Source organism: Procambarus clarkii, chromosome 39, assembly GCF_040958095.1.
Source record: "Procambarus clarkii isolate CNS0578487 chromosome 39, FALCON_Pclarkii_2.0, whole genome shotgun sequence".
Taxonomy (NCBI): Eukaryota; Metazoa; Arthropoda; class Malacostraca; order Decapoda; family Cambaridae; genus Procambarus; species Procambarus clarkii.
The window spans coordinates 22,076,398-22,220,576 of NC_091188.1; the positions used below are offsets into that span (position 1 = coordinate 22,076,398).

The window sequence follows — 144,179 nt, forward strand, 5'->3', positions numbered from 1 at the left end:
TGTTGGCGAGTGTGCATGTTGGCGAGTGTGCATGTTGGCGAGTGTGCATGTTGGCGAGTGTGCATGTTGGCGAGTGTGCATGTTGGCGAGTGTGCATGTTGGCGAGTGTGCATGTTGGCGAGTGTGCATGTTGGCGAGTGTGCATGTTGGCGAGTTTGCATGTAGGGGAGTTTGCATGTAGAGGAGTGTGCATGTAGGGGCAGTGTGCATGTAGGGGCAGTGTGCATGTTGGCGAGTGTGCATGTAGGGGAGTGTGCATGTTGGCGAGTGTGCATGTAGGGGCAGTGTGCATGTAGGGGCAGTGTGCATGTAGGGGAGTGTGCATATATTGGCAGTGTGCATGTTGGCGAGTGTGCATGTTGGCGAGTGTGCATGTAGGGGCAGTGTGCATGTAGGGGCAGTGTGCATGTAGGGGCAGTGTGCATGTAGGGGCAGTGTGCATGTAGGGGCAGTGTGCATGTAGTGGCAGTGTGCATGTAGGGGCAGTGTGCATGTAGGGGCAGTGTGCATGTTGGCGAGTGTGCATCTTGGCAAGTGTGCATCTTGGCGAGTGTGCATGTAGGGGCAGTGTGCATGTTGGCGAGTGTGCATCTTGGCGAGTGTGCATGTAGGGGCAGTGTGCATGTTGGCGAGTGTGCATGTAGGGGCAGTGTGCATGTTGGCGAGTGTGCACGTAGGGGCAGTGTGCATGTTGGCGAGTGTGCATGTAGGGGCAGTGTGCATGTTGGCGAGTGTGCATGTTGGGGAGTGTGCATGTAGGGGCAGTGTGCATGTTGGCGAGTGTGCATGTTGGGGAGTGTGCATGTAGGGGCAGTGTGCATGTAGCGGAGTGTGCATGTAGCGGAGTGTGCATGTTGGGGAGTGTGCATGTTGGGGAGTGTGCATGTACGGGCAGCGTGCATGTAGGGGCAGTGTGCATGTAGGGGCAGTGTGCATGTAGCGGAGTGTGAATGTTGGGGAGTGTGCATGTAGGGCAGTGTGCATGTACGGGCAGAGTGCATGTACGGGCAGTGTGCAAGTAGGGCAGTGTGCATGTAGGGCAGTGTGCATGTACGGGCAGTGTGCATGTAGGGGCAGTGTGCATGTAGGGGCAGTGTGCATGTAGGGGCAGTGTGCATGTAGGGGAGTGTGCATGTAGGGGCAGTGTGCATGTAGGGGCAGTGTGAATGTAGGGGCAGTGTGCATGTAGGAGCAGTGTGCATGTAGGGACAGTGTGAATGTAGGGACAGTGTGAATGTAGGGGCAGTGTGCATGTAGGGGCAGTGTGCATGTAGGGTAGTGTGCATGTAGGGTAGTGTGCATGTAGGGGAGTGTGCATGTTGGGGCAGTGTGCATGTAGGGGCAGTGTGCATGTTGGCGAGTGTGCATGTAGGGCAGTGTGCATGTTGGCGAGTGTGCATGTTGGCGAGTGTGCATGTTGGCGAGTGTGCATGTTGGCGAGTGTGCATGTAGGGGCAGTGTGCATGTTGGCGAGTGTGCATGTAGGGGAGTGTGCATGTTGGCGAGTGTGCATGTAGGGGCAGTGTGCATGTAGGGGAGTGTGCATGTATTGGCAGTGTGCATGTTGGCGAGTGTGCATGTTGGCGAGTGTGCATGTAGGGGCAGTGTGCATGTAGGGGCAGTGTGCATGTAGGGGCAGTGTGGATGTAGGGGCATTGTGCATGTTGGCGAGTGTGCATCTTGGCGAGTGTGCATGTAAGGGAAGTGTGCATGTTGGCGAGTGTGCATGTAGGGGCAGTGTGCATGTTGGCGAGTGTGCATGTAGGGGCAGTGTGCATGTTGGCGAGTGTGCATGTAGGGGCAGTGTGCATGTTGGCGAGTGTGCATGTTGGGGAGTGTGCATGTAGGGGCAGTGTGCATGTTGGCGAGTGTGCATGTTGGGGAGTGTGCATGTAGGGGCAGTGTGCATGTAGCGGAGTGTGCATGTAGCGGAGTGTGCATGTAGCGGAGTGTGCATGTTGGGGAGTGTGCATGTACGGGCAGCGTGCATGTAGGGGCAGTGTGCATGTAGGGCAGTGTGCATGTAGGGCAGTGTGCATGTAGGGCAGTGTGCATGTACGGGCAGTGTGCATGTAGGGCAGTGTGCATGTAGGGCAGTGTGCACGTAGGGCAGTGTGCACGTAGGGCAGTGTGCACGTAGGGCAGTGTGCATGTACGGGCAGTGTGCATGTAGGGGCAGTGTGCATGTAGGGGCAGTGTGCATGTAGGGGCAGTGTGCATGTAGGGGAGTGTGCATGTAGGGGCAGTGTGCATGTAGGGGCAGTGTGAATGTAGGGGCAGTGTGCATGTAGGAGCAGTGTGCATGTAGGGACAGTGTGAATGTAGGGACAGTGTGAATGTAGGGACAGTGTGAATGTAGGGACAGTGTGAATGTAGGGCAGTGTGAATGTAGGGCAGTGTGCATGTAGGGCAGTGTGAATGTAGGACAGTGTTAATGTAGGGGCAGTGTGCATGTAGGGGCAGTGTGCATGTAGGGGCAGTGTGCATGTAGGGGCAGTGTGCATGTAGGGGCAGTGTGCATGTAGGGGCAGTGTGCATGTAGGGGCAGTGTGCATGTAGGGGCAGTGTGCATGTAGGGGCAGTGTGCATGTAGGGGCAGTGTGCATGTAAGGGGAGTGTGCATGTAGGGGAGTGTGCATGTATTGGCAGTGTGCATTTAGGGCAGTGTGCATGTAGGGGCAGTGTGCATGTAGGGCCAGTGTGAATGTAGGGCAGTGTGAATGTAGGGGCAGTGTGCATGTAGGGACCGTGTGCATGTAGGGGCAGTGTGCATGTAGGGGCAGTGTGCATGTAGGGGCAGTGTGCATGTAAGGACGGTGTGAATGTAGGGGCAGTGTGCATGTAAGGGGAGTGTGCATGTAGGGGAGTGTGCATGTATTGGCAGTGTGCATTTAGGGCAGTGTGCATGTAGGGGCAGTGTGCATGTAGGGCCAGTGTGAATGTAGGGCAGTGTGAATGTAGGGGCAGTGTGCATGTAGGGACCGTGTGCATGTAGGGGCAGTGTGCATGTAGGGGCAGTGTGCATGTAGGGGCAGTGTGCATGTAAGGACGGTGTGCATGTAGGGGCAGTGTGCATGTAGGGCAGTGTGCCTGTAGGGGCAGTGTGCATGTAGGGGAGTGTGCATGTAGGGGAGTGTGCATGTAGGGGCAGTGTGCATGTAGGAGCAGTGTGCATGTTGTAGAGTGTGTATATAGGGGCTGTGTGCATGTAGAAGCAGTGTGCATGTAGGGGAGTGTGGATGTAGGGGCAGTGCGCATGTAGGGGAGTGTGCATGTAGGGGCAGTGTCCATGTAGGAGCAGTGTGCATGTAGGCGCAGTGTGCATGTTGCCGAGTGTGTATATAGGGGCAGTGTGCATGTAGGACAGTGTGCATGTAGGGGCAGTGTGCATAATGTGGAGTGTGCATGTAGGGGCAGTGTGCATAATGTGGAGTGTACATGTAGGGGCAGTGTGCATGTAGGGGCAGTGTGCATGTAGGGACAGTGTGCATGTATAGACAGTGTGCATGTAGGGACAGTGTGCATGTAGGGACAGTGTGCAAGTAGGGGCAGTGTGCAAGTAGGGCAGTGTGCATGTACGCGCAATGTGCATGTAGGGGCAGTGTGCATGTAGGGGCAGTGTGCATGTAGGGTCAGTGTGCATGTAGGGGAGTGTGCATGTAGGGGAGTGTGCATGTAGGGGCAGTGTGCATGTAGGGGCAGTGTGCATGTAGGGGCAGTGTGCATGTAGGGGCAGTGAGCATGTAGGGACAGTGTGAATGTAGGGGCAGTGTGCATGTAGGGGCAGTGTGCATGTAGGGTAGTGTGCATGTAGGGGAGTGTGCATGTAGGGGAGTGTGCATGTAGGGGAGTGTGCATGTAGGGGCAGTGTGCATGTAGGGGCAGTGTGCATGTAGGGGCAGTGTGCATGTAGGGGCAGTGTGCATGTAGAGGCAGTGTGCATGTAGGGGCAGTGTGCATGTAGGGGCAGTGTGCATGTAGGGGCAGCGTGCATGTTGGAGAGTGTGCATGTTGGCGAGTGTGCATGTTGGTGAGTGTGCATGTTGGCGAGTGTGCATGTTGGGGAGTGTGCATGTAGGGCAGTGTGCATGTAGGGCAGTGTGCATGTTGGCGAGTGTGCATGTTGGCGAGTGTGCATGTTGGCGAGTGTGCATGTTGGCGAGTGTGCATGTTGGCGAGCGTGCATGTTGGCGAGTGTGCATGTAGGGGAGTTTGCATGTAGAGGAGTGTGCATGTAGGGGCAGTGTGCATGTAGGGGCAGTGTGCATGTAGGGGCAGTGTGCATGTAGGGGCAGTGTGCATGTTGGCGAGTGTGCATGTAGGGGCAGTGTGCATGTTGGCGAGTGTGCATGTAGGGGAGTGTGCATGTTGGCGAGTGTGCATGTAGGGGCAGTGTGCATGTAGGGGCAGTGTGCATGTAGGGGAGTGTGCATGTATTGGCAGTGTGCATGTTGGCGAGTGTGCATGTTGGCGAGTGTGCATGTAGGGGCAGTGTGCATGTAGGGGCAGTGTGCATGTAGGGGCAGTGTGCATGTAGGGGCAGTGTGCATGTAGGGGCAGTGTGCATGTAGGGGCAGTGTGCATGTAGGGGCAGTGTGCATGTTGGCGAGTGTGCATCTTGGCGAGTGTGCATCTTGGCGAGTGTGCATCTTTGCGAGTGTGCATGTAGGGGCAGTGTGCATGTTGGCGAGTGTGCATCTTGGCGAGTGTGCATGTAGGGGCAGTGTGCATGTTGGCGAGTGTGCATGTAGGGGCAGTTTGCATGTTGGCGAGTGTGCATGTTGGCGAGTGTGCATGTAGGGGCAGTGTGCATGTTGGCGAGTGTGCATGTAGGGGCAGTGTGCATGTTGGCGAGTGTGCATGTAGGGGCAGTGTGCATGTTGGCGAGTGTGCATGTTGGGGAGTGTGCATGTAGGGGCAGTGTGCATGTAGCGGAGTGTGCATGTAGCGGAGTGTGCATGTTGGGGAGTGTGCATGTACGGGCAGCGTGCATGTAGGGGCAGCGTGCATGTAGGGGCAGTGTGCATGTAGGGGCAGTGTGCATGTAGCGGAGTGTGAATGTTGGGGAGTGTGCATGTAGGGCAGTGTGCATGTACGGGCAGTATGCATGTACAGGCAGTGTGCATGTAGGGCAGTGTGCATGTAGGGCAGTGTGCATGTACGGGCAGTGTGCATGTAGGGGCAGTGTGCATGTAGGGGCAGTGTGCATGTAGGGGCAGTGTGCATGTAGGGGCAGTGTGCATGTAGGGGCAGTGTGAATGTAGGGGCAGTGTGCTTGTAGGAGCAGTGTGCATGTAGGGACAGTGTGAATGTAGGGACAGTGTGAATGTAGGGGCAGTGTGCATGTAGGGGCAGTGTGCATGTAGGGGCAGTGTGCATGTAGGGTAGTGTGCATGTAGGGGAGTGTGCATGTAGGGGAGTGTGCATGTAGGGGAGTGTGCATGTAGGGGCAGTGTGCATGTAGGGGCAGTGTGCATGTAGGGGCAGTGTGCATGTTGGCGAGTGTGCATGTTGGCGAGTGTGCATGTTGGCGAGTGTGCATGTTGGCGAGTGTGCATGTAGGGCAGTGTGCATGTAGGGCAGTGTGCATGTTGGCGAGTGTGCATGTTGGCGAGTGTGCATGTTGGCGAGTGTGCATGTTGGCGAGTGTGCATGTTGGCGAGTGTGCATGTAGAGGAGTTTGCATGTAGAGGAGTGTGCATGTAGGGGCAGTGTGCATGTTGGCGAGTGTGCATGTTGGCGAGTGTGCATGTAGGGGCAGTGTGCATGTTGGCGAGTGTGCATGTAGGGGCAGTGTGCATGTTGGCGAGTGTGTATGTAGGGGAGTGTGCATGTTGGCGAGTGTGCATGTAGTGGCAGTGTGCATGTAGGGGAGTGTGCATGTATTGGCAGTGTGCATGTTGGCGAGTGTGCATGTTGGCGAGTGTGCATGTAGGGGCAGTGTGCATGTAGGGGCAGTGTGCATGTAGGGGCAGTGTGCATGTAGGGGCAGTGTGCATGTAGGGGCAGTGTGCATGTTGGCGAGTGTGCATGTAGGGGCAGTGTGCATGTTGGCGAGTGTGCATGTAGGGGCAGTGTGCATGTTGGCGAGTGTGCATGTAGGGGCAGTGTGCATGTTGGCGAGTGTGCATGTAGGGGCAGTGTGCATGTTGGCGAGTGTGCATGTAGGGGCAATGTGCATGTTGGCGAGTGTGCATGTTGGGGAGTGTGCATGTAGGGGCAGTGTGCATGTTGGCGAGTGTGCATGTTGGGGAGTGTGCATGTAGGGGCAGTGTGCATGTAGCGGAGTGTGCATGTAGGGCAGTGTGCATGTAGGGCAGTGTGCATGTTGGCGAGTGTGCATGTTGGCGAGTGTGCATGTTGGCGAGTGTGCATGTTGGCGAGTGTGCATGTTGGCGAGCGTGCATGTTGGCGAGTGTGCATGTTGGCGAGTGTGCATGTTGGCGAGTTTGCATGTAGGGGAGTTTGCATGTAGAGGAGTGTGCATGTAGGGGCAGTGTGCATGTAGGGGCAGTGTGCATGTAGGGGCAGTGTGCATGTAGGGGCAGTGTGCATGTTGGCGAGTGTGCATGTAGGGGCAGTGTGCATGTTGGCGAGTGTGCATGTAGGGGAGTGTGCATGTTGGCGAGTGTGCATGTAGGGGCAGTGTGCATGTAGGGGCAGTGTGCATGTAGGGGAGTGTGCATGTATTGGCAGTGTGCATGTTGGCAAGTGTGCATGTTGGCGAGTGTGCATGTAGGGGCAGTGTGCATGTAGGGGCAGTGTGCATGTAGGGGCAGTGTGCATGTAGGGGCAGTGTGCATGTAGGGGCAGTGTGCATGTAGGGGCAGTGTGCATGTAGGGGCAGTGTGCATGTAGGGGCAGTGTGCATGTTGGCGAGTGTGCATCTTGGCGAGTGTGCATCTTGGCGAGTGTGCATCTTGGCGAGTGTGCATGTAGGGGCAGTGTGCATGTTGGCGAGTGTGCATCTTGGCGAGTGTGCATGTAGGGGCAGTGTGCATGTTGGCGAGTGTGCATGTAGGGGCAGTTTGCATGTTGGCGAGTGTGCATGTTGGCGAGTGTGCATGTAGGGGCAGTGTGCATGTTGGCGAGTGTGCATGTAGGGGCAGTGTGCATGTTGGCGAGTGTGCATGTTGGGGAGTGTGCATGTAGGGGCAGTGTGCATGTAGCGGAGTGTGCATGTAGCGGAGTGTGCATGTTGGGGAGTGTGCATGTACGGGCAGCGTGCATGTAGGGGCAGCGTGCATGTAGGGGCAGTGTGCATGTAGGGGCAGTGTGCATGTAGCGGAGTGTGAATGTTGGGGAGTGTGCATGTAGGGCAGTGTGCATGTACGGGCAGTGTGCATGTACAGGCAGTGTGCATGTAGGGCAGTGTGCATGTAGGGCAGTGTGCATGTACGGGCAGTGTGCATGTAGGGGCAGTGTGCATGTAGGGGCAGTGTGCATGTAGGGGCAGTGTGCATGTAGGGGCAGTGTGCATGTAGGGGCAGTGTGCATGTAGGGGAGTGTGCATGTAGGGGCAGTGTGCATGTAGGGGCAGTGTGAATGTAGGGGCAGTGTGCTTGTAGGAGCAGTGTGCATGTAGGGACAGTGTGAATGTAGGGACAGTGTGAATGTAGGGGCAGTGTGCATGTAGGGGCAGTGTGCATGTAGGGGCAGTGTGCATGTAGGGGCAGTGTGCATGTAGGGTAGTGTGCATGTAGGGGAGTGTGCATGTAGGGGAGTGTGCATGTAGGGGAGTGTGCATGTAGGGGCAGTGTGCATGTAGGGGCAGTGTGCATGTAGGGGCAGTGTGCATGTTGGCGAGTGTGCATGTTGGCGAGTGTGCATGTTGGCGAGTGTGCATGTTGGCGAGTGTGCATGTAGGGCAGTGTGCATGTAGGGCAGTGTGCATGTTGGCGAGTGTGCATGTTGGCGAGTGTGCATGTTGGCGAGTGTGCATGTTGGCGAGTGTGCATGTTGGCGAGTGTGCATGTAGAGGAGTTTGCATGTAGAGGAGTGTGCATGTAGGGGCAGTGTGCATGTTGGCGAGTGTGCATGTTGGCGAGTGTGCATGTAGGGGCAGTGTGCATGTTGGCGAGTGTGCATGTAGGGGCAGTGTGCATGTTGGCGAGTGTGCATGTAGGGGAGTGTGCATGTTGGCGAGTGTGCATGTAGTGGCAGTGTGCATGTAGGGGAGTGTGCATGTATTGGCAGTGTGCATGTTGGCGAGTGTGCATGTTGGCGAGTGTGCATGTAGGGGCAGTGTGCATGTAGGGGCAGTGTGCATGTAGGGGCAGTGTGCATGTAGGGGCAGTGTGCATGTAGGGGCAGTGTGCATGTTGGCGAGTGTGCATGTAGGGGCAGTGTGCATGTTGGCGAGTGTGCATGTAGGGGCAGTGTGCATGTTGGCGAGTGTGCATGTAGGGGCAGTGTGCATGTTGGCGAGTGTGCATGTAGGGGCAGTGTGCATGTTGGCGAGTGTGCATGTAGGGGCAGTGTGCATGTTGGCGAGTGAGCATGTAGGGGCAGTGTGCATGTTGGCGAGTGTGCATGTTGGGGAGTGTGCATGTAGGGGCAGTGTGCATGTTGGCGAGTGTGCATGTTGGGGAGTGTGCATGTAGGGGCAGTGTGCATGTAGCGGAGTGTGCATGTAGCGGAGTGTGCATGTTGGGGAGTGTGCATGTACGGGCAGCGTGCATGTAGGGGCAGTGTGCATGTAGGGGCAGTGTGCATGTTGCGGAGTGTGCATGTAGGGCAGTGTGCATGTACGGGCAGTGTGCATGTAGCGGAGTGTGCATGTTGGGGAGTGTGCATGTACGGGCAGCGTGCATGTAGGGGCAGTGTGCATGTAGGGGCAGTGTGCATGTTGCGGAGTGTGCATGTAGGGCAGTGTGCATGTACGGGCAGTGTGCATGTAGGGCAGTGTGCATGTAGGGCAGTGTGCATGTACGGGCAGTGTGCATGTAGGGGCAGTGTGCATGTAGGGGAGCAACCCGTTCTCACACAAGACAGTACATATATGACTAGTGCTTAAAGTCAATATGTGGAATGTGATTTAGTACATATGTGATATATTCCCAGTTAACTTTTTTACCAAGGCTCAAACTCTTCCTCACGTACCAATTTACGTCTCACAGTACTCGTCCATCAACGTAGATAGCTGAATAGTCGTGATTGGTTCAATTATAACGAAAATTGTAGTTTTCAGGTCCCACATGGGTTGTGAAATTCACCTACTATTGTCCATGCTCTTATAATATTACAGATCAGCTACATCCTATTGAAGGCTCGTAGTTTTGTTTTGAGAAATATTAGTTGTTCTTAGTAAATTATAATAAGCACAATAAATTATTACATAGAATAAGTGCTTCACCAATCAATATTATATACCATAGTTTGTGCTTTAGAAATCTTTAAAGAATGTTTTGTAGGAACGCTAACAGAAAACGATGTTATGTTGGAATGTATATAGGGTAAACTACTGCAAACAGGATGGTATGGTGTGGATTATTGGAAACTATAGGATTAGTATAGGGTCCACTACCACCTGTTAGGTGGGTAAGGGGTCCAATAACACCCGCAGGATGAGTATGGGGGTCACATCCACCCACAGGAATGGTATGGGGATCACTTCCACCCACAGGAAGGGTATGGGATCCAATACCATCCACTGGATGTGTATTGCGTCCACTACCACCGACAGGATGGGTATGGGCTCACAACCACCCACAGGATAGGTATGGGGTCCAATACCACCCACAGGATGAGTATGGGGTCCACTATAACCCACAGGATGGGTATGGGGCTCCAACTACCCACAGAATAAGTATGGGGTACAATAACACCCCCTGGATATGTATGGCATCCATTGCCCCCACAGGATGACTATAGGGTACAGTATCGCCCACAGGATTAGTATATAGGGTTCACTGCCGCCCACAGAGTCGGTATGGGGTCCACCGCCACCCACAGGGTCGGTATGGGGTCCACTACCGCCCACAGGGTCGCTATGAAGTCAACTACCGTCCACAGGGTCGGTAGGGGTCCACTACCGCCCACAGGGTCGGCAGGGGGTCCACTGCCACCCACTGGGTCGGTAGGGGGTCCACTGCCGCCCACAGGATCGATAGGGGGTCCACTGCCGCCCACAGGGTCGATATGGGGGGGGGTCCACTACCGCCCACAGGATCGATAGGGGGTCCACTGCCGCCCACAGGGTCGGTAGGGGGTCCACTGCCGCCCACACGTTCGGTAGGGGTCCACTGCCGCCCACAGGGTCGGTAGGGGGTCCACTGCCGCCCACAGGATCGATAGGGGGTCCACTGCCGCCCACAGGGTCGATAGGGGGTCCCTTACCGCCCACAGGGTCTCTATGAAGTCAACTACCGCCCATAGTGTTTGTATAGTGTCCACTATCGCCCATAGTGTTATTATGGGGTCCACTACCCCTCATAGGGTCGGTATGGGGGTCCATTACTACCCACAGGGTGTGTCTGGGGTCTATTTTGGCAATACTGCTTTTCCAATCTCATTTGTTGTTCAATGTAAAATATTTGTTGCTCGACTTGCAACAATTTATATATATATATATATATATATATATATATATATATATATATATATATATATATAGTATAGTGCCTTTGCAATAATGTACCAATGTGTGTATTTTCATAACTCGTTTTAAATTGTTGAAAAATAAATAACTACATTGTGAATGCAAGTCAATGTTTACATGCTAAATCAGAGTTGCCAGATTCCGCTTAAAATAGCAAATTGTGCTTATTTTCAAAGCTTGAGAATTTAGCTTTAAAGTAGTTAAAAAACTACGAATTTCGCAATTTGCTATGTACTTTAGTGTACTATTTTAAAATAAGATTGGTTTTTAAGCTGCAAGTCATATGAATCTCAAAAAAAGTATATTATTAACAATCTTATCTCCATAGTTCACTAGTTTCTGTAAATCAGATCTGGTAACTGTAGGCCAAGTACTGGAAGACTCAAGACACAATGTGTTGAAGCTATTCTCTTTGAAGAAGTCATCTCGACAGGATCTTCCAGCTCCAGCTATAAAACTTCACCAAACATGGATCTACCTAGTACATCAAATGGTAAGGAATTACTAAACTGTACAAAGTTTTATGCTAGAACATTTGTTACAGAATTGTCCCTGTCAGGGACAATTCAGTCCCTATTCTATGTGTACTCCATCACATAGTGACGGAGTATGTGGGAATAATTTTGTTGACACTGTCCATTTTGTCAATTCTACAACAGCAGATAATATGAATTCCCAGAGATATTTGTAACTTGAGATACTTGGTTTGGTTTGGTTAAGTTAGGTTAGGTTAGCCTAACCCAGTAAATCCTCCCCGGCTAGAATATAAACCCCGGACAAAGTGCTCGTGAAATGCCAGGCATTTGCAAATATGAGGATGTGGTTGATTAGATTATATTCTTTTCTATATCATAGATGTTCAATATATGAAAAATATTTTAGACTTAAAAATGGACCCCTGAGGTACTCAACTTAACACATTTCTTCATATTCATTCCCATTTAGTATGACCTTTTGCTCTCTTTGTTTTAACTATTGTTTTGTGCACTTTACAATTTTTTTCATGAACCTGTAATTTCCTTGCTAGTCTTCCATGTGGTACCTTATTAAAGTCTTTAGCATAATCCATGTATACTACATCCACCGGAAACCCTTTATCTGAGTACCATGTTACCATGTCCCAAAAGTGAGGAGGTTTATAAGGTAGCATCTGTTTTTAAGAAGACCATGGTGTGTCGATTGAATAAGATTGTTCACTGAAAGATGGTAAATGATTCCCTCCCTTAGGATTTTCGCCATGAGCTTGCAGATGTGTTATACCTAGCTGATTGGACATTAGTTTTGTGCTTAACTCTTTCTGCTTTTTTTTTAAATACTGTAAGGGTGAAATTTTCATATTTCAAATCTCGGGGTACTATCCCTTGGTTCAGATATTTTGTGGAAAGTATTTTCAGCAGTATTCATAGTTCTTCTGTCAGTTTATTTTCCTTTATAATTAAGGTTTGTTTTCTTTTGTACCATAGAAAGTACCACAGAAAGGTGTTATAATGTTGTGTTAGCTTTTCTGTACAATTTTTCTTTTTTGTTTGTATAAAAGGCTATGCAATGAATTCAAATATTTACGCTACCAATCAATTTTTCAGATAGATCATCGGATTTTGACAGTATGCTGTACATACCAGATGTTCCAAAAATAACTACAGACAACAATAATGGTACTGTGTTTACTATTTTTATACTTTATATATAGGAAGACAAGTTCAATCAATGAGCATTTTAATATATCATCAAAATTTTCATACATTTCTTTCACTTTGTTACACTTGTAAAAACTTATTCTTAGCTATATTTATATAAATGTTAATACCACTGTTAAATGAACATATTGATTTGTGTCCTTATTAGTTATAGCTTATTTATGTTGACCCAGCACCTTACTAAAGGGATTACCTTAACTTGTGTCACTATCTCTCTAGGGGGCTCCAGGTAGGCAGTATAGGTAATGCCACTAACATGCATATCATTATGGGAAAGTCCATAATTTAACACATAATTATAAGTAGGAAATTTGTAGCAAATTTTAAGATTATTAATAGGTACATTGTAGCATAATTTTGCATAAGCATAATTTTCTTGTTTTGTTCTTGTACTTTTCCTTCGAACAGTATTATTTTCTCTTCAGAATTTCACCGGAGAATAGCAGTGATGACTAGAGAACATCTTGAACGTGAGTACCAGAAAGCACGTGCTGCAATGATACAAAGAAATGAGTACTTGAAGAGACTCTTAAACGTGGAGGAACCAAACTCAATAAAGGTGACAAACAAGAAACAGAAAAAAGATAACATACAGGATGTATCACACATTAATTCAAAACAAAGACCAGCTGCACCCCAATCTGATGGTAATCTTCTATTATTTTCTTAACAATATTTCTACAGCTGTTATTTGTGTACTTTCCAATAATATTTGTTGCCTATTTTTAAGTGTATGCTAGACAATTATGGAGATTAAATTACTATAACACTGAACAACTTGGTAGCATAAAGTTAGTTATAGTAATATCTTGAGATTTGTCTGAAAATATTAATACTTGTATACAATTTGCAATTATGTACCATGCTTAAATCTTCAAATGTGCCACCCAGACATTCTGCCTGCTATACTTTCACCACCACACATTCAAAATGCGGGCTATTCTACTAGTGGCAGAACGTACACTCAAAGTTATTTGGCAGCTGGTGAAGAAACTTTGGAATCATTTGATGTTGGTATGTCCCAACATCATTTGTTGGTATTTAAATGAGGGTTTATTTAATGGACACACGTCATAAATATTATGTACCAAAATTGTGCTTAATGCCTATGAAATTTTGTTTAACATATTATACTAATCATTCCTTTCACTTACAAATTTTTCTTACTAATTTGTAATCCCATATTTCAAAGTACTTGCTGCAGAACTTGAACAAATTAAAGATTCTCAGCCAAGTGTTTCTGACTGGCAAAAAAGAAGAAAAAATGCAGAGATTAATTGGGGAGAAAGCAGGGCAATGCTGTTCGATTGGACATTGTCTGAGTTGGGTGTTCCAGATAAAGGTAAATTAAATATTGCTGTGTTCATTAAGGTTATACTGTATAATAAGCATCATATGCATATTAATGACACTCTATTAATACATTTAGACTTCAGATTGTTTAAAATGTTAGGTATACAGTATTTAAAATTAGTATAAATAATTACCCCTTTTTTCATCAGGTAAAGTTTGTGTACAATGTACAAATTGTGAGGCAAGCATCAAATGTGAAGACTGTTTTGCATTTTTGTGTCACATTTGTGACCAAATGCAACATTTTCTCATGCCTTTCCACCACAGATTATATTGGAAAAATGGCTTTTATGAGCCATTAGACCCGACACAAACTGTGTGCCCTGAAGGAAATATCTTTCACTGGAGTAAGTATACGATACCTGTATAAAATCCGTACTTTGTTCCGAGATTACTTCTACTTCCCAATCCCAGTCTAGAGCTACGATTATCTTGGTATAACAAAATAAAATGAATAAATGTTTCATTTCAGTCATTACAACATTTGGAGAAGTCTTAAAGTTTAAACCTGACACTTGGTTTTATAGATTGATTTAATCGTCTGATTGTTTCTTTTCTGTGAATTTCTCAGTCATTATCTGGAGAATAATGTCAATATTTTGTACAATCAAGAAACAATGAAATATTCAGTCTGAAATTCTTTTCCATAAAACTCATTTTGTCAAACTGTCTTCCTTTTCTTTGTTACCAGAACCTGTTGTACCAGCCCAACCACCAAATTCTTGCCCCAACTGCACAGATTGCAAGTTTAAAATTTCAAGCTCCAGCAATCTCTGCATCTTCATCACTATAATGGGTAAATAAACTTTAAAATTTACCCTTTTATTTCCATTACCGGATATTCCTGAATCACAATACATTTTGAAATTTTTGTTGCTATAAATGTTAATTTTTACATCACTATTTTAGCAAGTCGCCACACCACTCAATGCACTGTATTTTAAACTACAGGAAGGTATGACCTCTATACTCCAATCTATACATGCCACTGTGGATATGAGCATCAACAACTAGGCAAGACCATGCACAAGTCTGGTTTCTATTCATCATTAGGAAAGAGCAGCACATTCTACAGCACCAGTCTGCTTGAATCATGGCACCATATAAAAAGAAATTGTCCTGGAACATCATTTCGGGCATTAGTCACTGCACTGGAATCCTTTGGTGCTTCTCGTGGGCGTGTATGTTTTGATACCGTTATTCTTAATATTTTCAGTTTTATATTTCAATACAAAAATTATCAAAATTTTGTAGTAATGTATATTCATTTATTAATAATTAGTTTTTAATTTTGTTCAAACACAAAATGGAATGTTTTTTTTGTTTATTTATCTTATGTCATAATATGCATTTTAAATGTCACCATCTAAAAAATTCTATTCCTAGATTGGACCCATTAATTATATAACTTCGAAGAGAGTGTTCTTCGAATGGCGATTCCAGCAATATGAGCTGAGAAAAATTAGAGGAGAAGCTGACAATGAGTGTCCTGCTTGTGATAAAACCCCTTTAGCAGTACATATTGATGGCAACAAGAAGCTGTATCGTTACAACAAAGTTGGGAGGTAATAAAATGTGCTTTACAGATACTTAATGTATAGTATTCTTTTGTTCTCTACACACACTATATTATAATGAATTATATTGTCTTCAAATTAATGTTCTTATAAATAAAGTATGCACATATAAATATACATTGTCATATGACATATTTTTTAACTGAGTATGTCTTTATAGTTTGCCTTTCAATTGCATCCATATCATCATTTTATTTATCTAACACCATGTAAATTTTTGTTTTATGTAAAATTTAGCAGTGCATCAGAATTCTTCATATAAAACATTTTTTGATACCCCATTACCCATTGTTTAATATTAGCCACAAGCAAAGCCATTTTTAGGAGTCCTACATGCAAAAGGACATGCTTGGTATTGTCAGGTAAATAAAAATATAACATTACATTTATGTATACTAATTAAATTTAATGTAATGTATACATTACATTAAATATAATAAGTACAGTTTGTGTAAAAAAATTTAAGATTTCTGATTGTTTAAGATTAATGATATACGTATCATTTAATATAGTAGGAGGCTTTTAATTTTTGTACAATAATTTGAATTTTTTTTACTGTATACTTTTATGTTAAAGGTATTATATGGAGGGCGGTGGCAAGAAGGAAGTGGCATGACTTTAGGGGAAGAGGCAGAGCAAGTGTTTGCATACCTCTCACGATACAACTCTACAACTAAAAACATGCTGAAAGCTGGTATTTGTTTATATGGTTCATCTGATCAAGTTTTTTATTATTTTACCTGCCCTGTAATCAGTATAATGCGATTTGTATTCAGTATTCAATAAGTATCAACTCCCTCAAATAATCAATAAAAGAATGAAAACATATTGGTCAAACTTGAGTTGGTCTTGGTGAGTAAAGGTATGTTATGAAACTGTTATTAATCTATGCTCTTCAAGATGTTCATTGCTATAAATATTTTTCTCAGAAAGAACAGAAGAACTCACAGAGGGTGCAGTCTTTTGGAACCATCGAAAAATTGATGGACTGGCTCGTGCATTAGTTACTCGACTCAGAAAGGTACTAAAAATAATATATATTTATTTTATTTATTTGTATTTATTTTGAAACTTATTATAATGCATTTATATGTGAAAGGTATTATAATGCATTTATAGGTTAGTTATGTGTTCAGATCATGTACTACATATATTTTCCATTATAAATTAGCGACCATTTCCTTGAATTAACTGCTTGAACTTTTTCAATATATCAATAAGGTTAATTTGTATAAAGTATATAGTATTTAATTAACCTAAATGTATGATTCCGAGATATATCAAATGTGTTCACAGAGAAATCACAGTATCGTGATATATCACGGGAACTGTGATGAGGGTTTGAACCCCATGCACTGAGTGCTCTCAGATGCATGCTCTAGTTCACTACGCCACGACATGGTCAGATGAATTGCAACTTGGAGTACTACTGCACCCACAAGGATCCCAAGGCTTCCACTGAAGCCAAACCAGGTTTCACACAATTCCCCCATGAACTCGGTCTCTGTCATTCAGTAGTTCTGCCTTTGATGCCCCCATTTCAATGTCTTTCTCCATGTATTGATATATCACAATAATATGAATTCTATGTGTATTGAAAGGGCCATCAGAGGTAAAACTACTGGAGGACACAGACCAAGTACATGGGAAACTGCATGCACAACCGCCCATGGAATGGGTATGGGGGTGCATAATTAACAAAAATTGAATTGTGGGTTCATTAGTACCCTAGGATGCAATTCTTTTGACCATGTTGTGGCGCATTCAACTACAGCAAGCATCTGGGAATGCCAAGCCCATAGGTTCGAACCACTCATCATGGTTAATGTGATTTGTTCATTAAATTTATTATATTTTCAAATAGGCCAGAGAGACGGAAATAACAGTTTCAAATGAGATCGACAAACTTGATGTTCAAAAGTCATTGATTCAAGAATGGCGATCTGACCTACAAATGATTTGTAAGGAGTTAGAGTTAAACACTGGAACAACCTCGAAGAACATAAAATATTCTATCGAGGCAGTTGCAGACTCTATCAGGCATCGCAAAAATCTGATTGCCACTGATGCAGGTAGGCTTACTATTTCTTTGTTAACTCTGAAGCAATTTCTATTTAGCTCTTGTCTATAATTTCTATGTAGGTAAATGATGAGGAAATTTTTTTAACAACTTTAAAACTTTCAGCCAAAAAACTTTATTTGCAGCATCCAGTAAAATGCGCTCTTCCCTCCGGCACAGAAATGAGTGTGATAGGAAAAAGCTTCAAGGCTTCATAAAAATCTACAATAGTGAAAACTCTGAAATTCTCAGTGAAAAGGATGCAATAGAAGGTATCCTGCCATGGCACAATTTATTGCCTCATCATAGCCAAAATGGTATGTAACTACATCTCATTTTATCAGGGGTTACAATTCGGCCTTATCAAGATAACTAACATTTAGCATGCATAATGGATAAGCTTTACTTATTTTTGAAGTAAAATATCATCACTACTGTTTGTAAAATAGGTGCAGTATCATAATCCGTAGGTTTTTATCAGGTTGATACTGCACAATAAACTATGTATAGTATGTATAATGCAAGTACCTAAACTGTAATTACATTAAATTGAGTTGTAGTTTACTTGCAGTAAATATGAATTTCCTCTTTTATTAGTGTCCCTTGCTCAAAAAAAGAAGGCAGTAGAAGATGTGGAGCTTCAGAAGAGATCCAGAGAAGAGCAACAACACACTGTTCAAGAAATGCTGCATTATCTCGCATATTACAAGAATAAGAGAGAGATTTTAACCGAACATACTGAAGAGTTGTTATGTGGAATTTTTCCTTCATATCTAAGCAAGGTAAGCTAACAGCCTAAATGTGTGTTGCAATTCAGTTCTTCATAAACATTTATCCAGCAGAATTTTATACTTGTCTTGCTATTTACAACTTTGACAGGTAGACAATTCCATGGTTTTCATATACTGTACTGGTGTGTTTTACATATATTTGAACTTTTACCGAAAACTTTATTTATTTATTCTAATTTCTTTAGTATTTTCAGGGAAATTTGTAAATGTCTTAAACCCCATTAAATAGTCTATATATTACAGGATCCTAACAAGTACACTATTGAAGAGAAGCACCTATCAACCAAAAATAAGAGTGGAATCTTGGCTCTTTTGAAGCAAGGGCAAAAGAAGTGTTCTGACAAGCTGAGTGATGCAAAGCGTTTATTTGGATACCAGGAAGAGGATGTTGATGTTTCCGAGCCCTACCTGGAGCTTTGTGACAGTGAAGATGATGATGATGAAGATGAAGATTTACTACTAAACTCATGATACAAAAGTTAAGTATAATAAATTTTACCTGATTTCTCTTGCTAATTTCTCTTACTTAATTTCTCTAATTTCTAATTATCCTAGCCCTAAGATTACTACTGGCCTCCATTGCCTTGCCTGCACTTTGTTTCCCCCTTAACCATATCACTCATTCTTACAGGTGTGAGACAGAGAGGTACAAGATCATCCAAGAGGAACAACACCTGAAGCACCCAACATTTGGGTGTTTTAATTAATAAAAACGCCCTTCATGGCTTCACTCATCCTGGCTGGTTTAATTAAAAAAACCTAACCTAAACCTAATATATATACCTCTAGAGTCAAGGGAGTTAAGTTTTAGGCTGCACAATGAAACTGCTATTGACAATTTTATAACTGCTGCTGATAATGTCTGTCCTGTGACTTTTTTGTAAGCATAACCAAAAGGCTTAACAATCCCTTGCTTACAAAGGGAATACTTAAACCCATTAATAAAAAACATGACCTTGAGAAGAAGTATAGGTTAGGAATTGTCTCCAAAGAATTCTCATGCTCTTCAACAGGTCACTTGAACTCCAAACCTTTCCAGTTATCCTAAAAAAAGCGAGTTACCCCTGTACACAAATGTGGTGATCTCACAGATGTTAACAATTACAGACCTATATCAATCCTGCCTAACTTGTCAACATTTTTTGAAAAACTAATCTACAAGCAGTTTTACTCTTATCTAGCCAAACACCATATACTTAGTACTAGGCTGTACAAGAATATAACAACTCTTGTATATATCTCAAAAAAAAAAAAAAAAAAAAAAAAAGCACAAGACGAAGCTTGAAAAAGTTTAGTGGTATGCAAATAGGCTAGTCCCAGGACTAAGAGGCATGAGTTACGAGGACAGGCTGCGAGAAATGCAATTGATAGGGTACATAAAGATAAACTGTTTAACACGGGTGGTAGGCGAACAAGGGGACACAGGTGGAAACTTAGTACCCAAATGAACCACTAGGATGTTAGAAAGAACTTTTTCAGTGTCAGAGTAGTTAATAGATGGAATGCATTAGGCAGTGATGTGGTGGAGGCTGACTCCATACACAGTTTCAAATGCAGATATGATAGAGCCCAGTAGGCTCAGGAATCTGTACATCAGTTGATTGCCAGTTGAGAGGTGGGACCAAAGAGCCAGAGCTCAACCCCCCGCAACCACAACTAGGTGAGTATACACACACACACACACACACACGTATACACACACACACACAGACACAAACATACACACACTAATGCCTCTATTCACCTTGCAGTAAATAGGAACCTGAAAGTCAGGAAGCTGCTAAAGGCTGCATCTTGGGGATGTGTGAGTGTGTTAGATAAAAATATATGTTGTTTAGATATGATGGAGGAAAAGAGGCCGAGAGTCGGTACATTAGACAACCGACGCTTAGAAAGGCGGGGTCCAAGAGCTAACAGCTAAATCTTGGAAATAATAAATTAAAATATTTAATACACCCACATACATGTTTCACATTATTTTGGCTGAGGGCACACTGAGGGCTGATGGCCCCGTCGACGGGGCAGGAAGTCGGTGGTTGATCAAAGGCCTCCCACATCCTCCACATACCTGAGGATTATTCCGGCTTAATTTTAAACGGAAGTAATGTCTTGGCATTTACGGCTTCAGCGGGTGGGTGGGTCCGTGGGTTTATTACACTGTGAGTGAAAACAATCGCCTATTCTCTATTTTATATTGCGGCTTGTAGAGCTAGAAGCTGTTGCCTCTTGTGTGCGTTGCACAAGGGGATTAATATCTGGATTAATAGCTTTCAATATTTCCAGTATTTTTTAAGGTAACGCTTAAATACCGAAGATACTGCTATTGGACACCGCTTAATTGACAATGTCTCAACAACGCAGGCTAAAGATGTGCGTGGCTCCTGCTATTGCAATGATGCTCATTTGTTTTTCAATGATGGGCCTTAGTTGCCCCCTCTCTAACTTACCGTTCTAAATACCCCTTCTCCATCTTCCGCAAACATTTCCCCTCATACATCTCCCCCCTTTCCTCCTGTCCCCCTTGTCCATCTTTGTCCCCCTGTCCATCTTTGTCCCCTGTCCCTCACTTTGTCCCCTTGCCCACATTTTCTGTCCTCTGTCCCAGATCCCTTTCCCCCTCTCTGTCCCCCTGTCCCCCCTTTCCATCTCTCTGTCCCCCTGTCCCTCTCTATCCCATTGTCCCTGTCTCTGTCCCCCCTGTCTCTCTCTGTCCCCCTGTTCTTCTCTGTCCTCCTGTTCCTCTCTCTGTCCCCCTGTCACTCTCTGTCCCCCTGTTCCTCTATGTCCCCCTGCCCATCTCTCTGTCCCCTGTACCTCTCTGTCCCCCTGCCCACTCTTTCTGTCCGCTGTCCATCATCTGTCCCCCTCCCTTTCCTCCAGTCCCCCTATCCATCTCTGTCCCCTTGTCCCTGTCTCTCCTCTGTCCCCTCTCTCTTGGTCTCCTGCCCCCCTCTCCTCCCTCTGTCCCCCGGTCCCCCTCTCTGACCCTGTCCCTCTGTCTCTGTCTCTGTCCATGTCCCCCTCTCTGTCCCTGTCTCCCTCCCTGTCCCACTGCTCCCCCTCTGTTCCCCCGTCCCTCCTCTGGCCCTGTCCGTCTGTCCCTGTCCCTCTGTCTCTGCCTCTCCTCGTTTCTGACATTCTCTGTGTCAGCCTATCTCTCTGTCTCTTTCCTCGCTCTATCTCTGTCATTCTCTCACTGACTTTGCATATCCTTATCTATACGTCTCTGTGTCTAACATTCTCTCCCTGACTCTGTCTATATCTATTTCTCTGTCTCGATCTTCATCTCTTTCTCTCTCTCTCTCTCTCTCTCTCTCTCTCTCTCTCTCTCTCTCTCTCTTTCTCTCTCTCTCTCTCTCTCTCTCTCTCTCTCTCTCTCTCTCTCTCTCTCTCTCCTTACATACATACATACATACATACATACATACATACATACATACATACATACGTACATACATACATACATACATACATTTATTTAACACATGTGGTACACGCACAAGGGGACACAGGTGGTGGAGGCTGATTCCATACACAGTTTCAAGTGTATGGAAAGTGTATGTATTCAAGTGTATGTATTCAAGTGGCGGGACCAAAGAGCCAAAGTTCAACCCTTGCAACCACAACTAGGTTAGTACATACATACATACATAAGATATAAAACAGTGGAGGATTCCCAGGTAGAACAATCAACCACAATGCCCATTACCCCTTTACCCTGATGTCCTTAACTACACAACTATACAAGAGTCATTAACACGTGTAATGGCTGATCCCCCATCTTTCATTTTATCAGCTTAGTTCCTTTATTATGCCCCAATTACTCATCCCTTGAGCGGTAGTTAAACTGAACCCAAATTTAAAAAAAGTTCCTTGCTAAGCAAGCTACAGTCTTGATAAGTCAGATATATTGTTTGTTAACACATTTCTCAACAATGAACAGTCAGTTTTATCAAGCTAACATATCCTAACACAACGAGTGAGAGTATTAACTGGTATAATTATTTTATTAGACCAGTATATATTATTAGATTATACTGGTATAATTATATATATATATATATATATATATATATATATATATATATATATATATATATATATATATATATATATATATATATGTATGTATGTATGAGTGTGTGTGTACATGTGTATACAACATTAATAATTTTGTAACTAGCGTCAAACATTGTTATTTGCTTAGCTAAACGAACTAGAGGGTTCCGGTCCTGAACCGATTATGTGCCTCTGTAATCCTTTACACCACGGCCCACGGGATGGGTATGGGGTGCATAATAAAGAAAGCAATAGAAGAAATTGAAATTGCATAATACGGTTATTGACATTCAATAATAGTAAGATAAAGCAATGAGGACCAAATGGGAGACCAGTGATCAGTGTCTTGTATTCCCTGCAATACCTCAAATCCTACGTACCTCACTGACAGGCTCCAGTATGTTTCTGTGAATAATTCAATTTCTCCCACCCTACCCATCAACATTGGTGTTCCTCAGGGCAGCATACTTGGCATACTTGGGTATCCTTTGGAGGTGCTTATCCAGTTCTCACTTGAACACTATGAGGGGATTGCCAGTTATGCCATGCAGTTATGCAATGTATGAATCTATCTATAAGTCCACCAATCTTTGTAAAAATTTCTTGTATGGATGTACCTTACCTAAATAAACATTTATTTATTTATTATTTATATTTAGGATTCATCAACTGCCAAAGATATTCACATGTCAGTATAATTCTGGCGAGAGAGAGGTTTGGGAAAAGCCGTTATACCAACTAGTCAGCAATAAGGGTGATATTTGTGGGGCACAGGCACACTCGGCCTGGCCCATTAACCCCCAACTGACACTATAACTACTAGCTACTAGGTACATGAACATAATTACATAATTTACGTACATAATTTAAGGTACATAATTACTAGGTACATGAGGACTGGCCATTGTACTATATAGACCTGAAAAAGTGTAACTTAGCGACAACAAGAAAATATTGAATCACAAGACCAACGACGACCATTCCCTTACCCTGCCATAAACACTGAAATTTGACACCCTACCTCTGGAGCCACCCTGACCACAGGTCCACCAACTACATTTCCCTCCCTCCAACTCTGCCTCCACTTACATTGTACACCACGCAAGTGTGGACTAGTGTGTAAATCTTACTGATACCACACTTAACCTTTATTCTTTCTCAATGTGTTGTATAAAAGGATCTGATTATACCGTTTCATTTCTAACTCCTTTTCTTGGAAGAATGCCACATATGATCGTACACACACACTAGGTCTGTATAGGGTATAGGCAAGGTCTGACAAGGTATACTAGGTGAGTACTAGTTGAGTACTTACACACAAGATATTCTAGGTGAGACTAGGTGAGTATACACACACACGCAACATATACTAAGTTAGTACACCCAGAAACAAGATATACTAGGTGAATACACACATACAAGGTATACTAGGTGAGTACTAGTTGAGAACTTACACACAAGATATTCTAGGTGAGACTAGGTGAGTATACACACACACACGCAACATATACTAAGTTAGTACACCCAGAAACAAGATATACTAGGTGAATACACACATACAAGGTATACTAGGTGAGTACTAGTTGAGAACTTACACACAAGATATTCTAGGTGAGACTAGGTGAGTATACACACACACACGCAACATATACTAGGTTAGTACACCCAGAAACAAGATATACTAGGTGAATACACACATACAAGGTATACTAGGTGAGTACTAGTTGAGAACTTACACACAAGATATTCTAGGTGAGACTAGGTGAGTATACACACACACACGCAACATATACTAGGTTAGTACACCCAGAAACAAGATATACTAGGTGAATACACACATACAAGGTATACTAGGTGAGTACTAGTTGAGAACTTACACACAAGATATTCTAGGTGAGACTAGGTGAGTATACACACACACACGCAACATATACTAGGTTAGTACACCCAGAAACAAGATATACTAGGTGAATACACACATACAAGGTATACTAGGTGAGTACTAGTTGAGAACTTACACACAAGATATTCTAGGTGAGACTAGGTGAGTATACACACACACACGCAACATATACTAGGTTAGTACACCCAGAAACAAGATATACTAGGTGAATACACACATACAAGGTATACTAGGTGAGTACTAGTTGAGAACTTACACACAAGATATTCTAGGTGAGACTAGGTGAGTATACACACACACACGCAACATATACTAGGTTAGTACACCCAGAAACAAGATATACTAGGTGAATACACACATACAAGGTATACTAGGTGAGTACTAGTTGAGAACTTACACACAAGATATTCTAGGTGAGACTAGGTGAGTATACACACACACACGCAACATATACTAGGTTAGTACACCCAGAAACAAGATATACTAGGTGAATACACACATACAAGGTATACTAGGTGAGTACTAGTTGAGAACTTACACACAAGATATTCTAGGTGAGACTAGGTGAGTATACACACACACACGCAACATATACTAGGTTAGTACACCCAGAAACAAGATATACTAGGTGAATACACACATACAAGGTATACTAGGTGAGTACTAGTTGAGAACTTACACACAAGATATTCTAGGTGAGACTAGGTGAGTATACACACACACACGCAACATATACTAGGTTAGTACACCCAGAAACAAGATATACTAGGTGAATACACACATACAAGGTATACTAGGTGAGTACTAGTTGAGAACTTACACACAAGATATTCTAGGTGAGACTAGGTGAGTATACACACACACACGCAACATATACTAGGTTAGTACACCCAGAAACAAGATATACTAGGTGAATACACACATACAAGGTATACTAGGTGAGTACTAGTTGAGAACTTACACACAAGATATTCTAGGTGAGACTAGGTGAGTATACACACACACACGCAACATATACTAGGTTAGTACACCCAGAAACAAGATATACTAGGTGAATACACACATACAAGGTATACTAGGTGAGTACTAGTTGAGAACTTACACACAAGATATTCTAGGTGAGACTAGGTGAGTATACACACACACACGCAACATATACTAGGTTAGTACACCCAGAAACAAGATATACTAGGTGAATACACACATACAAGGTATACTAGGTGAGTACTAGTTGAGAACTTACACACAAGATATTCTAGGTGAGACTAGGTGAGTATACACACACACACGCAACATATACTAGGTTAGTACACCCAGAAACAAGATATACTAGGTGAATACACACATACAAGGTATACTAGGTGAGTACTAGTTGAGAACTTACACACAAGATATTCTAGGTGAGACTAGGTGAGTATACACACACACACGCAACATATACTAGGTTAGTACACCCAGAAACAAGATATACTAGGTGAATACACACATACAAGGTATACTAGGTGAGTACTAGTTGAGAACTTACACACAAGATATTCTAGGTGAGACTAGGTGAGTATACACACACACACGCAACATATACTAGGTTAGTACACCCAGAAACAAGATATACTAGGTGAATACACACATACAAGGTATACTAGGTGAGTACTAGTTGAGAACTTACACACAAGATATTCTAGGTGAGACTAGGTGAGTATACACACACACACGCAACATATACTAGGTTAGTACACCCAGAAACAAGATATACTAGGTGAATACACACATACAAGGTATACTAGGTGAGTACTAGTTGAGAACTTACACACAAGATATTCTAGGTGAGACTAGGTGAGTATACACACACACACGCAACATATACTAGGTTAGTACACCCAGAAACAAGATATACTAGGTGAATACACACATACAAGGTATACTAGGTGAGTACTAGTTGAGAACTTACACACAAGATATTCTAGGTGAGACTAGGTGAGTATACACACACACACGCAACATATACTAGGTTAGTACACCCAGAAACAAGATATACTAGGTGAATACACACATACAAGGTATACTAGGTGAGTACTAGTTGAGAACTTACACACAAGATATTCTAGGTGAGACTAGGTGAGTATACACACACACACGCAACATATACTAGGTTAGTACACCCAGAAACAAGATATACTAGGTGAATACACACATACAAGGTATACTAGGTGAGTACTAGTTGAGAACTTACACACAAGATATTCTAGGTGAGACTAGGTGAGTATACACACACACACGCAACATATACTAGGTTAGTACACCCAGAAACAAGATATACTAGGTGAATACACACATACAAGGTATACTAGGTGAGTACTAGTTGAGAACTTACACACAAGATATTCTAGGTGAGACTAGGTGAGTATACACACACACACGCAACATATACTAGGTTAGTACACCCAGAAACAAGATATACTAGGTGAATACACACATACAAGGTATACTAGGTGAGTACTAGTTGAGAACTTACACACAAGATATTCTAGGTGAGACTAGGTGAGTATACACACACACACGCAACATATACTAGGTTAGTACACCCAGAAACAAGATATACTAGGTGAATACCCTAACACCAACCTCCTACAGTACACAACACCAACCTCCCACAGTACACCTCCCACAGGTAACCCCAGCACCAACCTCCCACAGTACACAACACCAACCTCCCACAGTACACATCCCACAGGTAACCCCAGCACCAACCTCCCACAGTACACAACACCAACCTCCCACAGTACACAACACCAACCTCCCACAGGTAACCCCAACACCAACCTCCCACAGTACACCTCCCACAGGTAACCCCAGCACCAACCTCCCACAGTAACCCCAACACCAACCTCCCACAGTACACAACACCAACCTCCCACAGTACACATCCCACAGGTAACCCCAGCACCAACCTCCCACAGTACACCTCCCACAGGTAACCCCAACACCAACCTCCCACAGTACACAACACCAACCTCCCACAGTACACCTCCTACAGGTAACCCCAACACCAACCTCACACAGTACACCTCCCACAGTAACCCCAGCACCAACCTCCCACAGTAACCCCAACACCAACCTCCCACAGTACACAACACCAACCTCCCACAGTACACATCCCACAGGTAACCCCAGCACCAACCTCCCACAGTACACCTCCCACAGGTAACCCCAACACCAACCTCCCACAGTACACCTCCCACAGGTAACCCCAGCACCAACCTCCCACAGTACACAACACCAACCTCCCACAGTACACATCCCACAGGTAACCCCAGCACCAACCTCCCACAGTACACAACACCAACCTCCCACAGTACACCTCCCACAGGTAACCCCAGCACCAACCTCCCACAGTACACCTCCTACAGGTAACCCCAACACCAACCTCACACAGTACACCTCCCACAGTAACCCCAGCACCAACCTCCCACAGGTACAAAATGAAGCCATGAGAATTATCTTAGGATGCCCAAGAAATGCTATGATTGAGAAAATCAGGATGGAGTTGAATCTGCAGAGTATTGGGGATAGAATTGCAGAGATAAATGTAGCTTCTGCCATTAGATTAATGAGAGGTGGGGGAGCTAATGAATTGGTCCTCTCAGTTCAAAAGGTGGGAAGTACTGAACAATGTATGATGAAGAAAAGAGCATATATGAATACCTTATGTTCTAATGTTATTAAGTATGATGTTATTTCAGAGTGTATTGCTGTGCCCAAGAGAAAATTTACACCACCATGGGAGGATTGTAATGTAGATGTAGTAATTACTCCCTTGCAAAAGAAAAAAAGTATGTATGAAATAGGAGAGCTGAGGGCAACATATGATTGTATAATTAGAAAATTGCCTACAGAAAACACTCTACTACATGTATATTGTGATGGGTCAGTAGCTAGGGATGGGAAGGCAGGATGTATATTGTGATGGGTCAGTAGCTAGGGATGGGAAGGCAGGATGTATATGTTCTTAACATTCTGAAACCTATATTGTTTGCTGATGATACTACACTCATCTACTCCAACCCCAACCCACATACACTAAATACTGTAATGTTGTTAATAATGAACTAAAAAAAGTCCACTTATGGATGTCAACCAACAAACTAACACTTAACATAGAAAAGACCTACTACATCTTATTTGGAAGCAAATCTACAAATGCAATTCAGCTTCAGATGACAATGTAAACATTAGCAATAACAATGATGGAAAGTTTCTTGGTCTATTCTTAGACAAGAGACTCAACTTCAGTACCCACATACAATACATAACTAAGAAAGTCTCTAAAACAGTTGGTATACTCTCCAAAATCAGATATTATGTACCTAACCCTGCTCTCATCTCTATATTATACACTAATCTATCCCTATCTCAACTATGGTATCTGTGCATGGGGTTCAACCACTGCAAACCACTGCAAACCACCTCAAGTCCATCATCACCCAGCAAAAATCTGCTATCAGAATAATATCAAATTCTGCTTTCAGACAACACACAGCCCCCTTGTTTAACTCCCTAAACATGCTAAACATAATCTCACTCCATAAATTCTCTTGTGTCAACTACATTTACAAAACCCTGTTCTTAAATGCAAATCCTGCTCTGAAACTCTTCCTGGACAGATGTAATAGGACCCATTATCACCACACCAGAAATAAATATCTCTTTGATATCCCCAGAGTTAAACTTGTATAAATAAATAAATAAATAAATAAATATGTTTATTCAGGTAAGGTACATACATACAAGTAATGTTACATTAATGGATCGATATATAGATAGAGCTAGTACATACAATGCCTAAAGCCACTATTACGCAACGCGTTTCGGGCAGGAAAAACATTAATATCTAGAACTTAATACTAATTGAGCATAAAGAATAAAATGTGTTGAGAACAAATACAAATAAAGATAAAAAAAAGAGGGAACATGACTGAAAAAGCAGCACAAATACAATAGGTTGACAAACAGTGTTGATTAAAAAAAAAAAAAAAATAACAGACATGGGTTGACAATAGAGGGGTAAGGTAGGTTAGTGAATTTATTAGGTAGTGTTTAGTTTTTATCTTAAACTGGTTGAGAGAGGTACAGTCTTTAACATGGTTGGGAAGATCATTCCACATTCTGGGTCCCTTGATTTGTAGAGCATTTCTAGTTTGATTAAGTCGTATTCTTGGAATATCAAAACTGTATTTTTTTCTGGTGTGGTGCTCATGGGTTCTGTTACAACCTTCAATGAAGCTTTTGAGCTTATATGTATGTATTTGTAATGTATGTATGTAAACAATGTATTTATTATCATTTATCAATTCTGATAGAAATTACCTACTTAAAATTATCTGTTAGATTAAGGACCTGCCTGAAACGCTGCGCATACTAGTGGCTTTACAAGATTGTAAATACTGTACTATTCAATGTATTCTCACAACCCCAATGTACCTACTTGTATATATATAAATAAAATAAAATAAAATATTGTGATGGGTCAGTAGCTAGGGATGGGAAGGCAGGATGCAGTATGCCAAACTGAATTCGTGCGCCCCTTGAGGGACTTGAAGTAGAGGGATAGGGATCACAGGATAAGTATGGGTTGCACAAACTACTGGTAACAGGATGAGTATGGGTTGCACAATTAATTACTACAAAGTGGTTGAGTATGGGGTGCATGTAAATGAAGACTCCCAAGAAGCAAATTAGAGATCAGCCCAAGCTTCATCTTGAGGCAAAGCTCAATGCCTTAAGCCATATTGATGCTCTGTCCACAGAGCATTCTCTCTCTCAAATCATAATAGTATACTAATGGTTCCCTACACCACCCCTCAGGTGCAGCTGCAGCAGGCTTGGGTGACATGATGACTATGGGGTGCACAATAAACTAACACTCACAGAATGAGTATGGGCTGCACAATAAGCTACCTCTCACAAGATTAGTAATAAAGAAACATTAATTTTTTGGGTAGGGTGACTGAAACTCATCCTGGGGTAAAAATGTTTATTTAAATTTATTATAGTTAAATGAATTTAGTAAATTATTCCATATATTGTATTATAAGTGAATTGACACTAAACTATAAATGATACTAATAAGGTTTTAAAAATGAAAAACAGTAAAAATCCTTCATGTAAGATATGGAAGTTGAAAAGTAAATTAACTGTAAACTAAATTATAAACTGTAGACATAATATAAAGTATTATAAGTAAAATACCTATAAACTACCAAATAATGTGTAAGGAACCATTTCTATTGTTTGTCCTTTTTTACCTGTTTCCTCAGGTATTTTAAAATTCCCATTCCGTTGTTACTACACTGTTTTCCTGGTGTAGTTCCCTGTGGTTCAAATTTTACTACTTGTACTTCTTGCTGTTTCTGAAGGATTGCTAATGGTAGCCCTTGTTGCACCGGCGGAACTTTTTGTAAATGTTCCACCTGCGGAACTTTTTGTAATTGTTGAATTTCTTGCACCTGCGGTACTTTTTGGACTTTATGCACCTGCTGCACTTGTAGCTCGTCAGGATTTTTTTCCAGGGCATTATCGCTATCACCTTCTGATCCTAATGTAAGTTTATCTGCATCAAGCTTCCTTGTGCGTGCTGGAATAAAAAATAAAAATAAAAAATAAAAAATTTTGAAATGGAAGATCCTGTGTAACAAATTTAATCAGTTACTATGATCGAGCCGCAGAAATTTTACAGGAAAGATATGGTTGGGTTGACTGCATCTATCTGGACCTAAAAGAGGCATTCAATAGAATTCCACATAAGAGTTTGTTCTGGAAACTGGAACATATTGGAGGGGTGACAGGTAAGCTTCTAACATGGATTAAAAAATTTCAAACTGATAGAAAAATGAGGGCAGTAATCAGAGGCAATGTATTGGACTGGAGAAATGTCACGAGTGGAGTACCACAGGGTTTAGTTCTGGCATTCATGGATAAATAATAAATAAATTGTTCATGATTTTTTTAGACAAAAGCTAGAATATGCAGCAGTTGTATGGTGCCCATATCTTAAGAAGTACATGTACAAACTTGAAATGATACAAAGACGTCATGGGTGTCATAGGGGCACCAGCACACTGGTTTGCTAAAGGGCCCTTAATGCTGTCGAGACCTTATGGGCCCTTGGACCCATTACGTTAAGACATAGTGCTGTATTGGGCCACACACTTTTTGCCATATACATCAACGACAGAGATGATTGAATTGAAATTATATATATATATATATATATATATATATATATATATATATATATATATATGTATATATATATATATATATATATATATATATATATATATATATATATATATATATATACATATATATATATATATATATATATATGTCGTATCTAATAGCCAGAACGCATTTTTTTGAAAAATTTTTCTTGATAGTTTCCTAACTAGTGTATTAAACTCGCACTGTATCTTATGAAATCCAATGCCAGAATATATGTGCCTAAACCATACAACTTTTCCATTGTAATCATTGCTATCACCTTATATCATGATTGTTATATTGAATGCATATCTTACTATATTATACCTTGAAATATTCCTCAAATTATGCTACAATTTATATGTTGATAACCCTCAAATTTTACTTTAATGTACATAGTAATCTTTGTGATACTTTCTTACAATGTACCAGCCAATTTTTTCCATTTAAGCTTTAAATTGCCTATTTAAAATTATCTGTTAGATTAAGGACCTGCCCAAAACACTATGTGTGCTAGTGGCTTTACAAGAATGTAAAAACATCAATTCTATGTACTCTCATAATCCCAGTGTGCTATCTTGTATATAAATAAATAAACAAATAGTATGTAAGTACTGTACAGCATTATTCATGTTGATTCTATACCTTATCAAGCAAGTTCAGCATAAGAAGAATACAAATGAATACAACAGATGTAGACAAACTTCAATACCTGATTTTCAATCCTTCGTAGAACCCGGCTTGCTGTATTTCGTTCTAAAGCCTTCTTGCCTTTAAGTAGAAAACGGGCTTCCTCTTCTTTCTTCATTAATTCTCTACTGTTTCGGAAGTCACACTGGCAGAACTTGCAAACATTGCTTCGGACATGCACACATTGTTTGCAGTTTGTGCATCTCCTCAAGAATTTTCCCTGAAGACCTGAAGGAAATAGTTTCTAATAAAATACTTATATTCAAATGACCTATGCTGCAAAAATTATAAGTTAAATTGTTGTTAAAATGTACTACAGTAATTAAATATATTATTTAAATTATGAAATAATCTACATTAACACTAGTGAGAGCAATGTTAAAAATTTTAGGACTGCATCTGGAAATAACTTTAATTTTGGATGTGATTAACCATGCTGTAACTCGTATAACAAAACTGAGAGGAGTTGAATCCAACAGCCTGATTGACCAGGCTGTTAATTTCAAGCGAATACTATATTATTGGAAGAAAAAAAATTATATATATATATATATATATATATATATATATATATATATATATATATATATATATATATATATATATGTCGTACCTAATAGCCAGAACGCACTTCTCAGCCTACTATGCAAGGCCCGATTTGCCTAATACGCCAAGTTTTCATGAACTAATTGTTTTTCGACGACCTAACCTACCTAACCTAACCTAACCTAACTTTTTCGGCTACCTAACCTAACCTAACCTATAAAGATAGGCTAGGTTAGGTTAGGTAGGGTTGGTTAGGTTCTGTCATATATCTACGTTAATTTTAACTCCAATAAAAAAAAAATGACCTCATACATAATGAAGTGGGTAGCTTTATCATTTCATAAGAAAAAAATTAGAGAAAATATATTAATTCAGGAAAACTTGGCTCATTAGGCAAATCGGGCCTTGCATAGTAGGCTGAGAAGTGCGTTCTGGCTACTAGGTACGACATATATATATATATATATATATATATATATATATATATATATATATATATATATAATCAATATTGTAACTTTTTTTGTGTAATGACGTTTTCAAATAAAGTTAGATAAATATACACACATACCAAAAGAATAAGGGTGGTAGGAGAAGAAAATATGAAAGTGTTCAGTGAGGATCCACAAGGTCTTCTCTGAGTACTCTTTATTTTCTTCTCCGAGGCTATGGGTCCCTACACTTGCACCAGAGGTGGTACCCCTCATATATATATATATATATATATATATATATATATATATATATATATATATATATATATATATATATATATATATATATATATATGTCGTACCTAGTAGCCCGAACGCACTTCTCAGCCTACTATGCAAGGCCCGATTTGCCTAATAAGCCAAGTTTTTATGAATTAATTGTTTTTCGACTACCTAACCTACCTAAGCTAACCTAACCTAACTTTTTCGGCTACCTAACCTAACCTAACCTATAAATATAGGTTAGGTTAGGTTAGGTAGGGTTGGTTAGGTTCGGCCATATATCTACGTTAATTTTAACTCCAATAAAAAAAATTGACCTCATACATAATGAAATGGGTAGCTTTATCATTTCATCAGAAAACAAATTAGAGAAAATATACTGTCAGGAAAACTTGGCTTATTATGCAAATCGGGCCTTGCATAGTAAGCCGAGTACGACGTTCTGGCTACTAGGTACAACATATATATATATACATACATACATACATACATACATACATACATACATACATACATACATACATACATACGTACATACATACACACATACATATATATATATATATATATGACAGTGTCAGATTCAGTTTACTACAGTTTAGTAATTTCTTACCATTTGATGTACTAGGTAGATCCATGTTTGGTGAAGTTTTATAGCTGGAGCTGGAAGATCCTGTCGAGATGACTTCTTCAAAGAGAATAGTTTCAACACACATTGTGTCTTGAGTCTACCAGTACTTGGCCTACAGTTACCAGATCTGATTTACAGAAACTAGTGAACTATGGAGATAAGATTGTTAATAATATACTTTTTTTGAGATTCATATGACTTGCAGCTTAAAAACCAACCTTATTTTAAAATAGTACACTAAAGTACATAGCAAATTGCGAAATTCGTAGTTTTTTAACTACTTTAAAGCTAAATTCTCAAGCTTTGAAAATAAGCACAATTTGCTATTTTAAGCGGAATCTGGCAACTCTGATTTAGCATGTAAACATTGACTTGCATTCACAATGTAGTTATTTATTTTTCAACAATTTAAAACGAGTTATGAAAATACACACATTGGTACATTATTGCAAAGGCACTATACTATATATATATATATATATATAAATTGTTGCAAGTCGAGCAACAAATATTTTACATTGAACAACAAATGAGATTGGAAAAGCAGTATTGCCAAAATAGACCCCAGACACACCCTGTGGGTAGTAATGGACCCCCATACCGACCCTATGAGGGGTAGTGGACCCCATAATAACACTATGGGCGATAGTGGACACTATACAAACACTATGGGCGGTAGTTGACTTCATAGAGACCCTGTGGGCGGTAAGGGACCCCCTATCGACCCTGTGGGCGGCAGTGGACCCCCTATCGATCCTGTGGGCGGCAGTGGACCCCCTACCGACCCTGTGGGCGGCAGTGGACCCCTACCGAACGTGTGGGCGGCAGTGGACCCCCTACCGACCCTGTGGGCGGCAGTGGACCCCCTATCGATCCTGTGGGCGGTAGTGGACCCCCCCCATATCGACCCTGTGGGCGGCAGTGGACCCCCTATCGATCCTGTGGGCGGCAGTGGACCCCCTACCGACCCAGTGGGTGGCAGTGGACCCCCTGCCGACCCTGTGGGCGGTAGTGGACCCCTACCGACCCTGTGGACGGTAGTTGACTTCATAGCGACCCAGTGGGCGGTAGTGGACCCCATACCGACCCTGTGGGTGGCGGTGGACTCCATACCGACTCTGTGGGCGGCAGTGAACCCTATATACTAATCCTGTGGGCGATACTGTACCCTATAGTCATCCTGTGGGGGCAATGGATGCCATACATATCCAGTGGGTGTTATTGTACCCCATACTTATTCTGTGGGTGGTTGGAGCCCCATACCCATCCTGTGGGTTATAGTGGACCCCATACTCATCCTGTGGGTGGTATTGGACCCCATACCTATCCTGTGGGTGGTTGTGAGCCCATACCCATCCTGTCGGTGGTAGTGGACGCAATACACATCCAGTGGATGGTATTGGATCCCATACCCTTCCTGTGGGTGGAAGTGATCCCCATACCATTCCTGTGGGTGGATGTGACCCCCATACTCATCCTGCGGGTGTTATTGGACCCCTTACCCACCTAACAGGTGGTAGTGGACCCTATACTAATCCTATAGTTTCCAATAATCCACACCATACCATCCTGTTTGCAGTAGTTTACCCTATATACATTCCAACATAACATCGTTTTCTGTTAGCGTTCCTACAAAACATTCTTTAAAGATTTCTAAAGCACAAACTATAGTATATAATATTGATTGGTGAAGCACTTATTCTATGTAATAATTTATTGTGCTTATTATAATTTACTAAGAACAACTAATATTTCTCAAAACAAAACTACGAGCCTTCAATAGGATGTAGCTGATCTGTAATATTATAAGAGCATGGACAATAGTAGGTGAATTTCACAACCCATGTGGGACCTGAAAACTACAATTTTCGTTATAATTGAACCAATCACGACTATTCAGCTATCTACGTTGATGGACGAGTACTGTGAGACTTAAATTGGTACGTGAGGAAGAGTTTGAGCCTTGGTAAAAAAGTTAACTGGGAATATATCACATATGTACTAAATCACATTCCACATATTGACTTTAAGCACTAGTCATATATGTACTGTCTTGTGTGAGAACGGGTTGAGGGGAGTGTGCATGTAGGGGCAGTGTGCATGTAGGGGCAGTGTGAATGTAGGGGCAGTGTGAATGTAGGGGCAGTGTGCATGTAGGGACAGTGTGAATGTAGGGACAGTGTGAATGTAGGGGCAGTATGAATGTAGGGGCAGTGTGAATGTAGGGGCAGTGTGAATGTAGGGGCAGTGTGCATGTAGGGTAGTGTGCATGTAGGGGCAGTGTGCATGTAGGGGCAGTGTGCATGTAGGGGCAGTGTGCATGTAGGGGCAGTGTGCATGTAGGGGCAGTGTGCATGTAGAGGCAGTGTGCATGTAGGGGCAGTGTGCATGTAGGGGCAGTGTGCATGTAGGGGCAGTGTGCATGTAGGGGCAGTGTGCATGTAGGGGCAGTGTGCATGTAGGGGCAGTGTGCATGTAGGGGCAGTGTGCATGTAGGGGCAGTGTGCATGTAGGGCAGTGTGAATGTAGGGCAGTGTGAATGTAGGGCAGTGTGAATGTAGGGCAGTGTGAATGTAGGGCAGTGTGAATGTAGGACAGTGTTAATGTAGGGGCAGTGTGCATGTAGGGACAGTGTGCATGTAGGGGCAGTGTGTATGTAGGGGCAGTGTGCATGTAGGGGCAGTGTGCATGTAGGGGCAGTGTGCATGTAGGGGCAGTGTGCATGTAGGGGCAGTGTGCATGTAGGGGCAGTGTGCATGTAGGGGCAGTGTGCATGTAAGGGGAGTGTGCATGTAGGGGAGTGTGCATGTATTGGCAGTGTGCATTTAGGGCAGTGTGCATGTAGGGGCAGTGTGCATGTAGGGCCAGTGTGAATGTAGGGCAGTGTGAATGTAGGGGCAGTGTGCATGTAGGGACCGTGTGCATGTAGGGGCAGTGTGCATGTAGGGGCAGTGTGCATGTAAGGACGGTGTGCATGTAGGGGCAGTGTGCATGTAGGGCAGTGTGCATGTAGGGCAGTGTGCCTGTAGGGGCAGTGTGCATGTAGGGGAGTGTGCATGTAGGGGAGTGTGCATGTAGGGGCAGTGTGCATGTAGGAGCAGTGTGCATGTTGTAGAGTGTGTATATAGGGGCTGTGTGCATGTAGAAGCAGTGTGCATGTAGGGGAGTGTGGATGTAGGGGCAGTGCGCATGTAGGGGAGTGTGCATGTAGGGGCAGTGTCCATGTAGGAGCAGTGTGCATGTAGGCGCAGTGTGCATGTTGCCGAGTGTGTATATAGGGGCAGTGTGCATGTAGGACAGTGTGCATGTAGGGGCAGTGTGCATAATGTGGAGTGTGCATGTAGGGGCAGTGTGCATAATGTGGAGTGTACATGTAGGGGCAGTGTGCATGTAGGGGCAGTGTGCATGTAGGGACAGTGTGCATGTATAGACAGTGTGCATGTAGGGACAGTGTGCATGTAGGGACAGTGTGCAAGTAGGGGCAGTGTGCAAGTAGGGCAGTGTGCATGTAGGCGCAGTGTGCATGTAGGGGCAGTGTGCATGTAGGGGCAGTGTGCATGTAGGGGCAGTGTGCATGTAGGGGCAGTGTGCATGTAGGGTAGTGTGCATGTAGGGGAGTGTGCATGTAGGGGCAGTGTGCATGTAGGGGCAGTGTGCATGTAGGGGCAGTGTGCATGTAGGGGCAGTGTGCATGTAGGGACAGTGTGCATGTAGGGGCAGTGTGCATGTAGGGGCAGTGTGCATGTAAGGTAGTGTGCATGTAGGGGAGTGTGCATGTAGGGGAGTGTGCATGTAGGGGCAGTGTGCATGTAGGGGCAGTGTGCATGTAGGGGCAGTGTGCATGTAGAGGCAGTGTGCATGTAGGGGCAGTGTGCATGTAGGGGCAGTGTGCATGTAGGGGCAGTGTGCATGTTGGAGAGTGTGCATGTTGGCGAGTGTGCATGTTGGTGAGTGTGCATGTTGGCGAGTGTGCATGTTGGCGAGTGTGCATGTAGGGCAGTGTGCATGTAGGGTAGTGTGCATGTTGGCGAGTGTGCATGTTGGCGAGTGTGCATGTTGGCGAGTGTGCATGTTGGCGAGTGTGCATGTTGGCGAGTGTGCATGTTGGCGAGCGTGCATGTTGGCGAGTGTGCATGTTGGCGAGTGTGCATGTTGGCGAGTTTGCATGTAGGGGAGTTTGCATGTAGAGGAGTGTGCATGTAGGGGCAGTGTGCATGTAGGGGCAGTGTGCATGTAGGGGCAGTGTGCATGTAGGGGCAGTGTGCATGTTGGCGAGTGTGCATGTAGGGGCAGTGTGCATGTTGGCGAGTGTGCATGTAGGGGAGTGTGCATGTTGGCGAGTGTGCATGTAGGGGCAGTGTGCATGTAGGGGCAGTGTGTATGTAGGGGAGTGTGTATGTATTGGCAGTGTGCATGTTGGCGAGTGTGCATGTTGGCGAGTGTGCATGTAGGGGCAGTGTGCATGTAGGGGCAGTGTGCATGTAGGGGCAGTGTGCATGTAGGGGCAGTGTGCATGTAGGGGCAGTGTGCATGTAGGGGCAGTGTGCATGTAGGGGCAGTGTGCATGTAGGGGCAGTGTGCATGTAGGGGCAGTGTGCATGTAGGGGCAGTGTGCATGTAGGGGCAGTGTGCATGTAGGGGCAGTGTGCATGTTGGCGAGTGTGCATCTTGGCGAGTGTGCATCTTGGCGAGTGTGCATCTTGGCGAGTGTGCATCTTGGCGAGTGTGCATGTAGGGGCAGTGTGCATGTTGGCGAGTGTGCATCTTGGCGAGTGTGCATGTAGGGGCAGTGTGCATGTTGGCGAGTGTGCATGTAGGGGCAGTTTGCATGTTGGCGAGTGTGCATGTTGGCGAGTGTGCATGTAGGGGCAGTGTGCATGTTGGCGAGTGTGCATGTAGGGGCAGTGTGCATGTTGGCGAGTGTGCATGTTGGGGAGTGTGCATGTAGGGGCAGTGTGCATGTTGGCGAGTGTGCATGTTGGGGAGTGTGCATGTAGGGGCAGTGTGCATGTAGCGGAGTGTGCATGTAGCGGAGTGTGCATGTTGGGGAGTGTGCATGTTGGGGAGTGTGCATGTACGGGCAGCGTGCATGTAGGGGCAGTGTGCATGTAGGGGCAGTGTGTATGTAGCGGAGTGTGAATGTTGGGGAGTGTGCATGTAGGGCAGTGTGCATGTACGGGCAGTGTGCATGTACGGGCAGTGTGCATGTAGGGCAGTGTGCATGTACGGGCAGTGTGCATGTAGGGGCAGTGTGCATGTAGGGGCAGTGTGCATGTAGGGGCAGTGTGCATGTAGGGGCAGTGTGCATGTAGGGGCAGTGTGCATGTAGGGGAGTGTGCATGTAGGGGCAGTGTGCATGTAGGGGCAGTGTGAATGTAGGGGCAGTGTGCTTGTAGGAGCAGTGTGCATGTAGGGACAGTGTGAATGTAGGGACAGTGTGAATGTAGGGGCAGTGTGCATGTAGGGGCAGTGTGCATGTAGGGGCAGTGTGCATGTAGGGTAGTGTGCATGTTGGGGAGTGTGCATGTAGGGGAGTGTGCATGTAGGGGCAGTGTGCATGTAGGGGCAGTGTGCATGTTGGCGAGTGTGCATGTTGGCGAGTGTGCATGTTGGCGAGTGTGCATGTTGGCGAGTGTGCATGTTGGCGAGTGTGCATGTAGGGCAGTGTGCATGTTGGCGAGTGTGCATGTTGGCGAGTGTGCATGTTGGCGAGTGTGCATGTTGGCGAGTGTGCATGTTGGCGAGTGTGCATGTAGAGGAGTTTGCATGTAGAGGAGTGTGCATGTAGGGGCAGTGTGCATGTTGGCGAGTGTGCATGTAGGGGCAGTGTGAATGTTGGCGAGTGTGCATGTAGGGGCAGTGTGCATGTTGGCGAGTGTGCATGTAGGGGAGTGTGCATGTTGGCGAGTGTGCATGTAGTGGCAGTGTGCATGTAGGGGAGTGTGCATGTATTGGCAGTGTGCATGTTGGCGAGTGTGCATGTTGGCGAGTGTGCATGTAGGGGCAGTGTGCATGTAGGGACAGTGTGCATGTAGGGGCAGTGTGCATGTAGGGGCAGTGTGCATGTTGGCGAGTGTGCATGTAGGGGCAGTGTGCATGTTGGCGAGTGTGCATGTAGGGGCAGTGTGCATGTTGGCGAGTGTGCATGTAGGGGCAGTGTGCATGTTGGCGAGTGTGCATGTAGGGGCAGTGTGCATGTTGGCGAGTGTGCATGTAGGGGCAGTGTGCATGTTGGCGAGTGTGCATGTTGGGGAGTGTGCATGTAGGGGCAGTGTGCATGTTGGCGAGTGTGCATGTTGGGGAGTGTGCATGTAGGGGCAGTGTGCATGTAGCGGAGTGTGCATGTAGCGGAGTGTGCATGTTGGGGAGTGTGCATGTACGGGCAGCGTGCATGTAGGGGCAGTGTGCATGTAGGGGCAGTGTGCATGTTGCGGAGTGTGCATGTAGGGCAGTGTGCATGTACGGGCAGTGTGCATGTAGGGCAGTGTGCATGTAGGGCAGTGTGCATGTAGGGCAGTGTGCATGTACGGGCAGTGTGCATGTAGGGGCAGTGTGCATGTAGGGGAGTGTGCATGTAGGGGCAGTGTGCATGTAGGGGCAGTGTGAATGTAGGGGCAGTGTGAATGTAGGGGCAGAGTGCATGTTGGCGAGTGTGCATGTTGGGGAGTGTGCATGTAGGGGCAGTGTGCATGTTGGCGAGTGTGCATGTTGGGGAGTGTGCATGTAGGGGCAGTGTGCATGTAGCGGAGTGTGCATGTAGCGGAGTGTGCATGTTGGGGAGTGTGCATGTACGGGCAGCGTGCATGTAGGGGCAGTGTGCATGTAGGGGCAGTGTGCATGTTGCGGAGTGTGCATGTAGGGCAGTGTGCATGTACGGGCAGTGTGCATGTAGCGGAGTGTGCATGTTGGGGAGTGTGCATGTACGGGCAGCGTACATGTAGGGGCAGTGTGCATGTAGGGGCAGTGTGCATGTTGCGGAGTGTGCATGTAGGGCAGTGTGCATGTACGGGCAGTGTGCATGTAGGGCAGTGTGCATGTAGGGCAGTGTGCATGTAGGGCAGTGTGCATGTACGGGCAGTGTGCATGTAGGGGCAGTGTGCATGTAGGGGAGTGTGCAAGTAGGGGCAGTGTGCATGTAGGTGCAGTGTGAATGTAGGGGCAGTGTGAATGTAGGGGCAGTGTGAATGTAGGGGCAGTGTGCATGTAGGGACAGTGTGAATGTAGGGACAGTGTGAATGTAGGGGCAGTGTGAATGTAGGGGCAGTGTGAATGTAGGGGCAGTGTGAATGTAGGGGCAGTGTGCATGTAGGGTAGTGTGCATGTAGGGGCAGTGTGCATGTAGGGGCAGTGTACATGTAGGGGCAGTGTGCATGTAGGGGCAGTGTGCATGTAGGGGCAGTGTGCATGTAGGGGCAGTGTGCATGTAGGGGCAGTGTGCATGTAGGGGCAGTGTGCATGTAGGGGCAGTGTGCATGTAGGGGCAGTGTGCATGTAGGGGCAGTGTGCATGTAGGGGCAGTGTGAATGTAGGGCAGTGTGAATGTAGGGCAGTGTGAATGTAGGGCAGTGTGAATGTAGGGCAGTGTTAATGTAGGACAGTGTTAATGTAGTGGCAGTGTGCATGTAGGGGCAGTGTGCATGTAGGGACAGTGTGCATGTAGGGGCAGTGTGTATGTAGGGGCAGTGTGCATGTAGGGGCAGTGTGCATGTAGGGGCAGTGTGCATGTAGGGGCAGTGTGCATGTAAGGGGAGTGTGCATGTAGGGGAGTGTGCATGTATTGGCAGTGTGCATTTAGGGCAGTGTGCATGTAGGGGCAGTGTGCATGTAGGGCCAATGTGAATGTAGGGCAGTGTGAATGTAGGGGCAGTGTGCATGTAGGGACCGTGTGCATGTAGGGACAGTGTGCATGTAGGGGCAGTGTGCATGTAAGGACGGTGTGCATGTAGGGGCAGTGTGCATGTAGGGCAGTGTGCATGTAGGGCAGTGTGCCTGTAGGGGCAGTGTGCATGTAGGGGAGTGTGCATGTAGGGGAGTGTGCATGTAGGGGCAGTGTGCATGTAGGAGCAGTGTGCATGTTGTAGAGTGTGTATATAGGGGCTGTGTGCATGTAGAAGCAGTGTGCATGTAGGGGAGTGTGGATGTAGGGGCAGTGCGCATGTAGGGGAGTGTGCATGTAGGGGCAGTGTCCATGTAGGAGCAGTGTGCATGTAGGCGCAGTGTGCATGTTGCCGAGTGTGTATATAGGGGCAGTGTGCATGTAGGACAGTGTGCATGTAGGGGCAGTGTGCATAATGTGGAGTGTGCATGTAGGGGCAGTGTGCATAATGTGGAGTGTACATGTAGGGACAGTGTGCATGTAGGGGCAGTGTGCATGTAGGGGCAGTGTGCATGTAGGGACAGTGTGCATGTATAGACAGTGTGCATGTAGGGACAGTGTGCATGTAGGGACAGTGTGCAAGTAGGGGCAGTGTGCAAGTAGGGCAGTGTGCATGTAGGCGCAGTGTGCATGTAGGGGCAGTGTGCATGTAGGGGCAGTGTGCATGTAGGGGCAGTGTGCATGTAGGGGCAGTGTGCATGTAGGCGCAGTGTGCATGTAGGCGCAGTGTGCATGTAGGGGCAGTGTGCATGTAGGGGCAGTGTGCATGTAGGGGCAGTGTGCATGTAGGGACAGTGTGCATGTAGGCGCAGTGTGCATGTAGGGGAGTGTGCATGTAGGGGAGTGTGCATGTAGGGGCAGTGTGCATGTAGGAGCAGTGTGCATATTGTCGAGTGTGCATGTAGGAGCAGTGTGCATGTAGGGGAGTGTGGATGTAGGGGCAGTGTGCATGTTGGCGATTGTGCATGTAGGGGCAGTGTGCATGTTGGCGAGTGTGCATGTAGGGGCAGTGTGCATGTTGGCGAGTGTGCATGTTGGGGAGTGTGCATGTAGGGGCAGTGTGCATGTAGCGGAGTGTGCATGTAGCGGAGTGTGCATGTTGGGGAGTGTGCATGTAGGGCAGTGTGCATGTACGGGCAGCGTGCATGTAGGGGCAGCGTGCATGTAGGGGCAGTGTGCATGTAGCGGAGTGTGCATGTAGGGCAGTGTGCATGTACGGGCAGTGTGCATGTACGGGCAGTGTGCATGTAGGGCAGTGTGCATGTAGGGCAGTGTGCATGTACGGGCAGTGTGCATGTACGGGCAGTGTGCATGTACGGGCAGTGTGCATGTAGGGGCAGTGTGCATGTAGGGGCAGTGTGCATGTAGGGGAGTGTGCATGTAGGGGCAGTGTGCATGTAGGGGCAGTGTGAATGTAGGGGCAGTGTGCATGTAGGAGCAGTGTGCATGTAGGGGCAGTGTGCATGTAGGGGCAGTGTGCATGTAGGGGCAGTGTGCATGTAGGGTAGTGTGCATGTAGGGGAGTGTGCATGTAGGGGCAGTGTGCATGTAGGGGCAGTGTGCATGTAGGGGCAGTGTGCATGTAGGGGCAGTGTGCATGTTGGAGAGAGTGCATGTTGGCGAGTGTGCATGTTGGCGAGTGTGCATGTTGGCGAGTGTGCATGTTGGCGAGTGTGCATGTTGGCGAGTGTGCATGTTGGCGAGTGTGAATGTTGGGGAGTGTGCATGTAGGGCAGTGTGCATGTAGGGCAGTGTGCATGTTGGCGAGTGTGCATGTTGGCGAGTGTGCATGTAGGGCAGTGTGCATGTTGGCGAGTGTGCATGTTGGCGAGTGTGCATGTTGGCGAGTGTGCATGTTGGCGAGTGTGCATGTTGGCGAGTGTGCATGTTGGCGAGTGTGCATGTTGGCGAGCGTGCATGTTGGCGAGTGTGCATGTTGGCGAGTGTGCATGTTGGCGAGTGTGCATGTTGGCGAGTGTGCATGTTGGCGAGTTTGCATGTAGGGGAGTTTGCATGTAGAGGAGTGTGCATGTAGGGGCAGTGTGCATGTAGGGGCAGTGTGCATGTAGGGGCAGTGTGCATGTAGGGGAGTGTGCATGTAGGGGAGTGTGCATGTTGGCGAGTGTGCATGTAGGGGCAGTGTGCATGTAGGGGAGTGTGCATGTATTGGCAGTGTGCATGTTGGCGAGTGTGCATGTTGGCGAGTGTGCATGTAGGGGCAGTGTGCATGTAGGGGCAGTGTGCATGTAGGGGCAGTGTGCATGTAGGGGCAGTGTGCATGTAGGGGCAGTGTGCATGTAGGGGCAGTGTGCATGTAGGGGCAGTGTGCATGTAGGGGCAGTGTGCATGTAGGGGCAGTGTGCATGTTGGAGAGTGTGCATCTTGGCGAGTGTGCATCTTGGCGAGTGTGCATGTAGGGGCACTGTGCATGTTGGCGAGTGTGCATGTTGGCGAGTGTGCATGTAGGGGCAGTGTGCATGTTGGCGAGTGTGCATGTAGGGGCAGTGTGCATGTTGGCGAGTGTGCATGTAGGGGCAGTGTGCATGTTGGCGAGTGTGCATGTAGGGGCAGTGTGCATGTTGGCGAGTGTGCATGTTGGGGAGTGTGCATGTAGGGGCAGTGTGCATGTAGCGGAGTGTGCATGTAGCGGAGTGTGCATGTTGGGGAGTGTGCATGTACGGGCAGCGTGCATGTAGGGGCAGTGTGCATGTAGGGGCAGTGTGCATGTTGCGGAGTGTGCATGTAGGGCAGTGTGCATGTACGGGCAGTGTGCATGTAGCGGAGTGTGCATGTTGGGGAGTGTGCATGTACGGGCAGCGTGCATGTAGGGGCAGTGTGCATGTAGGGGCAGTGTGCATGTTGCGGAGTGTGCATGTAGGGCAGTGTGCATGTACGGGCAGTGTGCATGTAGGGCAGTGTGCATGTAGGGCAGTGTGCATGTAGGGCAGTGTGCATGTACGGGCAGTGTGCATGTAGGGGCAGTGTGCATGTAGGGGAGTGTGCATGTAGGGGCAGTGTGCATGTAGGGGCAGTGTGAATGTAGGGGCAGTGTGAATGTAGGGGCAGTGGGCATGTAGGGACAGTGTGAATGTAGGGGCAGTGTGAATGTAGGGGCAGTGTGAATGTAGGGGCAGTGTGAATGTAGGGGCAGTGTGAATGTAGGGGCAGTGTGCATGTAGGGCAGTGTGAATGTAGGGCAGTGTGAATGTAGGGCAGTGTGCATGTAGGGACAGTGTGCATGTAGGGGCAGTGTGTATGTAGGGGCAGTGTGCATGTAGGGGCAGTGTGCATGTAGGGGCAGTGTGCATGTAGGGGCAGTGTGCATGTAGGGGCAGTGTGCATGTAGGGGCAGTGTGCATGTAGGGGCGGTGTGCATGTAGGGGCAGTGTGCATGTAAGGGGAGTGTGCATGTAGGGGAGTGTGCATGTATTGGCAGTGTGCATTTAGGGCAGTGTGCATGTAGGGGCAGTGTGCATGTAGGGCCAGTGTGAATGTAGGGCAGTGTGAATGTAGGGGCAGTGTGCATGTAGGGACCGTGTGCATGTAGGGGCAGTGTGCATGTAGGGGCAGTGTGCATGTAAGGACGGTGTGCATGTAGGGGCAGTGTGCATGTAGGGCAGTGTGCATGTAGGGCAGTGTGCATGTAGGGCAGTGTGCCTGTAGGGGCAGTGTGCATGTAGGGGAGTGTGCATGTAGGGGAGTGTGCATGTAGGGGCAGTGTGCATGTAGGAGCAGTGTGCATGTTGTAGAGTGTGTATATAGGGGCTGTGTGCATGTAGAAGCAGTGTGCATGTAGGGGAGTGTGGATGTAGGGGCAGTGCGCATGTAGGGGAGTGTGCATGTAGGGGCAGTGTCCATGTAGGAGCAGTGTGCATGTAGGCGCAGTGTGCATGTTGCCGAGTGTGTATATAGGGGCAGTGTGCATGTAGGACAGTGTGCATGTAGGGGCAGTGTGCATAATGTGGAGTGTGCATGTAGGGGCAGTGTGCATAATGTGGAGTGTACATGTAGGGGCAGTGTGCATGTAGGGGCAGTGTGCATGTAGGGGCAGTGTGCATGTAGGGGCAGTGTGCATGTAGGGACAGTGTGCATGTATAGACAGTGTGCATGTAGGGACAGTGTGCATGTAGGGACAGTGTGCATGTAGGGACAGTGTGCAAGTAGGGCAGTGTGCATGTAGGCGCAGTGTGCATGTAGGGGCAGTGTGCATGTAGGGGCAGTGTGCATGTAGGGGCAGTGTGCATGTAGGGACAGTGTGCATGTAGGCGCAGTGTGCATGTAGGGGCAGTGTGCATGTAGGGGCAGTGTGCATGTAGGGGCAGTGAGCATGTAGGGACAGTGTGCATGTAGGCGCAGTGTGCATGTAGGGGAGTGTGCATGTAGGGGCAGTGTGCATGTAGGAGCAGTGTGCATATTGTCGAGTGTGCATGTAGGAGCAGTGTGCATGTAGGGGAGTGTGGATGTAGGGGCAGTGTGCATGTTGGCGATTGTGCATGTAGGGGCAGTGTGCATGTTGGCGAGTGTGCATGTAGGAGCAGTGTGCATGTTGGCGAGTGTGCATGTTGGGGAGTGTGCATGTAGGGGCAGTGTGCATGTTGGCGAGTGTGCATGTTGGGGAGTGTGCATGTAGGGGCAGTGTGCATGTAGCGGAGTGTGCATGTAGCGGAGTGTGCATGTTGGGGAGTGTGCATGTAGGGCAGTGTGCATGCACGGGCAGCGTGCATGTAGGGGCAGCGTGCATGTAGGGGCAGTGTGCATGTAGGGGCAGTGTGCATGTACGGGCAGTGTGCATGTACGGGCAGTGTGCATGTACGGGCAGTGTGCATGTACGGGCAGTGTGCATGTAGGGCAGTGTGCATGTAGGGCAGTGTGCATGTAGGGCAGTGTGCATGTACGGGCAGTGTGCATGTACGGGCAGTGTGCATGTAGGGGCAGTGTGCATGTAGGGGCAGTGGCCATGTAGGGGCAGTGTGCATGTAGGGGAGTGTGCATGTAGGGGCAGTGTGAATGTAGGGGCAGTGTGCATGTAGGAGCAGTGTGCATGTAGGGGCAGTGTGCATGTAGGGGCAGTGTGCATGTAGGGGCAGTGTGCATGTAGGGGCAGTGTGCATGTAGGGGCAGTGTGCATGTAGGGTAGTGTGCATGTAGGGGAGTGTGCATGTAGGGGCAGTGTGCATGTAGGGGCAGTGTGCATGTAGGGGCAGTGTGCATGTAGGGGCAGTGTGCATGTTGGAGAGTGTGCATGTTGGCGAGTGTGCATGTTGGCGAGTGTGCATGTTGGCGAGTGTGCATGTTGGCGAGTGTGAATGTTGGGGAGTGTGCATGTAGGGCAGTGTGCATGTACGGCAGTGTGCATGTACGGCAGTGTGCATGTTGGCGAGTGTGCATGTAGGGCAGTGTGCATGTTGGCGAGTGTGCATGTTGGCGAGTGTGCATGTTGGCGAGCGTGCATGTTGGCGAGTGTGCATGTTGGCGAGTGTGCATGTTGGCGAGTGTGCATGTTGGCGAGTGTGCATGTTGGCGAGTGTGCATGTTGGCGAGTGTGCATGTTGGCGAGTTTGCATGTAGGGGAGTTTGCATGTAGAGGAGTGTGCATGTAGGGGCAGTGTGCATGTAGGGGCAGTGTGCATGTAGGGGCAGTGTGCATGTAGGGGAGTGTGCATGTAGGGGAGTGTGCATGTTGGCGAGTGTGCATGTAGGGGCAGTGTGCATGTAGGGGCAGTGTGCATGTAGGGGAGTGTGCATGTATTGGCAGTGTGCATGTTGGCGAGTGTGCATGTTGGGGAGTGTGCATGTAGGGGCAGTGTGCATGTAGGGGCAGTGTGCATGTAGGGGCAGTGTGCATGTAGGGGCAGTGTGCATGTAGGGGCAGTGTGCATGTAGGGGCAGTGTGCATGTAGGGGCAGTGTGCATGTAGGGGCAGTATGCATGTAGGGGCAGTGTGCATGTAGGGGCAGTGTGCATGTAGGGGCAGTGTGCATGTAGGGGCAGTGTGCATGTTGGAGAGTGTGCATCTTGGCGAGTGTGCATCTTGGCGAGTGTGCATGTAGGGGCACTGTGCATGTTGGCGAGTGTGCATGTTGGCGAGTGTGCATGTAGGGGCAGTGTGCATGTTGGCGAGTGTGCATGTAGGGGCAGTGTGCATGTTGGCGAGTGTGCATGTAGGGGCAGTGTGCATGTTGGCGAGTGTGCATGTAGGGGCAGTGTGCATGTTGGCGAGTGTGCATGTTGGGGAGTGTGCATGTAGGGGCAGTGTGCATGTTGGCGAGTGTGCATGTTGGGGAGTGTGCATGTAGGGGCAGTGTGCATGTAGCGGAGTGTGCATGTAGCGGAGTGTGCATGTTGGGGAGTGTGCATGTTGGGGAGTGTGCATGTACGGGCAGCGTGCATGTAGGGGCAGTGTGCATGTAGGGGCAGTGTGCATGTAGCGGAGTGTGAATGTTGGGGAGTGTGCATGTAGGGCAGTGTGCATGTACGGGCAGTGTGCATGTAGGGCAGTGTGCATGTACGGGCAGTGAGCATGTAGGGGCAGTGTGCATGTAGGGGCAGTGTGCATGTAGGGGCAGTGTGCATGTAGGGGCAGTGTGCATGTAGGGGCAGTGTGCATGTAGGGGCAGTGTGCATGTAGGGGCAGTGTGCATGTAGGGGCAGTGTGAATGTAGGGGCAGTGTGCATGTAGGAGCAGTGTGCATGTAGGGACAGTGTGAATGTAGGGACAGTGTGAATGTAGGGGCAGTGTGCATGTAGGGGCAGTGTGCATGTAGGGTAGTGTGCATGTAGGGGAGTGTGCATGTAGGGGAGTGTGCATGTAGGGGAGTGTGCATGTAGGGGCAGTTTGCATGTAGGGGCAGTGTGCATGTAGGGGCAGTGTGCATGTAGGGGCAGTGTGCATGTTGGCGAGTGTGCATGTTGGCGAGTGTGCATGTTGGCGAGTGTGCATGTAGGGCAGTGTGCATGTTGGCGAGTGTGCATGTTGGCGAGTGTGCATGTTGGCGAGTGTGCATGTTGGCGAGTGTGCATGTTGGCGAGTGTGCATGTTGGCGAGTGTGCATGTTGGCGAGTGTGCATGTTGGCGAGTGTGCATGTAGAGGAGTGTGCATGTAGGGGCAGTGTGCATGTTGGCGAGTGTGCATGTTGGCGAGTGTGCATGTAGGGGCAGTGTGCATGTTGGCGAGTGTGCATGTAGGGGCAGTGTGCATGTTGGCGAGTGTGCATGTAGGGGAGTGTGCATGTTGGCGAGTGTGTGCATGTAGGGGCAGTGTGCATGTAGGGGCAGTGTGCATGTAGGGGAGTGTGCATGTATTGGCAGTGTGCATGTTGGCGAGTGTGCATGTTGGCGAGTGTGCATGTTGGCGAGTGTGCATGTAGGGGCAGTGTGCATGTAGGGGCAGTGTGCATGTAGGGGCAGTGTGCATGTTGGCGAGTGTGCATCTTGGCGAGTGTGCATGTAGGGGCAGTGTGCAGGTGGCGAGTGTGCATGTAGGGGCAGTGTGCATGTTGGCGAGTGTGCATGTAGGGGCAGTGTGCATGTTGGCGAGTGTGCATGTAGGGGCAGTGTGCATGTTGGCGAGTGTGCATGTTGGGGAGTGTGCATGTTGGGGAGTGTGCATGTAGGGGCAGTGTGCATGTTGGCGAGTTTGCATGTTGGGGAGTGTGCATGTAGGGGCAGTGTGCATGTAGCGGAGTGTGCATGTAGCGGAGTGTGCATGTTGGGGAGTGTGCATGTACGGGCAGCGTGCATGTAGGGGCAGTGTGCATGTAGGGGCAGTGTGCATGTAGCGGAGTGTGAATGTTGGGGAGTGTGCATGTAGGGCAGTGTGCATGTAGGGCAGTGTGCATGTACGGGCAGTGTGCATGTAGGGCAGTGTGCATGTAGGGCAGTGTGCATGTAGGGCAGTGTGCATGTAGGGCAGTGTGCATGTAGGGCAGTGTGCATGTACGGGCAGTGTGCATGTAGGGGCAGTGTGCATGTAGGGGCAGTGTGCATGTAGGGGAAGTGTGCATGTAGGGGAAGTGTGCATGTAGGGAAGTGTGCATGTAGGGGCAGTGTGCATGTAGGGGCAGTGTGAATGTAGGGGCAGTGCGCATGTAGGAGCAGTGTGCATGTAGGGACAGTGTGCATGTAGGGACAGTGTGAATGTAGGGACAGTGTGAATGTAGGGGCAGTGTGAATGTATTGGCAGTGTGCATGTAGGGGCAGTGTGCATGTAGGGGCAGTGTGCATGTAAGGGGAGTGTGCATGTAGGGGAGTGTGCATGTATTGGCAGTGTGCATTTAGGGCAGTGTGCATGTAGGGGCAGTGTGCATGTAGGGCCAGTGTGAATGTAGGGCAGTGTGAATGTAGGGGCAGTGTGCATGTAGGGACCGTGTGCATGTAGGGGCAGTGTGCATGTAGGGGCAGTGTGCATGTAAGGACGGTGTGCATGTAGGGGCAGTGTGCATGTAGGGCAGTGTGCATGTAGGGCAGTGTGCCTGTAGGGGCAGTGTGCATGTAGGGGAGTGTGCATGTAGGGGAGTGTGCATGTAGGGGCAGTGTGCATGTAGGAGCAGTGTGCATGTTGTAGAGTGTGTATATAGGGGCTGTGTGCATGTAGAAGCAGTGTGAATGTAGGGAGTGTGGATGTAGGGGCAGTGCGCATGTAGGGGAGTGTGCATGTAGGGGCAGTGTCCATGTAGGAGCAGTGTGCATGTAGGCGCAGTGTGCATGTTGCCGAGTGTGTATATAGGGGCAGTGTGCATGTAGGACAGTGTGCATGTAGGGGCAGTGTGCATAATGTGGAGTGTGCATGTAGGGGCAGTGTGCATAATGTGGAGTGTACATGTAGGGGCAGTGTGCATGTAGGGGCAGTGTGCATGTAGGGGCAGTGTGCATGTAGGGACAGTGTGCATGTATAGACAGTGTGCATGTAGGGACAGTGTGCATGTAGGGACAGTGTGCAAGTAGGGGCAGTGTGCAAGTAGGGGCAGTGTGCAAGTAGGGCAGTGTGCATGTAGGCGCAGTGTGCATGTAGGGGCAGTGTGCATGTAGGGGCAGTGTGCATGTAGGGGCAGTGTGCATGTATGGGCAGTGTGCATGTAGGGGCAGTGTGCATGTAGGGGCAGTGTGCATGTAGGCGCAGTGTGCATGTTGGCGCAGTGTGCATGTAGGGGCAGTGTGCATGTAGGGGCAGTGTGCATGTAGGGACAGTGTGCATGTAGGGGCAGTGTGCATGTAGGGACAGTGTGCATGTAGGCGCAGTGTGCATGTAGGGGAGTGTGCATGTAGGGGCAGTGTGCATGTAGGAGCAGTGTGCATATTGTCGAGTGTGCATGTAGGAGCAGTGTGCATGTAGGGGAGTGTGGATGTAGGGGCAGTGCGCATGTAGGGGAGTGTGCATGTAGGGGCAGTGTCCATGTAGGAGCAGTGTGCATGTAGGAGCAGTGTGCATGTTGTCGAGTGTGTATATAGGGGCAGTGTGGGAAATTTTTACCCACCATATCTAATAATCATCTGAGAAATGTATAATTTCTATATCATATCAAAATCATATCTAAATTGTATCAAAATCATATTAGAATCATTATAGATTCATTATTTAGCTTGATCCTGGATGACAATGTCACCATGAACACGTACGCAACAGGGCCCTTTTGATGCCTACGTGACTTTGTACATGATCTCTCAAGGATCCAGAAGCTTCTAGAAGGATTTGTTAATTAAAAAACTATTGGAACATTTATTCAACATCCGGTAGGGATAATATCGAATCCTTAATAAGATTCAGTGGTACTTTCAAATACTACTTATAATCTTTATATCTTATATCTAATTATATTATAATCACATCTTATCTTAATCATAAGTCTAGACTGTAAAAATAATCAATCAATATTCATTGAAAGCTACCTCTCAAGGAAGAGGGAGGAGCATCTTGGGAGCAAGAAGCGCGCTCCAAGACGCCCCGGGCACTTCGCGTTTGTTTACAACTGAGTGAACAAGTGACTGATCCTTAGCGAACATTACCAGCTCAAGGACACCTTATCTAATATTTTTATCGTCAGTGAATACTCTCTAGAACTGGGGGAGTACCTGGACAATATCTACAAGGAAAATCCTAGAACATTTATATAAACTAAGAGTGTATAGTGGAGATCACGGTGACACGGTTTCCTCCACCTTCATTCATAATCTTTTATCAACCAATCATTCTTCTGCAACTGCAGGATAATCACGTAGCAACGCTACCAGATCATCATACAGCAATGCTGTAGCAAAATATAGTGCCTAAACTCGACAAGAGAGTTAATCAGTCTGGCAAACTTGTCAGACAAGGCACCCCGACTGGCAGAGAAGTATATTGAGGGTTATTTGGTATATGATTGGCCAATTGTATGCTTGTGTAACTTTAATATCCTATAAATCTGTCTGTTGGTTAAAAAGCGAGGTGAAGCCTCACATTTCAGTAAGTTTATTAAAATTGTAGTGTAGCTGTGAATATATTCAGCACTAGGCTCGTGAGTGTCCATTCTGTCAGAAAAGAATTCAGCCTCAATAAGTAAAAACCTCACAAGTGTCCATAGTGTTGGAAAAGATTCAGTCAAGCTAACTGTATAAAGTGAATAAATACATTGCATATATACTTGAATATATAAATTAAGTTATCAATTGCTTGCTTAGTTATTTTTAAGTTATCATTTAAGTTCATTTAATTGAATATAATTTCTAGTACTTAGTTAACAGTATTTAGACTACATTTAAGGTCATTTATTATACTTTTACAATTTAATTTGTTGTTTATAGTATAAGTACATATTGGCTGTTAATAGTTATGGTGCTAGGTTAGACTATGTATGTTTAAATCCCTGATTTAAACAGAGCCAGTGTTCAGTCAGATAACTGAATTTATTAAATCTTATCCTTGTATAAAATACAAGCTGATGTGAGATCCCTGTCTACAGGTGGACTGGAACTTCTATCAACAAAGTCATTCACCCCACCTGTCCCTTACAGCCCACAATCTGTCATTAGGAAAAGAGGGGCTAGGATTTACAACCCTAGCTAGAGATTTTAGTTGAATTAATTTGCAGACAGTAATTTTTTAATTTAGTTCAGTATAAGTCCCTGGTAGTCTCCTCTTATATCAATCCCAGCAGGTTTTTCCCACAGGCAGTGTGCATGTAGGACAGTGTGCATGTAGGGGCAGTGTGCATAATGTGGAGTGTGCATGTAGGGGCAGTGTGCATAATGTGGAGTGTGCATGTAGGGGCAGTGTGCATGTAGGGGCAGTGTGCATGTTGGGGCAGTGTGCGTGTTGGGGCAGTGTGCGTGTTGGGGCAGTGTGCGTGTTGGGGCAGTGTGCATGTAGGGGCAGTGTGCATGTAGGGGCAGTGTGCATGTAGGGGCAGTGTGCATGTTGTGTGTGTATATAGGAGCTGTGTGCTTGTAGGAGCAGTGTGCGTGTAGGGGCAGTGTGCGTGTAGGGGCAGTGTGCGTGTAGGGGCAGTGTGCGTGTAGGGGCAGTGTGCGTGTTGGGGCAGTGTGCGTGTTGGGGCAGTGTGCGTGTTGGGGCAGTGTGCGTGTTGGGGCAGTGTGCGTGTTGGGGCAGTGTGCGTGTTGGGGCAGTGTGCGTGTTGGGGCAGTGTGCGTGTTGGGGCAGTGTGCGTGTTGGGGCAGTGTGCGTGTTGGGGCAGTGTGCGTGTTGGGGCAGTGTGCGTGTAGGGGCAGTGTGCGTGTTGGGGCAGTGTGCGTGTTGGGGCAGTGTGCGTGTTGGGGCAGTGTGCGTGTTGGGGCAGTGTGCGTGTTGGGGCAGTGTGCGTGTTGGGGCAGTGTGCGTGTTGGGGCAGTGTGCGTGTTGGGGCAGTGTGCGTGTTGGGGCAGTGTGCGTGTTGGGGCAGTGTGCGTGTTGGGGCAGTGTGCGTGTTGGGGCAGTGTGCGTGTTGGGGCAGTGTGCGTGTTGGGGCAGTGTGCGTGTTGGGGCAGTGTGCGTGTTGGGGCAGTGTGCGTGTTGGGGCAGTGTGCGTGTTGGGGCAGTGTGCGTGTTGGGGCAGTGTGCATGTAGGGGCAGTGTGCATGTAGGGGCAGTGTGCATGTAGGGGCAGTGTGCATGTAGGGGAGTGTGCATGTAGGGCAGTGTGCATGTAGGGGCAGTGTGCATGTAGGGGCAGTGTGCATGTAGGGGCAGTGTGCATGTTGTGTGTGTATATAGGAGCTGTGTGCTTGTAGGAGCAGTGTGCATGTAGGGGCAGTGCGCATGTAGGGGCAGTGCGCATGTAGGGGAGTGTGCATGTAGGGGCAGTGTCCATGTAGGAGCAGTGTGCATGTAGGGGTAGTGTGCATGTTGTCGAGTGTGTACATAGGGGCAGTGTGCATGTAGGACAGTGTGCATGTAGGGGCATTGTGCATAATGTGGAGTGTGCATGTAGGGGCAGTGTGCATGTTGGGGCAGTGTGCATGTAGGGGCAGTGTGCATGTAGGGGCAGTGTGCATGAAGGGGCAGTGTGCATGTAGGGGCAGTGTGCATGTAGTGGCAGTGTGCATGTAGGAGCAGTGTGCATAATGTGGAGTGTGCATGTAGAGGCAGTGTGCATGTAGGGGCAGTGTGCATGTTGGGGCCGTGTGCATGTAGGGACAGTGTGCATGTAGGGGCAGTGTGCATGTAGGGGCAGTGTGCATGTTGTCGAGTGTGCATGTAGGGACAGTGTGCATGTAGGGGCAGTGTGCATGTAGGGCAGTGTACATGTAGGGCAGTGTACATGTAGGGCAGTGTACATGTAGGGCAGTGTGCATGTAGGGGAAGTGTGCATGTAGGGGCAGTGTGCATGTAGGAGCAGTGTGCATGTACGGCAGTGTGCATGTAGGGGCAGCGTGCATGTAGGGGCAGTGTGCATGTTGTCGAGTGTGCATGTAGGGGCAGTGTACATGTAGGGCAGTGTACATGTAGGGCAGTGTGCATGTACGGGCAGTGTGCATGTAGGGGCAGTGTGCATGTAGGGACAGTGTGCATGTAGGGGCAGTGTGCATGTAGGGGCAGTGTGCATGTTGTCGAGTGTGCATGTAGGGGCATTGTGCACGTAGGGGCAGTGTGCACGTAGGGGCAGTGTGCATGTAGGGGCAGTGTGCATGTAGGGGCAGTGTGCATGTAGGGTCAGTGTGCATGTAGGGGCAGTGTACATGTAGGGGAAAGTGCATGTAGGGTCAGTGTGCCTGTAGGGGCAATGTGCATGTAGGGGCAGTGTGCATGTAGGGGCAGTGTGCATGTAGGGCAGTGTGCATGTAGGGGCACTATGCATGTATTGGAGTGAGCATGTAGGGGCAGTGTGCATGTAGGGCAGTGTGCATGTAGGGGCAGTGTGCATGTAGGGGCAGTGTGCATGTAGGGGCAGTGTGCATGTAGGGGCAGTGTGCATGTAGGGGCAGTGTGCATGTAGGGGCAGTGTGCATGTAGGGCAGTGTGCATGTAGGGCAATGTGCATGTAGGGCAGTGTGCATGTAGGGCAGTGTGCATGTAGGGGCAGTATGCATGTAGGGGCAGTATGCATGTAGGGGAGTGAGCATGTAGGGGCAGTATGCATGTAGGGGCAGTGTGCTTGTAGGGGCAGTGTGCATGTAGGGCAGTGCGCACATAGGGCAGTGTGCAGTTTACATGTAGGGCAGTGTGCATGTAGGGCAGTGTGCATGTAGGGCAGTGTGCATGTAGGGGCAGTGTGCATGTAGGGGCAGTGTGCATGTAGGGGCAGTATGCATGTAGGGGCAGTGTGCTTGTAGGGGCAGTGTGCTTGTAGTGGCAGTGTGCTTGTAGGGGCAGTGTGCATGTAGGGCAGTGTGCATGTACGGGCAGTGCGCATGTAGGGCAGTGCGCACATAGGGCAGTGTGCATGTAGGGCAGTGTGCATGTAGGGCAGTGTGCATGTAGGGGCAGTGTGCATGTAGGGGCAGTGTGCATGTAGGGGCAGTGTGCATGTAGGGGTAGTGTGCATGTAGGGCAGTGTGCATGTAGGGCAGTGTGCATATAGGGGCAGTGTGCATATAGGGGCAGTGCGCATGTAGGGGCAGTGCGCATGTAGGGCAGTGTGCATGTAGGGCAGTGTGCATATAGAGGCAGTGTGCATATAGGGGCAGTGTGCATATAGGGGCAGTGTGCATATAGGGGCAGTGTGCATATAGGGGCAGTGTGCATGTATTGGAAGTGTGAATGTAGGGGCAGTGTGCATGTAGGGGCAGTGTGCATGTAGGGGCAGTGTGCATGTAGGGGCAGTGTGCATGTAGGGGCAGTGTGCATGTAGGTGCAGTGTGCATGTAGGGAAGTGTGCATGTAGGGAAGTGTGCATGTAGGGAAGTGTGCTAGCAAGGGGAGTGTGCATGTAGGGGAGTCCATGCACATCTACACTATTTAGGCCATGCCCTTCAAATTTCACTATTTGTTTGTACTATATCCCCCTTTATCAGCTATGCAAACCGGCCTTAGAAAATATCGTATTTTGTTGCTTTACGGTTTGGTGGTGGGGAGTGGACTGCGTGTTTTGTAATCCATCAGAGTGCAAAAAATATTTAGTTTTTGGCAGCCTTTAGCGGAACTATGTATGGAATTTTCATTTTGAAATGTGTATTTTTTATTTCACTCTTCATTTCTCTTTATTTTTTATCTGGTAGGGTGCATGTTCTTCTTCCCCCCCCCCCTTTCCCTTTCCCTTTCCCTTTCTCTCTCTCTCTCTCTCTCTCTCTCTCTCTCTCTCTCTTTCTCTCTCTTTCTCTCTCTTTCTCTCTCTCTCTCTCTCTCTCTCTCTCTCTCTCTCTCTCTCTCTCTCTCCCCCCTTTCAGAAAATTGATTACGTACTCATGAGTAATCACGAGACAAACTCTTCGGGACACATAAACCATGATTATTTTCCAGATGTCATGGGAATCGCAGGGTGGCCACTATGTATTTCGCTATTTGTTAAGAAAATCCTGACTTCCTTACTTTCCTTCTAGGGTCTAAGTAAGAAAATGAAGACCATTGTTTGGCAACATCCCCATCCAGTGTCTGAACGTTTAGGGCAGCCATGGAGAGAGACTAAACTTTTAGCAACTGCAAATGTGTGATTCCCATGTATATATATGAGACAAAATGGGTGCTATATGCAATTTTTAAGATTTGGGCTTATAATATATATATACATACATACATTATTATGAATAAGTTTGTGGGTGTCTTTATATCTATACACGTATATCCATCGATACATATATTTTCAAAGTTATACATAATAGACAGTACCTTTGATACACAAATACAACCTATTAAGATGAAAACTAAATAAATAAATTGAGAAACAATGAAAATAAATCAACAAAGTTATTCCCATGCAGCACCTCAACTCATCTTACCTAAAACTATGCAACTTCTCCAGGCCATTACAGCTATACCACAAGAACTAGAGACTTTTTATTTGGATTTTTGTCCTTCATAAAACCAGCGTTGAATGTAATGAAACGCCATTTTCTGGGTGAGTCCCGGAGGCTCCCCGGAGCTATCCCAGGCTGATATGCTAATGTCAGACTTTGGCATCAGTCATGTGTATGGAGTTCTTAGGCCTACCGGGGACCACGGCCAGAACCGGGCCCCCTCAGAGAGGCAAGGGGAGCAATGGCCTATAGAAGCCCCCGTGTAGTTGGAAGCATTCTATGTCTGCCATCGACCGGAACAGGCACCCAGAAAGGTAAGCGCCCCAAAACAAACCCCTATTCTGGTTAAAATTGCTACCTAATACCGAACTAGTGGATAGAACTCCCCAACCGAAAACAAGCAAATTAGTGTGACGTCACACACTGCCGCGCCGCTGTCTGCGCAGCTCCCCCCTCCCCGGGAGGGGGAAGGGGGAGCCCCAGACCCCCCGCGCCGGCTACCCACACCTCAGTTCTTGAGGCTGGATGTCAAAAACGCGAAAAAACGCCGACCGGAGGGAGGGAGGGATGCCGGGGAGCCTCCGGGACTCACCCAGAAAATGGCGTTTCATTACATTCAACGCTGGTTTTCTGGGGGGAGCCCCGTCGGCTCCCCGGAGCTAACTACCCACAGACAGAAAAAGAGGGACTTACCCGGGAGGCGGTCGTCGCTCACCCCTCAACTCGAAGCCGAGACAACTGGCTGCAACCGCCGACCCAAAGCAACACAGGCCCGACGAGGGCCAGGGACATTCACAAGGTAACGAGCAGCCAGGACCCTGTTCGACCGCCAAAATCCCCGCGCCCGAATATCAGACCAAGACATATTCCCAAAGACGGCAGCAAGAGCCGCGAACTTACGAACGTCATGGGAACGGGGATAGACCGCAGGCTGGCTAGACCTAATAACCCTGCGGACGACCTGAGAGACCCGAACCCGCGAACAGGGAAGAAGGGAAACCGGATCAACCCACAGCGCGTCCCCGGACACAGAAGCTGTGGCGCGCAAATAACGGCGAAGCGCCGCAACCGGACACAAAACATGATGCACCCCCGGCCTGACCAACCAAGCATCAACCACCCATGGACCCCTCCGGAACGCAGCAGTCTCATTCTTCGCCAGAAAAGAAGGAGACGGCTGCAAACGAACAAAACTATCACCACGACCAAAAGAGCAGAAACCCCTGCGCCGGAGGAGAGCATGAAGCTCCCCTACCCGACCCCCAGAGGCCAAAGCCAACAAGAAAAGTGCCTTGGAAAAACAATCCTGGACCGAAGGGGCCACAACGAAACGAGGAGATGAAAGGAAAGCGAGCACTCTGTCCAAAGACCAGGACGGCTCGGGCGACGCATGAGCAGGCCGGAGGTGAAACAATGCACGAGACAGCTTGCGAAACGGCGCAGACGTAACATCGATACCGAAAGCAAGCTGAAGCGGCTCCGCCAGCGCCGCACGATACGAAGCGACAGTGTTAGGCATAAGATGACGGTCCTGAAACAACCACGAGAGGAAGGACAAGACCACCCGAACAGACAAGGAGCTAACACGACGAAGACGCAAAAAGAAACGGAAGGACCGCCAGGAAACTTCATACTGCCACCGAGAAGAAGCCCTCAGGTGGGACACCAACAAGGAGGCCACCTGATCACTATAGAGATGATGATAGACTCGAGTCAAAAAAACCATACGCGAAGACTCGAGGAGAAGATCGAACCAGCTACGTGACGTACCGGCCCGATCTGCTGAAAGAGGCGGAGCCGCGGGAAAACCCTCGGGTTCGGACACCGAGCAACCAGCGCCTGAAACCAAGGCTGGGCCGGCCACCAAGGGGCCAGAAGGACAACTCTCCCCCGGTAAGTCTCTAAGCGAGTCAGGACCTGGAGCAACAGCCGAACTGGGGGAAAGAGGTACAGGAACCCCCACCTCGACCAGTCGAGCCGAAAGGCATCGACCCCGACGGCCTCGCAATCGGGGAAGGGCGCCGCATAAACGGGAAGACGCCGCGACCACGCCGACGCGAAGAGGTCCACTTCGGGGCGCCCGAACGTCTGGCAAAGCCAACGGAAGGACTCGTCGTCGACCGTCCACTCCGTGGAGAGGGGAACGAAGCGAGACAGGGCGTCGGCCAAGACGTTGGACACGCCCCGTACGTGAACCGCCAGGAGAGCCAAACCCCGAGAACTCAGCAGACGAGTCACCCGAAGCGACCAACCCCAAAGAGACAAGGACCGCATCGAACCCCCGCGGTTCAGGCAATGAACCACCGGAGAGCAGTCCGAATGGAGCCGAATCGTCGATCCGCGGGCCACCCGAATCCTCCCCAGAGCAAACCACACTGCCGCGAACTCCCGCACCGTACTGTGAGCTCGACGGAAGGACGGATCCCAACGCCCCTGGCCGGCCTGGTGAGCACTGGTCACAAAACCCCAGCCGAGAGACGACGCATCCGTGTACACATCGAGCGAGGGCTCGGGTAGGCGCCAAGGCACTGAACCCTGAAAAACCCAAAGAGGAAGCCGGTGACGCAGCAACCGACGCAAGTCCCCCGGGGGTCGAACTCTGCGATCGCGAGAGAGGCGGAAGGGGGAACCCCGAAGGAACCAGAACAGCCGTCGAAACCAAACCCGACCCGGCGGGTAGACCACCATCGCGAAGTTCAGGCTCCCGCACAGCCCCTCGAGCAACCGCCAGGTGACCCGAGGGCCCTCCAGAAACAGACGAAGGCGGGACCGCAGCCGCAGGAGAGACTCCGGAGGGAGAGACAAGGAGGCGGTCCGAGAGTCCCACACGAGACCCAGCCAAGTCCGAACCTGAGAGGGAACCAGATGGGACTTCCTCCAGTTCACCAAGAACCCGAATCCGGCGAGCAGGGAAAGAACCAAATCCCTGGCTAGCAAGCAAGCTGACTGGCTGGGAGCCCAAACCAGCCAGTCGTCGAGGTAGGCCAACACCCGAACACCTAGGAGACGCAAACAAGCCACCACAACCCGTGTAAGGCGTGTGAACACGCGAGGTGCCAGGTTCAACCCGAACGGGAGACAACGAAAGCGGTAACTCAGACGCCCCACTACAAAACCGAGCCAGTCCCTGAACCGCGGATGAATCGGGACACGCCAATAAGCGTCCCGGAGGTCCAGGGACACCATCCAAGCACCCGGCTCCAAGAGGAGCCGAACCTGAGACAGCGTAGTCATCCGAAAGGAGGGGCAATGAACCCAGGGGTTCAGACGGGACAAGTCCAGAATGAACCGCAGGTCCGCGCAGTCCCGTTTCGGAACCGGAAACAGACGGGAAACCCATCTGAGGGACGACGTCGTTTCGACGACGCCCAAGCGTACCCACTCCAAGACGACTCGACAGAGCGCAGGGGAAGAAGCCTGCCCCGCCAGCCCCGACCCCCCAAAGGGGGGAGGGGCCACCCAACGCCACCGCAGGCCGCGAGACACGACCCGAAAGGCCCACGAATCGTGGGACCAGGCGCGGGCAAACAGCGCAAGCCACCCCCCCATCGCCCCGTCAAAGGGGCAAACCGCGAAAGGGCCGGCGACCCTTACGAGACCCAGAACCCCGCACAGCGTGAACACCGCGCCGACCAGACGAGGGAGGGTCTGCAGGAGGAGCCAACCCCAAACCTGACACCAGAGGCCTACCACGACGAGAGGAACCCCGAGCCCTGGCACGACCTTTCCGGGAAGACCCACCCCGGGACCCCCGGAAAACCAACAAGTCCGACATCGGACGACAAGCCGCCGACGCAGCCTGAATAAACTGCGCCACGGCCGACTCCCCAAACAGGAGAGGACAAAAAGGTGAAGAACGCCTAAGAGCCAGAGCCCAAGCAGATTCCACGGAGGAACCCAGCACTGCCTGAGCCAATCCGAAGACAGCTCCAGGAGGGAAAAGAACCGCAAGGCCGAACACAAAAGGCCCCGAGCGCGCAAGTCCTCCGCCACGAGCGCCGCCGAAAGGGAGGGAACCTGCACATGGAGCTGAATAACGCCCACATCGCGGGGAAGGGCAGGGGCAAACAAGCACTCATTCAGGTACTCAAGTTCACCCCCCAGGAAAACCTGAAGCACCGTGGAAGCTTCCCGCCACTCCAGCGTGCGGGAACGACAGAAGGAATGCCAGGAATCCAGACCAAACAAGGGGCAGTCTGCTAGCCAGGACGACTCCGGAACCTCGTAACGGAGCCAGAAAGGGAACGAAGTCCCAAACCTGAACGTGGACGGATCCATTTCCGAGGCATAATCCGGGTCACGCAGGAGGTAAGCTGCAAAGGCCGCTCGCACCACACCAGGTTGGATGCGATAAGCCGAAAACCTCCGGAAGGACGGAACCGACGTACCCGGGGGAACACGGAACCGTACCCGGGGAGGGGCCGACACCAAATCCAACTCGTACGCAGAGGGGGGGAAAGAAAACCCCACTCCTTGTAACAATAAGCCCCGCTCAGTGGGAAGAAAAACCCAGGCGGGGTCCAGCGGGGCCCAAGGCCCCCAAGTCAGCCCCTCCCCAGCCTCGAGGTCCGTCACCACAGGACCCGAGGCCGAGTCCTCTCCCCAAGCCCCGACCCCACAAGACAAGGACGGAGCAGCCGGAAAAGCTGGAGGAAGGGGGGCCCACTGGTCAGACCCTGAAGCTTCGGCCGGGAGACAAGACTCGAATGCCTCTGCCGCCCCCCCGGAAGGGGCAACCCCCGAAGCTGCCCGAGTCTCGAGATCAAGTAACCCCTGCTCCGACCCCGAAACCCTCAGACGCTTCGGGGCCGGAAGCAGGGGCGGGGGACCAGAACGAACAGAAGGGGAAGGACGAGGAGGTGCGGACTGAACCAGGATCGAAGCGACCCCCACCCCCAAGTCCGGGTCTCGAAAAGCAAAGCGGGGCAGCCCCGGGGCATCCGGGGAAGCAACCAACCGAGCGCGTTGCAACAGACGAAACCTAGACTGCAACGCACGTGCCGCCTGTACCCGAATAGAATCATCAGAGGATTGGGTAAATTGAGTCACAAGCAAGCAGCAACACTCACAGGACTCAGGGTCGAAAGTATCACCGACCCAACAGGCAGCGTGGCAGAGGCAAAAACAATGAGGGTCACCCTGAGACAAGGGGACCGAGCAACCCTCAAACTCGCACACAGCGAGTGGGGACTCCGGGGTCACATCCATCGGACCCACGCGCCCCCTAGGGGATTCCCAGGGTCCTGAGCGTTTACTTTAAGAGGACTCGCGCTCAGGTAGTCCCAGGCAGGGTGCTGCAAACCGGCGCCCAAAACTACCAAGCAAACTTCTAAAGCTGAACCCCAGGGACGTGTACACTCACGGGGACCTAGCAGGGGGCGCCACCGAGGAGAACAGTGGAAGGGCAAAAACAAACTGAATAAAATGACATAACCCCCCACCAGGCAAAAACAAAAAGAAAAACAAAACCCCGCAAGAGGACAGCGAACCCCAAGGAACAGAGCCGGCCGCGATGTCGGGAAATACAAGCTGAGCAGCACCCTGCGCCCCTACCAGTGCAAACTGCCTCTTACCTGCCGGTAACAAGGGAGAACAGAACACCCAAGAGCCCAACAGGCGGCCGAAAAACCGAAAGGTAAAACGGACCAGCAGAGGCAGACCCCGAGGAGCCTGTGGAAGGCGGCCCAAAGCCCCAAGGGCAGTACTTACAGGGCACCTAGGGAAGGCAGCCCTAGGCGCATGCAGCCCGAGTACTGAAGATAACTCCTGGCTCTCGCACCCACAAAACTAACACCACACTCAAAGCACAGTGCAGTAGCGACACCGGAGCCAGAGCACACGACCATCGCCTATAGCATCAGCCTCAAGAACTGAGGTGTGGGTAGCCGGCGCGGGGGGTCTGGGGCTCCCCCTCCCGGGGAGGGGGGAGCTGCGCAGACAGCGGCGCGGCAGTGTGTGACGTCACACTAATTTGCTTGTTTTCGGTTGGGGAGTTCTATTCCACTAGTTCGGTATTAGGTAGCAATTTTAACCAGAATAGGGGTTTGTTTTGGGGCGCTTACCTTTCTGGGTGCCTGTTCCGGTCGATGGCAGACATAGAATGCTTCCAACTACACGGGGGCTTCTATAGGCCATTGCTCCCCTTGCCTCTCTGAGGGGGCCCGGTTCTGGCCGTGGTCCCCGGTAGGCCTAAGAACTCCATACACATGACTGATGCCAAAGTCTGACATTAGCATATCAGCCTGGGATAGCTCCGGGGAGCCGACGGGGCTCCCCCCAGAAAGGCTAATTAACAATGTCACAATATTTTTTTTTCAGAACAACTTTTTTCTTGAGCACACTTGGTCAGCTATTAGAGCCATAGTAGTTTAAGGGTTAAGGGGCCGAGTGCCCAAAAATATTAAGCAAAATATGAAATAGAGTATAAAATATTTAACTAGTCTAGCGTTATTTGGCATCAGAGTCGTGAAAATATCATCCCAATATGTTATGAAACGGATTTTATATGAATTGTTTAAAAATAATAAACGTTTGCAATTGGTACTGATGATAACAGTAACACGTACTTAGTGGGACTCGTAAATAATGCAGTGATAAAGATATACAAGCACCGGTTCGACCCACAAATTAGAAAATTAGAAATAAGGAGAGTCCACAAAGTGGATATGCAGCTAGTGCCGTCTAGGATTGTTGATTGCCACCTGGAGGGCAAAATTTCACTCAAATAATAATGAGCAAGTATGGCAGTTTGAGGTATTTTATTATATATTATATAAATACATTGCCCAATGGCAATAGTTCTTAGTCAACCATTTTTTTTTTTTTTGGGGGGGGGCGGATATTTCTTTTTTGATTCTCATCTGATTTGGTTGTAGCTTCTACATCTTGGAGAACACATACCCTTCACTAAGTATGTGAAGTTAGAACAAAATTTGTCGACATGTAAATCAGCCACAGGTGCCAGAACTTATGAAAAAAAAATTGGCCGATTTATTCACAGATTTCAAACTCTATTTTCTGTCTCTTTAGGTTGTTTTTGCTGAATAGGGACCAGATGAGGACTTTATTATTATTTAAAGTATTCTTATTTATCCCCTAACCAATTATTCTTATCCCTGTATTTTTTTCGGAGATTATTTTTTCTCGACTTCATTTCAACACACATTGACCAACAACTTTCACATATTTGAGTACGAATGCCAAGCAACATTTATAAAAACTTACAAGATATTTCATCAATTCGAACTACTATATTTATTTTCATGAACTTTACCTTTATTTTTCTGTTTGAACAGGATTTCCAACTTTGAGTGCCAAAATTTCAGTATCAGAGCGATTCCCATCATTTATACGTATGTGCAAAGGTCTTAGTTTTAAGGTTTCAATGAAACGGTTTATTCATAAACCCATAACTTTAAGAGTCATACATTTTTACATATAAATTTTGCGCATATTTTGAAAGCCACATTAATTTTTTTTTAAGTTCACTATTCCCTCAAGCTACTTTTTGCTTTAAGCTCATAATGAATAAAATAAAAATTGGTGAAATTTTAAAGAAGAATGAAATTGGAAATTTAGAAATTTTTCAATATTTACTTTTATTTTTTATTCAGTTTTTTCACGTTATAAGATGTTGATACATTAAGGAAAAGTTGGAGCATTTACCATGTTGATTATGCACAAAACATTTGAGGGTGTTTGAGGAAGGTTGAGAAATTGAGCACCCGGCCCCTTAATGGGTAAGCCATACCCGACTGCCCCTGATACTGTAATATCCCATTCATATCCCGGACCACCAGGATATATTATATATATATATATATATATATATATATAAATATATATATATATATATATATATATATATATATATATATATATATATATATATATATATATATATATATATATATATATATATATATATATATACAACTTTAGAACACTTTCCCACCAGGAGACTCGAACCCTAGCCAGCACAGAAGCCTTCCAGCAACTGGCATAACAGGTACGCCTTAACCCTCTCCACCACCTGCTCAGACCCTTAAAAGAGATGGTAATTTCGGAGTATTTAAATACAACAAAGATCACCACCTCCCAAGAGCACTAGAGCAAGTGAGGGGTCATTTAGACGTTAATTTCATCAAGTCCCTGTTAATATGGGAAGACACAGTGTCTATGCTTAAGGCACAACTCTCCTAAACACGAGAGTCAAGTATACAACTTTAGAACACTTTCCCACCAGGAGACTCGAACCCTAGCCAGCACAGAAGCCTTCCAGCAACTGGCATAACAGGTACGCCTTAACCCTCTCCACCACCTGCTCAGACCCTTAAAAGAGATGGTAATTTCGGAGTATTTAAATACAACAAAGATCACCACCTCCCAAGAGCACTAGAGCAAGTGAGGGGTCATTTAGACGTTAATTTCATCAAGTCCCTGTTAATATGGGAAGACACAGTGTCTATGCTTAAGGCACAACTCTCCTAAACACGAGAGTCAAGTATACAACTTTAGAACACTTTCCCACCAGGAGACTCGAACCCTAGCCAGCACAGAAGCCTTCCAGCAACTGGCATAACAGGTACGCCTTAACCCTCTCCACCACCTGCTCAGACCCTTAAAAGAGATGGTAATTTCGGAGTATTTAAATACAACAAAGATCACCACCTCCCAAGAGCACTAGAGCAAGTGAGGGGTCATTTAGACGTTAATTTCATCAAGTCCCTGTTAATATGGGAAGACAGTGTCTATGCTTAAGGCACAACTCTCCTAAACACGAGAGTCAAGTATACAACTTTAGAACACTTTCCCACCAGGAGACTCGAACCCTAGCCAGCACAGAAGCCTTCCAGCAACTGGCATAACAGGTACGCCTTAACCCTCTCCACCACCTGCTCAGACCCTTAAAAGAGATGGTAATTTCGGAGTATTTAAATACAACAAAGATCACCACCTCCCAAGAGCACTAGAGCAAGTGAGGGGTCATTTAGACGTTAATTTCATCAAGTCCCTGTTAATATGGGAAGACACAGTGTCTATGCTTAAGGCACAACTCTCCTAAACACGAGAGTCAAGTATACAACTTTAGAACACTTTCCCACCAGGAGACTCGAACCCTAGCCAGCACAGAAGCCTTCCAGCAACTGGCATAACAGGTACGCCTTAACCCTCTCCACCACCTGCTCAGACCCTTAAAAGAGATGGTAATTTCGGAGTATTTAAATACAACAAAGATCACCACCTCCCAAGAGCACTAGAGCAAGTGAGGGGTCATTTAGACGTTAATTTCATCAAGTCCCTGTTAATATGGGAAGACACAGTGTCTATGCTTAAGGCACAACTCTCCTAAACACGAGAGTCAAGTATACAACTTTAGAACACTTTCCCACCAGGAGACTCGAACCCTAGCCAGCACAGAAGCCTTCCAGCAACTGGCATAACAGGTACGCCTTAACCCTCTCCACCACCTGCTCAGACCCTTAAAAGAGATGGTAATTTCGGAGTATTTAAATACAACAAAGATCACCACCTCCCAAGAGCACTAGAGCAAGTGAGGGGTCATTTAGACGTTAATTTCATCAAGTCCCTGTTAATATGGGAAGACACAGTGTCTATGCTTAAGGCACAACTCTCCTAAACACGAGAGTCAAGTATACAACTTTAGAACACTTTCCCACCAGGAGACTCGAACCCTAGCCAGCACAGAAGCCTTCCAGCAAACTGGCATAACAGGTACGCCTTAACCCTCTCCACCACCTGCTCAGACCCTTAAAAGAGATGGTAATTTCGGAGTATTTAAATACAACAAAGATCACCACCTCCCAAGAGCACTAGAGCAAGTGAGGGGTCATTTAGACGTTAATTTCATCAAGTCCCTGTTAATATGGGAAGACACAGTGTCTATGCTTAAGGCACAACTCTCCTAAACACGAGAGTCAAGTATACAACTTTAGAACACTTTTCCACCAGGAGACTCGAACCCTAGCCAGCACAGAAGCCTTCCAGCAACTGGCATAACAGGTACGCCTTAACCCTCTCCACCACCTGCTCAGACCCTTAAAAGAGATGGTAATTTCGGAGTATTTAAATACAACAAAGATCACCACCTCCCAAGAGCACTAGAGCAAGTGAGGGGTCATTTAGACGTTAATTTCATCAAGTCCCTGTTAATATGGGAAGACACAGTGTCTATGCTTAAGGCACAACTCTCCTAAACACGAGAGTCAAGTATACAACTTTAGAACACTTTCCCACCAGGAGACTCGAACCCTAGCCAGCACAGAAGCCTTCCAGCAACTGGCATAACAGGTACGCCTTAACCCTCTCCACCACCTGCTCAGACCCTTAAAAGAGATGGTAATTTCGGAGTATTTAAATACAACAAAGATCACCACCTCCCAAGAGCACTAGAGCAAGTGAGGGGTCATTTAGACGTTAATTTCATCAAGTCCCTGTTAATATGGGAAGACACAGTGTCTATGCTTAAGGCACAACTCTCCTAAACACGAGAGTCAAGTATACAACTTTAGAACTGTGCTGGCTAGGGTTCGAGTCTCCTGGTGGGAAAGTGTTCTAAAGTTGTATACTTGACTCTCGTGTTTAGGAGAGTTGTGCCTTAAGCATAGACACTGTGTCTTCCCATATTAACAGGGACTTGATGAAATTAACGTCTAAATGACCCCTCACTTGCTCTAGTGCTCTTGGGAGGTGGTGATCTTTGTTGTATTTAAATACTCCGAAATTACCATCTCTTTTAAGGGTCTGAGCAGGTGGTGGAGAGGGTTAAGGCGTACCTGTTATGCCAGTTGCTGGAAGGCTTCTGTGCTGTCTAGGGTTCGAGTCTCCTGGTGGGAAAGTGTTCTAAAGTTGTATACTTGACTCTCGTGTTTAGGAGAGTTGTGCCTTAAGCATAGACACTGTGTCTTCCCATATTAACAGGGACTTGATGAAATTAACGTCTAAATGACCCCTCACTTGCTCTAGTGCTCTTGGGAGGTGGTGATCTTTGTTGTATTTAAATACTCCGAAATTACCATCTCTTTTAAGGGTCTGAGCAGGTGGTGGAGAGGGTTAAGGCGTACCTGTTATGCCAGTTGCTGGAAGGCTTCTGTGCTGGCTAGGGTTCGAGTCTCCTGGTGGGAAAGTGTTCTAAAGTTGTATACTTGACTCTCGTGTTTAGGAGAGTTGTGCCTTAAGCATAGACACTGTGTCTTCCCATATTAACAGGGACTTGATGAAATTAACGTCTAAATGACCCCTCACTTGCTCTAGTGCTCTTGGGAGGTGGTGATCTTTGTTGTATTTAAATACTCCGAAATTACCATCTCTTTTAAGGGTCTGAGCAGGTGGTGGAGAGGGTTAAGGCGTACCTGTTATGCCAGTTGCTGGAAGGCTTCTGTGCTGGCTAGGGTTCGAGTCTCCTGGTGGGAAAGTGTTCTAAAGTTGTATACTTGACTCTCGTGTTTAGGAGAGTTGTGCCTTAAGCATAGACACTGTGTCTTCCCATATTAACAGGGACTTGATGAAATTAACGTCTAAATGACCCCTCACTTGCTCTAGTGCTCTTGGGAGGTGGTGATCTTTGTTGTATTTAAATACTCCGAAATTACCATCTCTTTTAAGTGTCTGAGCAGGTGGTGGAGAGGGTTAAGGCGTACCTGTTATGCCAGTTGCTGGAAGGCTTCTGTGCTGGCTAGGGTTCGAGTCTCCTGGTGGGAAAGTGTTCTAAAGTTGTATACTTGACTCTCGTGTTTAGGAGAGTTGTGCCTTAAGCATAGACACTGTGTCTTCCCATATTAACAGGGACTTGATGAAATTAACGTCTAAATGACCCCTCACTTGCTCTAGTGCTCTTGGGAGGTGGTGATCTTTGTTGTATTTAAATACTCCGAAATTACCATCTCTTTTAAGGGTCTGAGCAGGTGGTGGAGAGGGTTAAGGCGTACCTGTTATGCCAGTTGCTGGAAGGCTTCTGTGCTGGCTAGGGTTCGAGTCTCCTGGTGGGAAAGTGTTCTAAAGTTGTATACTTGACTCTCGTGTTTAGGAGAGTTGTGCCTTAAGCATAGACACTGTGTCTTCCCATATTAACAGGGACTTGATGAAATTAACGTCTAAATGACCCCTCACTTGCTCTAGTGCTCTTGGGAGGTGGTGATCTTTGTTGTATTTAAATACTCCGAAATTACCATCTCTTTTAAGGGTCTGAGCAGGTGGTGGAGAGGGTTAAGGCGTACCTGTTATGCCAGTTGCTGGAAGGCTTCTGTGCTGGCTAGGGTTCGAGTCTCCTGGTGGGAAAGTGTTCTAAAGTTGTATACTTGACTCTCGTGTTTAGGAGAGTTGTGCCTTAAGCATAGACACTGTGTCTTCCCATATTAACAGGGACTTGATGAAATTAACGTCTAAATGACCCCTCACTTGCTCTAGTGCTCTTGGGAGGTGGTGATCTTTGTTGTATTTAAATACTCCGAAATTACCATCTCTTTTAAGGGTCTGAGCAGGTGGTGGAGAGGGTTAAGGCGTACCTGTTATGCCAGTTGCTGGAAGGCTTCTGTGCTGGCTAGGGTTTGAGTCTCCTGGTGGGAAAGTGTTCTAAAGTTGTATACTTGACTCTCGTGTTTAGGAGAGTTGTGCCTTAAGCATAGACACTGTGTCTTCCCATATTAACAGGGACTTGATGAAATTAACGTCTAAATGACCCCTCACTTGCTCTAGTGCTCTTGGGAGGTGGTGATCTTTGTTGTGTTTAAATACTCCGAAATTACCATATCTTTTAAGGGTCTGAGCAGGTGGTGGAGAGGGTTAAGGCGTACCTGTTATGCCAGTTGCTGGAAGGCTTCTGTGCTGGCTAGGGTTCGAGTCTCCTGGTGGGAAAGTGTTCTAAAGTTGTATACTTGACTCTCGTGTTTAGGAGAGTTGTGCCTTAAGCATAGACACTGTGTCTTCCCATATTAACAGGGACTTGATGAAATTAACGTCTAAATGACCCCTCACTTGCTCTAGTGCTCTTGGGAGGTGGTGATCTTTGTTGTATTTAAATACTCCGAAATTACCATCTCTTTTAAGGGTCTGAGCAGGTGGTGGAGAGGGTTAAGGCGTACCTGTTATGCCAGTTGCTGGAAGGCTTCTGTGCTGGCTAGGGTTCGAGTCTCCTGGTGGGAAAGTGTTCTAAAGTTGTATACTTGACTCTCGTGTTTAGGAGAGTTGTGCCTTAAGCATAGACACTGTGTCTTCCCATATTAACAGGGACTTGATGAAATTAACGTCTAAATGACCCCTCACTTGCTCTAGTGCTCTTGGGAGGTGGTGATCTTTGTTGTATTTAAATACTCCGAAATTACCATCTCTTTTAAGGGTCTGAGCAGGTGGTGGAGAGGGTTAAGGCGTACCTGTTATGCCAGTTGCTGGAAGGCTTCTGTGCTGGCTAGGGTTCGAGTCTCCTGGTGGGAAAGTGTTCTAAAGTTGTATACTTGACTCTCGTGTTTAGGAGAGTTGTGCCTTAAGCATAGACACTGTGTCTTCCCATATTAACAGGGACTTGATGAAATTAACGTCTAAATGACCCCTCACTTGCTCTAGTGCTCTTGGGAGGTGGTGATCTTTGTTGTATTTAAATACTCCGAAATTACCATCTCTTTTAAGGGTCTGAGCAGGTGGTGGAGAGGGTTAAGGCGTACCTGTTATGCCAGTTGCTGGAAGGCTTCTGTGCTGGCTAGGGTTCGAGTCTCCTGGTGGGAAAGTGTTCTAAAGTTGTATACTTGACTCTCGTGTTTAGGAGAGTTGTGCCTTAAGCATAGACACTGTGTCTTCCCATATTAACAGGGACTTGATGAAATTAACGTCTAAATGACCCCTCACTTGCTCTAGTGCTCTTGGGAGGTGGTGATCTTTGTTGTATTTAAATACTCCGAAATTACCATCTCTTTTAAGGGTCTGAGCAGGTGGTGGAGAGGGTTAAGGCGTACCTGTTATGCCAGTTGCTGGAAGGCTTCTGTGCTGGCTAGGGTTTGAGTCTCCTGGTGGGAAAGTGTTCTAAAGTTGTATACTTGACTCTCGTGTTTAGGAGAGTTGTGCCTTAAGCATAGACACTGTGTCTTCCCATATTAACAGGGACTTGATGAAATTAACGTCTAAATGACCCCTCACTTGCTCTAGTGCTCTTGGGAGGTGGTGATCTTTGTTGTATTTAAATACTCCGAAATTACCATATCTTTTAAGGGTCTGAGCAGGTGGTGGAGAGGGTTAAGGCGTACCTGTTATGCCAGTTGCTGGAAGGCTTCTGTGCTGGCTAGGGTTCGAGTCTCCTGGTGGGAAAGTGTTCTAAAGTTGTATACTTGACTCTCGTGTTTAGGAGAGTTGTGCCTTAAGCATAGACACTGTGTCTTCCCATATTAACAGGGACTTGATGAAATTAACGTCTAAATGACCCCTCACTTGCTCTAGTGCTCTTGGGAGGTGGTGATCTTTGTTGTATTTAAATACTCCGAAATTACCATCTCTTTTAAGGGTCTGAGCAGGTGGTGGAGAGGGTTAAGGCGTACCTGTTATGCCAGTTGCTGGAAGGCTTCTGTGCTGGCTAGGGTTCGAGTCTCCTGGTGGGAAAGTGTTCTAAAGTTGTATACTTGACTCTCGTGTTTAGGAGAGTTGTGCCTTAAGCATAGACACTGTGTCTTCCCATATTAACAGGGACTTGATGAAATTAACGTCTAAATGACCCCTCACTTGCTCTAGTGCTCTTGGGAGGTGGTGATCTTTGTTGTATTTAAATACTCCGAAATTACCATCTCTTTTAAGGGTCTGAGCAGGTGGTGGAGAGGGTTAAGGCGTACCTGTTATGCCAGTTGCTGGAAGGCTTCTGTGCTGGCTAGGGTTCGAGTCTCCTGGTGGGAAAGTGTTCTAAAGTTGTATACTTGACTCTCGTGTTTAGGAGAGTTGTGCCTTAAGCATAGACACTGTGTCTTCCCATATTAACAGGGACTTGATGAAATTAACGTCTAAATGACCCCTCACTTGCTCTAGTGCTCTTGGGAGGTGGTGATCTTTGTTGTATTTAAATACTCCGAAATTACCATCTCTTTTAAGGGTCTGAGCAGGTGGTGGAGAGGGTTAAGGCGTACCTGTTATGCCAGTTGCTGGAAGGCTTCTGTGCTGGCTAGGGTTCGAGTCTCCTGGTGGGAAAGTGTTCTAAAGTTGTATACTTGACTCTCGTGTTTAGGAGAGTTGTGCCTTAAGCATAGACACTGTGTCTTCCCATATTAACAGGGACTTGATGAAATTAACGTCTAAATGACCCCTCACTTGCTCTAGTGCTCTTGGGAGGTGGTGATCTTTGTTGTATTTAAATACTCCGAAATTACCATCTCTTTTAAGGGTCTGAGCAGGTGGTGGAGAGGGTTAAGGCGTACCTGTTATGCCAGTTGCTGGAAGGCTTCTGTGCTGGCTAGGGTTCGAGTCTCCTGGTGGGAAAGTGTTCTAAAGTTGTATACTTGACTCTCGTGTTTAGGAGAGTTGTGCCTTAAGCATAGACACTGTGTCTTCCCATATTAACAGGGACTTGATGAAATTAACGTCTAAATGACCCCTCACTTGCTCTAGTGCTCTTGGGAGGTGGTGATCTTTGTTGTATTTAAATACTCCGAAATTACCATCTCTTTTAAGGGTCTGAGCAGGTGGTGGAGAGGGTTAAGGCGTACCTGTTATGCCAGTTGCTGGAAGGCTTCTGTGCTGGCTAGGGTTCGAGTCTCCTGGTGGGAAAGTGTTCTAAAGTTGTATACTTGACTCTCGTGTTTAGGAGAGTTGTGCCTTAAGCATAGACACTGTGTCTTCCCATATTAACAGGGACTTGATGAAATTAACGTCTAAATGACCCCTCACTTGCTCTAGTGCTCTTGGGAGGTGGTGATCTTTGTTGTATTTAAATACTCCGAAATTACCATCTCTTTTAAGGGTCTGAGCAGGTGGTGGAGAGGGTTAAGGCGTACCTGTTATGCCAGTTGCTGGAAGGCTTCTGTGCTGGCTAGGGTTCGAGTCTCCTGGTGGGAAAGTGTTCTAAAGTTGTATACTTGACTCTCGTGTTTAGGAGAGTTGTGCCTTAAGCATAGACACTGTGTCTTCCCATATTAACAGGGACTTGATGAAATTAACGTCTAAATGACCCCTCACTTGCTCTAGTGCTCTTGGGAGGTGGTGATCTTTGTTGTATTTAAATACTCCGAAATTACCATATCTTTTAAGGGTCTGAGCAGGTGGTGGAGAGGGTTAAGGCGTACCTGTTATGCCAGTTGCTGGAAGGCTTCTGTGCTGGCTAGGGTTCGAGTCTCCTGGTGGGAAAGTGTTCTAAAGTTGTATACTTGACTCTCGTGTTTAGGAGAGTTGTGCCATATATATATATATATATATATATATATATATATATACATATATTATAATCGCAGACCTTAGGAGGATGGAAGACAGAATAGGTGACATCTATGCCTACGATCCAGTCGTGGAGCCGGCCGAGCGGACAGCACGCTGGACTGTGATCCTGTGGTCCCAGGTTCGATCCCGGGCGCCGGCGAGAAACAATGGGTAGAGTTTCTTTCACCCTATGCCCCTGTTACCTAGCAGTAAAATAGGTACCTGGGTGTTAGTCAGCTGTCACGGGCTGCTTCCTGGGGGTGGAGGTCTGGTCTAGGACCGGGCCGCGGGGACACTAAAAAAAAAAGCCCCGAAATCATCTCAAGATAACCTCAAGATATGACGATGCTTTTTATCTCCTCACCAAATGCCTATCCCTTCCGAGGCTAACCTACTTTCTGAGGTGCGCCCCATCTTACGACAGCCAAAAGCTTGAAGAGTATGACCTCTTACTGAAGACCATGCTGGAAAGAGTTGTTAACCTCTCCCTCAACGAATGCCAGTGGAAACAAGCCACTCTTCCTGTTAGGCTCGGTGGCTTGGGTGTCCGCACCGCCACCCAAATTGCTGTCCCAGCCTTCCTGTCTTCCTCCTCAGCATCAGATGACCTGGTTAAGGAAATTCTACCTGACACCCTGAGTGATGTAGCGGGGATACAGGACGCCCACTACACGGAATGCGACACGAAATGGGGTGCCATGGCAGACCCAGCACTCAGACCAGCCATGCCAAAAGCCAAGAAACAATCTAGTTGGGACAGCCCCATTGTAGACAAAGAAGCCACAGCTTTGCTGGAGGCAGCAACAACCCCCAGTGATCGTGCACGCCTCACAGCTGTGCAGGCTTCCCATGCAGGGGACTTCCTTTTGGCATTCCCTATGTCTGCGACAGGCACACGTCTTGATCCGCAGGAGCTCCGTATTGCAGTCGCTCTCCGTCTTGCTGCCCCCATCCACACTGTTCATAGGTGTATTTGCGCGAGGCAGATGCTGACGAATAAGGACTGAATGTCCTGCACTGTGGAAAATCTGGTGGTTGGCACACTAGACACGACGAAGTCAATGACATCATTAAAAGAAGCCTTTTGTCTGCTCAGTGTCCAGCTGAGAGAGAGCCCCGCAACCTACTGAACCGTGACTCGGTTAGCTTTGCCGGCCGACCAGACGGAATCACACTGCGACCGTGGAAGGGTGGCAGACAGTTGGCATGGGACTGTACTTGCGTATCCACCCTGGCAACCACATACATCAACCTCTCTGCCGGCACAGCAGGAGCCGCGGCGACACACAGAGAAAGAGACAAGTCAGCCAATTACAGGCAATTAGATCATCGGTACAACTTCGTTCCAATAGGGTCTGAGACCCTAGGCCCATGGGAAGAGAGTGCAAGGTTTCTTAAAGATCTTGGTTCCAAGCTCATTAACACCACAAGAGACCCTAGAGCAGCAAGTTTTCTCTTTCAGCGCCTCAGTGTCGCGATCCAGAGGGGGAATGCTCGCTGCATCCTCGGTTCCTGCCCGGCGTCGGAGGAGTTCAAGGAAATCTACAGCCTCTAGGAAGCGAACTTTTTTTTGTGTCCTCTTAATGTTAATTTTTTGTATAAAATCAGATATGTAACTGTATAACCTTGCATAATAAAGTGTACACCGTAAAAAAGGGGGGTGGTAGGAGAAGCGAACACTCTTACGTATTCACAGTTAAATGGCAAGTTTTTCCCTGAATGCTCTGTGTTCCCTTCTCTGAGGCTGTGGGTCCCTATAATTGCACCAGTGGTGGTACCATACATACTGCAGGTATGTTGACGACATTTTTACACAGGTACCTGATGTCAGACATCTGCAGGAGCTGAAGGAGGCATTTGAGTAGAATTTTGTGTTGCACTTCACTTACGAGATGGAGAAGGATGGGAAGCTGCCCTTTCTAGATGTAACAGTCATGGAAACGAGCGGAGGATTCCACCCTGCAGTCTACACTAAGGAAACAAACATAGGAATATGCCTAAATGCCAACAGTGACTGCCCAGACAGATACAAGAGGAGTGTTGTTAACGCTTATGTCGACCGTGCTCTCAGCCACAGCTCAGGATGGAAGCAAGTCGACGAAGAACTCTGTAGGGTAAGGCAGGTCCTAGTCAACAACGGCTTCTCTAATGGTTTCGTTGAAGACATCATAAGAAGGAAAGTGAAACGCCATGCAACCTCTGAAGAGACAACTAACACAACACCTATACAACCTATTAGACTATTTTACAGGAACTTCTTCTCCACAGCTCATAAAACGGAGGAAAGAGTTCTGAAAGATATTCTTAATAGAAACGTTATCCCTACAGACAAAAATCAGAAGATACAACTGACGATTTATTATAAAACCAAAAAAACGGCCAGCCTACTCATGAGAAACTCTCCAGACACAAAGCAGAACGCTTTAAAAGAGACCAACGTCGTCTATGCCTTCAAATGCCCTCTTGGGAACTGTAAGCCTCAAAAAACTCAGTATATAGGGAAGACAACAACATCTCTTTCCAGGCGATTAACGATGCATAAGCAACAGGGCTCCATTAAGGAACATATAATTTCTTCCTACAACCAAACCATCACCAGTGAAATGTGATGCAAACAACACAGAAATCATCGATAGATACAGCGATAGCAGGCGGCTTGACATCTGCGAGGCACTAGACATCAAGAAGTCAACACCAGCAATCAACAGCCAATTAATGCACAACTATATTCTACCTACTTCAAGACTCCGCCCCAATATTATAGCTTCATGAAATACGGGCCAATAGGCCCTCTGCAATTACTTCCATTCTTACCTTCAATACCCATTGTTTCGTGTTCTATCCTGTGTTGAAAGTTTTGTTCACCTCATCCAAAACTGTTGTAACATATCACCTCACCCAAAATGCGGGTATAAAACGAAAAATGAAAGCTGTTTAAATCATAGCATAAGTAAGAACTCTGTTTAGTGTTTGCAGGTAATAGTTGTGTGTCTGTAAACTAAAAGTCTTTGAAAATGTAATAAGTTATTACGAAACGAGTTCAAATGTCGCGTCAGACTAGAAATAAAAATTAATTTTGGAGAATTGATTTTTCAATTACCATCAACAGTGAAAAGAAACATAAGAAAGATCGAGAAAATTCGTGTTAGAATTATTAATCTTACTTTTTCGGTCATATTTAATAATATATGTCTACAGTAAAGACTACTACCAAATATACTAATATATATATATATATATATATATATATATATATATATATATATATATATATATATATATATATATATATATATATACATATATATATATTAGTATATTTTGGTAGCAGTCTTTCCTGTAGACATATATTATTAAATATGACCGAAAAAGTAAGATTAATAATTCTAACACGAATTTTCTCAATCTTTCGTACATTATGCTTCACTGTTGGAGGTAAATCAAAAATCACTTCTCCAAAATTCATTTTTATTTCTAGTCTGACGCGACACGGGCGCGTTTCGTAAAACTTATTACATTTTCAAAGACTTCACAAATACACAACTGATTAGAACTTGCGTTTCCCTGATTTTATATCTACATTTGAGTGAGGTGGGAAGGGTGATGTGGCATTACATTTGAGTGAGGTGGGAAGGATGATGTGGCATTAACACAAGACAGAACACTAGAGGATATTAATAGGGTATTAAAAGTATCAACACAAGACAGAACAGAAACAATGGGAATTGAATAGAAGTGTTTGTAGAAAGCCTATTGGTCCATATTTCTTGATGCTTCTATATTGGAGCGGAGTCTTGAGGTGGGTAGAATATAGTTGTGCAATAATTGGCTGTTGATTGCTGGTGTTGACTTCTTGATGTGTAGTGCCTCGCAAACGTCAAGCCGCCTGCTATCGCTGTATCTATCGATGATTTCTGTGTTGTTTACTAGGATTTCTCTGGCGATGGTTTGGTTATGGGAAGAGATTATATGTTCTAGATTATAAGAAGGAAAGTGAAAAGCCATGCAACCTCCGAAGAGACAACTAACACAACACCTATACCCCCTATTAGATTATTTTACAGGAACTTCTTTTCCACAGCTCATAAAACAGAGGAAAGGGTCCTGAAAGATATTGTTAATAGAAACGTTATCCCTACAGACAAAAATCAGAGGATACAACTGACGATTTACTATAAAACCAGAAAAACGGCCAGCCTACTCATGAGAAACTCTCCAGACACGAAACAGAACGCTTTAAAAGAGACTAACGTCGTCTATGCCTTCAAATGCCCACTTGGGGACTGTAAGCTCCAAAAAACCCAGTATATAGGCAAGACAACAACATCTCTTTCTAGGCGTTTAACGATGCATAAACAACAGGGCTCCATTAAGGAACATATAATCTCTTCCCATAACCAAACCATCGCCAGAGAAATCCTAGTAAACAACACAGAAATCATCGATAGATACAGCGATAGCAGGCGGCTTGACGTTTGCGAGGCACTACACATCAAGAAGTCAACACCAGCAATCAACAGCCAATTATTGCACAACTATATTCTACCCACCTCAAGACTCCGCTCCAATATAGAAGCATCAAGAAATATGGACCAATAGGCTTTCTACAAACACTTCTATTCAATTCCCATTGTTTCTGTTCTGTCTTCTGTTGATACTTTTAATACCCAATTAATATCCTCTAGTGTTCTGTCTTGTGTTAATGCCACATCATCCTTCCCACCTCACTCAAATGTAATGCCACATCACCCTTCCCACCTCACTCAAATGTAGATATAAAATCAGGGAAACGCAAGTTCTAATCAGTTGTGTATTTGTGAAGTCTTTGAAAATGTAATAAGTTTTACGAAACGCGCCCGTGTCGCGTCAGACTAGAAATAAAAATGAATTTTGGAGAAGTGATTTTTGATTTACCTCCAACAGTGAAGCATAATGTACGAAAGATTGAGAAAATTCGTGTTAGAATTATTAATCTTACTTTTTCGGTCATATTTAATAATATATATATATATATATATATATATATATATATATATATATATATATATATTTATATATATTTATATATATATATATATATATATATATATATATATATATATATGAATGAATGAGTGAAAATTCCAGACCCTCAGAAGTGACTCAATGACTCAAACCCGGACCACCAGGAGCACATTGCAGCTGGTGTACACGGTGCCTTAAACTACTCGACTATCAGTCACTGTACAAAAAGTGGTGATAGCAGAGGCTATTTGAACCACCACCCCGACGGCACTTTGATGGTAATCTTGGGCATAGCTTTTCATCAAATCACCTCATTTTTATGGGGCCACGTGAGCAACACAAATGCGAACAAGCTTGAATGGTCCCCAAGCAAAAATCTGAATGAAAACTCCACACCCCAGAAGTGACTAGAACCCGGACCACCAGGAGCGCATTGCAACTTGTGTACACTGTGCCTTAAACCACTCGATCATCAGTGACCATTCAAAAAGTGGTGATAGCTCCTGGCGGTCCTGATCGAGTCACTTCTGGGGTGTGGAGTTTTCATTCACATATATGCTTGGAGACCATTCAAGCTTGTTCACATATTATATATATATATAAATATTATATATATATATATTATATATATATAAATATATATATATATATATATATATATATATATATATATATATATATATATATATATATATTATATATATATATATATATTATATATATATATACATTATATATATATATTATATATATATTATATATATATATATATATATATATATATTATATATATATATATATACATTATATATATATATATATATATATATATATATATATATATATATATATATATATATATATATATAGGGGTACCACCACTGGTTTAATTAAAGGGACCCACATCCTCGAAGAAGAAAATAAATAGTGTTCAGAGAAGACCTTGTGGATTCTCACTGAATACTTTAATCTTTTCCTCTCCTACCACCCCTATTATTTTATTTTATTTTTTTTTATTTTATTTTATTGCAATGTTACAGTTTACAGAAAACACACACTTATATAACAATATAACAATCAGTGTTCGAAGACCTCGTCCAGTTCCTCGGGGGTCGGGTGCGTACCCAAGATACAACACGCATTTCCCCTCTGAACAGCGACAATGAGGCGCTGGAACATAAAACTGGCCGCTCTTGGGTCTCTAGTCTTCCCAATGAGTTCCTCGCCCAGCTCCTTCAGGAACTTAAGTGCACATTTATCCCAGGCGCCCAGAGTCTCAGAGCCTATTGGCACGAACCTGTAACAACGTTCTAGGTCCCTGTACTTGTTAGTTTTCTGGGTCTCCCTGAAGGTGGCCGCCCCGCCTCCCTCAGCTGCGCTGTAAGGTAGATAGGTATCAGCCAATGTGGATGCATACGTGTAGTCCCACACGACCTGTTTACCTTCCCTCCACGGCTGCAGGGTGACTCCATCTGGGCGTTTTTGGCTGTTGTCAGGCCTGCACAACTGAGGTTCCCTTTGTGCTGGGCACCCAGCTGAAGCCAAACTTCTCTTGATGATGTCATTGACTGCTTCATGTCTGGCAATCTTTCCCTGTGTCTTACGACAGATGAGACCATGGCTGCCGTATTGGTCTGCCCGTGCATGGCCGCAAATACACCGGTGCTCGGTGGAGATAGGGGCGGCAAGGCGCAGAGCAACACCAATACTTAGGGTCCGATGGTCCAGGTGGGTGCCCAAGGCGGAATTTGGGACTGCCAACAGGAAGTCCCCGGCATGGGGAGCTTGCACAGCTAGAAGACGCGCTTTGTCCTTCCTGGAAGCTGCCTCCAGCAATGATGTGGCGATGTTGTCCACTATGGGGCTATCCCATTTGGACTGTTTGCAGTCATTTGGAAAAGTCGGTCGAGGATGAGAGTTGAAGAATTATATATTATAATTATATATAATATATATATATATATATATATATATATATATATATATATATATATATATATATATATATATATATATATTAGTATATTTTGGTAGCAGTCTTTCCTATAGACATATATTATTAAATATGACCGAAAAAGTAAGATTAATAATTCTAACACGAATTTTCTCAATCTTTCGTACATTTCTTTTCACTGTTGGTGGTAATTCGAAAATCAATTCTCCAAAATTAATTTTTATTTCTAGTCTGACGTGACACTTGAGCGTGTTTCGTAAAACTTATTACATTTTCAAAGACTTTACACAACTGAATAGAACTTACACATCTCCGATTTGTTTATATCTACATTTGAGTGAGGTGGATGGGGTGAGGTGGTATTTAATAAGGTATTAATTTCATCAACACAAGACAGAACACGAAACAATGGGTATTGAATAGAAGTGATTGTAGAAAGCCTATTGGTCCATATTTCTTGATGCTTCTATATTGGAGCGGAGTCTAGAGGTGGGTACAATATAGTTGTGCATTAATTGGCTGTTGATTGCTGGTGTTGACTTCTTGATGTGTAGTGCCTCGCAAACGTCAAGCCGCCTGCTATCGCTGTATCTATCGATGATTTCTGTGTTGTTTAACTAGCATTTCTCTGGCGATGGTTTGGTTGTGGGAAGAGATTATATGTTCCTTAATGGAGCCCTGTTGCTTATGCATCGTTAAACGCCTAGAAAGAGATGTTGTTGTCTTGCCTATATACTGTTTTTTTTGGAGCTTACAGTCCCCAAGTGGGCATTTGAAGGCATAGACGACGTTGGTCTCTTTTAAAGCGTTCTGTTTTGTGTCTGGAGAGTTTCTCATCAGTAGGCTGGCCGTTTTTCTGGTTTTATAGTAAATCGTCAGTTGAATCCTCTGATTTTTGTCTGTAGGGATAACGTTTCTATTAACAATATCTTTCAGGACCCTTTCCTCCGTTTTATGAGCTGTGGAACAGAAGTTCCTGTAAAATAGTCTAATAGGGGGTATAGGTGTTGTGTTGGTTGTCTCTTCAGAGGTTGCATGGCGTTTCACTTTCCTTCTTATGATGTCTTCGACGAAACCATTGGAGAAGCCGTTGTTGACTAGGACCTGCCTTACCCTACAGAGTTCTTCGTCGACTTGCTTCCATTCTGAGCTGTGGCTGAGAGCACGGTCGACATATGCGTTAACAACACTCCTCTTGTACCTATCTGGGCAGTCGCTTTTGCCATTTAGGCACATTCCTATGTTCGTTTCCTTAGTGTAGCCTGCAGTGTGGAAACCTCCGCTCTTTTCCATGACTGTTACATCTAGAAAGGGCAGCTTCCCATCCTTTTCCATCTCGTAAGTGAAACGCAGCACGGAACTCCGCTCAAATGCCTCCTTCAGCTCCTGCAGATGTCTGTCATCAGGTACCTGTGTAAAAATGTCGTCAACATACCTGCAGTATATGGCCGGTTTCAAGTTCATGTCGACTAAGACTTTTTGCTCGATGGTACCCATGTAGAAGTTTGCAAACAGGACACCTAGGGGAGAACCCATGGTGACCCCATCTACTTGCTTATACATGTGCCCATCCGGGCTCAAGAAGGGTGCCTCTTTAGTACAAGCTTGGAGTAGTTTCCTTAGGATATTTTCTGGTATGTCAAGAGGAGAACAGGCTGGATCACGATACACTCTGTCGGCTATCATCCCGATTGTCTCGTCCACTGGTACGTTGGTGAACAGCGATTCTACTTCCAATGAGGCTCTTATTCATGTGGCCCGTGTGCCCCGCAGTAAGTCAACAAATTCCTTTGGCGACTTCAGGCTGAAAGCGCAAGGGACATAAGGAGTCAGCAGGCCGTTGAGTCGCTTCGCTAGTCTGTACGTGGGTGTGGGTATCTGGCTAATGATTGGCCGAAGTGGGTTTCCAGGCTTGTGTGTCTTGACATTTCCATACGCATATCCAGGTTTATATTCCCCAATAATCTTTGGCAGGTGGAGTCCTGATTTCTTGACTATATTCTACCCACTTCAAGACCCCGAACCAATATGGAAACAGCGAGAGGAAGTATGGGCCAATAGGGGTTCTGCAGTTACTTCCATTCTTATGTTCTCATATCCAAGTTATACCCATTGTTTCGTGTTCTGTCTTGTATTTGTCACAAGTTTGCTCACCTCACCCAAAACTTTTGTACAACATCACCTTACCCAAAAGAGTATAAGTACGATGAATTTGTTTGTAAATTAAGTCCTCGAAAATGTAATAAGCCATTACTAAATGCGTTCAGGCGTCAGACCATAAATAAATATGAATTTTGGATAATTGATATTTCCATTACCACTGACAGTGAAGAAAAACATAAGAAATATTGAGAAAATTCGTGTTAGAATTATTAATCTTACCTTTTCGGTTATATTATATAAATATATATATATATATATATATATATATATATATATATATATATATATATATATATATATATAATGTATGTCGTACCTAGTAGCCAGAACGCACTTCTCAGCCTACTATGCAAGGCCCGATTTGCCTAATAAGCCAAGTTTTACTGAATTAACATATTTTCTCTAATTTATTTTTTATGAAATGATAAAGCTACCCATTTCATTAAGTATGAGGTCAATTTTTTTTATTGGAGTTAAAATTAACGTAGATATATGACCGAACCTAACCAGCCCTACCTAACCTAACCTAACCTATATTTATAGGTAAGGTTAGGTTAGGTAGACGAAAAAAACATTAATTCATGAAAACTTGGCTTATTAGGCAAATCGGGCCTTGAATAGTAGGCTGAGAAGTGCGTTCTGGCTATTAGGTACGACATTATATATATATATATATATATATATATATATATATATATATATATATATATATATATATATATATATATATATATAGGAATAACAAAAATATATATATTACATTAACGTTATTGCCCATATGTAAGTGATAATGCCCTCATCTGGTTCTCATGACTCAATACAACCTAAAGAAAAAGGAAATAGTGTTTTAAATCTATAAATAAATCTGCCCCCCCCCTAAAAATAAAAGTCACAACCTCTGCCACCTCTGGCTGATTAACTTGTTAACCAATTTCGTTCCAACTTCACGTGCTTAGTGCCGGATATACATTCTCCAATATGTGTAAGTTACAACAAAATCCGCATTGAAACAGAGAAAAACAAATGAAAACACCCAAAAAAATTATTGTTAGCTTTTCGGACACAGACACAAGAAATATTTCCATTGGACAATGTATTTATATGATATATAATAAAATACAGCATAATAACATACTCTCAATAACATTTCTCTCAATGAAAAATTGTCATGTTAATCATTTTTCAACACTTTCTTAAGTACCATTATGCATCGTTGATTATGATAAGTAGTCAAAGGTAATTTCTTCATAATATTTACTAAAACTAAATTTACTCTCTGAAACATTTTTGTGTATCAAATGATTCTCACATGTCGCTTTTATTCTCCAATACCATCATGCCATCAAAAGTTATGCTCGGAGACATATAAAGTTAGTCTCAGACATAAAGGTAATCTCTAACTCATCTTTGTGCATTAAAGAAACATTCTAAGACAACTTCGTACATTAACGAATCTTTCCAAGACATCTTCACACATTAAAAGACTCACTCAGAGTCATCAAGATCACTCTTCATGCATTAAAATCTCCTCTCTCTGTTGTATTTACTTAAGAAGGATACTCTCTAAACTTCTTCGTGCTTTCAAATAATCTCTTCAAGACAAAAATAATACGTTCCAATATAATTTAATTAACATTTTTAATCTTTAACATGACTTTATATAAAGATTTACTCTTTAGAACTAATTTGTACATCAAATAATACTGTCACTGTAAGAAACATTGTTCTTCATTCAATAAATATGTAGCCACAAGTGTCTTTTTTCATTACTTTTTATGTAATCATAACACTTTTGTAAGACAAGTCGTTACATAGTTGCAAAATTTTTTAAGTACTATATCAAACTAAATATGTACAATTTTTTGTAATAATAAACTTATATGTCATGTAAAACTGAGTAAAAACTTTCTATCAATTTAATACGAAGGTACTAAGACCACCATGTTATCAGCATTTACTATGTTTCACATCTCTGTTCATAATAACTCTTTCACAAAACACATCTCTAAATAAGTAGTTAATTTTTTTCATAATAAACATACATGTTCTGCTTATTAATTATTCTGATAAAATATATTTTCTTAGCCATTTTATCTTAAACTGTTTTCTGATCAACAATTTATCATCCTACCTAATTTACCTGTGCTAGCCTATCCTAATGTAACTTAGCCCAACTTACCTATCCTATTGTCACTACCTGTTTGAACATAATATAACCTATCTTACCTAGCCTCCCCTATTTGATGTAACTTACATATCCTCGTCCACCTGTTGTAACTTACATAATTTACCAAACCTAACTTTCTTAAAAATAACTTATTTAAAGCATCCTCTTATTCTCTCTGAAACAAACTCTTCATTTATTTACACAGTCAACACCCATACTTACAGATACAAACCAGAACTTTCATATTACATTCTCAAACTAAACTTACACACTTTTACAAACCTACACAAACTTACACACATACATAAATTGCATAAATACTTACACAAAAATATGTCACAATCTCATTTACACATACAAGCGTATTCCACCACTTGCACCAACTTGTACCTTCAAACACAGACTTGCACATACACTTGCTTGTATACGAAACATGTAGAAACTCATACAATTACACTCGCAAACTTATAAAAACTTGTTCACTTTAACAAAAATTACACAAATAATCAGTTCACTCACACAAACAAAACAGACTGGCACGTGCACACAGTCTCTCAGTTCATTAACTTAATCACTTTCTCAAACTTTCATAAGTTCTCTTGTGTATACAAACTCTCTTAAACTTACTCAAAATATATAAACTTTGTCAAACATGTAAATACCTTGACGTACTAACACAGATCATAAGCACTCAGACAAACTAGCACAACTCTTGCAAACACGTAAGACACTTTCTTACACATATACTAATTTCAGAACATTAGGCAAACGCACATTCAACTAATTTATCTATCTTATCTTAGCCCATTTGTGTTACTATTTCCCTCTGTTCTGCATCCAATCTCTAATATTCTTGGTAAAGTGTTGTTTAAGCACTCCTCCCTTACATAACCCAACAACCCTAACCCTAACCTCTATTTATTGTATGACCTCATACTTTTAAAATAATATATTGTAAAGTCTATTTATGGTAACTAGTCTTTACATATATTCTTAGTACATTTAACATCATATGTATATATCTTTTCTTCAGGACATTTGAGGTTTATCAGTCTGGGTTTCAAATACACTTATTACATTTCATAGGATTTTGTTAAAGTTTGGACGTTTAAGCATTATCATCGTATATTTGTTAAAGAGCGAGCGTGTGTTATTTCAAGGGTTAATTGCTCACATGGGTGATAATACATATTAAGGGGTATTTGTTAAAGATGAGGCATTTAAGCATTTCAAAGGACACACATGCATGCGTGCATGTGTGTCAACATACAAAAACACTTTTCTCTGTAGTGGCAACGTAGAATCAATACCTGATCGCCTTTCAACACTTGAGATTTAAATTTCTCTACCTAATCGAGTTGTCATTGAGGTTGAGCAGGCATGGCGACGCGAAACAGAGTATACTCGAACTTCAGCAAGTCAGCCGAAACAGTTATTTACACCCACAAACACAGGTTGCTGCCTTTATCCTCACCTTCGAGAAACTTCAAGATACATCTATCAATACATCACTAACACGCAACACACAGCTTCACGCTCGGGTAATAACCTTCTACACTTCAGCCCGTAGACAGCTGATATTATTCACACAGTACACACAAATGCATAACTAAATATTAAAAAGGAGTACAAATACATAGATATACATACATAATAATACTCGGGTTATAAACTGATATCGAAATTGACGAATAATATTTACATTCCTAGTACAAAATTTGAATCTCTCTCTCTCTAGAGTATAACTGCCTACACGACCATAATTCTAGTGCCTCCCACGCCCAGCTTAAGTATGTTGAGTGCCTCCAAAGAGAAGATTTGGAGATTTGAGCGTCCCAAGGACCGAACAAGGGGTCTCGAATGCCTCCAAGGACCGAACTAGGGGTCTCGAATGCCTCCAAGGACCGAACTAGGCGTCTCGAATGCCTCGAAGGACCGAAATAGGGGTCTCGAATGCCACCAAGGACCGAACTAGGGGTCTCGAATGCCTCCAAGGACCGAACTAGGGGGCCTCGAATGCCTCCAAGGACTGAACTAGGGGTCTCGAATGCCTCCAAGGACCGAACTAGGCGTCTCGAATGCCTCGAAGGACCGAAATAGGGGTCTCGAATGCCACCAAGGACCGAACTAGGGGTCTCGAATGCCTCCAAGGACCGAACTAGGGGGCCTCGAATGCCTCCAAGGACTGAACTAGGGGTCTCGAATGCCTCCAAGGACCGAACTAGGGGTCTCGAGTGCCTCCAAGGACTGAACTAGGGGTCTCGAGTGCCTCCAAGGACCGAACTAGGGGTCTCGAGTGCCTCCAAGGACCGAACTAGGGGTCTCGAGTGCCTCCAAGGACCGAACTAGGGGTCTCGAGTGCCTCCAAGGACCGAACTAGGGGTCTCGAGTGCCTCCAAGGACCGAACTAGGGGTCTCGAGTGCCTCCAAGGACCGACCTAGGGGTCTCGAGTGCCTCCAAGGACCGAACTAGGGGTCTCGAGTGCCTCCAAGGACCGAACTAGGGGTCTCGAGTGCCTCCAAGGACCGAACTAGGGGTCTCGAGTGCCTCCAAGGACCGAACTAGGGGTCTCGAGTGCCTCCAAGGACCGAACTAGGGGTCTCGAGTGCCTCCGAGGACCGAACTAGGGGTCTCGAGTGCCTCCAAGGACCGAACTAGGGGTCTCGAATGCCTCCGAGGACCGAACTAGGGGTCTCGAGTGCCTCCAAGGACCGAATTAAGGGTCTCGAATGCCTCCGAGGACCGAACTAGGGGTCTCGAATGCCTCCGAGGACCGAACTAGGGGTCTCGAATGCCTCCGAGGACCGAACTAGGGGTCTCGAATGCCTCCGAGGACCGAACTAGGGGTCTCGAATGCCTCCGAGGACCGAACTAGGGGTCTCGAATGCCTCCGAGGACCGAACTAGGGGTCTCGAATGCCTCCGAGGACCGAACTAGGGGTCTCGAATGCCTCCGAGGACCGAACTAGGGGTCTCGATTGCCTCCAAGGATCGAAATAGGGAACTCGAATGCCTCCAAGGACCGAACTAGGGGTCTCGAATGCCTCCAAGGACCGAACTAGGGGTCTTGAATGCCTCCAAGGACCGAACTAGGGGTCTCGAGTGCCTCCAAGGACCGAACTAGGGGTCTCGAGTGCCTCCAAGGAACGGATTAAGGGTTTCGAGTGCCTCCATGGAACGGATTAAGGGTTTCGAGTGCCTCCATGGAACGGATTAAGGGTTTCGAGTGCCTCCAAGGATCAGATTAGGAATTTCGAGTGCCTCCATGGAACGGATTAAGGGTTTCGAGTGCCTCCAAGGATCAGATTAGGGATTTCGAGAGCCTCCAAGGAACGGATTAGGGGTTTCGATCGCGTCCAAGGAACGGATTTGGGGTTGCGAGCGCCTTCAATGAACGGATAGGGGTTTCGAGTGCCTCCAAGGAACGGATTAAGGGTTTCGAGTGCCTCCAAGGAACAGATTAGGGGTTTCGAGTGTCTGTAATGAATGGATGAATGGTTTCCAGTGCCTCCAAGGAATGTCTTAGGGGGGTTCGAGTGCCTCCTAGAAACGAATTTGGGGCCTCGAGTGCCTCCAAACACCTATTTATTGGGGGTCTCTATAATGCCTCCAAGAACGGAGCTGAGGGTCTCGAGTACCTCCACGACCAAGGTAGGGAGAGACTAGTGCCTCCATGACCAAAGTAGGGAGACACTACTGCCTCCAAGACCAAGGTAGGGAGAGACTACTACCCATCAACAGTGAAGGACTTTGTAACTTCAAAATTACGTTGTGAACTTTGTCTTGTAATTTACCCCCCCAAAAAATCAATTATGTGGAAACAAGGCAATTAGAACGTACCTTAGAATTAGAAGAACTTTGTCCCTCGAGGAGCTGTTTGGGTGCACTTACCTGTAAAGACATGAAAGATAATTATTCACAAGAATTAGTTAAGTCTTCGTAACATTAAATTCTCAAACATACATAATGTAATACCTATACGAATGGTCACATTTTTATCCATATAATCACAAGCAGCTCAGGTGAAGGTGACACTTGAGGGTCGAGGAGTTACCTGCCTTGTGTGGAGGACGAGGGCGCTGAGGAAGGTCGTGTGGGAGGTCAAACAGGTGGTGGTTGACATGACCTGCCACATGGTCGTGTAAGGAGGTCAGGTAGTGGTTGACATGACCTACCACATGGTCGTGTAGATCAGGTGGTGGCTGACATGACCTGCCACATGATCGAACACACAAACTTGTCCGTTGCAATCAGAATATATTATGCAATATTCACGAACCTTTCAAAACGTCTTAAAAACTCAACACAAGACAAAAAACACTAGACGACGTTTTGCAGCTGTTAACAGGCACGTAATCCTGCACCAGAGAAATGCCCAGTTTTCCAATGGTATTTCCTACAAAACAATGAACGTTCCCTACAATCATGCTAGACAAGGAACGAGGAATTCAAGTTCACGCGGCACTTATAACAAGAACTGTTCAGTGATAACACATTATCGTTAGTCAACATTTGTTCCTCTGAAACTCTGTGTCCGAACACATGTCTATTTTGTTCTTTAATAACACTTAAGATTTTTTTCCTTTACACTTATCATAAAACACACTTCACTAAGTTGGCGTTGGGCTTAAGGCCCATCAACCACTAGAAGGGTTATTAAGGCCACTACAATCACTACAATTTATACTGATCATCCATCAAAGTACACTTTAGCCCTGTACACAGGACTAAAGGAAACTGTATATATACATCTAGAAATGGTATACACTTCTTTGTGTATATGTATCCCAGTGGTGTATATGTATCCCACGTCCATCACCAAGTATAGCAAACGACATATTGAGAGGCCCCAAGCAAGTGCAGGGTTCAGAATGTCTTCCTCTCGAGCATGAGCCAACCCAATCACAAACCCGCTGGAAGCCTCGTGGAGTTTCATCACAGCCAGCAGCCCGTTCTCTCAAGTCAACCCATACTTTTAAACAAAGGCCTTGTGCTCGGTAATCCGGCCGCCAGTCGCCTCTGTTTATGAAGGAAAAACGGTGTACACACTACTCACAACTGATGACGTTCGATCATTTCATGAAACAGTGCTTCGCTGACGACCTCTGCTCGAACCACAACGCTGTAAATGCTTCACCCAACTACTTACAACACAAATAGTCGCCAACAAAACCTAAACACCTAACCTAACCTACATATAAACTTCACTTATAAATTTAATATTTAATAATGTTAATTTTCATATGAGAACAAAGCAATTTTTAATACACAGTATGTTAAAATGGCTGAATATTTCTGGGGAGGGGGGGGGGTTAGGGGGGCGCTGGTCTAACGAGCCTGGCATGAGGACGGGTTGCTCAAATTGTCACGTCACAAACAAAATGTGCTAAATTGCCCGACCCTAACCTAACCTACCCTAACCGCGGACCCATGTGTAGGAAACGTGAACTTTAGTGAGTCGCTGTGATTTACAGTACATCATATTCTGTCCGTTGAAGATCTTTACATCAAAATGTGATGTATTACTTGAGTGGACAAATTGTTTCCTCACCGCCAGCCACAAAACATTGGCAAATGCCTCGTTTACTTCCACTGTTCGAAGCGCACCACTCTAAATGCTTCACGTACGGAGTTGAGATGAAAATAATTCAGCAAGTTCAAAAAGACTGACAGATGCCTTTTAATATAGAAAAATGCAAGACCTTTGCATGTGGGGCATAATAATGCACATCACTACTATCAAATCATAAACAATACTTGTCAACAGATTTAAGGAGAAAAGGAGCCTGGAGACGTCTGAATCCACATATCACTACAAGTTACACAAGTGAGACCTGCAGTAAGAAAAAGCCAACCAAATCCTAGGAATACTCAGACGTAACTTCGGTTTCTGGGGAAAAAAGTAGTCATTCAACTACATAAATCATTAGATCTACATAATGTAAATCATTACATTCAACTACATAAATCTTGGATTATTGTATCCAAGCTCAGGTCACCTGTTGATTGGCTGACGCCCTCACCTTCCTCCAATCGCGTCTCTCGCTGCATCCCGCGTTAGCCAGTGTCACCGTTCTAGGCGGGATCTTACTTCCCGCCAGTGTACATAAGCGCCAGATTTACAGAATATTGACCTAGGCAACCCAAACGAATTTCCCAAAACAGAAATTATATAAAAATTTCTCACAAACGAAAATATTCTCTGAACCGTCCAGCACATTTGTAGGGTGGACCAACCTGTCCTCTTACAAAGCACGTCGCATTTCGACCGTATGCGTTACATACGACCAAATATTGTCGTACTAGAAAACGGAAGCGGCTCACGAAAGTGATGTAATATCCCGGTTTCTGTCTTGGATCCGCTGGTAGGTTAGGAGAGGACACTCTAAATTGAGTGTTTTCTTGATTTTGGGAATCCTTAGGAAGAGGCCGGGTTGTGTTATGATCGCTATCTAGTACAGGTCTTGCCCACATCAAGTCATTTATGTCCACCCTTCATAAACAGCGGGACTGGCGGCCGGATTACCTAGCACTTGGCCTTTGTTAACAAGGATGGGTTGACTTGAGAGGACGGGCTGCTGGCTGTGATGAAACTCCACGAGGCTTCGAGCGGGTTTGTGATTGGGTTGGCTCTATGCTCAAGAGGCAGCCCGTCCTCCAAACAAAGATCCAAAAGTGATTCCATGCACCCGCCAAACCCCCTGTTTATGAATGAAAAGCGGTTTACACACGACTCACAACTGCTGACGTTCGAACATATCCGGAACAAGTGCTTCACTGACGAATTTTGTTCGAATCACAACGCTATAAATGCTTCACCCACGTACTACAAATACAAATAATCGCCAACAGAACCTGAACACCTAACCTAACCTATCCTATGCCTATATATACACAATATGCTAATATATTATAATATTAATTTATACTTGCGAAAATTCCCGATTTGAATGAACAGCATGTTAAAATTTATGAATGCGTCTGTGGGGTTGACCGCTGGATGTAATGGACTTGAGTCGAGGACGGGTTGGATTTGGTTGGCTCCAAGCTCGAGAGGCAGCCCGTCCTCCAAACAAAGATCCAAAAGAGATTCCATCCACCTGCCAAACCCCCTGTTTATGAATGAAACACGGTTTACACACGACTCACAACTGATTTCGTTCGAACACTTCCGGAACAAGTGCTTCACTGACGAGTTTTGTTCGAACCACATCGCTATAAATGCTTCACCCACGTACTACAAATACAAATAATCGCCAACCGAACCTAAACACCTAACCTAACCTAACCTAACCTATGCCTATATATGCACAATATGCTAATATATTATAATATTAATTTATATTTGAGAAAATTCTTGTTTTGAATGAACAGCATGTTAAAATTCATGAATGCGTCTGTGGGGTCGACCGCTGGAAGTAATGGACTTGAGTCGAGGACGGATTGCGAGAGGAGGACATTCTGCACCCTGTACTTGCTTGGGGCCGCTCAGTGTGTCGTTTGCTGTACTTGGTGATGGACGTGGGATACATATACACCACTGGGATACATATACACAAAGAAGTGTATACCATTTCTAGATGTATATACAGTTTCCTTTAGTCCTGTGTACAGGGCTAAAGTGTACTTTGATGGATGATCAGTATAAATTGTAGTGATTGTAGTGGCCTTAATAACCCTTCTAGTGGTTGATGGGCCTTAAGCCCAACGCCAACTTAGTGAAGTGTGTTTTGTGATAAGTGTAAAGGAAAAAAATCTTAAGTGTTATTAAAGAACAAAATAGACATGTGTTCGGACACAGAGTTTCAGAGGAACAAATGTTGACTAACGATAATGTGTTATCACTGAACAGTTCTTGTTATAAGTGCCGCGTGAACTTGAATTCCTCGTTCCTTGTCTAGCATGATTGTAGCGAACGTTCATTGTTTTGTAGGAAATACCATTGGAAAACTGGGCATTTCTCTGGTGGCAGGATTACGTGCCTGTTAACAGCTGCAAAACGTCGTCTAGTGTTTTTTGTCTTGTGTTGAGTGTTTAAGACGTTTTGAAAGGTTCGTGAATATTGCATAATATATTCTGATTGCAACGGACAAGTTTGTGTGTTCGATCATGTCAACCACTACCTGACCTCCTTACACGACCATGTGGCAGGTCATGTCAACCACCACCTGTTTGACCTCCCACACGACCTTCCTCAGCGCCCCCGTCCTCCACACAAGGCAGGTAACTCCTCGACCCTCAAGTGTCACCTTCACTTGAGCTGCTTGTGATTATATGGATAAAAATGTGACCATTCGTATAGGTATTACATTATGTATGTTTGAGGATTTAATGTTACGAAGACGTCACAAATTCTTGGGAATAATTATCTTTCATGTGTTTACAGGTAAGTGCACCCAAACAGCTCCTCGAGGGACAAAGTTCTTTAATTCTAAGGTACGTTCTAATTGCCTTGTTTCCACAGAATTGTTTTTTGGGGTAAATTACAAGACAAAGTTCACAACGTAATTTTGAGGAAGTTACAAAGTCCTTCACTGTTGATGGGTAGTAGTCTCTCCCTACCTTGGTCTTGTAGGCACTAGTCTCTCCCTTCCTTGGTCTTGGAGGCAATAGTCTCTCCCTCCCTTGATCTTGGAGGCAGTAGTCTCTCCCTACTTTGGTTTTGGAGGCACTAGTTTCTCCTTACTTTAGTCTTGGAGGCAGTAGTCTCTCCCTACCTTGGTCTTGGAGGCTCTCGAGACCCCCTCAACTCGGTCCGTGGAGGCACTCGAAACCCCTAATCCTTGGAGGCACTCGAAACCCCTAATCTTTGGAGGCACTTGAAACCCCTAATTCGGCCCTTGAAGGCACTGGAAACCCCTAATTAGGTCTTTGGAGGCACTCGAGTCTCCTAGTTTGGTCCTAGGAGGCATTAGAGATCCTTAGTTCGGTCTTTTGAGGTATTCGAGATTCCTAGTTCGGTCCTTGACGGCATTCAAGACCCCCAGTTCGGTCCTTGGACACGCTCAAGTTTCCTAACCTTTGTTTGGAGGCACTCGAGTCCCGTAATCGGGTGCTTGAAGGCATTGAACATTCCTAACCCGGGCCTGGGAGGCACTAGAACGTTTGTCGTCAAGGCAGTTATGCTCTGGAGAGAGAGAGAGAGAGAGAGAGAGAGAGAGAGAGAGAGAGAGAGAGAGAGATTCAAATTCTATACTAGGAATGCAAATATTTATTCGTCAATTTGCATATCAGTTTACAACCCGAGTATTATTATGTATATATCTAAACAAAGGACTCCATCCCAGCAAGTGACTCGAACCTAGAAGGTCCAGGTGTTCGTACACCCAGACACTAACCAGTACTCTGACCGCTCCGCCGCACAGATCCTTAAAAAGAGATTGAAATTCGATGGACTAACAGTTAAGAGGCGGGACCAAAGAGCCAAAGCTCCACCCCCTCAAGTACACCTAGGCGAGAACCAACGCCTCGTGACTATGACTGAGTAAATGCAGGACATAAAGTGGATGGAGGCTAATATTGTTTCACAACATTCTTCCCTGAGGAGTTGTGTATTAATGAGAGGGAGAAAAAGTGGCCTTGATAGAGAAGGGGGGAGAGATGGAAATGGAGGAGGAAGAGGGTTGAATGACAGGGACAGAATGTAGAGAGAGGGTGGAAAGGTTATATTACAGAGGAGCAGGGGAGTAGAGAGCTCCACTCGATCTCATACCCTCCCTTAAACATCCGGACAGCTTTCTCACCCTGATCTCTACCACTGCCCTCCTGCCCCTCCAGCGCCCCACCTCCCTCCTGCCCCTCCAGTGACCCACCTCCCATCTGCCCCTCCATCTCCCACCTCCCCCTGCCCCGACCTCCCTCCAGCCCCGACCTCCCTCCAGCCTCTCCAGCCCCCACCTCCATCCTGCCCCTCCAGCCCCACCTCCCTCTTGCCCCTCCAACCCCCACCTCCCTCTTGCCCCTTGTTACAACCCTTGAGACTTAGTACGGTTCTTTTCCCACAGTGATCAATATATATTATATCGGCCTTGCCAACATGTGTCTAGGGGTAGAGAAACAACACTGCATAAATTGGGAAAACAATGTATCTACGCTAAGGGCGACAAACATAACAATTAAATGGTAAATATAATAGCCAGAAATATTCTTTAGCATGCAATAATATAAATAAAATACTTATTGAGCAAAGAGCAATATCACCAGCACATGAATGATTAATTGGGATAATACACAATCATTTAACCAGAGAATTAACCGAGTATTTAGCTAAAATTAACAATAACCACGGACTTAACTTAAAACATGTCTCCTCTCTACCAAAACTACCACGCCTCTGACCAAGCGTCTGTTCCCAGGGCAGGCGTCTACCACAATATCAACTAAACGTCCACATAAACTATTGTGGAAATTCTACTAACAAAATGTAGTACTAATATTCAAATCATTATTAATCTTAAGAGTATATAATATATTACATTACTCAATATAATTTACTGGCAAACAATAATAAGAATCAATCAAGGTTGAACTATAACCACTCGCTTGACATCAAGTTGCCACACTGGCCACATCCAAATATGGTCAACCCCCCACACGGAGAAACCAACATCAAAATACTTGCACAAGAACCTCATACAATATAATGCAACTCAGGCACACTACAGCATGCTACAATATATAACATACAATAATCTAATATCATCCAACTGGATACTATACTAATTATAGAACAAGACAATAAAGTAATATAAGCATCAGGAGTAATGTTAGAATCCTAGTAGGATTCGTAACACCCCTCCAGTCCCCACCTCCCTCTTGCCCCTCCAGCCCCACCGTCCTACTGCCCCTCCAACCCCCACCTCCCTTCTGTCCCTCCAGTACACACCTCCCTCTTGGCCCTCCAGCCCCCACCTCCCTCCTGGCCCTCCAGACCCCACCTCCCTCCTGCCCCTCCAGCTCCCACCTTCCTCTTGCCCCTCCAGCCCCCATCTCCTTCCTGCCCCTCCAGCACCCACCTCCCTCTTGCCCCTCCAGCCCCCACTAACATCCTGCCCTCTCCAGCCCCCACCTCCCTCCTTTCCCTCCAGCTCCCACCTCCCTCTCCCACCTTCTAGCCCCTCCAGCCTCCGCCTCCCTCCTCTCTCTCCAGCCCCCACCTCCCTCCTGCACCCTCCAGCCTCCACCTCCCTCCTGCCCCTCCAGCTCACACCTCCCTTTTGCCCCTCCAGCTCACACTTCCCTCCTGCCCCTCCAGCTCACACCTCCCTCTTGTCCCTCCAGCCCCCACCTCCCTCTTGACCCTCCAGCCCCCACCTCCCTCTTGCCCCACCATCCCCAACCTCCCTCTTGCTACTCTAGCACCCACCTAACTCCTGCCCCTCCAGCTCACACCTCCCTCCTGCCCCTCCAGCACCCACCTCCCTCCTGCTCTCCAGCTCCCACCTCCCTCCTGCCCCTCCAGCTCCCACCTCCCTCCTGCTCTCCAGCTCCCACCTCCCTCCTGCCCCTCCAGCCCCCACCTCCCTCTTGCCCCTCCAGCCCCTACCTCCCACCTGCCCCTCCAGCTCCCACCTCCCTTCTGCCCCTCCAGCCCCCACCTCCTGTTCCTTCAGCACCTCGCTCTTGCCTCTCCAGCCCCTACCTCCCTCTTGCCCCTCCAGCCCCTACCTCCCTCTTGCCCCCTTCAGCTCTCACCTCTCGCTTGCCCCTCAGCCCCCACCTCCCTCCTGCCCCTCCAATCCCAACCTCCCTCCTGCCCCTCCAGCCCCCACCTCCCTCCTGCCCCTACAGCCCCCACCTCCCTTCTGACCCTCCAGCACCCACCTCCCTCCTGTACCTCCTGCCCCCACCTCCCTCCTGCCCCTACAGCCCCCACCTCCCTTCTGCCCCTCCAGCACCCACCTCCCTCCTGTACCTCCTGCCCCCACCTCCCTCCTGCCCCTCCAGCTCACACCTCCCTCCTGCCCCTCCAGCTCACACCTCTGTCTTGCCCCTCCAGCCCCCACCAACATCCTGCCCCTCCTGCCCCCCCTCCCTCCTGCCAATGCAGCTCCCATCTCCTTCTTGCCTCCTCAGCTCCCTCCTGCTCTCCAGCTCCCACCACCCTCCTGCCCCTCCAGCACCCACCTCATTCTTGCCTCTCCAGCCCCCACCTCCTCCCTGCCCCTCCAAGACCCACCACTCTCTTGCCCCTCCCGCAAGCACCTCCCTCTTGCCCCTCCAGCCCTCACTTCCCTCTTGCCCCTCCAGCCCCAATCTCCCTTTTGCACCTCCAGCCCAAACCTCCCTTTTGCCCCTTCAGCCCCCACCTCCCTCTTGCCCCTCCAGCCCCCACCTCCCTCTTGCCCCTACAACCCCCCTCCCTCTTGCCCCTCCAGCCCCCACCTCCCTCCTGCCCCTCAAACCCCCACCTCCCTCCTGCCCTTCCAGAACCCACCACCAACCTGCCCCTCCAGCCCCCACCTCCATCCTGCCCCTCCAGCACCCACCTCCCTTTTGCCCCTCCAGCCTCCACCTCCACCTTACCCCTCCAGCACCCACCTCCCTCTTGCCCCTCAAGCACCCACCTCCCTCTTGCCCCTCCAGCACCCACCTCCCTCTTGCCCCTACAACACCCACCTCCCTCTTGCCCCTCCTGCACCCACCTCCCTCTTGCCCCTCCAGCACCCACCTCCCTCCTGCTCTCCAGCTCCCACCTCCCTCCTGCCCCTCCAGCCCCCACCTCCCTCCTGTTCCTTCAGCACCTCGCTCTTGCCTCTCCAGCACCCACCTCCCTCTTGCCCCTCCAGCCCCTACCTCCCTCTTGCCCCCTTCAGCTCTCACCTCTCGCTTGCCCCTCAGCCCCCACCTCCCTCCTGCCCCTCCAGCCCCCACCTCCCTCCTGCCCCTACAGCCCCCACCTCCCTTCTGCCCCTCCAGCACCCACCTCCCTCCTGTACCTCCAGCCCCCACCTCCCTCCTGCCCCTCCAGCCCCCACCTCCCTCCTGCCCCTACAGCCCCCACCTCCCTTCTGCCCCTCCAGCACCCACCTCCCTCCTGTACCTCCTGCCCCCACCTCCCTCCTGCCCCTCCAGCTCACACCTCCCTCCTGCCCCTCCAGCTCACTCCTCTCTCTTGCCCCTCCAGCCCCCATAAACATCCTGCCCCTCCTGCCCCCACCTCCCTCCTGCCAATGCAGCTCCCACCTCCTTCTTGCCTCCTCAGCTCCCTCCTGCTCTCCAGCTCCCACCACCCTCCTGCCCCTCCAGCACCCACCTCCCTCTTGCCCCTCCAGCCCCCACCTCCTCTCTGCCCCTCCAAGACCCACCACTCTCTTGCCCCTCCCGCACCCACCTCCCTCTTGCCCCTCCAGCCCTCACTTCCCTCTTGCCCCTCCAGCCCCAATCTCCCTTTTGCACCTCCAGCCCAAACCTCCCATTTGCCCCTTCAGCCCCCACCTCCCTCTTGCCCCTCCAGCCCCCACCTCCCTCTTGCCCCTCCAGCCCCCACCTCCCTCTTGCCCCTCCAGCCCCCCCTCTCTCTTGCCCCTCCAGCCCCCCTCTCTCCTACCCCTCAAGCACTCACCTCCCTCCTGCCCCTCAAACCCCCACCTCCCTCCTGCCCTTCCAGAACCCACCTCCATCCTGCCCCTCCAGCCCCCACCTCCATCCTGCCCTTCAAGCACCCACCTCACGTTTGCCCCTCCAGCTTCCACCTCCCTGTTTCCCCTCCAGCACCCACCTCCCTCTTGCCCCTCCAGCACCCACCTCCCTCTTGCCCCTCCAGCACCCACCTCCCTCTTGCCCCTCCAGCACCCACCTCCCTCTTGCCCCTACAGCACCCACCTCCATCTTGCCCCTCAAGCACTCACCTCCCTCTTGCCCCTCCAGCACCCACCTCCCTCTTGCCCCTCCAGCCCCCACCTCCCTCTTGCCCCTCCAGCCCCCACCTCCCTCTTGCCCCTCCAGCACCTACCTCCCTCTTGCCCCTACAGCACCCACCTCCCTCTTGCCCCTCCAGCACCCATCTCCCTCTTGCCCCTCCAGCACCCACCTCCCTTCTGCCCCTCCAGCACCCACCTCCCTCTTGCCCCTCCAGCACCCACCTCCCTCTTGCCCCTCCAGCACCCACCTCCCTCTTGCCCCTCCAGCACCCATCTCCCTCTTGCCCCTCCAGCACCCACCTCCATCCTGCTTTTCCAGCCCCCACCTCGTGCCCCTCAAGCCCCCAGCTCCCTCCTGCCCCTCCAGCCCCCACCTCCTCTTGCCCCTCCAGCCCCCACCTCCCTCCTGGCTTTCCAGCCCCTACCTCCCTCCTGCCCCTCCAGCCCCCACCTCCCTCTTACCCCTCAAGCCCCCACCTCCTCTTGCCCCTCCAGCACCCACCTCTCTCTTGCCCCTCCAGCACCCACCTCCTTCTTGCCTCTCCAGCACCCACCTCCCTCTTGCCCCTCCAGCCCACACCTCATCCAGCACCCAACTCCCTCTTGCCCCTCCAGCACCACCTCATTCTTGCCCCTCCAGCACCCTGCTCCCTCTTGCCCCTCAACCACCCACCTCCCTCTTGCTCCTCCAGCACCCACCTCTCTCTTGCCCTTCCAGCACCCACCTCCCTCTTGCCCCTCCAGCACCCACCTCCCTCTTGCCCCTCCAGCACCCAACTCCCTCTTGCCCCTCCAGCACCCACCTCCCTCTTACCCCTCCAGCACCCTGCTCCCTCTTGCCCCTCAACCACCCACCTCTCTCTTGCTCCTCCAGCACCCACCTCTCTCTTGCCCTTCCAGCACCCACCTCCCTCTTGCCCCTCCAGCCCCCACCTCCCTCTTGCCCCTCCAGCCCCCACCTCGCTCTTGCCCCTCCAGCACCCATTTCCCTCTTGCCCCTCCAGCACCCACCTCCCTCTTGCCCCTCCAGCACCCACCTCCCTCTTGCCCCTCCAGCACCCACCTCCCTCTTGCCCCTCAAGCACCCACCTCCCTCTTGCCCCTCCAGCCCCCACCTCCCTCTTGCCCCTCCAGCCCCCACCTCGCTCTTGCCCCTCCAGCACCCACCTCCCTCTTGCCCCTCCAGCACCCACCTCCCTCTTGCCCCTCAAGCACCCACCTCCCTCTTGCCCCTCCAGCACCCACCTCCCTCTTGCCCCTCCAGCCCCCACCTCCCTCCTGCCCCTCAAACCCCCACCTCCCTTTTTTTGCCCCTCCAGCCCCCACCCCAGCAAACAATTTTAGGTTGCCACAACATATCTGGAAAGTATTTGAAAGGATTGGAAACGTTTGTTTTATCGTATCAGATACGATATTGTGTGTGGACTTAAATAGGTTTCCACAACTTATAACCAAAACCTTCGTATCTAACACTAACTTGAGATGTTGTGGCAACTTTACAATCCTAACCTGAATCATTCATAATCCATTCATATACCAATATGAATCTCTTGTGAAAGGTTTGAGCCTATAATCTGAACCCTTTTCACATCTTTGTGTTTAAAGTTAAATTTCTTAAATTATATTATTTTATATTATATTATTATTTTTATTATATTTTATTTTATATATTATTATTTTCAATTTAAATATTAAAACCAATTTAAGGGTAAAAAAATCTAATAATTTATATTTTTTTTATTATTTACTAACAATTATAATTATTTACTAACGGAGAGAGGGAAGGCTGTACGGCGGAGAGTGGCGGCGGTGGCGGACAGTGGCGGCGGTGGCGGACAGTGGCGGCGGTGGCGGAGAGTGGCGGCGGTGGCGGATAGTGGCGGCTGTGGCGGACAGTGGCGGCGGTGTGGACAGTGGCGGCGGGCGGACAGTGGCGGCGGGCGGACAGTGGCGGACACTGGAGGCGGGCGGACGGTGGTAGTGGTGGCGGACAGTGGCGGCGGGTGGACAGTGGCAGCGGGCGGACAGTAGTGGCGGCGGGCGGACAGTGGCGGCGGGCGGACAGTGGCGGCGGTGGCGGACAGTGGCGGCGGGCAGACAGTGGTGGCGGTGGCGGACAGTGGCGGCGGTGGCGGACACTCCAGCACCCACCTCCCTCTGGCCCCCTCTAGCACCCACCTCCCTCTTGCCCTTCCAACACCCACCTCCCTCTTGCCCCTCCAGCCCACACCTGCTCCTCCAGCACCCACCTCCCTCTTGCCCCTCCAGCACCCACCTCCCTCTTGCCCCTCCAGCACCCTGCTCCCTCTTGCCCCTCAACCACCCACCTCTCTCTTGCCCCTCCAGCACCCACCTCCTCTTGCCCCTCCAGCACCCACCTCCCTCTTGCCCTTCCAGCACCCACCTCCCTCTTGCCCTTCCAGCCCCCACCTCCCTCTTGCCCCTCCAGCCCTCACCTCCCTCTTGCCCCTCCAGCCCCCACCTCCCTCTTGTCCCTCCAGCACCCATTTCCCTCTTGCCCCTCCAGCACCCACCTCCCTCCTGCCCCTCCAGCCTCCACCTCCCTCCTGCCCATCCAGCCCACACCTCTCTCCTGCCCATCCAGCCCACACCTCTCTCCTGCCCCTCCAGCCCCCACCTCCCTCCGGCCCCTTCAGCCTCCACCTCCCTCCTGCCCCTCCAGCACCCACCTCCCCCTTGCCCCTCCAGCCCCCACCTCCCCCTTGCCCCTCCAGCCCCCACCTCCCTCTTGCCCCTCCAGCCCCCACCTCCCTCCTGCCCCTCCAGCACCCACCTCCCTCCTGCCCCTCCAGCACCCACCTCCCTCCTGCCCCTCCAGCCCCCACCTCCCTCCTGCCCTTCCAGCTCCCACCTCCCTCCTGCCCCTCCAGCACCCACCTCCCTCCTGCCCCTCCAGCACCCACCTCCTTCCTGCCCCTCCAGCACCCACCTCCTTCCTGCCCCTCCAGCACTCACCTCCTTCCTGCCCCTCCAGCACCCACCTCCCTCCTGCCCCTCCAGCCTCCACCTCCCTTATGCCCCTCCAGCCCCCACCTCCCTCCTGCCCCTCCAGCACCCACCTCCTTCCTGTCCCTCCAGCTCCCACCTCCCTTCTGCCCCTCCAGCCCCCACCTCCCTCCTGCCCTTCCAGCCCCCACCTCCCTCCTGCCCCTCCAACCCCCACCTCCCTTATGCCCCTCCAGCCCCCACCTCCCTCCAGCCCCCACCTCCCTCCTGCCCCTCCAGCCCCAACTCCCTCCTGGTCCTCCAACCCCCCTACCTCACCCTGCCCCTCCAGCCCCCACCTCTCTCCTGCCCCTCCCTCCTCCGCCTCCCTCTTGCCCCTCCAGCCCTCACCTCCCTCCTGCCCTTCCAACCCTCTACCACCCTCCTGTCCCTCCAACCCCCTACCACCCTCCTGCCCCCACCTCCCTCTTACCCCTCCAACCCCCACCTCCCTCCTGACCCTCCCTCCTGCCCCTCCAGCCCCCGCCTCCCTCCTGCCCTCACCTCCCTCCTGCCCCTCCAAACCTCTCCAACCCCCTACCACCCTCCTGCCCCTCCAGCCCCCACCTCCCTCCAGCCCCCACCTCCCTCCAGCTCCCACCTCCCTCCTGCCCCTCCAGCCCCCACCTCTTCCAACCCCCACCTCTCTCCTGCCTCTCCAGCCCTGAATAGTGCTGGAGGGGGGGGGGGGTCTACACCTCCCGTCTGTGGCTTACTACACAAGTATGCCACAGAAACCTTTGAAAGATTTTTTATTATCGAGATAGTGGACAAAAATGCGCAAAGATGATGGTACTATGTATGTCATTACACTAAGAATGAAAGAATGAATCATTTGAAAATTCAAGCATATGAGTACATATTTACTGTAAACACAGGTCACCACTCACGTCATCATGTGTCAGTACCTTAGCACATAAGGTGTTACTCTCACCACATGACTGTTTCAAAGTTAACTGTTATTGCCATCTTGCCTCTCACTGTGTCACTGTAGGTCTCCGACTTTCGCTCCGTCTCTCGTACTCTCTCTCTCTCTCTCTCTCTCTCTCTCTCTCTCTCTCTCTCTCTCTCTCTCTCTCTCTCTCTCTCTCTCTCTCTCTCTCGCACACACATATACTCACTTCGCATGAATGTCGTATATGTATATGTTTGCCATTAAGAGAGGAAAAAACAAACATTCACACTGGAAAACCAATAGGATAACACTCATTTGCATAATTCACAGAACCAAATTTCCACACCACGTTCTCTCCCGAACATTAAGTGCCTATGCCAAAACCTGCCCAGTTATCATGCCAGAATAAATCCCCCAATTAAAGCGGAAACATTTTGAAATGTCCGAGGCATTAGCACCTGCCTGTCACTATTAACGAGGAAAAAAAATGAACACATGGCCTTACATTCTTCTTTACTTTTAGGAAATGTTAAACCATTAGTTAAATATTCATAAAACTGCATATTTCTCTCAATAACTCTTTGAAATCTCGGGTGAAATATTTAATGGTAATGATCAGGGGGGAAGGGTAGCGAGAATGGCACCAAGGTTGTTCATCTGTTTGTAAATGAACGAAACAGCAGGTGAAATGAGACAAAAATGATGACAATACCTATTTCCAATGGTAAGAGTAAGGTAATGTCCAGGAAGAAAAATATATGAGGAAACTCTTTAAGTACTTTCGTATTAATCAATATAGCTTCAGAATGATGAATATTACAACATGTATGTAGAAATATATGTGAAGAACCTCACACACACAACTGCCAACACACACCGTGTCAGCGAGGCGGACAGCCCGCCTACTATCATAACCCATACTAAATTTCCCTTTTCCAAACTTTCCCTTCACATGTACTACTCCATCGTCTTTACTCCCCCCACCCCAAAAAAAAGCGATGGAGGGTTGGGGAGGTGATGAGGAAGGCCTAGTCGAGGGGGAGGTGATGTGGGAGGCATGGTGGTAGTGGTGGTGATGAAGGAGGCGTGGTGGTGGTAGTGGTGGTGGGAGAGGTGATGAGGGAGGCATGGTGGTGATCGAGTTGATGGAGGCGTGGTGGTGGAAGATGTGATGAGGGAGGCGTGGTGGTGGTGAGAGGGGTGATGAGGAAGGCGTGGAGGTGATGAGGATAGCATGGTGGTGGTGGTGGTGCTGGGGGTGGGGGGTGATGAAGAAGGCGTGGTGGTGGTGAGTAGTGGGAGGTATGCCATAGACCGGCCGTTTTGCTTTTTCTCGGAGCCGATTTAATATTGTGCATAGGTGTCGGAAATTTTCGACACCTCAAATACTAACTCTTGACACAATAAGATAAATATGTTGTGTCAAAATACTAATCTAACTAACCCTACTAATAGAAGTTCTAGAACATGCTAGAGACGATTGCATCAGCCACCACATGTTTGCGGTGACTATTCCTTTACCTAGCACTTGATAGAAACTCCATCTTCAATCTGCTTTCATTTGCGATTGTTATCTTAGATTTTAAGCAATGTTCATAGTAATCGAGAAGAATAAATTCACATAGGAATTAGCATTAACCTCCTTTCATTCGTAAACTTGCACCGAAAAATAGTGTCGTAAATATCAGCTGATGAGAGGGAGATGCCACGCCGTGGTCAGTAGCTAAGCACCTGGCGTGAGAGGAGGATGTACTCTCATGCAGTCCAGATAGACTTCCCGGTTGTATTACATGTTTCTTTTGCAGGTGATGAGTCACAATAACGTGGCTGAAGTATGTTGACCAGACCACACACTAGAAATTGAAGGGACGACGACGTTTCGGTCCATCCAGGACCATTCTCAAGTCGATAGAAAATCGACTTGAGAATGGTCCAGGACGGACCGAAACGTCGTCGTCCCTTCAATTTCTAGTGTGTGGTCTGGTCAACATGTTTCTTTTGTTGTGAGCTCTTAATATTAGAATTCCAACCGGGTTATGAGGCATGATATTAAAAAAAAACAGTAATCCTCTATCAATTTCATTAGGCATCATTTCCTATGTTGTAATGAAAATAACATAGACTGTTGCAGTTGGTATATTCCCTACGGTGGCGACGAGAGAGAGTATTCTACCGGTTTCAACACTTTGGTGTTCAGGGCTGGAGTTCGGGACACAGTGGCCATGAGGTCATTTATTGCACAACCCTCCTGATGACAACTCTCCTGTTTTTGCTAGGCTAGGAACCACCCCTGATATCTACTCCCGTGTTCTTACTGGTTCAGGAGGAAATCTTCAGTCCAGCTAAGCTGAAGTTTTAGAATACCTAATCAGTAGTAGTGTAGTCTACTAACTAATTCATTTAACTCAATCTAATTTAATTTTCATGTATAATCAAATTACCCCGGTAGACTTAGCATTATTAAGTCAACCCCCCCCCCCCCAATAGAGTGAAGGCAAATAATCCAATTAACCTTTGAAGTTTTTTACAGTACACTTGTCTAATATTTATTTAAATTAATTATTTAATTCACGATTATATCAAATTAAATGTTGGAAGATTTCCCCACATTACTTTTGGTTCATCGTACTTAGATCCTGTACCAAGATAGGATCAATCAATAAGAATCAGTGTAACCAATTATCTAACAAATTAATAGCAGTAAAACCAACTGCTAACTTATCAGTGACATTTCATAAATTCTTAACACTAGTACATGCAGTAGTGTCATTATAACGTTATATCAATACAGGGAAACCAGGAACAAAATCAAATTTACCAGTATAATATGTAGTGCAGTTGTATACTTCTAAATTTAATGCATCATCTCGTGGGTCATATCCGCAAAGAATAGTGGTGTTTAAAATCCGCGGAGTTGAAGCGCACATTAAAATCTAAGCAAGTTGTGAATAAACCTTCACATAAAATTATCCAAATAATAGTGTATGTTATTTCGTGTAAGAGTCACTAATAAATCAATAAACTTTAAACTACTGAGTTGATGAGAAGTTACCAACATTGATTATATTATATCATTTTAACTAAGAACCTAGCCAGAAGTTATGCTATTTATAATCAAATTAAAATTTACGGCAGTAGGATACCTGCCACATATAACTATAATTATGTATATTCTTGTATAAACAAAATCACAAAATCCAAAAACATATCACTACCCTGAATTTTTACATTACCATTATTGTAGTATATATGACAACCCATATTGGGTAGGATTTCTTAGACTGGAATTGTACTGAATAATGTACAACTCTAGCCTAACCCATTATTAGCCAACCTAGTTAGGTCGGATTATTATTAGACTCGGCTGTACTGTTTGGTACAGTGCTAGTCAACATTTAATATTGTGTAGACTCAACTCAGGGTGAGACTCATTATTTACACGAAGTGTGTAAATAATGAGGAGGACTAACCCTAGGAATCTCCTGTAGGGCTACAGAGTATCTCTCAAATCTTAGATATAATTAATATTTAAATTGCATGCAAACCTCCACCGGAGGTAGGATTATGTAGCCCAGTGTACGAATTAAACACGAGACTGTTACCAGTCATACTTATCACAAATACATGAGCAAGTACCCAAGTTATTTCCATAACAAAATCATGGGGGCCTACCAAACCAAATTCAGCGGTCTGTGCACCAGACAAAATGACCAGCAACAGTAAATCATATCATAGATCATACTTGAGTCACAAAGGTCATGTGACTCGACAACTGGATAAGTGTGATCGTTTAGTTCAGTCAGGTGTCGCAGCCAAAGTACTGAAAAACCACATAGAAATGGTTAAACAAAAGTTGCAGAGAACAAATGAAGCTACAGATAATTATCTTGGGGTCCTCATGCAACAAATTGCTAAGCCAGACCACATAGACGCCTTCCATGTTGAAGCGGAACAATTTGAGGAGGATGTCCAAAAAGTCTGGATAAATTTACACTAAACTCTGTTTCTCAAAATATACACATACCCAATATATCAGAGGAAATAAATGAGCTAGAACAATATGGGGATACTCCTTTAATCAAGTCAGATCCTTTCACTGACTCAATTACAGAGTTAACCTCATCCAACAGAGCTTCAGCCAATGATACACTAACAGAAACTGAACAGTTTTCAGAAAACTTATCCATATATTCTATGGATTCTGAGAATTCAATACATGAGGTTACATAACTATTATGCCTCCAGAGTAAACCTAAGGGTGAAGTTGAAACAGAAGCTGAATTAAGGGCTGAAGCCGAAACTGAAACTTTAAACCAAAATAGTGGTAGTCCTAATTATAAAGAAAAGACTATCATATCACTAATGCACCAGTTACTGGACTTGTGTGTGTGTATATATATATATATATATATATATATATATATATATATATATATATATATATATATATATATATATATATCATCAGCTCGGGTTTGGGATTCCCCTAGGTTGTGAAGCTGCAGCACATGCAGCGCGGGCTTACATTGTTGATCTCCCGGACCAGAAGGCACTAGTAAAGCTTGACTTCAAAAATGCCTTCAATCAAGTCAGACGAGACGCTGTCCTCAGGGCTGTACACAACCATTTCCGTCCCCTTTACCCATTCATCCGATCGTGCTACAGTGGGGACTCTAAGCTTCTTTTTGGGGAGCATGAAATAAACTCCTGTGAAGGTGTCCAACAAGGTGACCCCTTAGCCCCCCTCCTTTTCTGCCTAGCTATCAAAGAGGTCACTGATAGTCTGACAAGCGAGCTAAACATCTGGTACCTGGATGATGGCACTCTAGCTGGAACTCCGGAAACCATTTTGGGGGATATAAGGAAAATCCAGGAGCAGGGAGCAGCCTTAGGCCTCATTCTCAATGCATCCAAATGTGAAATAATCTCCCGCAACCCAGACATCACTGGGCAAATACAAAATGCTCTTCCAGACATTCTCGTTGTCGAACCACCGGACTGCACTCTCCTGGGTGCCCCCATTGGCCCACGAGCAATCGAGGAGGTCCTGGCTGCAAAAATCACTGACCTAAAGAGAATGCAGGACAGGATTGACAAGATTGATGCCCATGATGCTCTCTTTCTCCTTACAAGATGCCTGTCTCTCCCTAAGTTGACCTACTTTCTGAGATGTTCTCCATCCTACAGCAGCCCTAAGTTAAATGTGTATGACACCCTTCTGAGGTCCATGCTGGTGAAAGTCCTGAACCTGCCATTGGACGACTATCAGTGGGAGCAAGCAACCCTTCCTGTAAGACTCGGCGGCCTTGGTGTCCGCACAGCCTCCCAAATTGCTCTACCAGCCTTCCTTTCCTCCTCTCATGCATCGCACGACCTCGTCAGAGATATTTTACCTGCAACCCTGAGAGATTCAGCAGGAATACACGATCCTGCTTTCACTGAATGTTCAAATCAGTGGAATGTTCTTGCAGCCCCAGCAACCATTATAGAGCCAACAAAACAACACAAACAGTCCGGCTGGGACCACCCTCTAGTGGAAAAAGTAGCTGATGCCATGCTAAGCGTCGCAACATCAGACAAGGAGAAAGCCCGCCTCAGAGCAGTGCGTGCCCCCCATGCAGGAGACTTCCTCCTGGCAGTACCCATGTCTGCAATGGGCACGCGCCTAGATCCAGAATCCCTTCGTGTAGCAGTGGCCCTCCGCCTTGGTGCCCCAATTCACACTGAATACAAGTGTATTTGCAACAGGGTGGAAGCAGACCAATACGGACTGCATGGGTTGCATTGCGGAAGCACAAAGGGCTGGCATGCAAGACACAACGAGGTCAATGACATCATCAAGAGAAGCCTCGTCTCAGCTGGGTGCCCAGCGGAGAGAGAACCTCGCATCCTAGGGGTCCAAAACCCGGATTTCCCAGCACTTCGCCCTGATGGCATCACCATATACTCATGGAAGGAGGGTAGACAGTTGGTGTGGGACTACACATGTGTATCCACCCTGGCTGACACCTATGTACACTTCGGAGCTGATCAAGCAGGTGGGGCGGCCAACCACAGGGAAACAGCAAAATCACTCAAGTACAGGCGACTGGAAGGTCAATACCTCTTTGTTCCCATAGCGTCTGAGACGCATGGCCCCTGGGGCAAGAGTGCCTTGGGATTTCTCAAGGAATTGGGGTCCAAGCTCATTGACGTCACCAGAGACCCAAGGGCTTCCAGTTTTTTATTTCAGCGTCTCAGTGTGGCGATCCAGAGGGGAAATGCTTGCTGCGTCCTCGGTTCCTGTCCAGAAGCGGAGGAGCTTCAAGAGATCCATAACCTTTAGGCATTTGACTTGTATGTTTTGTAACCTTTAAATACACAATAAAGGAAAAAAAAAAAGGGGAAGGGGGTGGTAGGAGAAAAGCACACAGAAACTGTATTGGAGGGGACCCACATTCCCTCCAATGCGTTATGTGTGGTTTCCTCCGAGGCTATGGGTCCCCCTTCTTCCAGCCAGAGGTGGTACTCCCTTCCCTATTATTAATATATATATATATATATATATTGTTGGGGTTTCCACCTCTCTATTATTCTCTACCCTTACTCTGGGGTGAGCAATAGTTATGCTCAAGATAACTCACCGTAGCCCTGCGGGTCTTCCCTCGATCCTCACGGCGCCACTGCACGCCAGGAGAGTCTCCCAGTCAATCTTAACGGCCTCTAATTAAGAAAGAGTGAGAACACGACTCGTGCACATCGACTGTCGTGTGCCCTCCCCAACAATAGGGCTCTACGGTTATTCACAAGATCGCCAACTGGTGTTTAAGGTGGCCAGTAACACCATCAGTGGACTGGTGTATTCAGTGGTAGCCTTGGCAAGGACACTCAAAAAATCAGGAATCAGGCAGGTACTTATTGTTATCACTCTATGTTTACCAGTATAATATAGCCACAAGATCAATGGAGGGGATGATATAAACACAAAGATAGTTTTGTATTTTACTTAAAATGTATGAAAGATGTCACAAAGGCCAAACAATAATCCATAAATCAACTGATCCTGACGCGGCCGGAAATTCCCACGGATATTATGTGATCATAAGATGGCAACATCTCCCTTCCTCATCAAGTGTCAAGAACAGCTGATCGCAATGGCCGACGCGCGGAAGCTCTTTGCTTGTTTTCTAGATTCACGCGCACTGATCCTTTAAATTCTCCAAGATTACTTTGAACTCGCACACATGATATTGGCTACAACCGCACGTATCACTTGGTTACACTGTACTCAGGCTCAAACAGTCTTTTCTACAATCAATTCTACAATGACTCACTGTAATGGCTTTACACTGTTATTCATCCAACAATATATTATGAAATATTAACATTGGAATTTTCAGTACTTTCTCTCGTGGGCGATAACGCAATAATTCACTGTACTCACAAATGATTATTCACTGAATGAACATAGACATATATGTGGTATATAAATCAATCATCAATACATGGAAAATAAATAGTTTCTGGGCACATAGCCTAACCTCCAAATACTGGCATAATATTATATATAATTTACCACTATATGTTCATAAAAAAAAATCTATAGAAAGATATACACAACACAGTAAATTTATCACTGGTTCCTGGTGCCTGTACACACCAATAATCAACATAAATATTACAAGTACTCTTGATAGTACTGTCTAGCACACTGGTGCTTTACCGTGACATAGGTGAGACTTGCTCACGACATATAAAATCTTCAGGCTAGATAATATAGCCAAATAATATAGCTAACTAAAGGGGAATGGGGAGGGAACTAGAACCACCTACTTCACCCTATCCTCCGATGAGAGTCGAGATGTAGCTCCTGGTCCTCGTGTCGGGAACGCCCCCACACTACACGTCGTCGTGTCCTACCAGAGCCTCTCGTCGTCCCACCGTTTAGCGCGTCGTCTCCGTGCCTCCTCACTGCAGGTCCGTCCTCCTCCTTGACTTCTTGAAGGTTGGAGTCGGTCTCCTGGCCGTCGTCTTCTCCCAGCAACGGCTGTCGCCTACGTCTCAGCTCCAGTCGTCCGGTTCCCCAAATAGTCCTCTCTTCCTCAGCTACCCAGTGGCTCTGTCAGCCACTACGCTGTCACGAACTGGTGAATTGCCACAGACGTCAACATACGTCACTGCACGGCTTCACTGCTACTGGCACAGTACCTGACTGGAGCACTTGTTGCTCAAATAACCGTCAATTCCCTCTTCTGGTTCAACACATGAACTAGGGAAGACTTCTCAGAGTACTGGCGGACTTCCGATGACGCGTAAATCCACGGGAGCTGGAATAACTGTCCGACTGACAGGACCACTCGTCGCACGTCCGACCTCTATGACGTGTCGTGTCTGACTGCTGGCGCCAGCCCGGCGCGCTGGCCGGACCCCCTTCCTTCTTGACATCACTTTTACTATGGGAGGTTTTCATTGGCTCCCGGTGCCACACTGCTGTCGGTGACCAATCCGGTGCCACTGACGTCACACGGTTTTGGCGGGAGATCAGAGAGGTAAGCGCCATCTTGGCTCCCTAAAGGGCCTAAACCACAGGCCAAAATATTACTATTTCACAAATTTCTCGGCTCTCCGAGAACACTTCACTCTCTCCCATATATCAAATTGTAGCCTGCAACGTAGAGAACGCTTGGGAAAAGCAGACATGACTCTTACTGCAGGCGTGGGAGAATTATAAGGGGGGGGGAACTCCGTCACAATATATATATAATTTATTTATTTATTTATTTACATATCTGATTGGTTATAAAAAGTGAACACTAAGAGAAAATAAAGGGAAGGTTGTTTTGTATAAGCTGTAGATTTTTTCAAACTCCTCTGACACCGGGCAAGAACCGAGGATGCAGTGGGCAATTTCCCCTCTGGATCGCCCAATGAGGCATTGGAAGAGAGAGAACTTGCCGCTCGAGGATGTCTTGTAGGTTCAATGAGCCTGGAACCAAGATCCTTAAGAAACCTTCTTGCACTCTCTCCCCATGGACCAAGGGTCTCAGATCCTATTGGAACGAATTTATACCAGTGATCTGTTTCCCTGTACTTGGTTGACTTGTCTCTTTCTCTTTCTCTGTGTGTGTAGCTGCAGCTCCTGCTTGGCCGACGGAGAGGTTGATGTATGTGGCTGCCAGGGTGGATACACAAGTATAGTTTCATGCCAACTGTCTGCCATGCTTCCAATGGTGCAGTGTGATTCATACGGTCGGCCAGCAAAACTAACAAGAGTTACGATTCATTAGGTTGTAAAGCTCTGTCTCTGTTGGACACTGGGCAGAGGCTAGGCTCCTCTTAATGATGTCATTGACTTTGTCTTGTCGTAAGAGCAACTCGCCTGATTTTCCACAATGCAGGCTTGCAATCCATATTCGTCTGCATCAGCCTTACCACAAATACATCTATGCACAGTGTGGATAGGGGCAACAAGGCAGAGAGCAACTGCAATACGGAGCTGCTGTAAATCAAGATGTGTGACTGTTGCAGACAAAGAGACTGCCAAAAGGAGGTACCCTGCGTGTGGAGCCTGCACAGTTGTGAGGCGTGCACGATCACTGGGGGTTGTTGCAGCCTCCAGCAGAGCTGTGGCTTCTTTGTGTACAATGGGGTTGTTCCAGCTGGATTGTTTCTTTGCTTTCAACATGGATGGTCGCTGTGGTGGGTCTACCATGGTACCCAAATTTGTGTTGCATTCCGTGTAGTGTAGGTCGCGTATCCCTGCTAAGTCCCACAGGTTGTCAGGAAATGATCACACAAGTTGTGTGTATATATATATGTCGTACCTAGTAGCCAGAACGCACTTCTCAGCCTACTATGCTAGGCCCGATTTGCCTAATAAGCCAAGTTTTTCTGAATTAATATATTTTCTCTAATTTTTTTTCTTATGAAATGATAAAGCTACCCATTTCATTATGTATGAGGTAAATTTTTTTTTAATGGAGTTAAAATTAACGTAGATACATGACCGAACCTAACCAACCCTACCTAACCTAACCTAACCTATCTTTATAGGTTAGGTTAGGTTAGGGAGCCAAAAAAGTTAGGTTAGGTTAGGTTAGGTAGTCGAAAAACAATTAATTCATGAAAACTTGGCTTATTAGGCAAATCGGGCCTTGCATAGTAGGCTGAGAAGTGCGTTCTGGCTACTAGGTACGACATATATATATATATATATATATATATATATATATATATATATATATATATATATATATATATATATATATAATGTTGTACATAGTAGCCAGAACGTAGTTCTTGGCCTACTATGCAAGACCCGATTTGCGTAATAAGCCAAGTTTCCTAGAATTTCAATATTTTTCTCATTTTTTTTATGAAATGATATAGCTATTCATTTCATTATGTATGAGCCTGTGTTATAAAATTTTTAGTTAAAACTAACGTAGTTATATGACTGAACCTAACCAACCCTACCTAACCTAATCTATCTTAACCTAACCTAAACTAACATAACTAAATTAATAATTTATGTTCCTAATATAAGATAATAACATTTAAAATAAACCAATAGGAAACAATTTATTGAAAATAAAGAAAATCACTCGGCCTATTAGGCAAATCGGGCCTTGCATAGTAGGCCGAGAAGTGCGTTCTGGCTACTAGGTACGACATATATATATATATATATATATATATATATATATATATATATATATATATATATATATATATGTCGTACCTAGTAGCCAGAACGCACTTCTCAGCCTACTATTCAAGGCCCGATTTGCCTAATAAGCCAAGTTTTCATGAATTAATGTTTTTTCGTCTACCTAACCTACCTAACCTAACCTAACCTAGCTTTTTTTGGCTACCTAACCTAACCTTACCTATAAATATAGGTTAGGTTAGGTTAGGTAGGGTTGGTTAGGTTCGGTCATATATCTACGTTAATTTTAACTCCAATAAAAAAAAATTGACCTCATACATAGAGGAAAGGGTTGCTTTATCATTTCATAAGAAAAAAATTATAGTAAATATATTAATTCAGGAAAACTTGGCTTATTAGGCAAATCGGGCCTTGAATAGTAGGCTGAGAAGTGAGTTCTGGCTACTAGGTACGACATATATATATATATATATATATATATATATATATATATATATATATATATATATATATATATATATATATATATAATATGTCGTACCTAATAGCCAGAACGCACTTCTCAGCCTACTATTCAAGGCCCGATTTGCCTAATAAGCCAAGTTTTCATGAATTAATGTTTTTTCGTCTACCTAACCTACCTAACCTAACCTAACCTAGCTTTTTTGGCTACCTAACCTAACCTTACCTATAAATATAGGTTAGGTTAGGTTAGGTAGGGTTCGTTATGTTCGGTCATATATCTACGTTAATTTTAACTCCAATAAAAAAAAATTGACCTCATACATAGAGAAAAGGGTTGCTTTATCATTTCATAAGAAAAAAATTATAGTAAATATATTAATTCAGGAAAACTTGGCTTATTAGGCAAATCGGGCCTTGAATAGTAGGCTGAAAAGTGAGTTCTGGCTATTAGGTACGACATATATATATATATATATATATATATATATATATATATATATATATATATATGTCGTACCTAGTAGCCAGAACGCACTTCTCAGCCTACTATGCAAGGCCCGATTTGCCTAATAAGCCAAGTTTTCCTGAATTATTATATTTTCTCTACTTTTTTTCTTATGAAATGATAAAGCTACTTATTTCATTATGTATGAGGTCAATTTTGTTTTATTGGAGTTAAAATTAACGTAGATATATGACGGAACCTAACCAACCCTACCTAACCTAACCTAACCTATCTTTATAGGTTAGGTTACGTTAGGTAGCCGAAAAAGTTAGGTTAGGTTAGGTTAGGTAGGTTAGGTAGTTGAAAAAACATTATTTCATGAAAACTTGGCTTATTAGGCAAATTGGGCCTTGCATAGTAGGCTGAGAAGTGCGTTCTGGCTACTAGGTACGACATATATATATATATATATATATATATATATATATGTCGTACCTAATAGCCAGAACTCACTTTTCAGCCTACTATTCAAGGCCCGATTTGCCTAATAAGCCAAGTTTTCCTGAATTAATATATTTACTATAATTTTTTTCTTATGAAATGATAAAGCAACCCTTTTCTCTATGTATGAGGTCAATTTTTTTTTATTGGAGTTAAAATTAACGTAGATATATGACCGAACATAACGAACCCTACCTAACCTAACCTAACCTATATTTATAGGTAAGGTTAGGTTAGGTAGCCAAAAAAGCTAGGTTAGGTTAGGTTAGGTAGGTTAGGTAGACGAAAAAACATTAATTCATGAAAACTTGGCTTATTAGGCAAATCGGGCCTTGAATAGTAGGCTGAGAAGTGCGTTCTGGCTATTAGGTACGACATATATATATATATATATATATATATATATATATATATATATATATATATATATATATATATATATATATATATATATATATGTCGTACCTAGTAGCCCGAACGCACTTCGCTGCCTACTATGCAAGGCCCAATTTGCCTAATAAGCCAAGTTTTCATGAATTAATTGTTTTTTGACTACCTAACCTACCTAACCTAACCTAACCTAACTTTTTCGGCTACATAACCTAACCTAACCTATAACGATAGGTTAGGTTAGGTTAGGTAAGGTTGGTTAGGTTCGGTCATATATCTACGTTAATTTTAACTCCAATAAAAAAAATTGACCTCATACATAATGAAATGGGTAGCTTTATCATTCCATAAGAAAAAAAATAGAGAAAATATATTAATTCAGGAAAACTTGGCTTATTAGGCAAATCGGGCCTTGCATAGTAGGCCGAGAAGTGCGTTCTGGCTACTAGGTACGACATATATATATATATATATATATATATATATATATATATATATATATATATATATATATATATATATATATATATGTCGTACCTAGTAGCCAGAACGCACTTCTCGGCCTACTATGCAAGGCCCGATTTGCCTAATAAGCCAAGTTTTCATGAATTAATTGTTTTTCGACTACCTAACCTACCTAACCTAACCTAACCTAACTTTTTCGGGTACCTAACCTAACCTAACCTATAAAGATAGGTTAGGTTAGGTTAGGTAGGGTTGGTTAGGTTTGGTTATATATCTACGTTAATTTTAACTCCAATAAAAAAAATGACCTCATACATAATGAAATGGGTAGCTTTATCATTTCATAAGAAAAAAATTAGAGAAAATATAATAATTCAGGAGAACTTGGCTTATTAGGCAAATTTGGCCTTGCATAGTAAGCTGAGAAGTGCGTTCTGGCTACTAGGTACGACACACATATATATATATATATATATATATATATATATATATATATATATATATATATATATATATATATATATATTGGCTGTTGATTGCTGGTGTTGACTTCTTGATGTGTAGTGCTACACATCAAGAAGTCAACACCAGCAATCAACAGCCAAATATATATATATATATATATATATATATATATATATATATATATATATATATATATATATATATATAACTTTTTAGACACTCAACCCACCAGGGGACTCGAACACTGGCCAACAAGGTGGCAGTTGCATGCTGTATCCACTACACTATACTTCAAAGCCATAAGAGAGGTAGGAATTCTGGGGTATTTAACCAACCAGAACTCCAATCCTCTCCCAGGCAATGAGATAGTGTGGGACCTCGGATGCTCTTTCATCGGTTCCTGTTATATGGGAAAACTCGGTGCCAAATGCTTAATGCACAGACTACCCTATTCCAGTAGCTGAAGTTTATAACTTTTTAGACACTCAACCCACCAGGGGACTCGAACACTGGCCAACAAGGTGGCAGTTGCATGCTGTATCCACTACACTATACTTCAAAGCCATAAGAGAGGTAGGAATTCTGGGGTATTTAACCAACCAGAACTCCAATCCTCTCCCAGGCAATGAGATAGTGTGGGACCTCGGATGCTCTTTCATCGGTTCCTGTTATATGGGAAAACTCGGTGCCAAATGCTTAATGCACAGACTACCCTATTCCAGTAGCTGAAGTTTATAACTTTTTAGACACTCAACCCACCAGGGGACTCGAACACTGGCCAACAAGGTGGCAGTTGCATGCTGTATCCACTACACTATACTTCAAAGCCATAAGAGAGGTAGGAATTCTGGGGTATTTAACCAACCAGAACTCCAATCCTCTCCCAGGCAATGAGATAGTGTGGGACCTCGGATGCTCTTTCATCGGTTCCTGTTATATGGGAAAACTCAGTGCCAAATGCCAAATGTGCATTAAGCATTTGGCACTGAGTTTTCCCATATAACAGGAACCGATGAAAGAGCATCCGAGGTCCCACACTATCTCATTGCCTGGGAGAGGATTGGAGTTCTGGTTGGTTAAATACCCCAGAATTCCTACCTCTCTTATGGCTTTGAAGTATAGTGTAGTGGATACAGCATGCAACTGCCACCTTGTTGGCCAGTGTTCGAGTCCCCTGGTGGGTTGAGTGTCTAAAAAGTTATAAACTTCAGCTACTGGAATAGGGTAGTCTGTGCATTAAGCATTTGGCACTGAGTTTTCCCATATAACAGGAACCGATGAAAGAGCATCCGAGGTCCCACACTATCTCATTGCCTGGGAGAGGATTGGAGTTCTGGTTGGTTAAATACCCCAGAATTCCTACCTCTCTTATGGCTTTGAAGTATAGTGTAGTGGATACAGCATGCAACTGCCACCTTGTTGGCCAGTGTTCGAGTCCCTTGGTGGGTTGAGTGTCTAAAAAGTTATAAACTTCAGCTACTGGAATAGGGTAGTCTGTGCATTATATATATATATATATATATATATATATATATATATATATATATATATATATATATATATATATATATATATATATATATTATTAAATATGACCGAAAAAGTAAGATTAATAATTCTAACACGAATTTTCTCAATCTTTCGTACATTATGCTTCACTGTTGGAGGTAAATCAAAAATCACTTCTCCAAAATTCATTTTTATTTCTAGTCTGACGCGACACGGGCGCGTTTCGTAAAACTTATTACATTTTCAAAGACTTCACAAATACACAACTGATTAGAACTTGCGTTTCCCTGATTTTATATCTACATTTGAGTGAGGTGGGAAGGGTGATGTGGCATTACATTTGAGTGAGGTGGGAAGGATGATGTGGCATTAACACAAGACAGAACACTAGAGGATATTAATAGGGTATTAAAAGTATCAACACAAGACAGAACACGAAACAATGGGTATTGAATAGAAGTGTTTGTAGAAAGCCTATTGGTCCATATTTCTTGATGCTTCTATATTGGAGCGGAGTCTTGAGGTGGGTAGAATATAGTTGTGCAATAATTGGCTGTTGATTGCTGGTGTTGACTTCTTGATGTGTAGTGCCTCGCAAACGTCAAGCCGCCTGCTGTCGCTGTATCTATCGATGATTTCTGTGTTGTTTACTAGGATTTCTCTGGCGATGGTTTGGTTATGGGAAGAGATTATATGTTCCTTAATGGAGCCCTGTTGTTTATGCATCGTTAAACGCCTAGAAAGAGATGTTGTTGTCTTGCCTATATACTGGGTTTTTTGGAGCTTACAGTCCCCAAGTGGGCATTTGAAGGCATAGACGACGTTAGTCTCTTTTAAAGCGTTCTGTTTCGTGTCTGGAGAGTTTCTCATGAGTAGGCTGGCCGTTTTTCTGGTTTTATAGTAAATCGTCAGTTGTATCCTCTGATTTTTGTCTGTAGGGATAACGTTTCTATTAACAATATCTTTCAGGACCCTTTCCTCTGTTTTATGAGCTGTGGAAAAGAAGTTCCTGTAAAATAGTCTAATAGGGGGTATAGGTGTTGTGTTAGTTGTCTCTTCGGAGGTTGCATGGCTTTTCACTTTCCTTCTTATGATGTCTTCGATGAAACCATTGGAGAAGCCGTTATTGACTAGAACCTGCCTTACCCTACAGAGTTCTTCATCGACTTGCTTCCATTCTGAGCTGTGGCTGAGAGCACGGTCGACGTATGCGTTAACAACACTCCTCTTGTACCTGTCAGGGCAGTCGCTGTTGGCATTTAGGCACATTCCTATGTTTGTTTCCTTTGTGTAGACTGCAGTGTGGAAACCTCCGCCCTTTTCCATGACTGTTACATCTAGAAAAGGCAGCTTCCCATCCTTTTCCGTCTCGTAAGTGAAACGCAGCACGGAACTCTGGTCAAATGCCTCCTTCAGCTCCTGCAGATGTCTGACATCAGGTACCTGTGTAATAATGTCGTCAACATACCTGCAGTATATGGCCGGTTTCAAGTTCATGTCGACTAAGACTTTTTGCTCGATGGCAAAAATTATATGGAGGACCTATGGCAATTCCACGACCAAGAGATGGCTTCCTGAACCTTGCAGGAATTAACCTCACTGAGGACCAAGTCACTCTCCTAAATCTGGGCATAAACTGTCATGTTATGTCCAGACCGAGTGAAATGGCCCGGAAAGTGGAGTTGGAAATTCTGTTGGACGACATATTCGACCTCGAGACACAAAAGAAGGTCACTACCAAAGATACCTTACAAGCAGAACTTATTGCAGAAGGAGGAAAGAATCGAGGCAACTACAGAAGCACCATACTGTCCCCCGAGCTTAGAGCGGCAGCTAAAAGCCTTCGTGAGAACAAGGAGATAGTTGTCAGGAGAGGTGACAAGTCGCCAATATATGTCATTCTTAAAAAAGACGAATATCTGGCGAAAATGAACATCATACTCTCTGACCAAACTAAGTTCCAAAGGGTAACGAAGGACACTACAGCCGAATTAAAAGCAAAGGTCAACAAACTGATCGAAACTGTGAACGCCAAGAAATCCGGACTCCACCTGCCAAAGATCATTGGGGAATATAAACCTGGATATGCGTATGGAAATGTCAAGACGCACAAGCCTGGAAACCCACTTCGGCCAATCATTAGCCAGATACCCACACCCACGTACAGATTGGCGAAGCGACTCAACGGCCTGCTGACTCCTTATGTTCCTTGCGCCTTCAGCCTGAAGTCTCCAAAGGAATTTGTGGACTTACTGCGGGGCGCACGGGCCACAGGGATAAGAGCCTCGTTGGACGTAGAATCGCTGTTTACCAACGTACCTGTGGACGAGACAATCGGAATGATAGCCGACAGAGTGTATCGTGATCCAGCCTGTACTCCTCTTGACATACCAGAAAGTATTCTGAGGAAACTACTCCAAGCTTGTACTAAAGAGGCACCCTTCTTGAGCCCGGATGGGCACATGTATAAGCAAGTAGATGGGGTCGCCATGGGTTCTCCCCTAGGTGTCCTGTTTGCAAACTTCTACATGGGTACCATCGAGCAAAAAGTCTTAGTCGACATGAACTTGAAACCGGCCATATACTGCAGGTATGTTGACGACATTTTTACACAGGTACCTGATGTCAGACATCTGCAGGAGCTGAAGGAGGCATTTGACCAGAGTTCCGTGCTGCGTTTCACTTACGAGACGGAAAAGGATGGGAAGCTGCCTTTTCTAGATGTAACAGTCATGGAAAAGGGCGGAGGTTTCCACACTGCAGTCTACACAAAGGAAACAAACATAGGAATGTGCCTAAATGCCAACAGCGACTGCCCTGACAGGTACAAGAGGAGTGTTGTTAACGCATACGTCGACCGTGCTCTCAGCCACAGCTCAGAATGGAAGCAAGTCGATGAAGAACTCTGTAGGGTAAGGCAGGTTCTAGTCAATAACGGCTTCTCCAATGGTTTCATCGAAGACATCATAAGAAGGAAAGTGAAAAGCCATGCAACCTCCGAAGAGACAACTAACACAACACCTATACCCCCTATTAGACTATTTTACAGGAACTTCTTTTCCACAGCTCATAAAACAGAGGAAAGGGTCCTGAAAGATATTGTTAATAGAAACGTTATCCCTACAGACAAAAATCAGAGGATACAACTGACGATTTACTATAAAACCAGAAAAACGGCCAGCCTACTCATGAGAAACTCTCCAGACACGAAACAGAACGCTTTAAAAGAGACTAACGTCGTCTATGCCTTCAAATGCCCACTTGGGGACTGTAAGCTCCAAAAAACCCAGTATATAGGCAAGACAACAACATCTCTTTCTAGGCGTTTAACGATGCATAAACAACAGGGCTCCATTAAGGAACATATAATCTCTTCCCATAACCAAACCATCGCCAGAGAAATCCTAGTAAACAACACAGAAATCATCGATAGATACAGCGACAGCAGGCGGCTTGACGTTTGCGAGGCACTACACATCAAGAAGTCAACACCAGCAATCAACAGCCAATTATTGCACAACTATATTCTACCCACCTCAAGACTCCGCTCCAATATAGAAGCATCAAGAAATATGGACCAATAGGCTTTCTACAAACACTTCTATTCAATACCCATTGTTTCGTGTTCTGTCTTGTGTTGATACTTTTAATACCCTATTAATATCCTCTAGTGTTCTGTCTTGTGTTAATGCCACATCATCCTTCCCACCTCACTCAAATGTAATGCCACATCACCCTTCCCACCTCACTCAAATGTAGATATAAAATCAGGGAAACGCAAGTTCTAATCAGTTGTGTATTTGTGAAGTCTTTGAAAATGTAATAAGTTTTACGAAACGCGCCCGTGTCGCGTCAGACTAGAAATAAAAATGAATTTTGGAGAAGTGATTTTTGATGTACCTCCAACAGTGAAGCATAATGTACGAAAGATTGAGAAAATTCGTGTTAGAATTATTAATCTTACTTTTTCGGTCATATTTAATAATATATGTCTACAGGAAAGACTGCTACCAAAATATACTAATATATATATATATATATATATATATATATATATATTTTTTATATATGTATATGTATATACCATATATATATATATATATATATATATATATATATATATATATATATATATATATATATATATATATATATATAGGGGTAGAGACAGTGCCGCGGGTGCATGTGACTCCGTGTATACACAACTCATCCTCCCGTTTAGATAGTACTTTTCGTAACTATGTGGACCATCGTACATATATTGGCCTAATGGAAACTTAGATAGAATTTGGTACTATTCACTTTATAGAGTCCGAAACATATATAGCTAAAACTAAAACTTGAATATTCCTAGGCCTAGTATAATACATATATGTAATACTATATTCGGCCACAGATGACGTGTTTTATGCCTTGGAATTTTAAGTTTAGCTCAGTTCTCTTTGCAATATCATTACAAGAAATTTGACTGACAAAATTCAGTAGTACCAATATCTACTTTCTAATTGCCTTTTACATCAGTATAAGTACGATGGCCCTCAGCGTTACTATAAGTACTACCTAAACAAGAGAATGAGCTGATAAATGGATAAGTTTGGCTGTCCCGGTAAGTTCACCACGACTGTCCAGCAGTTCACGATGGCATGATGGTGAAAGTACTAGACAACGGAGACGAGTCAAAAGCCATCCCAGTGACGAACAGTGTGAAGCTGGGATTTGTTCTCGCCCCAGCACTCTTCAGCATGGTGTTCTCGGTTAAGCTCACTGATGCCACTGAGATTTATGGGATACCCGTCGATACAGGACTGACGGTGGGCTGTTCAACCTCAGGCGATTAGAGGCTGTTACAAAGGTGAAGGAAGCTGTCATAAGAGACTTCATGTTGGCTGATGACTGCGCCCTCAACACCATCACAGAGCAAATGATGCAGCACGAAATGGACGGCTTCTCAAGAGCCTGTGACAATTTCGGTCTCATCATCAGCACCAAAAACACTGAAGATGTATACCAACCCGCGCCCGGAATACCCTACCAGGAACCACACATCACTGTCAAGGAGCAGAACCTGCAGGCAGTTGACAACTTCACCCATCTTCGCACCATACTCTCAAGAGCGGTGAAGAAGTAGAAGTCAACAGATGCAGAAGTCAACAACAGGATCGCCAAAGCCCGCGCTGCCTTTGGAAGATTGCGTGAGAATGTCTGGGAGCGGAAGGGGCCTCAGCCTTACCACCAAACTGAAGGTCTGCCGTGCAATGGTACTCACCACCCTTCTTTACCCCAGCGAGACCTGGACTGTAAACAGCAGACACACCAAACAGCTAAATCACTTTCACTTGAGCTCTCTCTGCAGCAGATGGTAGGACAAAATGGCCAACATGGAGATGCTGGAAGGGGCCGCTATTTCCCGCGTCTACACCCTCCTATTGAAAACTCAAGGCCGATGGGTAGGCCACGTTGTCCGAATGCCTGACAGCTGATTGCCTAAAAAAATTATGACCATGGCACGCGTACTGTTTGGGGCGGAAGAAACGATTCAAGGACTGCCTTCAAAAGTATTCTCTGAACTATCAAAAAGTTAATCTGAGTAGTCAGAGTTGTTCTCTAAGACATCAAAGTTATTCTCAGCGTCATCAAAGATATTCTCAGAGTCATCAAAGGTAATCTCTAACTCACTTTCGTTCATTAAAGTTATTCACTAAGTCATCATGGTGGTATGGTGGGTTTGGGGTAAAAATATACGAAAAGGAGAAACAAAACTACATCTGAAAGGTTAGGATAAGGATAATATGTTCAACAAAAACGTCAAAACACAATAAACAAGCAAACTATATCTGAAAGGTTAGATTAAAGGGTAGGGAATAAGAACAAATTATATCCAACACAGTACATAAACTAAGATTAAAGAGGTTAGGTTAAGGGGAGAAAAATAAGAATAATTATACCAAACATAATAACTGCACAATAATCAAAGGGGTTAGGTTAAAGGGGAATGAATAAGAACAATTGTTACAAACATAATAAATGCAACTTATGAGCAACTTGATGAACTTTAAGTAAAAATAATATAAAGTGCATAAACTGACAATTCTAACAAATATCCCTTTAAATAGTAAAATACCCAATATTTAACAAATCACCCATGAAATGCATAAATGACCATTTGAGAAATGAACCCTTGAAACGAATAAATGAATGAGACATTTGACGAAACACAAAAAGATAAACAGGAATATTTATGTAAGTTAGGTCATATTTGGTTTGGTGAGTTAGGTTAAGTCAGTTTAGGTAAGTTTTGTTAGATAAGTTACATTAGATAGAGGAGGTTATGTAAGTTATCTTAGGATAGGTTGGGTAAGTTAAGTTTGGTTAAGTTACGTTAAGTTAGGTTTAGTTAGGTAATTTACGTTAAGTTAGGATAGGTTAAGTTAGGTTAGGTTAAGTTAGGTTAGGTTGAATTATGTTAGGATAGGTTATGTTAGGTAGGTAAGATACAATAGGTTAGGATAGGTTAAGTTAGTTAAAATAGGATAGGTTAGGTTAGGTTAAGCTAAGCTAAGTTAGGTTAGGTTGGGTTGGGTTAGGATAGGTTGGGTTATGCAAGTTAATTTAGGTTAAGTTAGGTAATTTACATTAAGTTAGTTAAGTTACGTTAAGATTAAGTTAGGTTAGGTTAAGTTAGGATAAGTTAGGTAATTTATTTTAAGTTAGGATAGGTTAAGGTTATGTTAGGTAAGATACAATAGGTTAGGATAGGTTAAGTTAGGATAGATAAGTTAGGATAGGTTAGTTAAGTTAGGTAATTTATGTTAAGTTAGGATAGGTTATGCAAGTTAAGTTAGGTTAGGTTAAGTTAGATTAGGATAGGTTGGGTTAGGTTAAGTTAGGTAATTTACATCAAGTTAGGATAAGTTAAGTTAGGTAATTTACGTTAAGTTAGGATAAGTTAAGTTAAGTAAGTTGGATTAGATAAGTTACAACAGGGGGAGGGGGAAATAGGTTAGATACATATTTTAAAAGAAGTACAAGTTTGATATGAAAAGCTGAACTAGTTACTTTTTGGAGATATATTTTATGCCTGAAGAACAATAGAACAATATTGATGTCTTAGAGAACAACTTTGATGAACGAAAGTGAGTTAGAGATTACCTTTGATGACTGAGAATAGCTTTGATGATCGAAGATATCTTACAGAAGAACTTTGATATCTCTGAGAATAACATTGATGACTTAGAGATTAACTTTTGAAGACATGGGAATACCTTTTGATGACTCTGAGAATGACGTTGATGTTTTAAAGAACAACTTTTGATGACAGAGAATAACTTTAATGAATGAAAGTGAGTTAGATATTACCTCCGATGACTCTGAGAATACCTTTGATGACACTGAGAATAACTTTGATGTCTTAGAGAACAACTTTGACAACTGAGATTAACTTTTTGATAGCTCTGAGAATACCTTTGATGGCTCTGAGATTAACTTTTGATGTCTCTGAGAAAAACTTTGGTGACTGAGAATAACTTTTGACGACTCTGAGAATAACTTTTGTGGACATGAGTAGTATATGACGTTTTTGAGTGTCTTTGATTGTGTCTTTGATGTATCGAAGAGTAACTTCGGTGTCTGAGAATAGCTATTGATGTCTCAAAGGGTGTCTTCGATGTTTCGAAGAGTGTCCTTGATGTCTCGAAGAGTGTCTTTGACTATTTTTCTTATTCCATAAAGTATACTGTTAATTACGAACGTGCTGAAAGAAGTTACATATGACTATTTTTCTTACTTAGCGACACATAATTTTAGTTAAGAACAGTGATGAAAATTTTTTTTTGCTTTTTTTTTCTTACATGACGAAACATAATGGCTGTTAAGAAATGATGAACAAGACTATTTTCAGTTGCTTGACGATGGATAAAGTTAGTTATGAACAGTGTCGGTAAGAAATATTGAGTTGATAAAGAGAATTGTATTGACATAGTTTTTTTTTTAAATAAAGTTGGTGACTGACTAAATTTGTAGGGGGAATTGTAATGCCGTTGATAATATTTGACAAAAGAACTAGTTACTAAACGGAAGAAACAATGGTACATTTTAATTTAAAGAACATGTAAGAGAATGTCTTGAACATAGTGAACATACGGAGAACATGATAAAGAACATACAGAACATGTAAGAGTTAAGTGCAGTGAACACTGAACGCTGTGAACATATGGGGAAAATGAGAAATACATAAGAATACATAGAACATGTAAGAGAATGAAATGAACACAGTGAACATGCAGGAAAATGAACTCATAATGAACATGCGGCGAATATGAAATTACAGAGAACATGAAAACATGATAAAGAACATAGGGAGTACAAAGAATGAACAATGAACTTGTGAAGAATATAGAGAATATGACAAAGAGTGTAGAAAACATGTAATTGAAGGTGATAAACAAAGTGATCTTGTGAGGAACATGAACTTGTAGAGAACATGAATATTGACAAAGAACACAAAACACATGAAAGACAGCATGAATATTGAGTATAAACGTTGTTCAGAGAACATGTGATGAACTTGTGAAAAACATGCTAAGAACATTATGAGCACATGACAATAGAGAAAAGATGGAGAATATGACAAAGAAAATGTGGAAGAAAATGCGAAGAACACAGTGAAAAACACAGAAAATATACAAATAAATTAAGATTATTGAAGGTTTGGATAAGTTGGGGAATGGGTGAGATGAAAAGGGGAGGTAAGGGATGAAAAGGAAAGGGAGAAGGTAAGGGGAGTGGGGAGATAATAGAGTTGGAAGGTAAGAGACGGGGGATGTAAGGGATGAGAAGGTAAAGGGGGGGGGGAGATAAAGGGAGTGGGGAGATATGGGCAAATGGGAGTTGGGGAAGGTAAGGGATGAAAAGGTAAGGCGGGAGGTGTGATTTTTGACCGTGTAATTATTGCTTACTTGGGTAAACAAAGGTTAGAGTAGGGTGCAATCTGACCATGTGAATATTAGCACATTAGTGATTATTTACTTAGCTAAATATAAAAAGGGTATTAGAGGACAGGGGTATGTTTACTTTGATAGACTGGAGAACATCTTGATCTGAAATAATTTTGATGAACATTGAACTAAGGCGGAGGACAAGAGCTGGAGCTCGGTAATTTACTTGTTGATTTGTTTTACGCGAGTCTGAAATCTCAGGGGATTTGGACTGACAGTAGTGAATTTACAAGAGAGAACTAAGGTAGGGGACGAGAGCTAAAGTTTGTTAACTACGTTTCCTGTATTTACTCAGTTTGAAGTATGGCAGGTATAAATTTCAGGAAAATTGATGGGTGATTAACGAAGATACAGGAGGGAACCAAGGTGGTTGACCGGAGCAGGAGCTCGTTAACCGCTTTGATTTTGATTTACTACGTTTGAAATATATGTGTGTTAAATTTCAGGGAAATTGGACTGTTATTATTGAATCTGCGACCGGTGACTAAAGTGAGGACAAGAGCTGGAGCTCGGTAATCATTTAGATTTACTGAACTATGTCTGAAATATAGTGAGTATAAATTTTAGGGACATTGATAGGATATTAACGAAGATATGAGAGGGGGTTAAGGTGGGGGATAGGAACTAGAGTTCGTTAACTGCTTTGATTTGATTTACTACGTTTGAAATATGACCGAATAAAATTTCACAGGGATTTGTTAGGTATTAACGAAGATATGAGAGGGAACTAAGGTGGGAGAGAAGAGCTAAAACTTGCTTACTGACTGAATTTGATTTACTACGTCTGAATTATGGCGGTTTAAAATTGGCCTGAAATTGGGCTATTTGGAGTGAAAATGAGATCTCTGACAAATTTGCGTCTTAAAACTGGACTCTGATGAAAATTGGTCTGAAAATAATCGCCGAATATTTTTGGGCTCAAACTGGACTCTGTTAATTTTTCGGTCATCAAGCGGACTCTGATAATATTTGAATTTCTTCCATAAGAACTCTTTAAGATCACAGTTGTAAGTAAAATTCTAAATTATTTCAGCCATTAAATGGTCTCTGACTAATTTTGGGTCTTTATGGGACTCTAAGTTTGGTCTTTTATTGGAGTCTGATGAATGTTGGGGCTTAAACTGGACTCTGGCTAATTTTCGGTCATTACTGGACTCTGATGAAAATTGGTGTAAAAATGGTCTCTGAATAATTTTTTGTCTTTACTGGACTCTGAAGAATTTTACTGGGATCGGACTCTTTTGAGTCAAAAATAATCTTTGTCTTAGATGGACTTTGAAGAAAATTGGTCTGAAATGGACTCTGTTGAAAATCGATCTTCATATATATATATATATATATATATATATATATATATATATATATATATATATATATATATATATATATATATATATATATAATATATATGTGTGTGTGTGTGTGAGAAAGTTGCAGGAACACGCAATTCATAGATCACTTAGAACTCTAATTGACCCGGCTAGGATTCGAACCCATGCTGTCCAGATTCACCCTTAAACGTGTACAGTACCGTGACCACCGCACAAACGATCGTCTATAAAGATTGGTCATTCCAGGTGCTTATTAACTAAGTAACTTATTACTTATTAACTTATTTACTAAATCAGTGCGGCCCGTTCATGTGCCACAATTTGATGAATAACTGTACCCAAATGGATCCATGAGTGTCGTCGGGGGTTGATCAGTCGTGTAGCTTAGTTAATAAGCACCAGGACTGACCAATCCTTATAGACTATCATTGGTGTGGTGGTCACGGGTACAGTGAACGTTTAGGGGTGATTCGGGACGGCATGGGTTCGATTCCTAGCCGGGTCAATTAGAGTTCTTGGTGATCTATGAACTGCGTGTTCCTGCAACTTTCTCACATTATATATATAATGAATATATATATATTATATATATATATATATATATATATATATATATATATATATATATATATATATATATATATGTATATATATATATATATATATATAATGTCGTAGATAGTAGCCTAGAACGCACTTCTCGGTCAACTATGCAAGGCCCGATTTGCCTAATAGGCCGAGTGATTATCTTTATTTTCAATATATTGTTTCCAATGAGTTTATTTAAATTAGTGTTATTATATTAAGAACATAAATAATTTACTTAGTTGTGTTAGTTTAGGTTAGGTTAAGATAGGTTAGGTTAGGTAGGATTAGTTAGGTTCGGTCATATATCTACGTTAGTTTTAACTAAAAATTTAAAAAAATTAACTCATGCATAATGAAATGAATAGCTTTATCATTTCATGAGAAAAAAATAGAAAAATATATAAATTCTGGAAAACTTGGCTTATTACGCAAATCGGGCCTTGCATAATAGGCCGAGTACTGCGTTCTGGTTACTAGGTACAACATGTATGTGTATATATATATATATATATATAGTAGATAGTATATATATATATATATATATATATATATATATATATATATACCAGATTCAACATGTATGTGTATATATATATATATAGTAGATAGTATATATATATATATATATATACCAGATATATATATATATATATATATATATATATATATATATATATATATATATATATATATATATATATATATATATATATAATATAAAGAGTTCGCAATAACATCTCATACAATGATATAATATTCTTGAGAGATGAGAAGAACACATTTAGTGTTTTCTTAACACTTGTGCTGTCTTGAAGCGAGTATCATCTCATTCCTCCGTGAAGAGTCAACAACAGATGAGCTGAGACCCCGACGGCTTGAGCACCACTTGTCTTGAAGGTCTCACTTCACCAGACTGAGACGGCACGAGGCGGCACTTGGTATACACTGACTCACGCTAATGTTTTCCTGCTGTGTAATCCTCACAGCTGACTTAAACTACCGTAGGGCCAAGCCCACACGGGACAAGTGGCGCTTCATAAAATACTTTAAATCTTAATTTAATTCAAGTGCTCTGCCCTCAAATACAGCTAATAATATGTAATGAGCAAACAGAAAGTTTTCATGAATTGCCCTTTCTTGATGTTTCTAACAAATGCAGAGCTATAGTCTTCGTTTATTTTTATATACAATTTGTGGAAAACGATATGAACTGATGATTTCTATGTAATTAAAAAAAATATTAAACCTTTTATTAGTTTTTATCAGTTAACTGCAAATATCTCTGCTGTGCTGTATTTATTATATCGAATCAACGCATCAATAAACACACACAGTTACCGTTCTGTGAGGCTGTTTTCTCTAACTCACTAAGCAAAATTTTGATCTTTTTGTTACTGATTGCGATGAGTGTTCCCATAATAATTCCTTCACAATTTTTATTCATTAAGAGTCTTAAATACCTGTCACTGGAGGTCTTGTTTCGTCTGCCTCGGCGGTGTTTGTGTGTGTGGGGAGATGTATCCTGTGTCAGCTCCCGCACATGTGCTTCTCTGACTTCTAACCCTTTGGATCGGCTTAAAACTTCTTTCAACCTCAAACTAAGACAGCTCTGTAGTCTTTGTCCTCCTGACTTCAATCTAATAAAATGTTTCCGTTTAATTTCCCTTCTCTTTATTTCTGTGGTTTACCTAAGACTCATAAACCGGGGTTTCCTTCTTCGTCCTATTATTTCTTCAAGGGGGCTCTGTCGGCTATCCTCATGCCTCCTGGCTAGCTAAAACTTTGACTACATATCTTGGCAATTTTTCTCCTGTCCACTTTCGTCACTCTGAGGATTTCGTAGAAAGACTACGCCTGTAGATTTCCTGTAAGATCCTTAGTCTTGATGTTGACTCTGTTTACTAATGTTCCCCTTGATGACGTTCTCTCTTTCCTTAGAAGGCGACTGAGGGTTTTCTTCATCTCCCGCTTCTCACTGACGTCTTCCTCGAACTCATCAGATTCTGTGTTGACTCTAATTCCTTCTTGTCAATTTCTATATGGAATACTTCGAAATCGTTATTCTTCTCTCCATTAACACTCGTCCCTCTCTCTGGCTTCGCAATGTTGATGACATTTTTGCGTTATGGCCTCATGATCTTAGTCTTTTCCAGCCTTAATGTGCTTATATCAGTTTTAAAGTTGAATGGGAATCAAATCCCTTCCTTCCCTTCTTTTCTTGACGTTTATGTTCACAGCTCTATGTACGAGATCTCTTTCTCTGTCTACGGCAAACCCATGCATAGTGGCATGTACATTCACTTCTTTTCCTACCATCCTCCTTCTGTTAAGAAAAGTGTCCTCGTCTCTCTCTTCCTCCGCGCTCTACGCATCAGCGACCCTCAGTTTCTGGGTTCTGAAATTTTCTTTATCTACAAATCTTTCTCTTGCTCTGGTTACCTTTCACATTTTATCAACTGTGCCTATTCTCAAGCTAAAGAAATTTCTTTCATCCATAACCTGTTTCCAATACCACTACCACTTCACTCTTCCTTCCCATCAGATCTGAACTCAAAACTCTTACTAATATCTTTCGTCCTGCCATGAATCTCGCCTTTCGACAAACTAACACTCTTTGTAGCAATCTAGTTAACACTCCTCCTGCTTCTAATGCTGCTGGTGTCTGCTGGCTGCTGGTGTATTCCATTTCCTGATCGTCTTGTCCTCTATAATAACTTGGGGAAACTGGCCGTACTAAATGTGAGAGACTTAGGGAACACAAAAAATGTTAAGTAAGCAGAAACAAACAATGCTCTCTTCTATCATGTTAGGGATTCTAATCATCCTATTGATTGGTCTTCCTCTGAAATAATCTTTCCTACTCTACACAGACGACGTCTTGTCGAATCGGTCCTGATAGACAACCTACCCAACATGAACCCGAGTCCTGGCTTTGTTTTTGTTGACTCTTCCTTTTCACAGTATAAACTTTTCACAGTATATAACACCATCACCAAAAAATTCTCACACCTCAACAAAGCCCATCAACAACAAAGAGTAACAGAAGGTTGGCCCTCTGCAATATGATATCTTCAGGCCTTCAAGTTAGACAGATTAAACATTCCAAAAGGAATCTACAGTGAAATAGCAGTTCGGTTGTATAGACTACGTCTAGGTTACAGATGCAACTGGGAAATTGGCGAACCACGACAGAGGGACTGCATCTTCTGTCAAACAATCACAGAAAAGCAACTACTTGACTATCTTGTGGAATGTGAAGCATCCGACGACCTTAGAAAGAACTTTAAGAGGCCCTGAATGTCGCAGTAACCTCCCTGCGAAAAAGCCATCAACACTGCCACTCATCTGGTCAAAAAAGGTGTCCAGCAGCTGGACACTCATAAATACTGTCAAGCAGTATCCTCCCACGCGATAACAGTGACGATTTAAATGCGACCTCAGCACACAGTAGAAATTCACTAAAAAAAAATCTACGACTTTACGGGCTATTTACGAACGTGCCAACTTTTGGGTAGCTTAATCTTCATCAATCTCACCCCATATACGGGCTATTCATGCCCGTGCCACCTCCTAGGTGGCTTAATTTACACCAATCAATCAATCTCGCTTCCATCACAATCGACTTGATAATGTTCAGGGCCGACCGAAACGTCATCTCTTCATCTTTTGGTGTGTGGTTTGGTCATCATTTTTTCCTCATCATCAATATATATATATATATATATATATATATATATATATATATATATATATATATATATATTTGGACGTTGTTGAATATGACTAAAAAAGTAAGAATAATAGTTCTAACACGATTTTTTTTAATATTTGTTATGTTTTTCTTCACTGTCGGTGGTAATAAAAATATCAATTCTCCAAAATAAATTTTTTATTAATGGTCTGACGCCTAGAAGCGTTTTGTATGGGCTTCTTACATTCTCAAAGACTTCTTTACACTTGATTCTGATTTATGAACTACAATTTTATAATGCACTTGATGCACTGTGTATGAAACATTTGACATAACCCTCGCTTTTTATTGGTTTATGTGAGGTGGGTACATGAGAATGGAAGTAACTGCAGATGGCCTATTGGCCCATACGGTACATTGAAGTGGGTAGAATATAGTTGTGCATTAATTGGCTGTTGATTGCTGGTGTTGAATTTTTGATGTGTAGTGCCTCGCTGATGTCGAGCCGCATGCTATCGCTGTATCTATCGATGATTTCTGTGTTGTTTGTTAAGATTTCTCTGGTGATGGTCTGGTTGACACAAGACCCAGACAGGAATATGATAGAAACAATATGGCCACCATCAATATAAAAGAGAGAGCAGCTTCTGTGGCTAGCAGGAACGGATCCAGACTACTAATCGTGTGAGACTTCAACCATGGGAAGATAGATTGGGGGAACAGAGACCCACATGGAGGACCAGACATATGGATAGCTAAGCTGCTGGACGTGACAACAAGAAACTTTCTCAGTCAACACATCAAGGGACCAACAAGAATGAGAGGAGAGGACGAACCAGCCTTGCTTGATCTGATATTTACCCTAAATGAGTCGGATATAAGGGAAGTTAATTTGGAAGCCCCTCTAGGAATGAATGATCATAGTGTATTGAGCTTTGAGTACCTGGTTGAGCTAGGAATTATCTCCCCCCAAAAAGAACTGGGAAACAAAGTGATGGCGTACAGAAAGGGAAACTATGAGGAGATGAATAAATTCCTATGGGATATACAATGGGACACAGAACTCAGAACCAAGTCCGTACAAGACGTGATGGACTATGTCACCCAAAAGTGTCAGGAGGCTGTAAGCAGATTTGTCCCGGCCCGACAGGAAAAGACAGAGAAGCAAAAGAAGAATCCATGGTTTACTAGGGAATGTATGAAAGCAAAGGAGCTGAACAAAAGAGCATGGACGAACTTCCATAATAACAGAACACCTGAAAGTAGAGAGAGATACCAGAGAACCAGGAACGAGTATGTTAGTGTAAAAAGAGCAGCTGAGAAAAGGTATGAAAATGATATAGCTAACAAAGCCAAGACCGCACCAAAATTACTACACAGTCACATCAGGAGGAAGACAACAGTGAAGGAACAGGTGATGAAACTTAGGGTGGGTGAGGACAGGTACACAGAGAATGACAAAGAGGTGTGTGAGGAACTCGACAAAAGGTTCCAGGAGGTCTTTACAATAGAACAAGGAGAAGTCACGGCGCTAGGAGAGGTGGCAGCAAACCAGACGACCTTGGAAAGGTTCGAAATTACAAGTGATTAGGTCAAGAAGCACCTATTGGAGCTGGACGTGAGAAAAGCTGTTGGGCCGGACGGAATCTCACCACGGGTATTGAAAGAGTGTGCAGGAGCACTTTGTTTGCCACTGTCCATAGTGTATCATAGGTCACTGGAAATGGGAAACCTACTAGAAATATGGAAGACGGCTAATGTAGTCCCAATATACAAAAAGGGTGACAGACAAGAGACACTGTACTACAGGGAAGTGCAGGAGAAGATTGTGAGGAAAAACCTAGTAACACATCTGGAGAGACGAGACTTCGTGACAAACCATCAACATGGGTTCAGGGAGGGCAAATCTTGCCTTACAGGCTTAATAGAATTCTACGATCAGGTGACAAAGATGAAGCAAGAAAGAGAAGGATGGGCGGACTGCATTTTTTTGGACTTTCGGAAAGCCTTTGACACAGTACCCCATAAAAGGCTGATGCATAAGCTGGAGAAACAGATAGGAGTAACTGGTAGGGCGCTCCAGTGGATAAGGGAGTGCCTAAGCAAAAGGAAGCAGAGAGTTACAGTGAGGGGTGAGACCTCAGATTGGCGTGAAGTCACCAGTGGAGTCCCACAGGGCTCTGTACTCGGGCCTATCCTGTTTCTGATATACGTGAATGATCTCCCAGAGGGTATAGACTTATTCCTCTCAATGTTTGCTGACGACGCCAAAATTATGAGAAGGATTAGGACAGAGGAGGACAGCTTGAGGCTTCAAGCAGACCTGGACAAGCTGCAGGAATTATCGAACAAATGGTTGTTAGAGTTTAACCCAAGCAAATGTAATGTAATGAAGACAGGTGTAGGAAGCAGGAGACCAGATGCAAGGCATCATTTGGGAGATGAAATACGTCAAGAGTCAGAGAGATAGCAAGCCCTGGGGGTTGATATCACGCCAGACCTGTCCCCTGAAGCCCATATCAAGAGGATAACATCAGCGGCATAAGCCAGGTTGGCTAACATAAGAATTGTCTTTAGAAACTTGTGTAAAGAATCTTTCAGAACATTATATACCACATATGTCAGACCAATCCTGGAGTATGCGGCTCCAGCATGGAGTCCATATCTAGTCAATCATAAGACTAAACTGGAAAAGGTTAAAAGGTTTGCCACCAGACTAGTACCCGAACTGAGCGGTATGAGCTACGAGGAGAGACTACGGGAATTAAACCTGACGTCACAGGGAGACAGAAGAGTCAGAGGGGACATGATCTCCACATACATGATTATCAAAGGAATTGATAGGGTAAATAAAGGCAGACTATTTAACACAAGGGGGCACATGCACTAGGGGACAAAGGTGGAAATTGAGGGTCCAAATGAGCCATAGAGACAGTAGAAAGAATTTTTTCAGCGTCAGAGTAGTAGACAAATGAAATGCATTTGGAAGTGATATGGTGGAGGCTGACTCCATACACAATTTCATGTGTAGATATGATAGAGCCCAATAGGGTCAGAAACCTGTACATGAGTTGATTGACAGTTGAGAGGCGGTACTTAAGAGCAAGAGCTCAACCCCCGTAAGCACAACTAGGTAAGCACACACACACACACACACACACACACACACACACACACACACACACACACACACACACACACACACACACACACAGACACACACACATGTATGCTGCTGATGAGAGAATATCGCTCTCTCGCTCTCTCACTCTCACTCCCTCTCTCCCTCTCCCTTCTCTCTCTCTGTCTGTCTCTCTCTCTCATAAGGAAACAAACATGGCAGACACACAAACTCGGGGAGACAAACACAGGAGGACAAACATGACAGGAACAAACTCAGAGGAAGAGGAGGGACAGGAAGCCTGGATTAGGGATACAATCAAACAAATGTTTAGAGAATTCAGGGAGGGATTGAGGGTAATGAGGGATACAGTAACCAACCTGCAGGATGAGCTGAAGGCAGCCAAGTAGGAAATGAAAAGCTTGAAAGAGAATCCTATTAATACCAGATGCAAACTTTCCCTCGGGGAGACGGTAATGTTCCTGTATAGGGGACTTCAACTATACAACTCTCATTTGCAAAATTGTTTAAAAAGAGCCCTGAAGCTAGGTCTGCAGTAAGGGAGGTTGGCATGGAAGTGGCTTCTTCTCAGGAAGCAGCTAGATGTACTAGCTGGCAGATAGAAAGAGAAGTAGTAGTAGCAGTCATTAAGGAGCAAACAGGGACCAGCCCAGCGGAGTGGAGAGACAAGGAAAAAAACGCAGTTATTGAGATCCTTAAAGAGGTAAGGATGGAGAGGGCTGACCAGAATATCGAAAAGATTTCCAGGCTTGGACAGTACAACAAGGACAGAGACCGATTGATAAAGGTGGTATTCATGAGCGAGAACACAAAAGAGGACCTGTTAGCAAGGATAAGCGGACTAGTAAATGTACCGAAGTTCAGAAAGTATTCCTGCAGAGGAATATGACAAGGACGAGAGTATGAGAGCAGCAGACGCAAGGAAGGAGTGAAGGGAGAAAGAGAGGAGTCAGGGAACCACAACCCCAAACCCTACAATCCCAGAGGGAAGTGGGGAACCCTCCATGAGCAGTTCAACAGCCACAGGGAGAGGAGCACCACCCCGACCTTTCGCCCAATACATCCTACCTGTTCCAACCCCTGCCATGCCCCCATTAAGTACCCACTTAGGGTATCCTCCCTCCCCAGGATCCCCCTTCTTTCCCACCCACCAAGCCCTCCATTCTCCCCCACCCTCTAAGCCTTCCCTTCTCCCCTACTCCCCTAAGCACCCCCTCCTTCTTACTCATCCCCTCAGCCCTCCCATGCCCTCCCTCTTCTTCTGCTCCCCAGGTGCCCCCTTCCCCCTGTCCCCCCAAGCCCTCCATCCCCCTGCACCCCCACCAAGCCTTCCCCTATCATCCTCCCCCCACAAGCCCTCTCTTCCCCCCCCCCCCCTCCTAAACTCTCCTTCCTCCACCACCCTCCCCGAACCAGTTACTCCCTGCCCCCGCACTCCCCAGATCCCCCAGGTCCCCCTTCTAGACCCACTCATCCTGGACCAGCCCTGTTTCCCTGCTTCCTGCTTCAGGGGAATCAACACAAACTGAGGAAGGACAGAAGAGAGTCAGCTTCAGAGTGATGTACTCAAACATAGATGGCATTAAAAGCAAGGGAAGTGAACTAAGGGAAAGAGCACAAGAAGTGAACCCAGATGTTATCGGACTCACAGAAACAAAACTCTCAGGAATCAAACTGAATGTGGTGTTTCCCCAGGACTACACAGTAATAAGGAAAGAGAGACAAAGTAGGGGAGGGGGGGGGGGGGGAGTGGCCCTACTAATGAGAAAAGAATGGAGTTTCTAGGAGATGGATATTCCGGGCTGCGAGGGATTCAGAGTATACATAACAGGCACCATGACAATGGGAGGACCAAGAATAGTAGTAGCAGTGATATATAACCCTCTACCAAATGACAAATGAAAAGGAAGAGAATGACCCAGGCAAGAGAATGACAACAACAACAACATGGCAGTTAACACTATAATTGAGAAGGCAGCCTCAGCTGCCTGTAGAATTAGATCCCATCTGCTCATCACGGGGGACTTCAATCACGGAAGGATAGACTGGGCGAACAAGGAACCACATGGAGGTGAGGATACATAGAGAGTTAAACTACTGGAGGTGGCGACAAGAAACTTCCTAAGCTAGCATGTCAGGGAACCCACAAGAATAAGAGGAATCGATGAACCAGCCAGACTTGACCTAGTCTTCACTCTGAACGACTCCGACTTAAGGGATATCGGTTTCGAGGTTCAGGTAGGAATGAGCGATCACAGTGTACTGACGTTAGAGTATCTGGTTGAAGAAGGGTTAAAGAACTAGAGGAGGGGAAGTGAAAACAAAAAGCTGACATTCCGAAAGGAAAACTATGAGGAGATAAGGAAATTCCTGACAGATATAACATGGGAAACAGCTCAACGGAAAGACGGCCCAAGAAATGATGGACAACATCATGCAGAAGTGTAAGGAGGCAGCAGACAAATTTGTCCCAGTCCAAAAGGAAAACAACGAAATGCAGATGAGAAACTCATGGTTTAATCAGAGATGTTTGCTAGCTAAGCAGCAAAATAAAAAGGCGTGGAGAAACTATAGAAATAACAGAACTCTTGAGAGAAGAGAAAGATACCAGAGTGCCAGGAATTAATAGGTCAGGTTGAGAAGAGAGGCAGAAGAGCAATACGAAAATGACATCGCAAGCAAGGCAAAGACTTAAGCTAAATTGCTGCACAGCCACATCCAGAGAAAAACAACAGTAAAGGAACAGTTAATGAAATTGAGGATAGGGGCAGACAGATTCACTACAAACGACAAGAAAATGTGCGAGGAACTGAATACGAAATTCCAGGTCTTCACATTAGAGCAAGGGGAAGTTCCAGAGATAGGAGATTGAATAGTTAACCTGGAACCATTAGAAGAGTGTGAGATTACCAGTGGGGATGTAAGGAAGCTCTTGCTAGAGTTGGATGTAACAAAGGCTATAGGCACGGATGGAATCTCCCCATGGATACTAAAGGAAGGAGCAGAAGCACTGTGCCTGCCACTCTCCATAGTATATAACAATTCACTGGTAACAGGGGAATTGCCAAAAATTGCGACGACTGCTATTGTAGTTACGAAATAAAAGAAGGGGGATAGACAGGAGGCACTGAACTACAGGCCAGTGTCCCAAACTTGCATACCATGCAAGTTGATGGAGAAGATTGAGCGAAAAAAAGTTGTGGAACATCTGGAGCGAAAGATCTTTATAACACAGCATAAACACGGGTTCAGAGATGGCAAGTCCAGCCTCACGGGATTAATTGAATTCTACGACCAGGCAACAAGAATCAGGCAAGAAAGAGAGGGGTGGGCAGACTGCATATTTTTGGATTGCCAGAAAGCCTTTGACATAGTACCACACAAGAGGCTAGTGAAAAAGCTAGAGATGCAGGCAGGAATGAAATGGAAGGTACTCCATTGGATAAGAGAGTACCTAAACAACAGAAGACAGCGAGTCATTGTGAGGGGGTGAGGCCTCATGTTGTCGAGACGTTACCAATGGAGTCTCGCGGGGTTCAGTCGTTTGACCTATACTATTTCTGATATATGTAAATGATCTCCCAGAGGGTATAGAATCATTTATCTCATTGTTTGCTAATGCTACAAAAAATATGAGAAGGATTAAAACAGAGGATGATAGTAGGAGGCTACGAGATGTCCTAGAAAGAATGAATGAATGGTCCAACAAATGGCTACTAAAGTTCAACCCGAGTAAATGCAAGGTATGAAACTAGGCGATGGAAACAGGAGGCCAGACACAGGATACCGAATGGGAAATGATGTACTTCATGAAACGGACAGGGAGAAAGATCTAGGAATTGATATCACACCAAACCTGTCTCTTGAAGCCCACATAAAAAGAATTACATCTGCGGCATACGCGAGGCTGGCGAACATCAGAACGGCTTTCAGGAACCTGTGTAAGGAATCATTCAGAACTTTATTCACCGCACATTTAAGACCAATCCTGGAGTATGCTGCCCCAGCATGGAGCCCGTACCTTGTAAAGCACAAGACGAAGCTGGAAAAAGTTCAGAGGTGTGCCACTAGGCTAGTCCCAGAACTAAGAGGCATGAGGTACGAGGAAAGGTTGCATGAGATGCACCTCACGACAATGGAAGGCAGAGGAGTAAGGGGAGACATGATCACTACATTCAAAATTCTCAGAGGAATTAATAGGGTAGATACAGATAAAAAAATTAACACGGGTAGTACGCGAACAAGGGGAGACAGGTGGAAACTGAGAACCCAAATGAGCCACAGGGACGTTAGAAAGAACTTTTTCAGTGTCAGTGTAGTTAACAAGTGGAATGCATTTGGCAGCGATGAGGTGGAGACTGACTCCCTACACAGTTTCAAATGTAGATATGATAGAACCCAGTATGCTCAGGAATCTGTACATCAGTTGATTGACGGTTGAGAGACGGGACCAAAAAGCCAGAGCTTAACCCCCGCGAGCACAACTGGGTGAGTACACACACACACAGGATGCAGCCCATGTCTGGAGACAAGGGTACCTATTTAGTGCTAGGTAAACAGAGGAATGGGGTGAGAAAACTTCGCTAAATTCATTCTGCTTCAGCTGGGAATCCGGAACCCGGGTCCCCGCACTTCGAATCCCGAGCGTGTGAGAGTTTTGTATGGATAACATGTTGCATCAGAATATTCATCTCTTGTTTTACAAACATTAATTAACTCTCATTCCCGACGAAATGCCAACAACAATATTCTTCTACCAACGGAATAAAATTCATTCAATATAATTCGAAACATATCAAACGTCAGTAGAAACAAAAACCAGTCAGGTGCGCGCTCTGAACCATTTCATCCATGGCAAAAGCCTAGCAGTCATTTCCTCCAACAACGCGTCTCCTCTCTGCAAAAATGTCAACATAAAATCAGAACGCTCGCTCTATACTCTGAAACTTTTAATACCCAAAAAATGTTAAATGAAATAATGAATTTACGTTTTTATTTTCAAATCAAATTTTTGTCGCTATGCTTGATGTGGGAGGAACGTGACGACAATACTTAATTGCCGCGGGAGAACTGTGATGTCATCACATGCCGTGGGAGTATCGTGCCGTGGGAGTATCGTGCCGTGGGAGGATCGTGACGTGGGAGTATCGTGCCGTGGGAGTATCGTGCCGTGGGAGTATCGTGACGTGGGAGGATCGTGCCGTGGGAGTATCGTGCCGTGGGAGTATCGTGCCGTGGGAGTATCGTGCCGTGGGAGTATCTTGCCGTGGGAGTATCGTGCCGTGGGAGGATCGTGCCGTGGGAGTATCGTGACGTGGGAGTATCGTGCCGTGGGAGTATCGTGCCGTGGGAGGATCGTGCCGTGGGAGTATCGTGCCGTGGGAGGATCGTGCCGTGGGAGTATCATGCCGTGGGAGGATCGTGACGTGGGAGGATCGTACCGTGGGAGGATCGTGACGTGGGAGGATCGTGCCGTGGGAGGATCGTGACGTGGGAGGATCGTGACGTGGGAGGATCGTGCCGTGGGAGGATCGTGCCGTGGGAGGATCGTGACGTGGGAGGATCGTGACGTGGGAGGATCGTGCCGTGAGAGGATCGTACCGTGGGAGGATCGTGCCGTGGGAGGATCGTGCCGTGGGAGGATCGTGCCGTGGGAGGATCGTGCCGTGGGAGGATCGTGACGTGGGAGGATCGTGCCGTGGGAGGATCGTGCCGTACAAGGCACGATCTGATCACGACGTCAACGCCTGTGTCAGATCACTACTGCAGTATTCAGCACCGCCCTGGAGGGCTTAAAACCTTAGGGCTTATGGGGCTTAAAACCTTAGGGCTTATGGGGCTTAAAACCTGAACTGAAAAATGACAAAGCTTTGCAACAAGACAAGTGCCGGAGTCACGAGATATGATCTATGAATACTAGTTACGGGAACTTGAAATGATAACCATAAAGGAGAAAAAAAAAACATAGGAGCAATGATCGCAACATACAAAATGCTGAGGGGAATTGACAAGGTAGACAAGGGCAGCCCCTTTAAAATTAGAGAAAATGTCCACTCAAATGAGTGGACATAAGTGGAAGCTAGAAGCGCAAATGAGTTGAAGAAATTTAAGGAAGTTCTCGTAATTTGTATGGATGATCCATAAGTGGAACGCACTGAAAAAAGATGACGAGGAAGCCACCTCCATCGAGAAGTTTAAGGCCAAACTCGACGAAGAATTAGAACGTCAGAATAATTAAAATATAGGGAAGGACGTTCATGAACGCCAGTAGGCGGGCATAGGAAGCTAGACGTCCAGTCCCTGTAACCAGTCATGGGTAAGTACTAGACTTGAGGAATCGTGACGTCATTGATGAAGGCTGCTGGTAATAGTGGACGATGTGCTGAGATAACATAAAGATTAACGATAGAGTTCCTTTGTTATTAACCGTAAAGCGATATTTTCATAGAGTAATCCAGTGACACAGCAATTGAATAATCAAGGGGCCCGACGACTGAGTGCACAACGCTCGGGATTCGTAGTCCTAAGGTTCCGGGCTTGATTCTCGGCGGAGGCGAAAAGAAATGGGCAGAGTTTCTTTCACACGGATGCCACTGTTTACCTAGCAGTAAATAGGTACTGGGAGTTAGACAGCTGCTACAGGCTGCTTCCTGGGGGTGTATAACAAAAAGGTCAGGTCGAGGACTGGGCCGCGGGGACGTTAAGCTCCGAAATCATCTCAAGATAACCTCAAGATAGATCTAGTGATACGGCAATAGAGTAATCCAGTGATGAAGCAATAAACCAGTGATATAGTGATAAGGGGAAATCTCCTATATCTACAAGAGAGAATGTCTGCTTGTCTGAGGATGGAGGCCAGAAGCATGCATTTAGTCTTACCCAACTTTTCATGGTGATTTGTGATTGTGTGGTGAGCGTCATAGTTGGAGTGTCGTGATCGACCCCTTGCCCCCCCAAAAGTAGAATTGGCTCTTAGTGTGACAACCAACGTCTACTATGAATTTTATACGACATTTTCAGCATCACACACGAATATGTAACCACGATGTTGTTGAAACTTACATCAAATTAACAAGAACAAAATAACATTGTGATTATAATGCATGTTTTTTAGGCACGTACATTGCATGCTCTAATGAAAGAGAGAGAGAGAGAGAGAGAGAGAGAGAGAGAGAGAGAGAGAGAGAGTGAGACCTGGTCTCCGTCGAGTACCCCATATAGTACAATGATATAATGATTGGGCAATCCAGAGATACAGCGGTATCACAGCAGTACAGAGTGAGAATGATATATCAGTGAGAGGTAGACTATTGAATCGATTTATTGAGAGGTACATAATGAATCTTCGTAGTGAGGAGTAGACTAGGGAGCCTCCTTAAACAGAGGTAGACTAATACGGTAATGGTGTTCACACTCTTACACCACAGAAGGTCACAAAGAAATCACAATGGCGTGTAATATAAATATAAATAATTGTGAGGCAGCTCCATTGCCTCACAAATATATTGGCAGCGAAGAGATATTTAAGAAACATGGGAAAGTGCTATATGCAGTGTTTATTAGACAGGAAATGTTTAATGAGGAAAGGGAGGCAGCAAAAGAATCAGAGAATAAAAGAAAATGAGAAATGCAAGCAGACCAGACAATGGCACTGAGAATGGGACGTAGCAATTCTGACAACAGAGAGGACACGGGGGGAAATAATTGGACATACCAGGACCTAGATTTACGAAGCTCCATTTATTTCTTTGTAAGTATGTTTTCTGCGAAGGTTACTAAGTGCCGGCTAGAACGCGGCAAAGAACGATTCAGAAAAGTAAACTTACGAAGATTTTTAAGTACAGGTCAGTAGTTCAGTTAGGTCTCGCTAGATGTCACTAAGCGCTTTTAGTTTCGCCGATCAGAGATAAGGTAACATTTTTCATCTTACAACTTTAGCCAATCACGACGCTGCCGTATCGGAGCTTAACCGTGATGCACTTGCGACTTATTTACGTCGAATTTTCTTATAAAATTAGTATATTTCGAAGTAAAACTATGTATTTTGAACCTGTACAGTCAGCACCGACATTGAAGTAAACAAATATGTTACATTTTTTGTTTACCTACGTAATTTTAAGAGATAGTGTATGGCTTCCCTTGTCGCTCCCAAGATTTGCGAAGCGATGGTATTTATTTATGTATATATTTACCTAAATTTACCCAACGGCCACTATCTAGTAGGCCTCGACGAGGACAAAAAGAAGGGGGCTTGTTAAGTCCAGCCAACTGTCCTAATGATATTTTCTAGCTAGATTTTGGCATTTACGGCTTCAGCGGGTAGGCGGTTCCATGGGTTTTAACCCTCTGGGTGAAAAAACATCTCTTTTTCAGTCCTACTTGAGAGGACATACTCTCCAACACTATATCTGTGATTGCCCTGTTATCAACGACTTCATACCAAATGGTATGAGGTACTTTGAGCTCTGTAATTACTTCGTATACTCAGGAATATTGGAAGATATTCTTGTGTTGTACGCAGATTTTGCTAGTGGGGGGCTAATAGATCAGCCTTACATATTTTGTTCTCTCCTGATTCCATGCATGACTGGCCATCCCGTGAGGTGGGGATGTTGGATGAGCTTGTAGCTGGTTTTTGATATAGACTGTATGGTCCTTCATAGAGAATAGGGAAGCAGTACATTGCTGTGTATACCTAAGCATGTTAAAAAAAAATACATTGTTTGAGAGGAGTCTTGTAGAAACTGGTAAGAGTAGTTATAATATAATGTTTCCATGATTCAGTGCTTACCTCTTGTGAAAATCGTGAAGTTGTTGTTTAGTCAGAGTTGATTTTTTTTGTATTGAGGCGAGTATTTTCTCCCCTGATTCCATGTATGCCTAACCATCCTGTGAGATGGGAGTATTAGATGAACTTATTGCTAGTTTTTTATCTACACTGTGTAATCTTCCATATAGAATAGGGTAGCAGCACA

The 144,179-nt window shown here is 45.3% G+C and overlaps 2 protein-coding genes across 6 annotated transcripts; one reads left to right on the plus strand and one right to left on the minus strand.

Annotated features, from left to right (window-relative positions):
• Positions 1-10,973: 10,973 nt before the first annotated feature.
• On the plus strand, positions 10,974-18,811 carry LOC138372769 (uncharacterized). Of its 2 annotated transcripts, XM_069338391.1 has the most exons (13): positions 10,974-11,093; positions 12,184-12,255; positions 12,723-13,997; positions 14,342-14,446; positions 14,602-14,831; positions 15,037-15,215; positions 15,804-15,921; positions 16,157-16,248; positions 17,092-17,299; positions 17,433-17,603; positions 17,884-18,068; positions 18,321-18,554; positions 18,707-18,811. In XM_069338391.1, the coding sequence occupies exons 7-12, from the start codon at positions 15,840-15,842 to the stop codon at positions 18,546-18,548; spliced, it is 966 nt and encodes a 321-aa protein (XP_069194492.1). In that variant the 5' UTR covers positions 10,974-11,093; positions 12,184-12,255; positions 12,723-13,997; positions 14,342-14,446; positions 14,602-14,831; positions 15,037-15,215; positions 15,804-15,839; the 3' UTR covers positions 18,549-18,554; positions 18,707-18,811. The 2 variants fall into 2 exon arrangements, with proteins under 2 accessions (XP_069194492.1, XP_069194493.1); XM_069338392.1 differs by lacking the exons at positions 10,974-11,093; positions 12,184-12,255; positions 12,723-13,997; ... (2 more) ...; positions 15,037-15,215; positions 18,707-18,811 and adding an exon at positions 15,294-15,589 and having other exon boundaries at positions 18,321-18,700.
• An 11,245-nt stretch (positions 18,812-30,056) lies between these two features.
• Positions 30,057-89,810, minus strand: LOC138372518 (uncharacterized). 4 transcript variants are annotated; one of them, XR_011230886.1, is made up of 4 exons: positions 89,558-89,809; positions 88,867-89,204; positions 32,012-32,217; positions 30,057-30,670 (listed from the first exon to the last, which is right to left on the minus strand). XR_011230886.1 is itself a non-coding variant. In XM_069337993.1 (3 exons), exons 1-3 carry the CDS (start codon positions 33,965-33,967, stop codon positions 30,632-30,634), a joined length of 348 nt encoding a protein of 115 aa, XP_069194094.1. In that variant the 5' UTR covers positions 33,968-34,259; the 3' UTR covers positions 30,057-30,631. The 4 variants fall into 4 exon arrangements, 1 of the variants encoding a protein (XP_069194094.1); XR_011230884.1 differs by having other exon boundaries at positions 88,867-89,810; XR_011230885.1 differs by having other exon boundaries at positions 88,863-89,810.
• Between the last annotated feature and the right edge of the window lie 54,369 nt (positions 89,811-144,179).

Bases quoted from the DNA above. Each gene is read 5' to 3' on its own strand.
- LOC138372769 (XM_069338391.1), top strand. From the start codon at position 15,840: ATGACTTTAGGGGAAGAGGCAGAGCAAGTGTTTGCATACCTCTCACGA. The intron at 16,249-17,091 runs GTACTAAAAATA...ATTTTCAAATAG, and splicing joins TAGTTACTCGACTCAGAAAG to GCCAGAGAGACGGAAATAAC. The intron at 17,604-17,883 runs GTATGTAACTAC...CTCTTTTATTAG, and splicing joins GCCTCATCATAGCCAAAATG to TGTCCCTTGCTCAAAAAAAG.
- LOC138372518 (XM_069337993.1), bottom strand. From the start codon at position 33,967: ATGTGTGTTGAAACTATTCTCTTTGAAGAAGTCATCTCGACAGGATCT. The intron at 32,218-33,864 runs GTAAGAAATTAC...TATTTCCTTCAG, and splicing joins TCTACCTAGTACATCAAATG to GTCTTCAGGGAAAATTCTTG. The intron at 30,671-32,011 runs GTATTGAAGTTT...TTTTTATTCCAG, and splicing joins TACGAAGGATTGAAAATCAG to CACGCACAAGGAAGCTTGAT.